A 144,179-nucleotide genomic window follows, 5' to 3' on the forward strand; every position below is an offset into this window, starting at 1 on the left:
GCAGGAGACAGCCATGCTTGATTGAAGCAATTTAATGTTTTCTTAAAAAAAAAGGAAGAATGGAGAAAGAGGTCCTGGGAGGACAGTTAAGAAAATTACTTTTTAATCATTTGAGTGGCTGGATTCATCTGATGAGCCTGGGCCATTGGCAGACATTAAGAAAAAGATGGTCTTTAAGTTTAGGAAATGTCACACATGTTTGGCATACTTTTGGTCCGTAAAAAAAGTGAAACTGTGCAATTGTTACCTTAACATCTGATGCTTGAAAATCAGAGTGATTTAGTTGCATTAGCATATTTTTCACTTAATAAAAAACAAAACAATTATGATGTAAGCAAAAAGCTGAATGATTTTTATAGTGCACATTGACCATGAAAGCTACAGCATGTGTCTGCTGTAAAAATCTCATCACATGCATTACATGCACATTACAAAGCAACTAATTCCATACTGTGTCATTGTCGGCCGCAAACTCTACGATTTTTTTTTTTTTCAAGGCCTTTGAAAATATATTCATGAAATTTCAATATTCAATGAAACAAGTCATATTTTAAGCAGGGTGCAACTATGACATTTCATTCCTTATGCCTGTTTAAGACAACATGTTATTTCAGCCAAATAAATAGCCATTTGTCTTATTTGCAACCCTGCTGTCTGGGTTGGCTAATTGAACAGTGGTTACTGCAGTGGCTTTTTGTTCCACAGTAAATGAAACTGCCAGTTTAGCATCAAAAATAATCAGTTTGATGAGTATTGTATACACTGGCAGCTCTATGTAATGCAGTATTGATCGCAGTTGCAGCTGAAGCACTGGTCACACAGAGAGAGAGAGAGAGAGAGAGAGAGAGAGAGAGAGAGAGAGAGAGAGAGAGAGAGAGAGAGAGAGAGAGAGAGACAGACTGATTATTGGCTGTTGATGGATTCAGCTGTGCTTTTATACTGTACGTCTCTTTGCTTGCACACAATCTCTTGCTGTGTACTAAACAACGCATTTTTACAGTGCTAAAATGTTGGATTATACCAAATACCTCTAAAGATCTACAGTAACAGTTGAATTAAAAATATCTTAAGCAAACTGTTCAGCAATAGTTGTGATGCAACATTGAACATTCCATATGATACATATATAATGTATATGCATATACAAGTTTTTCTTTTATCTCACAGTTGAAGATGAGGTTGAACAACAACACGAAAATGCCAATCACAACCTATTTTACATAATATTACTAATTTCTATCCAAAGAGTAAAACGTAAACTGGGGCTTATTTTTTATCCACGAAGTGACTATCTATAGGGGAACTGACTGGATGCTGAAAAGTTGTATCTATATGACAGAAGAAGCATGAGAGAGGCAAAGCAAGTCATAACATTTTAGTAAACGGTTAGAGAGACTTTTTTTGGTCCTGTGGAATCACATGAATCACTGGTCAATCAGGAACATGCACATTAAGAAAGTTAATAAGTGTCAGTTCTGAATTCATGTTGTCTATAAAAAATAAAAAATAAATCTTTTTTTTTTTTTTTTTTACAATCACTTTGGCACTAATATCACTTCGACGTCATTTTTCAAAACTCTAGACAAAAAGCTCACAACCGATGATCAAAGTGCACACAATTTTTCAAAACACGTTTTCCAGTTGCTTGGATACATTTTGTTCTCTGAACTAAAATCATCTTTTCAAAATGACACAACATCAAATCATTACCACTTCAAAATGCAGTTCACAATTACAAGACAACTTTCTATTAATTTCATTACAATGATCTAGCCATCAATTGAAACAACAGCTCAATATGACAAGACATGTTGCATTATACTCTTAATCAGTGGTGGAAAGAGTACTGAAAAAACATACTCAAGTAAAAGTACCATTACATTCCGAAAAATGTAGTGTGAGTTGAGTAAAAAGTACTTGTCCAAAAAACTACTTGAGTAAAAGTAAAAAAGTAGCTTATTTAAAAGTACTCATGAGTAGTGAGTAGTGAGTACTGAGCTGCGGATTCTACCTCCTTATTAGGACTGCATCGAAATATATTGGAATTATCGAAATATCGCAAATGTAGGCTATACATCGCTATATGCATATCGCAACGGCTTCCAATAACTGGGGTTATGAACAAAAGTCAAAGAGAAAAATCACTCACTCTTGGCTGAATAACTTTTGTAGCTTTAATAAGAATCATTCTATATTTAATTCATACAGTGAAAACTAAGCAATGTTTTATTTTTTTACAATTGATTATTCAGTTTCTGTTGTTAAATAAACCTAATGTAGGATAACCTGAAACCCTAAACTCTGTGGTTTACACTGATGTTAAAAAACACTTCTTATGCTACTGTAAAACACTGCAGCAAAAAGAATGTGAAACAGTACTTATATATTGTTATATATATTTTAAAGATAATTTATTTGTATAGTTTATTTTATACACTTTAAGCATTATCGTATTGCATATCAAATATTGCATTATTTGATGAGTTATAGCATATCACACTTTTCTTCAATATCGTGCAGCCCTCCTTATAATAAACACTGCACACTACAAACCTTTAGAAACTCATACGATAGTTCAGCATCACACACACCATGAGATGGGTTAAATAGAGAGATAAAAATAAAAAAAAGATTCTCTCCAAACCGGTACCAATTTAGCAGTATTCTGAAAAAGAAACAGGAATCACTAATATTATCAATTTACCTCACCTAATAAACTGAAAAAGGCTAAGATAGTGAGCTCACATGAATTACACTGTAATTCCATGCCATTATATCTTACAATTTAAACGTAAATGCACATTGTTCTAAAAGGGTGGCATCATCCCTTATACATTTAACACAGCTACATTTACTCAAATTGAAATGCTGATAATAATATAATTTATAAGGAATTACATTTGTGTATCACAAATTGTGCAATAAATAGGGATATATCTGGGGAAACTTTTACAAATAAAACACACCCAAACAAATGCATAGGCCTATCTCTTTGTAGTCTCGCGAAGCTGTTATATCAGTAGCATCCACAACAACAAATGTTGAACTTGAAAAATGTTTTTTTTTTTTTTTTTGCGCAAGTGCACTTGCTGAATGAAGGCGGATTGTATGAAATGGATCAATCAAAAAACGTTGTTTATTAACGAGCTGTAGTCACGCACTGACAGAACCGCAGTTCAAATTAATGTCATATTCATAGGCTAACGTTACACTGTATATACTTAATCTGGTCCTCCAATTTTAGTACAGAGGGTGTTTTTCCACAGTTTTAGAGTGTCCCCAACACACTTTCACAGCGCGAACCACACAGAACGAGCTGCCGACTTCTCCAAGTGACTCCTGCATGTCGAGCGCGAGACAGCAGTGCACAGATCGCGACGCGCGCCTCGCTATAGTAAATGGGAGCAGGAATACTGCATTATGAACTCATCCCTTGAGGGAGTAAACACTGTACTGTACGCAATAACCCCAACACCAAATGTCAGGCCCTGGCTGTAGATAGGCCAGCCTATATAAATATATTAGTAAGCAGAAATGTAAATATTCCATAGCATATTAGAGGAAGACGCTGATATCTCGATTGAATTGATGCAGGAAGAATGCACGTCCACAGCAGCCATAATTAACAGTAGTTGGTGCCTTGGCGGTTAAAGTTTTCTATGCATGATTTGATTTGACGACAGTCACGAGACCGATTACGCGATCCAATCACGTTGATGGATCAAAAAATAAAATTTTAAAACAAGCATGTAATGAGTAACGACCACAAAAGAAGGAAAATAGCGGAGTAAAAGTACCGATACATCACTTAAAATGTACTCAAGTAAAAGTAAAATTACAAAAAAATTAAACTACTCAAAAAAGTACAATTTCTGAAAAAAACTACTCAATTACAGTAACGTGAGTATTTGTAATTCGTTACTTCACACCACTGCTCTTAATATATCATTTTATGGAAACCAACAGACAATATTCCATTTCTAGATATGGTTTGATAACAAGATCCATTGACACCAATGTCCATGAAACGTGAACTAATAGGACTAAATTATCTATGGATTTATATTTCATTATATATTTTTTTTTTCCAGACACTGCTTCTATGGGCCCATATACCATTTATCCTTATGTTTCAGATTTGACACCTTTGGTGCTTGATGTCAAATATGGCACAGTACATTTCGACATGCAAAGAGTATGCGCGTGACATTTGAGTTTGGGAGATGAGGCAGGTTTTCAGTGAATGATGACAAAAAAACAAGACATATGGTCTACTTTTACCAGACATTTATTGGGTTTCCTGGTGTTTAAAGGCCATTTTAGAGCTTTTCCCACAGTCACTATGTGATTTTACAGTGGAAAAGAGCAGCGTGAACATAATGCTAAACATCTCCTTGTGTTTTCCAGCTGAGAAACAAAATCACAGGTTTGGAACGACATAAATTACGACAGGGTTTTCATTTTTGGGTGATCCAACAATTTAAATGTCCTGAATCAAGTTGGCATGGACAGAGATGGCAGCCATGATAGAAGCCATGAGGATACATGACCAGATTGGATCATGACTCTCATATTGATCACAGTAACAAACACTCAAGAGCGCTGGTGTACCTCTATGCACAAGTGAGTCTATGGGAAGTGAAGTGAGAGGAAGGAATTTCTCAATGCAATCAGCATGTTTTTGAATTAAAAAGCATGTGTTTAACTCTGCTTGCTCATATGTTAGGTCTTGTGGACTTGTACATGTGAGATCTGAAAATCGTCTAAATATGCCGATGTGTGCATTTTGCAGGCGTCTGCGCCGGCGGGTGTCTGCAAGCATAAATAAATGAGTGTGTGTGCTGCAGGCTGTGTTTCCTCTGTGGTGTCCACATGAAAACACCTCACTCTCTCACATAAGGGTTCTGCACATGGAAAAATCAATAGAATGGTGATAGAAATACGCAGCACTCGTTCCCCAGGTAAAAGATTGATCGGAGCTCCGCAGAGGATCTGCCCGAGCTCCAAATAATGGTTAGAGGCCACCGACCTCCAAATCTCAGAAGAAAACACACACACACATACTAGTCCTTCAATAATTATAGCATCACATGACTGACCAATGCTTTATTTAGACAACACGTACGCATTGGCAAGCAGTTTTGGAAATGCTGTTTTTAAAATTAGATCAGGTTTGAATGTTTTTCTTTTTTAATTAAATCAGGGCTTTATTTCAAATTTTGAGTTCAGAGGTATGTAGTTGACTTCTGAAAAGTCTTGTTTTTTATAGTCCAATGTAAAAACTATATTTGAACATTTAAACTCATTTTTAATTGTGAATGTTAATCATGTTGTTAATCAGTTAGTTTCCACTTTTCCACTGTTAATCATTAGTCATCAAATCCTCACTGTTATTCAGGCCGATTGGAGACGGTATATTGCATTACAGACCTATGGATGAACTCATGTGAATATTTTCGCATCATTCCCACACATCATGTCATGCTACAGGATGAGAACACAATGATCTCATAAAGGCTAAAGATATGTTGCCTCCCTTTGCTTTATTATCCAATGGTGTCGCCATTGGACAGTGTTACTTTAAGAAAATTAGTCATTTACACTTTAATCAATCTCATATGACATTGCATTTGTTTATGTACTGTCAGTTATTTTCTCATCCAATTTTTCTGGACCATTTCCAATGGACCCTTGATTCTAGACAAATCATGTGCATTGTTTTGAAAGATAGTTGTGTCTCTTTAGTGTCTTTTATTTTTATTGGAGGTATTAGGGTTAATGAAAGGATAAGATAATAAATGTGTGCTTCAAAGGATGCGCTAGCAGCACCTCTAGTCCATCAGTAAAGCGTGCACACTTTGAGTGATGACTTTCCTACAGGAACCAACAGCTGTATGTGCAAATCATGCATATAAATCAATTACCAGAGCCTATGTACTTTAAATGCACCCATTAATTAAGCAATGTCAGATACAATGGAGCGTGAAGTTCATTACATTTTTAGCATTCACGCTCAGGATTATTTGAAGAGAAGATGGTTTTACCTAATGATCAGTGCCACAAAGACATGCTGCTGCCAGAGAGAGAGCGTTTTGAAGGAACAAGTAAAACCGCGGTAGGACAAACATTGAGCAAACATTTTTTTTGGGGGGGTGAAAAGCCTGCGAGGGATGGATGCACCTCCATCAGGTTTATTCTGATGCACTGGTGCATTTGCTCTTACTTTGAGCCATGTGTGTGTGTGTGTGTGTGTAAGGTTGTGGGTCTCTGCCTTCACTATGCTTCACTGCAATTCTGTTTTAATGGCAGGAAAGTAGCTGTAAGAGAGTGGCCTACATTAGGCATTGACCTCTGCTTAATGAAATACAAGAGAATGTTCCTCGCCACTACAAGTTCAACGTTGTGACAAGATTTGCATATTTATTTATTTTCTTCCTCTCTTTGCAAATATTTTTTTCATTCTCAGTGAACAGTACATCTGCCGCTGCCACTCCAGAAATAAATAAATAAAACAGGAAATGAACGAGCAAAATCCACATGATACATCCAGATGTTCATAGTGTGATGTGACACACGATTTTAGCATTTCCTGTTTGTGCGGCAGACCTCACAGAGAGCACGACACAGCCACCTTACTGGACAAACATTAATGTCATGTTTCTTCAAGTGAGAAAATCATGTCCTATGAATGCAAAACAAATAATGGTCACAATTCAATATCTATAAAGACAGATTTTTTTTTTGTCTTTAAAAAGATTTGATTTGAATTGATCAGTTCTACTCTCAAATTTATACTCAATACTTAAATACTCTCAAACCAAGATTTTTTGGTTTCACTTTATTTTGATGGTCCCTTTAACACATTCTGTAGACTATAAGTAATATAGCACCTACATGTCTACTAACTCCCATTAGAGTGTTAGTAGAGTATTAGTAGACTGGTAGGGTTTAGAACATGTAGTTGCAAAGTTACTTATAGTCAGTAGAATGTCTGTTGAAGGACCATCACAATAAAGAGTTAGCAGATATTAAGCAGACAGTCTACTAATACTCTAATAAGAGTTAGTTGACACATAAGTGCAACGTTACTTATATAGTCACCAGAATGTTCAAAAGGGACCATCAAAATAAAGTGTTACCAATTTTGTTAATGGTATTATTAAAAGCATCGAAACGCCTTGCATATGTTCTTACACAAAATGCCCTTAACTGCTGTAAAATCAGTGAAACACACGGCCTCGAGTCACTGACTGTTTTTATCTTGGCTCCTGCACAAGGCTCATGTTTTTGGGACCTAAAACAGGGTTGTAAAGTAATTGATCAAAATCTGATGATGTTTAAATCCATTCTTATGAAAATACCTTAATTCCAGCTACACACACTCACCTAACATTGTATAAATCTTAGTACATTTTCAAAAATGTTCGTCAGCTACATATCTTAAAGAGAAAATGCAAAGTTCCCTAAAGTCAAATCTGAATATTTGAAAAGCCTTTGTGTAGTTTAATTGAACTAAGCAGAGTCAGAGCCCAACAATACAGCCCATAGAATGCCCTCTATCATACCCACTGCACCCATCACCTTCTCTCTATATTCAATACCAGCAGGGATACTTAAATATAGAATTACACAAAGTGTTTCCTTTTCATGTTTAAGTACCAGCAGGACTGTGTATGCAAGAACATACTTCAAAAAGTTGTAATTCCTATACCATGGTTTGACTTCTCTTTTCACTGAAATCAGCAAAAACACAGAACAGAGAACCCACCGGCATCTTTCGCAGAAATAACTGCTGCTGGGGATCCGTTTGAATTTTAAATCAATATGAAACAGTATTTGTCATTAGCAATCAAATATTTGAAGTACTGGTCATATGGAGTGAACGTCAGTCTCACAGAACTTTTTTCAAAAATACAGTCAAAACATTGTAAATATTATTTAAATTGAAAATAGGTGTTTTCTGCTTTAATCTATTTTGAAAGTGTATTTATTTCTGTAGTGGTGATTCCCAATTGTCTAACAGTAGAGCATTTATTTCAAATAGATTTGTTTTTGTAGCATTAATGTATTGACTATTTTTGATAAATTGAATGCATCTTTTCTGAACAAAAGTATCAAGTTGACCCCCAACTTTTGAATGGTAGTTTAGTATATAGATATTGCACACCATCTACTATCTGTTGTAATAAAATGCAAGAATGCATGATGGATATGAATTAGTTTGATGGACTCAATGTGTGTTTCTGATGCTGGTCAGGGAAGAAGCTTGAACACACACAGAGAGAGAGAGAGAGAGAGAGAGAGAGAGAGAGAGAGAGAGAGAGAGAGAGAGAGAGAGAGAGAGAGAGAGAGAGAGAGAGAGAGAGAGAGAGAGAGAGAGAGAGAGAGAGAGAGAGAGAGAGAGAGAGAGAGAGAGAGAGAGAGAGAGAGAGAGACAGAGAGAGAGACAGAGAGAGAAACAGAGAGAAACAGATGAAGGCTCATCTCAGCTGGGCTGTTCTGAGCTAAAAGCCCTCTGGTCACTACTCACTGATGCTCTCTCGTCGCATAAAAGACAGAAAGTTCAATGAGCACACGAGAGTCATAAGCGCTGAGGTGCCGAGAGTCCCAAACAGCTTTTCCCTAAACAGCCGCAACTTTGGATCATAATGGCCGCCCATAAAGAAAATCATCATCAATGAAAATGACAGGTTATTAAGATCTGATATTAAGCAATGGGCTTTAATAATGATAGGTTATCTATAAAACCTTTACAACCTGGCTCCGTACGAACAGATTCAATCTCGCACAGCCGCCACCGCTGACACATGTTAATAAGCCCACAACCTTTAATTAAGCAGTATATATAAGTAGGGCCCCATTAAGGGCTGATTTGTGGGCGAGTTCATTACGTCAAGCACCGGGCAGCAGACACATACTCAATACAAATCAAGGCAGACAGAATATTATCCTGCTTAATGTGGCCCCAATATTGATATTTTATCACTGTGTCTTGATAAGTGACTTTTAGAATCGTCATTTTTCATGGTGTTGAAGCAGCAGTGAAGACCAAACGACCCGCATTCATGTCTTCGTGGAACTTTTACTTTACATTGTTTTCTGGGTGATGAACTGCCTTGCTTTTATGTATTGCACTTTTGAAATCTTCATTCAAATCCATGTTTAATTGGAGTGCATCAGTTTCCATTAAATCTTTCTTGATTTACCAATTATTTCTTGCTACCAATTATTTTATCTATTTTTTATTTATTTTTAATTTCTAGGTAGATGTAAGGGCTATGTTTAGTTTAGTTGCCATTTTGGCTTTCTGTTTCCTATATTTCAATTCAGGGGGGGTTTACGTGGTTCAACATGCAAGTTCACCCCTTTTATATACTATTGTATTATATATTGTATATTTGTTGTGTTTGTCGGTTCTCGTCTTTACATTAGTTTTTTTAAGTGATAGTTCACCCAAATAAATTCTGACATCATTTACTCACCGTCAATTTATTCCAAACCTGTATGAATTTCTTTCTTCTGCTGAACACAAAAGAATATATTTTGAAGAATGTCGGTAACCAAACAGTTGATGGGCCCCATTGACTTCCATAGTATTTTTTCTTTCTCCATACTATGGAAGTCAATGGGGCCTATCAACTGTTCTGTTACCAATATATTGCAAAATATCTTCTTTTGTGTTCAGCAGAAGAAAGAAATTCATTCAGGTTTAGAATAACTTGAGGGTGAGTAAATGATGACAGAATTTTCATTTTTGAAAACATAGGCGTATATATATATATATATATATATATATATATATATATATATATATATATATATATATATATATATATATATATATATATATATATATATATATATATATACAAATGTACTGTAAATCATCATTGTGTTTAGAAAGTAATTTTTTATTTTTTTATTGTTTTTATTCTGTGTGGCAACTTCAGGTTATGGGCTCGGCTCTTTAATTCCATTGCTTGAGTCACAGGCACTTCCTCCAAGAGGCTCAACCCTGTGCGATCCTTTAACACACAACACAAACAATAATAAAATAAAAAAAAATAACTTCCAGCACCATTATCATATAACTGTTTATCTTAATCTACATTCATTTGCGTCTCGGTTTGGTGTTGGTACTCACGCCAGGCAGGTTTTCTCCTCTTCCTCTCTCTGCAATGTGTCACACTCTTCATCCTCTCATGTTCCTCATGCACCTCTGATGTCTGAAACTCTTTACTCTCAGAATCATCCATCACCTGTAACAACACACCATACAAAATGTTTAAACTAATTATTCAGATTTGCTTTGTAACTTCATCTCAATGTAAGAAAACTTAATAATCAAAGGTTATTCAAAACTATTTAAGTTATTTTCCCACAATTAGCATGCATCCACATTGAAAGTGCAAGGATTCCGGTGTCATCTGCTTCCAGTTATTTTAGCTGTACAAAAACAGTCCATTATGCTGCTTGATTTAGCAAACTGGTTTTTGTTTTCATATTACAACTTATTATCATAAACAAACACACAGATTTGTAACACAGATAGTTTTATTTACTGCAGTTTGTTCTTCTAGTAATGTATCTACTGTATAGTGGCTAATGAATCGGAAGTCTCACACATTCACAGGAAATTCTTACTTATGTGTTGTAAACTAAAGTGGATATTCTGTCAAAAGTTGGATTGTAGTTGGATTGCATTTAACTCTTTTGCAATAATTACAATTATTGGTTATGTAGACCTTTAACATTTAAGCAACCTGAAACTGTGCTAGTTAACAAAGAACATGACAGCCATAGTGTTGGAAACAATAATGGACAAAAAAACGGCAGTATGTAACATTAAAAAATATATTAAATAAATTGACACATACAACAAAGTGGTCTTTTGAAGATTTAGTTTCACAGTGGAGTCCAGATCAGCACTGCACAAATAAAAACTAAAAACATAGCAACATGTTCCGTTCCTTATTGTGGCTGGTTAGAGCAAAATCTCAAATGAAATGACTTTTATCACACCACAACTGCAAGATATTGTTCAATTCACATAAATAAGTTTGAAATGGAAAAATGACATGCATGCAACATATTTGAATTATCTAGCCCCATTAAACAAGAACAAAAAGTTAAATATAATATAATATATATAATTAGTATGATGTTTTTTTCTTTTTTTTACTTACTATTATTTTTGCAGTTGACCTCATGGCATATGAGACATAGTCAAACATAAAGAACAGTGATTATAAGCAGACACGAGAGGAGGAACTGAGGTCGTTTGTCAATGATTCTAGCTGCAGGATTATTTTAAAGGTTAAATATTTCAAATTCAAATGCTAATCTGGGTCAATGTGGCTTCAGTCGGCTGTCCAGAGCTCTGACTCATAAATGTGAGCTCAACAGAAGGACTTTAATGGAGGATCTGATGCACTATTATCCAAAGGAAGATATGACACATAAAATGTCACGATTCTTACCGCCTGCACTGGGAGCAAATGATCACCCCAGGTTGAAGAAGTCTCTGGACATGCCTTGGTTCAATAACACACTAATAACACACATAATTAATGGCATAGGGGTGACTGGGACTAGATGTCATAAATGCTAAATTTCAGGTTTTGAATCAAAAGTTCAGTTACATAAATGGTTGTTTTCTCTAGCAGTAGTACTAATTAGTCATAGTGAGTAATCATAAAGTATGACCTTTTTTGGAACTCCAATATCATCAAGCAAATACAATAAAACTGCACTGTATCATACATTACAACAAAAGACTATAAAGCTTTATACGGTAACACTTTAGAATACTGTTCCTTCATTAATGAATAACTACACAGGAACAAATGAGTAATGCACTATTAACATTGTAGTAACTACTATTAACTAACAAGAAACTCTGATTAACGAATTAGTAAGTCATAGCGTTCAGTCGAATGTGGTAGTTCACTATTAGCTAATCAGTAACTACTATTTTTCATACCTCACTGAAGACTACTAAGAACTACTATATACAGGTTCATAATTAATATTAACAATGCATAATATATAATAAGGTAATGGTAACTCATTAGTAATTAATCAAGTGTTACTACATCCTTCTAAAGGAACTACTAATAATTTGGATCAGTATTCTAAAGTGAAAAACATGATAAATACCTAATATTAACTGAAGTCATTGTAAGTTTTAAGGCTTTTGTAAGGTTTTTGATAGTAATGACTCAAGTGTTACTACATCTTTCTAAAGGAACTACTAATTATTTGGATCAGTATTCTAAAGTGAAGATCATGGGAACACACTAGTAATGACTAAAGTGTTACCAAATCCATTGGAAGGAATTACTATTCAAAATCTTACAAAAATCTCAAAAGCTTACAATGACTTCAGTCAATATTAGGTAGTTATCATGTTTTTAACTTTAGAATACTGATCCAAATAATTAGTAGTTCCTTTAGAATGATGTAGTAATACTTGAGTTATTACTAGTGGGTTACCATTACCTTTTATTATAAATTATGCATTATTCATGTTAATTATGAACCTGTAGATAGTAGTTCTCTGGGAGGTATGAAAAAACATAGTAGTTATTGATTAGCTAATAATGAACTACTACATTCATCTGAGCACTATTACTTGCTAATTTGTTAATCAGAGTTTCTTGTTAGTTAACAGTAGTTACTAGAATGTTAATAATGCATTACTCGTTTGTTCCTGTGTAATTATTCATTAATGAAGGAACAGTATTCTAAAGTGTTACCCTTTATACATATTTTAGATTTTAACTGAAAGTTTGAACTAGGGTATTTTAAGGGGTAGTTCATCCCAAAATGAAAATTCTGTCATTATGTACTTATCCCCAAGTCATTCCAAAACCCTTTAGACTTTCGGTTCAGTCGGTCTTCTGAAGATACACAATCGCTTTATATGATGAACAGATTTAATTTAGCCATTTATTCACATATAACATTGATCAACACACATATAAAGAGCTCATCAAATATGGAAAGTGGAAGCTCAACTGTACTTGCTTGAAACCTCACTGGTTCTTGCGTAAGCCCAAACATGCTTGCGTAACATGCGAGAACAAACCTCATTGGTACTCGTGTGTCAAACCATTTTTGATGTGCTCTATATGTGCAATGTTTATGTTTGAATATAATACTAAATTAAATCTGTTCATCATATGTCTCATTAAAAAAAACAGGTTTAAACTGCTTTGGAGTTCTTTTAACATCTCTTTATGAACTTTATGAAGAGTCGAAGTTTATGTGGAATAGACTTTCAATAGAGGGACATAAATCACTGAGATTTCATGAAAATATTTTCATTTATGATTCGAAGATGAGCGGAAGTCTCATGGGCCATGACATGAGGGTTAGTAAATGATGATAATTATTATTATTCGGTGAACTAACCCTTTAAAAAAAAACTGCAGCAGTAATTTTAAATGTTGTAATTTTATATAATTCATTTATTCATAATTCATCAATTTGTGTATGTCAAATTTTACATTTTTGCTGTTTTATGAATTGTTTCACAGAGAAATTAAATGTTTTGCAGAGAAGCTATTAACACAAGCCTATAATACAATTTAGCTTTACAAAATAACTTCAGTTCAGTGTCAATAAACAGCCCCAATATACAGTGATGCCCTGCTATAATAATGTTACTGTATATAACAGGTTAATTCAGCTATTTTTTTCCTGGGCAAAAAAAAAAGAAAGAAAAAGTGCTGTCCAATAGGTTTTCTGCATTCAAGACTTTAAGGTTTGTGTCATATTCAGAAATTCACTTGAAAATAAAATTACCCTGAAAATATTCACAGGAGTAACAACTAGCTCCTGTTTCCACTATCAAGACAAGTTCTTTAACATGCAGAAGATAGTATCCAGAACCACCGTGTCACTAAAACTATCTGTGTTGTTAGGCAAAAGTCACTAGCATTCAATCGTTAACACCTTTCGATACCAGACGATTGCCACACGGCGTCTATTTAAAGAGTCTGCTGCATTCAAGGACAAACAAAAGACACACAGAAACACAAACAGTGCCGCATGCTTCTAAACCTCAAAAGCCACATGAAAAAAACAGGCTGGCAAAAGTGAGTGTGTTTAATGCGTGCTGGGTGCTCATCAGCGGTTTTGCAGAGCATTAATAATTTGTGCAGAGGTAATACTCAAGCTGTTGGAGCTGTAGTTGTGCATTTTTAATGGAAGTTTTACAGAAGTGGCGGCAGGCTTCACATATGCTGCAGACGGCATATGGGAACAAGAGATGATGCAGCACAGTTGGCCAGAGTGCCGCTTTCTTAGGCCGCAGACACTTAAACACTAGCCCGAGAGGAAAGACACTCGCTCACACACATAAACCTACTGCCGTTTTAGCACGAGCCCTAATGAATTCACACGCGTTTATGTCCAACGCCATCTTGTTTCCACATATGAGGTGGATGTTGGCCCAATCGGAACTGAAGAAGTTATTGGTGCTGCATTAAAATCGGAGCTATTATCTGCCTAATTTGTAGTTACTCAGGAGCGGAAAACATCTGCTTAAGTAATGTTTGCTTTTAAAGGATCTCTAATTTTAATAGAAACATCACAAGAGGATCATAAAGTTGCCGCAACATTGCAACTGATTAAACTGCACACTTTTCTGTTGCATGCTGACAAAGCTTATCTTCATTGAAACCTAAATCCCCTGTAATGATGGGTTTGTGCACAGAAATGTATTTGGATCTAATCAACTTCAATGGTGCAATAAAAATTTGTAAACAAAATTTGTAAAGAAATAATGAGAAGATGACTCCAATCCAGTGGCGAAGCTTCTATAACTTTGTAGGAAAACAAAAAGTTTCAATGGTCAATTGCAGGTGGTTTCCTAGCGTTTTTCCTCTCCCAATAGGTGCATATCATCACGTGTGTGAAAATAAACAAAGTACCATGCACTGAGTTAACAAATTCAAGACTTGCTACGATAATGTCATTGTTGTGCATCGGACACAAACAGTTTAAATAAAATAAAAATAAAGTTATCTGACTCGTGTTATGGTCTGTCTCTTATTTAATTAAACTATTTAAATAATATATAATAAATCAATATAGGCCTATAAGATAATAGGCCCATTTGTGTTCAGCCAACTAAAAATACTTTGTTCTGTTATTCATTAGCTAAACATGACTATTTATGTTGAAGCAACTTATGATTTTAACGTAATCTTTTGAGTTGCGTGGACTTCAGTCCCTGTTTGTGGAGTTTACTCAAAAAAGAGCTTGCGATAAAGTTGCCTTATTTTTTTTAAGTTGACACAACTTTTTTTTTTTTTTTACAGTGTATGATTTGTAAGTTTCTGTTAGTCCCATCCACAATGTTATCTTTACGATGCAAGGTTGTAAAACTTGCAAAAGTTGAATTTGAAATAGGTATAGCCAATATCAATCAGTTAATACTGTAGCTTAAATCATTTCAAATATCCCAATTGTACTGCTGCAAGAATCCAAGTCTAGCAATGAACCCGGGCGATTCCTTTAACACAAACTGACAGAGAAGCTTGATTATGATGAGTTCATCTCCATTTTTAAACAGACGTTCTGTTGTCTCAGACTAATATAGCAGGAGGACATGTATAGGTAACATTATCTTAATGTTTATAATTCATGTAATGTTTATACTGACATACTTGATAATAGGAAATAGGAAGAGACATTTTATTGTGTCATGCACTGTTAATATATATATATATATATATATATATATATATATATATATATATATATATATATATATGATCAATATCATGGAAACATATGAAGGCCCACCACCTTAAACAATTCTGACCTTGAATGCTCCAGTCATATCACTGTTCTAGAAAAAGCTGCTTTATTTAAATTCAACCGCAGACATTTTTTTGTGGTTGATAGACTGATTACTATACACTTAAGAAATTGGGTAAATATTCAAATATTCAGTTTCAATAAAACTTGAGGAAAAAGTACATATTCCCCCCCAAATAATACTAAAGTGTATCCTGAAGTACTTAAACCCCTGCTCATATCCCAGTGTCCAACACCTAAATTAGCTACTACATGGTCACTTTGTGTTCTAGAGCTTTGATTACTTCTAGATGATAACATTACATTAAATACATTGAGAACGAGTTAGAGTTAGCGTTGTAGGTTGGCAGTGCTGTCTGGGTGCTGGCGTGGCTCTCGCATGTGCCCTGGGGTGGACGGCACTGATGCTATCAGCGTCTTTCGTGTGTCAGCCTGCCCACTGCCACACCCATCACACACTCCAGATATGGCCTGACACTTCCCTCTGCTGAGCCAGCCACAAACACTATACACAACCCCCTCCTAAAATAATCAAAGTCACTCAGTGCGGAAGTCCACATGAAATCAAAGATTACTATCTTAATACTCTTACTGTGCACACTCTTATTGTGCAAAATCAATCATTTTTAATAATAATAATGCATTTATACGCTCTAAAAAATGCTGGGTTGTTTTAACCCAATTTTGGGTCAAATATGGACAAACCCAAATGTTGGGTTAAAATTGTAATTTAAAAATTTAAATTGGGCTTGTCCATATTTTACCCAAAGTTGGGTTGAAACAACCCAGCATTTTTTATTGTACATTCTTTATTTTTAAATAAATAAATAAATGTCTCAGTGTGCTGAATTAACTGCTTTTGTGTGGAAACTGTTCATATGATACATTGACGGCCTGAATGCTAACATTTAACATGGATGAATGCAGGAACGAACAAATAAATAAAGATGCAAATGAATTTAAACATGCATACAGCAGTAAAATGGGTTTGGAACATAGCTTCCATTAAATTCAGATTCCAAAAACAAAATCGAAGACTTTTTGGGCCTTCAGATGGTTTTTCGTCTAAATCACTATATCTTTGCAAGAGTGAATTTTACAAAGCTGGCATTTACAGAACCTATTGTATATCTAGATATGAGTTTGTATGATTTGCTATTTTTGAATGCTAGTATACAGAATTTGGTCTTACAAACATGGACAAAGTTTAGGAATTTTTGACAGCTTGTCAAGTGTTCTGTTGTTTAGTATCATCACTGATGTGTTTGTGTTTGCAGCTCTCCAGGGCCACCCCTCAGACTGATAAATATGTGGCGTGTTCGGTGGTGCTCTCATCAGTCACAAAACAGCTCAGGACGCCATTAACCGACCGCACTGCCTGCAAGCGACCCGTTGACGCGCATGCAGCATAAATCTGCTGTTTTTGACACGGAAGTTCTAAAATATTAATTTTGTTAGGATGATCCAGGTTGTTCTCGGGGGGGATGGGAGTTAATTCATGTGCTTGCAGTTGTTACCAAGCAGAATCAGTGGTACATTTAATTAGACAGCAATCTGGACGGCAGTCTGCGCCCTGCTGTTCCACTGCATTTAATAACGTGTGAAGCCATGGGCTGAGGTTAGCGAATATATCCTGCTATAGATTCCTAGATTAAGCAAAGGAAGAAAGAATTAGCACCTAGTCCAGGTGTGAGGGATACATTCATGAGCGATATGCATTGGTTGCCTGTGGTGAACGTGACAATACCCCATTCTTTAGCATTCTTTAGCTCAGTTCCAAAACCTAGTGAGCAGCAGAATTTTTAGGCATCATTAGGCACACTTGGAAAAGAAGACTTTTTTCACAAGATGCACTGTAAAAATTATTTTTCTTCTTGTAAATTAAATAAACATTATTGGTGGACATTTTAAAAGAAAATACTATTTCAGTTATTCTAATTCAAATTTTAAGTTGTAATTGTTTGTGAAATTTTGTAGCACTTTATGAGTGAAAATTGTGTCCAGAGCAAAAAAAAAATTCCAGTGTAGACAGCATCAGTATGCTGCCATTTCGGATTGTTTTGTCTAAAACCTGAGGAACAGTTGTATGTATCCTTCACAGGTAAGGCAATATCACAACATATTGTAAATCAGTGAGATGCTGGATGGTCTAGAAAAAATATGTACATTTAATTCTTCAGTCCAATGAATTTTTTTTTCTTTTTTTTTTCTGTTTTGTGTTGTTAGCATAGCAACATGCTACTGTTAGGCTCAATTGTGATCAATTGTGACTGATCAATTCTTGGGTGACCGCCACGTGAGTAGCACCGTTTGTGTGTTGTGCATATTGTCACGTGTGTTGTGCATATTGTCAGTGTATGTTTGGACTTTCATTCTGTGTTTTGATTTGTTCCTGTTTTCCTTTGTTCTTTTCCCGCCACTCCTTCGTTTCCATGGTTACTGTCATTATCAGTTCAGTTGTATCACCTGTTTAATCAATCATCGTTATCTGTATCACCTGTGTTCTGTTAATTAATAGGCCTCCATTACAGATGTGCGCAAAACTTTTGTGATTTTTTCTAAATATCGTTAAAAAAACTATTGCGAAATGACAGCGTTTCCATTAACCGATGTAATGCGACTAAAACATAAGATAAGTAATTCCAAAAATCATGCCAACGGACGTTAGTAGGTTTATATATATATCACAGCCACCGCACTAGACATTATTATTATTAATGGAAAGCGACGTAGGCGTGTTATCCAAGCATTAATGGCAAGGAAAGACCCTTATACTGTGTATGAGGTGTTTCTCACTCATTTCTGCTCCGAGGTCTGGATTGTGGCATTTCTTTGAGGTTTAGAATCCAGTATTCCTGTAATTCTTTTGTCTTTTATGAATTTAATAAATAACTCTGTCTCGTATTCTGTCAAAACACACCGCGCCTTCTAAGTCAGGTGACCTGTTTCCATTGCAGTTTTGCGAAATATTTCTTTTTCGAATTGCCTGAAAAACCACCTCATGCGAGCGTAAAAACTTTTTTGCGATAAATGGGAGTTTTTGCGAAATTGACGTGGTTCCATTGAGCGTATTTTCAATTTCAATTTGCGCAATTTAAAGGGTAATGGAAACGCGGCTAATGTCATCAGTGTGACACATATAGAGCGTTCTGAGACAGTCACTTATTAAAGGGTAAGTTCACCCAAAAACAAACATTTTGTCATTTACTCACCCTCATGTCTTTCCAAGCCCTTATGGTTTTCGTTCATCTTTGGATCACAAATGAAGTTATCTTAAATAAGATATTTTTCTGTCCCTCCATTGACTGCAACTACCACTTTGCCTGCTTTAAAAAGTTCATAAAGAGCTTGTAAAACTAATCCATTTGAATTGAGTGGTTTAGTCCAAATTATTTTAAGAGACACAATCACTTTATACCAGAATGGATTTAATATAGGCATTTATTCACATATAAACATTCATCAACTCACACATCAGTTATGGTAAACGGAAGCTCAAGCATCCTTGCTTGACGTGCAAGAACCAATGAGGTTCATTCTCGTGTTACACGGCGTGTTTGAGCTTCCGCAAGAGTTTTTTTCTTGCGCATCAAGCATGTACAGTTGAGCTTCTGTTAATGTTCATTGATCAATGTTTATATGAGAATATTAGCCTAAATTTAATCTGTTCATCATATAAAAGGATTGTGTCTCTTCAGAAAATTTGGATTAAACTGCTCAATACATACAAATTAGTTTTACAATCTCTTTATGAACTTCTTGAAGCGGAAAAGTGGTAGTTGCGTTGTTGTCAATGGAGGGACAGAAATAGCTCAGATTTTATTGAAAAATATCTTCATTTGTGTTTCGAAGATGAACGAAAGTCTTAGGGGGTTGGAACAATATGAGGGTGAGTAAATTATGACAATTAAAATTTTTGGGTGAACTAACTCTTAAAGTTCACTTTAGGATTATGCCATAGAAGATGCCCACCTCTATAATGGCTCCATCAGGTTGTCTCAGGAAGTGTCTGTAATGTTGGCGCAGGCCGTTCAAGTGCAGTGTGTAGATGGATAGATGGGTGCTTGTCTCGCATCCTGTAATGGGCATGCCTACAGGCGGTGCCAATCCTACCATAGGCTCCTCCTCCGTCCAGATGTAGTCATACACTGCCACCTAATGAGACACATACACCCCCACACATACGCACATGATTCAAATATATATACAGTATTCTGGTACCAAGTATTACAGCTAGAGTTACAGCTTTTAAAATTGAACATATGCTCTACAGAAAGTGCTGTGTACATGAATCAGTAGGGCCCAAAACAACACATTGACTGTCAATGTATGGCCAAAAAATAAATATAAATAAATAAATAATAATAATAATAATTATTATTATTGAAGAAAAAAATGAAGACGAAAGAAGAGTATGGTGATTATGGTGGCATATATATATAACTTAACCAACAATAACAACCAACATTATTTTTGTAATTTATAAACTACTCCAAGTTGACAGAAATATTGCACAGGACATTTTAGGATTTCTTTGTGGAATTACCAAAGATTTAGTTAATTACATTTTTTGTTTCTTTTTTTTTTTTTTTTTTTTTTTACCTGCTCACTTAAGACATGCATATGAGGATTTCAAAATATGTTTTAATTTCAAACGTTTTAAATTGTGGATTATTTGGAAGAAACAAAAGGTGAAAAGGTGACAATATTTTTTGCCATGTCTGTAAATGAATGAAAATCACATGGAGAGAGAGATTTTTATTTTTATTTTTTTGTCAAAATATCTAATTGGTGCGTTAGGCCTTTGCAGTTTAAATGTAGACTATCCCGCTGTCATTAATAACAAAAAACTGCTCTTCATTTATTTCAATGTTCTTTATTTTTTACCATTTAACTGCATGAAAAAAATACAAAAAATAATTCAGTTTGTTTATTTGCATATTACTTTTTAACAATTAACTTCCAATTAAAGTGTTTCGATTGGCATATGCTTTGCTGTGGTATCAAAATTTGGTATATTGATATTTTACTGGACAATGCTAACGCAAAGAAAGCAAAAAATAGACTACGACTTCACATTCATGTAGCTGCACGTGTTTGTGTGTGTGTGTTCAGACCAAGGGTGTATCTGAGTACAACTGCATGCTTGCACGAATGCTTACCCTGACGCAATTACCTGCCCTACCTGCGGCCACAGTTCAGTGCTCACTGAGATGAATGCAAACCTGGATAGTTGACAGTAATGGTCTGTAATTTACAGCTGTGCTTGGGAGGTGATGAGCTCTGGCTGAGAGATGCAGGAATGCAGCGTGTCAGGTTTCTGAATGACTCACACAGCCTCTGACCCTGACACGACACTAACCAACAACAGTCGATAATAACCTGCTTCAGCCTAATCCTTAAACGAGGGAAAGGAAAAACAAAGAAACTACTGGCCCGTATCACTCATTAATGCTGGTGTGAAAGGCCATGCTTGGAAAAGCATGCTACTTGTACTATTTTTGCACAGTATGCAAATTTTCTTTATGTTTGGAATACTTCGAAGACCTACTACACAACTACAGAGTGCTCAAGTTGACCTTGCATTTCCAGTAGCATGAATGAAACCTGAAATGATATCAACCACAACCTCATCGTAGATCCTGTTTGCTTTGTGCACAATTCATTCTAATGAAGAAAAAAATAAATAAAAAATAAAAACTGATCAAAATTTGGGCCGAGGACCGAGTTTCGACACCCATGGTCTATAAAGACCACTGTTCACCATCCAATCAATTCCCGATGATAAAAAAACAAAAACAATCATGTCCCACTACATTTTTGGTTGTTGTTGTTGATTATCCTGTTTCAGAAATGCATCAAATTATGGAAGTAAAATGTGGCATTTCATGTTGACTTTATGACATAATTGGATAAAAATGCAAAAGTTTAAAAGTTTGGGTTTAATATTTTGTTTTTCTTTTGAAAGAAATTAATGCTTTAAGCATATAGCAACCCTTTCGTTTATAGTTTAGGGTCAAATTCTCACTAGTAAATGGTTGCTTATTAGCATGCATATTACTATGATATTGTCTGTTTATTAATACTTATAAAGCACATATTAATGCCTTATTCTGCATAACCATATTCTACATCCCTTAATCCTACCCAATACCTAAACATAACAACTACCTTACTAACTATTAATAAGCATTAGGGGTTTATTGAGGCAAAAGTCGTAGTTAAGTCATAGTTAATAGTTAATAGTCAGAATTGGACTCTAAACTAAGCGTGTACCCACACTAGGCACGGTTGCCCTGTACCGTGCCCTGGTGCGATTATCCCCAATCCCCCGCAGGCATGCACTCAGATTGCACTTCACGTTCTGGGACGGAGCACGCTTACTTAATTTACAATGCAACACTTTTTGTTTTGAAGAAACAGATAGAAAAACACTTTTGCTAATAGACTACCTAATACATTTATCAGCGATTTTTACTTGATTGTGCTGCATGTATCATAAGATTATTACGGAGGCAGCTGACGTTGATGCAGGAATTTCCATCTTTACTCGCAAACTACCATTCCTATTCATCAATAAGATGACAATCAGACCAGTTATAAACCTAAATATACCCAATTTAATTAAATTAATTGAAAAATGTACTGTCCAAGTAGTAATAGAAGATGTTTGCTGTCGTAATGATGACAGTAGCACACACAAACGTAGTAGCTTTTCCATCCTCCGGCGTGGTTAGCAATCACACAACACACCCAGAGTCCAGCCAGGGTGATGCCCCATGGCAGAGTCGAGGAAGGGATGAGCCATTCTCTTCGACGAAGCCATGGAGATGATGGATGGAGACGGTGTCAATGAAAAGGGAGCCCTGAGCCCAGACAGAGAGCAGATGGACCAGAACGACACTGTAGGCTTTGGAGGCCGCGGCGGAGCCATAACGATGACTCCCCCGAAGTGGAACCAGGGTACCGGAGGACTGAGGTGGAGCGGGAGCGACTGAGGGCCGAGGTGGAGCTTGAGAGAGAGCAGAGCTAGACAGAGCCATGGGGTGAAGAGACGGAGCACAGTGGACGACTCACATGTTACGATTAGCATTAGCCTGCATTTTAAATTTGCTTTGATATCAGACACTCTATGCTATACATGTGGCAGGCAGTGCAAATGACAATAACAAGAGAAGATAACATGGCTCACTGTGTTTGTTGACTGATCCGACTCACCACAGTTGTTTGATGGACTCGTAAAAGGCGCGAGCGAGTAAAAAAGAAATGCAAGCACGGATGGCAGGTTAACAGGCTAGTGAAATGCTAGCGCGTTGTGCTAACGATTTAGATTAAAGCTAGCAATGTCAGATTAATGTGACAGACAATATTAGATAATATCAGATATATTGTGATGATCAAGTTATATTAAGCAATATAAACAGCAAGGAAAGATAGAGAATAGAGATTAAAAACAAAGCTATACAGAGCAACAACCGCAATCCACTCAGGCAGACAGGAAACTGAAAACAGCAGCAGACACAAACAGACCTAAACATACAAAATAACAACATAAAATGAAAAAAATCAGATGTTGTGATTAAATCAGATCTTAAGTGTCTCAGCAGGTCTTATGTCATGAGGGATGGCTCTGATCTGTGTGCACGGGTCCCTTGTGTGTGTTGTACCTGTAATGCACTGCCCTGCTCTATTAGAGGAACACAGGAGACAAGCAGAGCGTGTAACATGCTATATAGGTCATGGATCTCAGACGCATTGGTGTGTGAAGATCACAGCGCCTCTCACCCAACTGGGCCAGCTTCACACTAGTGTCAGCACTGCAACACACACCCCCCTCTGACCTCAAACACACACACGCACACTATACATATACTCATCATTTCGCAAACATATGTGTGAATGCACTGTCACAGCATGTTATGTGCAAAGACTCACCATTCTTTTTTAGGTCTAACACAAATATTACAATGGTGTTTTGGTGTACTTTGGAGTGTCATGTAAATACTTTGGTACATGAATATCATTCAGAACTACAGAATTTATCAGTGTCAAAAAACAAAAAACAAAAAACAAAACACTCCTACATGGAGGGTCTTGTATAACCCTGAAATTAATTATTTGTATATATTTGTATATATTATAAAATTATAGAAAGAGAAAAGTCATAATAAAGTGCTGCAGTGACGATGTATTACGAGTTATAAACGAGTTAGCATTTTAGCACTTCCAGTTGCATCGTCCAGAAGTCAATGGGTTCTTTAAATGTTGTTTGTTTTGTTTTTTTTCTAAATGCCTAATATAAGGTCTGTGGTTAACACAAGCTCAAGATATTTTCACATTTTAATTTACAACATAAAATACACCAGTAATATACCCTTGTGATGTTTGTCAAAAGCTATTACTTGCCTTAAAAAAGGCAGCCTTTACAACCTCATTATGTTTATAATCACATTCTTGCACACTATTTGTGCACACTAACTTAAACTTTCAGGCTTTTTTTTAATTTTTAAAAATTTTTTATGAAGACTGAAAGAGTTGTCTGAAGTGAAAATCATGGTGTAGCAAGTTCAAAACCAACATTTAGATTTTTTACTTCTGGCAATAGTATTTGCCAGCAGCCATATCACCCTAGCCCAAGACTGGTTGCCCACTGAAGCTCAGCAGGGTTGAGCCTGGTCATTAGACCTCCCGGGAAAACTAGGTTGCTGCAGGAAGAGGTGTTAGTGACACCAGTAGGGGGTGCTCACCCTGTGATCTGTGTGGGTCCTAACGGCCCAGTATAGTGACAGGGACACTACTGTCAAAAAGCACCGTCCTTCGGATGAGATGTTAAACCGAGTTCTTGACTCTCTGTGGTCATTAAAAAAATGGCCTCTGTCCATCATGGCCCTATAAGCATCCCCATATACTGATTGGCTTTATCACTCTGTCTCCTCTCCACCAATAAGCTGGTGTGTGGTGGGCGTTCTGGTGCACTATGGCTGCCGTCGCATCATCCAGGTGGATGCTGCACATTGGTGGTGGTTGAGGAGATTCCCCCCTTCTACGTAAAGCGATTTGAGTGCAGAGAAAAGCGCTATATAAAATGTAATGAATTATTGTATTTAAATGTATAAAAGTTTGGTTAATTTTTTAAGAATATCATGATGAACAACGTGTAAATATCATAAACTTTTGTTGGTCACAGAGATTATTTGTGCAACAATACAAAAGCCAATAGAAAAATGCTGTTGGGTTTTTGTTTAGGGAATACAAAGCCCCACACATGACATGCGGACATACATAGTGTATGTACAATGTATGTATGTATGTATGTATGTATATATCGTGGCCACGAATTAAGAATTATTTCTCTTGTTTTTCTAAAAAATTTCTCTTAAATTGTGGCCACTCATGGCCACTTGAACTAATCCGTGCCCTCGCTTTGATTTAACTAAAACAAGGGAACAAATTATTAAAACGTGGCCACGTTTTAGTAAAAGGAGGAAACAAATTATGATATCTTGTGCACAATTAACTTAAAACGAGGGAACAAATTAGTAAAAAATGCTGACATATCAGTAATTCGTGGGAACGGATTGTTAATTTGTGGCCAAAATATAATTTATTCTTTTTTTCCCGCATGTCATATGCGGGGCTCCGTAAGGGAATCAGGGTGATGCTAACTTCAAGGTTATCCTACAAAAATACATCATCATTACAACGCTCTATAGTGGACATTTTTGGCTCTTAAATGAACACTCAGTCCAGCAGGTCTGGATGACCAATAAGACAAATGCTGAGAAGAAAACAGGACTTCATCCTCTGAGACCACAAACAATTTGAGGGGTGTTTGGAAGAAGTCAACAGGCTCAGACAGGCCTGATTTCAGATTACCACATGACTCACTTTCTCTCTGTTTCTCTTTTCCCTCTTTTAGCAGGAAGTTTTTCAGGCCACAGACGAGTTTATAAACTCAAGGTGACCCTTTAATTTGCTCAGTAATTACGACTCCTCTGGAAAAACATAGGCCTTGTCAGGCAGGGTCAGAGCGAAGGAGAACTTTAATTTCGCTGTGTACCCACGTCTTGATTTTCAAACTACTTAAGACTGTTGGCTAAACACAGGTCGGAAATTGAGAGTCATTACCGCACGTAATTAGACACTTCTTAAATACAGAGTGCCTGGAGAGAAGGTCTGCAGTGAGCATTGTCACAGGACACATCAAACGTCATCGGAAAGACATCAGCGAGCAAATTGCAAACACTCAGATTTTGTTCTCTGAACGATCCATGTGTGGTCTGGACAGATACTGAAGGCTCTGTTGTTTGGCACTTCATATTACGTGACATTTCAAGTGCTCCTCTTTGTCGCTTTAGCAACATCTCGTCTTGGTTGTTTGCACCGAGTGGGGTTAATCTGCATGTGTAATTCCTCTGTCAGAAATCACAAAGTCTGTATTCTGAGCGTTTCACGCACTGCATCATGGTTATTCCTTTGAACCTTTTCTTAAAATACTTGGCGGGCGCTTTTCTCCAGCGCTGTCTTCACGCTGGCGGTAAGTGCTTGACTCACACTCAATGCCTGGCTGTTCTCAGGGAACCCATCTGTGGGTTAAGCAGATAGCATTCAAGTGAGCTAACCTAATTCTAACCAATCAAGCTTCGATTTATTGTGGACGTCTGTATTCAGAAATCTGATAGAGTCCATATCAGTCTCTTTATTTGAATCTGGAGAGACAGCCATTGCTTCTTTGAGGACTATAAACATCAAACCATGTCTCCCAGCCGCAACATAAATTCAGATTTTGCAGGCGTTACGGCAAACGGACAGACAGGCTGGGGTCCGGGAAGTGAAAATACAGGCTGGAGCTCCATTCCTCTCCAAATGAGCCTGTGCCTGTGCCCAAGCAAATGAGATTACACATCTCCATATTTGTAAAAATGGATATTCGAAATTTAATAAGTGCATTATTTAAGTGCGGGTGCATCCTCGCGACAACCCTAATATGCTAGCCAGTGTGTACGAAAGCTGCTGTTTAATGGAGTAATAACTGCAGTGCCGATTCAGAGTAAGATGAGAGCTGCTTTTTAAATACTGACATAAAGAGCCAAATTTATTCAGTGATTTCAAATGGACCCATTTATTCTTGTGTAAAACAAAATGCAACTAATTATACTGTACAAACTACATATCTAAAGGGTGAACAAACAGTCTAACAACAAAATAAAGTCAAACAGATGAAACCCACTGCTTAAAATCATGTTAATATGCAAAGGATTTTTTTTTTTTTTTTTTTTTTAATCTTCTACATATTTCAGTAGTTTTTATGCAATTGGGCATTTTTCTCATTTATTGCAGATATTTATTTATTTATTTATGTATTGTGTGTGTGGGGGGGGATAAAGTTATGTCCTAGTGTTTAAAATTCATTGTGACAAGCTCAGTAAAAGAAAAAAAAAAGAAAAAAGGAAAAAAGGAAAAAAAAAAAAAAAAACAATAAACAGGCTGATCCAATTAAAATGTAATATTTTACCCAATATTACTGTGTACTCTGTATTTTTTAAGCTCATTAGAATATACCACTGTTAGCTCAGCAACATGCTAACGTCAAATTCAGAAGTGCTATTTGTGTGGCATGTTGCTATGTATGTACTGAAAAGCACTTCAAATAAGGCACTTATTAAATTCAATTTTTCCCCCACTGAGATTCAGCATTAGACAGTAAGGCTTACTTTGTTTTGGATCAATTTCCTTCTGTTGTTCAGTGCATCGGGGTTACACATAGTTAACCCGATCTAACGGCAATTCGTATGAATTTTACGAGGTGGCTAATTTGTACAAATTCATATGACCTCACTCGTACGAATTCGTAAGATTTTTGCAAAATCGTACATATTTTATGAGTTGGGGGGGTGGGGTTGGGGGGGGGGGGGGTTTGGGGGGGATTCTATGGAAGTCAATAGGGCCCAACACCAGCCGAAATTCTTCAAAATGTCTTATTTTATGTTCAGCAGAAGAAATAAATTCATACAACTTTGGAACAACTTGGGGTGTGCAAATGATGACAGAATTGTCCTTTTTGGGTGAACTATCCCTATATATTTCAATCAGTTTAACATTTCCAGGCCCAGCTTTAATGACCACAGACAGTAAAATAAGGTGGTGGGGGAGAAACTAAATTTACTAAATAAACTAAAAACTAAAACTATTTTTTAAATTCTTTTTTAGCTGTATTTTGTATAACTTGTTCGGTAGCGCTTTATTTTACAGTCCTGTGCATGTGCATACTGTACTTATTATAGCAACTGCAATAACTGGGTTATAACTAGGTACTAACCCTGAACCTATCCCTAAACCTAACCTTAACCCATGTAGTTACCTTATCACCAGTACTTTCTGGGTAACTACACTGTAAGGACAATGTAAGTAGGCCTACACATACTGTAAAATAAAGTGCAACGACTTTTTCTGTTTAAATGTAAAGCTGTCACCCTCCAAATCTCATCGTTACTTTATATATAATGCTCTGAATATGTATAACGATATGAGTTTACTGAAGATAATTTTCATTAGTAGCTAGAATCAAGTGTAGCTCACAGATTCTTTAAACATTTAGCTTGACTGTAGTTGAATTTCTTTAAATTAAAATCAGCTTGTAGCTTGGCAAACACACAGGTTCAAAGTGGCTTCCCCAACACAGATTTTAAGATTCCTTCACCACGAGCACCTCTGCTGTTTTCCTCTTGTGTTATCAAGACAAAACAGCGCTGACCTTCCTCTCGTGCTCTACCCACCCGTCTCCCTGAGAGCGGTTTATATATAGTGCCGTTCCACCACTGGAATTTGCAGCTTCTCAGTTCTGTCCCACTTGGCTTTAATTTACAGTGGGAAAATAATTAGAATCTCACTTTTGCGAAGAGTGGAGTGAAAATGTAAACAATGCTTCCCTGCGGGCGAGTGCTTCATCAAGTTGACAGGTGGATTTGAATGAGCCTGTGCGTGCGTGTGTGTGTGGCGGACAGCCTGGGTTATTTATGTGACAGTTGCACATGGCAGGCATGGTACAGTATGATGTGATGGGCAGATTACAGCAGAGGATCATGGGAGAAAGCAAGGCAGAGCTGTAGCTGGGGTTCAAACTTTAGGGTGAATGTGGGGCCAGTGAGGGCATTCAGGGGACATGATACTGATATACATGGTTAAGCTGCTCTACAAGAATACACAACTATACAAAAATGTGTGGTTCTCAAATGGTTTGGCCATGGGACTCGCATTTTCCTATGGTCATTAAGCCGCAACCCAATTTTATACACTATATTGCCAAAAGTATTGGGACACCCCTCCAAATCATTGAATTCAGATGTTCCAATCACTTCTATGGCCACAGTTGTATAAAATTAAGCACTTAGGCATGCAGACTGCTTCTACAAACATTTGTGAAAGAATGGGTCGCTTTCCAGAGCTCAGTGAACTCAAGCGTGGTACCGTGATAGGTTGCCACCTGTGCAATAAGTCCATTCGTGAAATTTCCTCACTACTAAATATTCCACGGTCAACTGTTAGTGGTATTATAACAGAGTGGAAGCAATTGGGAACAACAGCAACTCAGCCATGAAGTGGTAGGCCACGTAAAATCACAGAGTGGGGTCAGTGCATGCTGGGGCGCACAGTTCGCAGAAGTCGCCAACTTTCAGCCGCAGAGTCAATAGTTAGAGACCTCCAAACTTCGTGTGGCCTTCAGATTAGCTCAAGAACAGTGCATAGAGAGCTTCCTGGAATGGGTTCCCATGGCCGAGCAGCTGCATCCAAGCCTTACATCACCAAGTGCAATGCAAAGCGTCGGATGCAGTGGTGTAAAGCACGCCACCACTGGACTTCTAGAGCAGTGGAGAAGTGTTCTCTGGAGTGACGAATCATGCTTCTCTGTCTGGCAATCCGATGGATGAGACTGGGTTTGGTGGTTTTTCAGGAGAACGGTAATTGCCTGACTGCATTGTGCCAAGTGTAAAGTTTGGTGGTGGGGGGATTTATGGTGTGGTTGTTTTTCAGGGGTTGGGCTTGGCCCCTTAGTTCCAGTAAAAGGAACTCTTAATGTTTCAGCATACCAAGACATTTTGGACAATTTCATGCTCCCAACTTTGTGGGTACTTCAAAATTTGAAACTTCAAATTTCAAAAAGTGCAAGTATCACTCAGAGAGAAAGCAATACCACAATGCATTGCAGAGCTCAGTGCAATAAATAAATAAATAAATATTAGCGGTTGAAGTCAAGAGAAATGGCACTCAGTACTGAACAGTGGCAAATAAAGTCAAGAGAAATGGGAAATAATCCCAAGAAGCACTGTGAATGGCATAATCAAATAAAAACCATGGAGAAATACAAAACTATTGATTTAAAGATTTTGATTATTAATATTATATTGAATATTGATTGTAATATTGAATATTAATTGTTATATTGAATATTGATTGTTATATTTTAATAATTGTTTATTAATTTAATAATTAATATTATTCACAAAGATTTGTGAGAACGTAGGGAGACTGACTATTAGGCCCTTTGCAGCGCTTCATTGGAGTGAGTAGGCACTTAAGTGTTGTGTTGGTGTGATTTGCTAGTTGCAATTCTCTGGTTGGTGGTTTTATGCAGAATCATGGGTAATGTAGTTTTTCACCAGCAATTTGACTATTAAACAAAATGTTTTTTGTTTTTTTTAAATACATTTAAATAATGAGGACAGGCTTTAACAAAAGCGCACTGATGAACAACCTCATTGCTTACGTCTTTAAAATAATGAATTCCCCTAGGTAACACTTTATTTTGATGGTCCCCTTTAGATATACGTAAAAGTAATGTTGCAGCTACATGTCAACTAACTCTCATTATAGTATTAGTAGGTTGTCTGCTTAATATCTGCCATTTTTTATGGTCCCCAACAGACATTCTACTGGTAACTATAAGTGCATGTCAACTTATTTTACTAACCCTTAACCCCTTATTCAGTAACCCCATAACAGTATACACTACTAATACTCAACTAATACTCTACTAAGAGTTAGTTGACATGCAGGTGCAACATTATTTATAGTCAACAGAACAACTAAAGGAGACCATCAAAATAAATGCATCCTTCCCCTATATGGGACTACTTCCTTACACCAACTGGTGCATTTTATACAGGTGATGTGATATTTTATACAGGTGATATTGACTCCATGTCATTTTTCTGAATGGTTATCTCTGGCTACATGTTTGTTTTATGCAGAAAATGCCAATGCATTTAAAGCAGAGACTCCTGGATTACCCAGATATTTCCTGCATGTAGAACAGAGACAGATGCGCATTATCACCGCATACATGGCAAGGAATGTTGTTTGTGTAATTAGGGCAGCATAAATCTGTGGTGTCCGGGCATGATTTGCCTGTGGAACGGCTCTATATCTGCCCTACCGCTTCCATAGACATGAAAAGCAACTGCTGAGCATCAGAACGGACAAAATGAGTCATCTCAAGATCATTTGTATTGTTTATTTATCGCTTGTTTGCAGTGGACAGTGAACGCTCTTCTGACAGCACAACTCATTTACCTCAGTGAACCCATGCTAATGCAACGCCAATCTACTGTGACGTGTGCTTGACTGAAACTGGGCTGGTAGAGAGAATTATAAACTAAACGGGCATGAATATTTAACTTCAGACTCCAAGCAGAGACAGATAAAGAGGAGATAGTATCTGAGCTCAGGATAATCTGCCCCATGCATCTGCATAATTCACTGTTACTAATCTGCTTTTATAAATGCTTAAAAAGCCCATTTAATCCATAAACAACTCTGGAAAGGAGATGGTGACTTGCATGAAGCACTGATGCCTGGAAGTGTAACTTTTTCGAGGTTTGTTTGGAGGGGAGAGAATCAAGGATATTTACATTCGTACTAAGACGGTTTTGCATACACCAATCTGCTCATACAGAGACTTGAGCATCAGTACAGATACTAGTTAAAAACACAGACCGATTCATTTGGGTTTTCCCAAAGGAATTGGGTTTTTCCAATTTACAGATTGGATCTTCAACAAACAAAAGTGAGAACCCGATCTCATGAGAAAACAACTATTCTACACAGCCCAGGCTCATTAGAAAAACGTACCTGTGGCAACATTTTTGCAAAATGCAAAATATGTTGCGTCGTGCACGTTTCATGACAGTTTCAAAGTGAAATGTCCAGTGAGATGCGCTAAAAGCGTATTTATTTTTTTACGGAAAAGATAAACGTGAATATAGCAATGTTTTATTACTTTGGAGTGTATACGAATTCATACAAATTAGCCACCAATACACCAAAACTTAGTTATGAAGAGTGTGCGGAACATTCTCCTAACTAATTTATACATACCTAACTAATTTGATTTTACGACAGGGTGATTTTAGAGACAACACAAAGCAGAACCTCTAATACCAGAGGCAACAACAATTGGTAAAAGACATCAGTGTCTCTTCTTTACTCTTGGTTTCAGCTTGTTCCAGCACAAAAATTCTTGTCACCTACAGCATTGTATAGGCAAAGATTCTTACAAATGAATGGTTTTCAGCTTAAACTGAATCTTAGCTTGTTACAAATTTTAGTCAAATTACATATTTTGAATCTTTGGAAAAAAATCTTGATTTGTGAGCATATTTAAGAACTTTGAAATTTTTGTCCACTTCTATTTGTGACTATTGTGTTTTAGCGATACACCATCTCTGTTCTGAGGCTCTGTTGGTCAGTTTAAGTTGTTGCCTGAAAACAATTTGTTTGGTCACAGAGGGGAAAAAAAAGAATTATATTAAAAATGTGATATTCTCACAAATCCCTGTTGTGCTGCATCTTTAAACAATATTCACTGACTTACTGACCATCCAATTTGTTCCTTCTGTTTTACGTTATGAGTGAACGAGAGAGAGAGAGAGAGAGAGAGAGAGAGATTACAGGATCTATCTAAACATGTGGACTCAATTTCAAGCTCCCAGCTGCAATTGTTTTGACAGCTGACCGTGTGCAATATGTTCGGATAAATTTAAAAGAAACGTCCATCTCTGATAAAACCAACGTCCAGCCTGGTATGTGGAAAACAAGCGCTGTATAAAAACAATCATGGTGCTGCCATGTTTTCCGAGCGTGTGACCAAACTAACTCTTGCTCACTCTCTAAGATAATGTTTTTACTGATTACCCATCCATCATAAAATCCTGACTTATTCATAACCATAAAACAGCAACCAAACTGCAGATGAGATATGAGTTTTATAAACCCAGAAAAGCAATAAATTAGCCAAGAAACATCTGAAGGGCTTCCACACTCTTCACAAATCCAGACTAGATTCTCCCTCTCTTCTCTAAGCATTGTGCGACTGCAACACTTTCACACATTGCTGCCCACCAAAAGTCGTTGACCTTTTCTGCATGGCAGGCGTGTCCCCTCTGCAGTCATGTCGTATTGAGCTCTGTTGTGCGGTTCTGCGGCGCTGTAGCCCGGGGCCCTGCAGCCTCTGTGCACTGTCCACTAATAGCCTCCTGTAATTGAAGAAGCGGCTTTTAGAACTAATGCAAGCAAACAGGCTGGCGGAGTGGAGGGGGAGGGCTGCAGGTGCCTTCCTGTGACCCTTCCCATATCAGGAGAGATTCAGAGCATCTTCCCCCTTCGTTCCTGTGTTTATCTTCCTGTTTTGGGTGTTTTTGCAGTTTTTTTTTTTTTAGGCCCATTGTTGTCTGACAGAGTCGCCGGAGCTTGCCGGTCATGGGCGGCTAGTCAGCAGGTGAGCTTTTGTAGGTGCGAACCAAAAATGAGAATACAGGGAAATCCCTCAAATGTATGTGGGACTAAAATCTTTAAAAATAATAATAATAATAATAATAATAATAAAAAATATTAATTCTCTAAATTATCAAAGCATGGAGCTATCAATGCCAGTGACATGGGCTTGCTTTCAAGGAAACACAGGATTTTTTGAACTGTGACAATCAAAATAATCCTCAGCATTCTCCTTAGTGCAGTGGTTCTTAACCGGGGAGCCACAAATTTCCAAGCGGGCCTCAAGATGACTTAAAATTAATTAAAATAAGACAAAACAAGCATGAAAATAAGATAAAAACAACTACAAATCTAAACCTACAGCTACAAATATACATATTTCTAGTTATGCCAAGCTTTAAAAAATCATTTTATTTTTTAAATGTAATACTGCAATATACGGTACTATTCAAAAGTTGGGGGTAAGTAAAATGTTTTAATGTTTTAGACTTTTATGCTTACCAAGGCTGCATTTATTTGTTTATATGGTTATAAAATTACAGTCGAAACAGTAATTTTGGGAAATATTATTACAATTTAAAATAAATGTTTTTTAATATATTTTAAAATGTAATTTATTCCTGTGGTGTCAAAGCTGAGCAGTCATTACTCCAGTCTTCAGTGTCACATGATCCTTCATGATCCCCAGAAATCAATCAAATATGCTGATTTGGTGCTTAAACAATTCTTATTATTGAAAAGCAGCTCCTTAATATATTTGATAAACAGAAAGTTCTGCTGTCATTTTTATCACTATAATGATATTTAGATCCTTGCTGAATAAAAGTATTGGTTTATTAAATATAAAAATAAAAATAATATTACTGATAGGTATAGAATTACAGAAGGTTTTTATTTTATTTTATTTTTTTATGTTTTGCTTAATTGTAATGAACACAATATTACAAAGCAAAAAAAAAAAAAAAAGGTCTAAAATAGGTCTCTTTTTTTTCTTACAGAAACATTTAATTTGTTATACTTTCATTTGCATTTGGAAAAGAACTTGACCCAAATATGTTCTTGACGCTGTACTTTGAAGAAAAGCAGATGCCAAAATAAACAATACAATATTATCAGGGTTTTCTGACTTTCAAATATAACATATAGTTGACAATATTTCATCATGTGAACAAAGGCAGCTTGAAGCTTGGAGCGAGTTCTATGATGAATTTGTCGTCATAAAGTTGGACTAAAGCAACAGCATGAAAAGGTCCCACGTAACTCCCGTCTTAATAATTACAGACGCTGAGACAGAGAGATGAGTGGTGGGGGGTGCACAGGAAGAGTGCGGCAGTCTGGCCGTCATTAGATCTTCAATGCGTGTGTTCTCCTTCCTGCGACAGGTTGGGCCCCCTGTCAGTTGTTTTGCAAAGCACCTTGGGTGTTCCCTAAATTCAGCCCGTGGAAAGACATTACTGAGACATGTGGAGACAAATAGCACGACAGAGCGCAAATCTCGATGCGATTCAGTAGCGAAAACATCTCCAGGGCTATCAGCAGCCATTAGCGTAACGTTCTGGTGAATTACGGTGAAGATTACAGCGACGCCGGACTCCTCTGTCACTGTCACACAGCCGGTGACAAAACAGTTTGCGTTACCTGCTTAAGCACGGCAGACATTAGCACCTCCCTTCCAGGTACAGTAATCAAGAAGGTGACGGCACGCAATTAATGAGGTCCATCTGCAGCAGTGCCTATACATAATTAATGAGCTCATTATCCGCACACTTTGACTTTAGGCCCCTTTGCAAGATATACACACTATAGGAGTCTGGTTAAAACATAAAGTCTATGCGGTTGTAATCACCATCAAAGAAGTGTATAGTTTTACGCAAAAAAAAAAAAAAAAAGTCAAAAGACCCACAATCTACAATGTAGCTAACCATGCTATGAAATGCAAATCCTTTTTTTTTTTTTTTTGTTGCCGCTGAATGCTAGTATGACAATGTGTTAATAATGTAATAATGTTGATCACATGGCCTGGAAGAAAATAAACCATAATATGAAGTTAATTAAAGAGTAAAAAATCCGATTAGTTTTTATGATCGCCCCATGAAACGTGCAGAATTTGATCATGATAAGACCAAGAATTATTTATTGTGGATTGTTTTATTGTCGTAGTGCTCGGAAGAAGAAACTTGTGTTAATGATAAATTACCCATGACTGTTTTACTGTCAGAACAGTTTCTTTATTCTATAAAGAAGAATGTGCTTCATATCAGGTGGCAATCAAGTTACTTTAATGGGCAAATTATTAGCTTTAATTATCGTATACCCAAATGCTAGATGACAGATTGCATGGACACTGATTTTAGGTTAAAATGTAAATTTTTATGTTTATTTTATGTCAGAGATTTGGCGTAAAAACAGAGTATTTCAATCCACCTTATTTTGCAACACGGAAGTAAGCTATTTTCTTTGAATGTGAGAGACTTCCCATGACTTTCATTGGCCGCTATAGGTAAATAGCTAGAAGAATAACAAAGTGCAGTAAACAGTAAAACTATTTGCGCTACAAACCAGTGTGATTATGACAATAAATTAGTTATTTTGTGAAAATAAAACAACTGGAAACAAATGACACCGGAAACCTTGCACATAAAAAAAAAAAAAAAAAAAAAAAAAGGTGGATTGTGATCACTTACATGGTCTGTGGTCTGAAAAATACATTTTTAAAAGTGCATAAATTCCATGTAGTATCTTAATTAATATGAGCTCATAAAATCTGCATGTATAATAATTGTAGAGGCATTAGAAAAATAGTTTTAGATAAAGTACAGCATGTCACACTGCAAGACACAGCTGGCCAAAATACTTGCATTACATAAAACAAACACATCTTTAAAAAAGATGATAATAAATTATATTTATTGTAATGATGGTATTTAGTAAATATAATTCCCCCCCAGGGCTTTTGGAAACGCTGAGTTGAGGCCAAGACAAAGCATGTCAATCTTTGCAACATTGTAATATTAATTTGTAATGATCAGCACATGTATTTGCCACAGGCATTCAAACAAGCTGCTAAAACTTTCTGAAGTTTCCAAGCATCCTGTGGCTCTATCTGTACCTGTAAATGTTTTCTACGCTCTCTCCACCCCCATTCTCTGCTAATGAAGGCCTCATGGCCTCTTGTTATTAAAATCATGCCTCTTTCTGCGATATTAATTGGGTCCATAATAAGGAATGTGCTGGATTCATTATTTAATTGTGAGGGAACATTTGGAATACAGTTTCTGAAATCTATTTTTAATGAAAACTACTACATCCTGACCTAATCATATCAAGCATATTCTATCTAATTAAGGATGCAAAAAATCATTAGAGTTGCAAAATATTAGTTTCAGCTCTGTCTGGCTGCTCCCTCCCCTCCAACATATATTTTTTTTCCTACTGTGTTGATAAATAGTTAATGAGGGAAAAATGACAAAAATTTGCAAGTAGGCAAATTAGTTTAATAGGGATATGTCTTTGCTGAGTTGGGAAAGTGACCCTTTTTTTGCATAGAGAAATTGCCACAATAATTATGAAATAATGGCCTAGCCCGTCTTATTTAAATGAAAAATCGTCAGCCTGAATAATGTAAAAATTGTGAAATGCAATAACCCTAAATTTTCATCATGCTGGCAAATGTGTTTAATGTGTTAGCATTTTATCAGTTCAATAACGGCAAATTAGGGCCAATATGAGAGAGGAGGTTATGACTGCAGTTCTGGGATGAAGACTGTTCTAGTTAAAAAAGATTCTGCAAGCGTGTTGGTTAAACGATGCTGTTTTCTTAATTACAATCTAAACAACTGTATCCAATTTGTAGCACCTTCATTACTAATATTGCCACAGCTGTAGCAGTACTTTTGGAATCTAAAACATAAACAGGGTCATTGGAAAGGGCTGGAAAAATAACGTGATTCGCAAAGGTCTACGATTTGAGCTAGGAATTACAGAATGCCTTTTTAATGACTTGTTTGACAGCCAATAACATTTCTTCATCAAGAACACTAAAAGAGGAGTTGCCACCCAAGTTGTGAACGTGTGTGTGTGTGTGTGTGTGTGTCCTCATGCGTCCCTCTGTTGATTGAGCGGTCTTTTTTCTTAATGAAATATTGCTGGAAATTGATTTCCGTGGATTAATCAAGCCGAATTCCTTTTTGGATAATTAGCCCCAACTAATTAGACTAGCTAAAAACCTCTGTGACAAATTTTTGGCATTCATAAATGTAACTAAAGAAAACAGAATGATTTGAAATAATAATGTTATATCCTTTGATTCCATTTTATGTTAATTATAATGCATATTAGAAAGCTCAGTGAACAGTTCAACGTGACAGTCCATTTCTGAAAACCATCACAAAGGCTTTCTTACTCATAAATGCTAGCGGGCATCTACAAGCCATCAGACAGACAGAAATCTTTTGCAGAGGCAATCTGATGGATTAGTATCAACTACCATTTTGCCCATCTTCTTTAAAACAGCCATTAATCCAATTAAGCGCCTAAGACTTGAGAAGAGCTTTGCAACAGTCAAGCGTTGTGGCAATGCAGCCCATGGCAGCTGGATCGCCTTTTTGCAAGAAGATATTCTCTTTGAACCCCAGTGTTCAGTGCTGGTTGTTACCACTATAAGCAGAACTTCCACAGGCTCACCTTGCGTCTCTCTCCATTGAAGCCTCTCCATTGCTCTGCCTTCTTTACAATGTAATTGAGCTCCTGGTTGGAGACCTCCATGTCATGTGGAATAAAGAATGCTCCCTCAGTGCTGTGAAGGCGTTGGTAGATATCTAACAGTCTCCCATCATTGTGAAGTCTGTATGAAAAAAAGAAGAAAAGTTAACGCTTAATTTTAAAATGGCAGTGTATATTGTTGCTTTTGAAATGCATAAGTTGAATTTTTTGTAGAATCTACTTATTTTAAACCAATTTTATTTTTATCCTTAACTATGAAATGAAAATGTTGTTGTTACAAAAAGAAATGTACAAACACACCTTGTGTTGTATCCTAATCTGTCACGTGACATGAAAGAACCAATGGCATTCACTGTTAATGATGTACACCCAGCTGTTTTTTAATTGAGCAGAAGTGTGAATGATATTTGAGAGCCCCCAGTGAATATCAACTTAATTTCCGATCTGTTCCTCACAAAACGCTGATGGAATATAGCAACTATTAAGGGGTTGGAATGGCATGTAAATGATTAACTGATAAATCAATTAACTAATTCTTGGTTTGTTGCAAAGTTGCAGGACAGAGGTTCAGAGTTCAAACGGGTTTTATTCCACCTTGTCACATCCTGGTCATTTTGCTGTCAAGGCTGTTACCGTCTGACGAACAGCTCATCTGACCTTTCCAACACAGTGAAATTCTGATGAGCTTCAGCTCGGCAGAGAAGCAGGCCTGACCTGTCAATGTCAACCGGCAGAACAGAAGCGACTCTAGTCTACGGTAGAAGGTTTGACACATTTGTTAACATTTTTTTTTTTATATTTTAAAATATACAATTTTATTTTCTTCTCCCCTATTTTATACTCAAGTAAACAAAGTCACAGAGAAAGTCAAAGAGAAGGTGCCATGAGTGACTTGGGGAGTATGCTAGATTCTACAAGTAGTGTAGGAGGCTTGTTTGTTTGTGTTTTTGTGGAAAGGTTGTCTCTTCAGATCATACATTGATCCTAATGTTCTTCAAAGAAGTTGAGCATATAGAGGCATTTGAATCTCTGTCTGGTGACAAAGAATTGAGTCATATGACTACTACAGTGTGGTTATTGATATCGAATCTCCTCAGACATCTCACATACTCAGCGCATGAATCAACAGCCATAAAAACACACAGCTTGGCTTCTCTTCAAAACGCCTATGACCCTCCGCTACAGAAAAGAGATTATTCTTGTTCAAAGGGTAATGAGCACTCCAGAAACATTTACCATGCAAAGTATAAAAGATGAAAAACAGTAGAGAAAAACAAAACAAAAAAACTCTAAAATATGATTTGAAATATAACTGAAACATATTGTGGAATATATTGATCCATCATTCTATCATGGGAAAGAAGCGTGTAATGACTGCTTTGCTAAGGCATATACATCGGACTTAAGCATGCATGAATAAATGAAGGTAACCCATTCATGCATGATGAACAATTACCAAAGTACACATATTCTATTACATACTTAGTAACCATATGTGAACTAATATTCATCCAATCATATTTCCATTTTAAATTATGCCAGGGATTTATTGTAGACAGTGCATGACCAGTGATGATGCTTTCAGTATTTGAAAAAGATACAAAACAATGGCTTAAGATGCCTAAGGTAAGCTGGAAAACAGAAATAATAGTTTGCAGCAATATTTGGTTGCTGTGGAAGGTTTTGCTAACTGTGATTCTGGCATGGTGATAGGAGGCCCATGGTCATGGATGCTTCTCCTCAATTCCAGAACCAGAGATACCTCCAACCTTGTCGTTCCCTGAAAGATTATCCTAGTACACTTTATGATCACTCTATAAGCATGTTCACTGGCTTGCAGAAAAAAAAGTCAGTAAGGATAATGGCATTTTCGGTGCTCTTCTAAGTCTTTCTGTTTCTGGAAGGCTCCTGTTTCTGAACGTCCCTCCAACACTCCATTGCCACTCTAGGTCCAAATCTGGACTCCAGGCAAATTAAGGTGAGAAACGTCCATTGCTATGCATCAAACATTTCTGGATGTGCTGGACATAGCTTGCAGTCCTGCTCTTAGCCACCTGCTCAAAATGTGAGCCTGGACCTGAGACAGCAACATGACTGCATCAAAAGGCAACAACAATCCAGAAGGAGGGACATCCAAAGAAAGACACAGTTCACAGAATCTGTATGAGGGTTATTGTGCCTAGTCAATATGACCTGCTCACACCCAGCAATAACAGTTGTACATTTCAAGTGTACCTTTCAATGATAAATTAAGACATTTGAATAAATCTGAAGCAGTCCATTGACATCTTGATAATGTACAGTTGTTTCATCTAGCTAACAGTTAAAGAACTATTCCAAGGTCAGATTAAGCTATAAATGGGAAACCATGACATCCCATGAACCAATGGTACTCAGTCCTGCTCATGAAGATTTACCTTTAAAGCACATAATAAGACAATAAGGATTTAGTGTTTATTAAAAATGACAGACAAGTGTTTTAGATACTAAACTCTGCAGGAAGGAAGGAGCAGGATTGATAAATCCCACCATTAAACATTTGAAACTATCCATAAAATATTCCTGACAAAATTTCAGCGCAAAGAAATTCATCGGGAATTAAACAAAGACCCCGGGAGAACTAGCACATTCTCGTATCAGTCTGCCTCTTAACCAATGATATCGTCAGCCTGAAAGCCTCTCAACCAACCAGATGTTGAGCAGGAGAACCATTCATTCATTGCTTTAAAACAGACACTTCAGTTGTGACACAATTCTCCTCTTATTTCAGAACAGCATGCTCACTAATGGACCCACATCAAATGTCTGATTGTGTTTATATATTTTCCAACATATATAATGATAAAATGCAAAACATACCTCTTTCCGGCTTTGCAGGGAGTGAATCAGGGCTTGCTAAAATGTAATTAAAAACGGATAACAGTTCATTCTATCTATACGTGTAGCCTCAGGCGTTATTTTAGAAATAGGTCAGGCACTGTGTCAGTGCTTCTCTCCACACAGTGAATAGAAGCAGATAACCCATAAAAACGTGCAAGCCTACTCACAATCAGACTGCTGGCCTACATTCACACAGCACAGCCACTCTTCAGCTTTAACCCATGTTACATGCGCCAACCCTGCCATCCTAGAGCCATGCACTGGCATGAGACATTACCCTTCTCTACGGCTGACACTTAATGTCGTCCATCCAGTGTGGGATATAAGCCCGGCCATTGAGAAACAAGATGAAAGCTCTTTCTCTGAGACCATTCTACACTGATTAGTGGAAAATCAGGTTGTTACACTTTTGGGTCCTTTGTTTTATTTCCAGACCTTAAAGCTACAGTGTGTGATTACAGACCTAAATATTCAAACATGAAAAGTGATCCATGAACAGTTGATGCCATATCTATATCTGACACGTGTATTTCTTGACTTCTTGGTCCAAATTTAGCCTTAACATCAAAGGATTTCCATTTGTGTTAATATGATTTTGTGCATCTTTCTCTTGCCCAATAGAATCAATTCAAACAATGAAAATCCAAAAGAACTCAAAATTGAGCCTATTCATTTTCTTAATGCATGTTTCCGTAATATTTCATGAACATTTCATTTCATGAAAAAAAAAAAAAAAAAAAAAAAAATCATGAACATTTCAAGAAGGCAGTAAAGCTAAAACACTACAATTTGCTGCCTGGCAATATAATCGGAAACCCCAGTGTTCATTGTGTCTGTCATGCATATTAACAAACCCTGTGAAGGTGATTTGAGCTCATCTTCATGTCATTTCTCTGATTATTCATTCTTTAATTTCATGAGAGTATTAAATCAAATTGCATTACATCAACACTTGGCTGTCAGATGATGATAATGAGCAGAAAGCTCTTGATAGAGCCTGTTTATGATTCTTATGTGCTGGTGGACAGGACTTCATTGGCTGGATGTCCCTAAGGGGTTCCCTGTCCAAAAATACACTGCCATAATCTCAGACTCTGAATAGTGTGGACTGCAGTGTTTTGACACTTTTGACACTTCCACCAGGAAGGTCACACACAAACTCACAAGTTGACAGCAAAGAACAACGGAAAAGAGAATACTGCATTTTTGTTCTTATCGTGAAATTTAGTTTCCGGAGATAGACAATTTATTGCTTTTTCATGTTCACGTCTTTTCTCTCAACATCAGCATTTCCTCCACCCCCCACACACACTATATACAAACGTGAAATTCTGCTGTTAACTAGATCAATAAATGTCAAGTCGATTATATCTATAAGACAATGTTGGTTGCTGTCTGTTAAATGTAAATGTGTGTGATGTATTATATGATAATATATCACTCTGCTCAGTTGCACTGCTAAAAGCCTTGTGTTTTCTCTCTCCCTCTTGTACAATTAAAAATGGCAAATAAAGAACGCCTCGTCAAGGTCAGGTGAGTTCCCTTATAAAATGAATGCCCTGTTCAGAGAAGAGCATCTTCTTGCGACCAATTCTTGCACTCGTGTTATCAGGCGTTTTTGTCTCTCCCACTTAGCTTATTATTATACCACCTATTTTGCATTCTAAATGCACGTCATTGCCTGCCTATGTTGTCTCTGGCTATGGATTACTTTAATGTAAATTGGGGCTCATCCAGGATTACACTCCTAGAGAAAATTATATTACAAGACCAAAATGACTAAAATCCTGCTGCTATTCAGAGCTAGTTTTGATTTCTACATTTGATTTGTAAATGTAAGCTACATTTGATTTCATTATTGGACAATTTTCTGAAATGCCTTTGAAAGAAATGATTAGGAAAAATGGTTGCAGAACCAAGGTTGCTGCAAAAGTGAGTGCTCACAGTTAAGCAAAATGATTTGCAGTGGCATGAGGGCATGTGACAAATGAAATAAGACATTTAAGTTGATCCACTGGGACAAGTCCAGAACAACTTGACAAACTTTTTATTTTTGTGTTTGTTTGATTGCTTTTAAAGTACTGTACCTGAGGATGTAAACATAAAGAAAAGTGAAGGAGAGGATGCAGTGGACGCCATACAGGAAAAGTGTGATGATGATGCCTGCTGTACCCGACTGCTCCGTTCGAAAGAAATGCCAGTAAAGCTTGGCAGCATCTGCTAATGGTTCCTCTGCACTGTAGGATAGACGCTGACCAAACAAAATCAAAACATATTTTACAAATTCAAAACTGCCGCACACATTTAAAATGTAAATATATAACTCTCTGGTGCTATTCGGTCATTTTGATTTGTAAAATGTTACCATTTTGTGTTCAACTTTATCAGAATGGTAAGAAACTTGCCACTTGCTATGTGAACAGACACAAACAAACAAACAAAAAGATCATGGACATGATTCGGAAAAGGTTAAATGGTCCAGAAAAAAAAAAAAAAAAGTGTACTACTCGCGGTAAAAAGAAAAAAGAAAAAAAGACTGCACTGTAAATAAATGGGAAACAAATTTCATCTAGTGGAAACTTTTGGTACTGCACCCAAACTAAATCTTACTGAAAGCTATTTTTTTGAGATATCAAGCTCAAATTTGTAAAACAACTTGTTTAGATTTATGGTCTTGATGTTCTCATAAAACAAGTTTTGGAAAATATATATTTTATATAAAAAGTTAAAATAGTATTTTTATTTCATAACAATAAATGTAACATTCTTAAACTTTTTTTTAAAGTTTACTTTTTAAAACTATTTATTTATTTATTTATTTTACTTCAGCAATAATCTGCCAAGTGTCAACTTTAAAAAGAGACCAAACTTAAGTCGGTGCTCCAAAGCATTCAAGATTTATGACAGTTTAAGTTGAAAATTAAATTGTGTGGTTTATGCTCAAAAAGTGAATAAATGGATTATAACTACTGCATAAATATAATTTAGTACCATAAAATCCCCTGAAAATACAAAATATTAAATAAAAAATATTATCGAGCTAAAATATAGTAGGCTACATTCATTACATTGAAATAATAATAATAATAAAAAAACAGCACATTTTTGACCACCACATAGGTGGGTTATTATTAATTAACCCAAATTATGGGTTCAATTGGTTGAACACATAATTTGTAAAGGGAGAACAATCCTCCCCTTTTTCAAGTTGGCCCATCTTAGGCACAAATTCTGGCAAATCCAGGCAATGTTCTGTAACAGGCCTCGCTGCTCTCCACATTTCTGTTGCACATTCACCAGGAAAGTTTTACAGGATTTCTGTAAAATCTGTCCTGTAAGTCCTGGTAGATGCCAAAGATGGTGGGGGTGGATTGGATGTTACAATACAAGTTAGGGTCACTAAAGTTAAAATCATAAGCAAGTAGGCTACTTTGCAAGTTTCTTTAATTGTATAATTATCAATACATTAAAATAGGTGTACTTCTTTAAATCATGAGACATGATTATTAAAACATAATGAAGTAAACTGTGCTTTTAAGTCAAACTTTTAATTTGACTACTACAATGTCCACTTTTTAAAAGTGTACTTCATTAAAGTGTACTATATTTAAGTAGGCCTACACTTTACACATTATATTATATTATCTGTGAGTACTGTCTTTTGAAAATACAATATTTGAAGAGCACTTCTTTTCACAAGGGAAAACTTAACAATAAAAAAGCTTGATAGATTAAAAAAAACAGTATATAATATTTCCATAAATTGACATTAAGGGGTAAGTGTTTGGAACAGCCAATGTTTTTTTTAGTTATGCCACATCTTCATTGGTTCATCATCATTATACTATATATGCATAATAACACAATATATTCTAAGATCCATTTCAATATGAATGAGGTTTACAATTCTAAGTTTGATTCTTAATATATCTAAACTTCTGAATGTACAGTGTATTGGCATATGTAAATGCCATTCATCATTCCCAACCAAAAATACACCTAAAATCCTGAATAATGTTCTCTCTCTACAGTCTGTCTATCTCATCCTTGTTCTCACATTCAGTTTTATTTGTGAAGTGACTTTGCTAAGATAATGTGAAACTTCTATATACAGTCCAGAAGTGTCCATGTTATTTTAAGTGACTTACCCCCAGGACGGCATCCACAGCAAAGACCGCCAGAGGGTCCAGCACTGTCCACACTGCCGCAGCCATGATAAACTTTGACAGGAAGGAGGGCGGTGAGCCAAACGCTAGCTGACAGCCCCATCTGATCAGGAGCAGCAGTAGCGTAGCTGCATTCAAGGTCAGGGGGCCTAGCAGCACCAGCAGAACCTCCTCCAGGGTAGATAGAAGCGAACCCTGATAGACCAGATCCACCGTGTGCGCACCCAACCCAAACCTGCCCCGAGAGACACATGACGGGAAAATGATTTAGCAAGATTATCAAATAAAAAAAGAAATGAGAATTCTTCATATAATGGGTGTAAATTGTAAACTTATCAATTCCAAGTTATGTGGTGTTGTTACGCTCTTAAAAACAAAGTTCCTAAATGGGGTATTTGCAGAGATGACAAATAAGACCATTTTGGGTTTCCCAAAGAACCTCTCAGTGAACAGTTCTAAATATAACCTTTTTTTTTTCTGAATAATATTTTAATAATCTAAATGACCTTTTTCCAACAACGAAGAACCTTTATGTTTAAGAGTGTAGGCATGATGTAAAGTAAAACCAAGTTAAGTGTTTATACATGCATAGCAATAATGAAAGCTGAAAGCAAAGAGGGAAAAAAATCTCATTGAAAATCAAAAAACAGCACAAAATAAGGTGAAATGTATAAGAACTTACACTGATATGAATGTGTTTTTACACAAAGTTTCATGTTTTTCCTAATCTACCATCCTCTCTCTGCTCATTAATCCTCCTCTAATGTTACCTGGGAATCTCTTCCACTCTTCATTTCACCTATTCGGCCCATTTCTGCTGCTCACGTTCACCACTCCAGCTGTTCTACTCAAGCATTTTCCAACACTTACTGTAGGTTATGTCTTTCTAATAAATTTTCATTTTTAAGATGATATTTTAGATTTATAGTCAAATTAAATTTGATTTAATTCAACTCAATGCGAGACTCCACTTGATTCAGTTGTGTTATATTATTCAGTCTGAGATTCAACTTGAATCCATTGCATTCAAGTTTCAATCCGATTTGATCTGCATATTATGTATGTGATACAATTCCAGATTTGATTCTATTCCATTGTCAAATATGAAATGCACTCATCATGTCTGTGTTAGGATGCTTTGCTGTAAATTACGTCAACAGATTTAGCCACCTAACACAACTCACTCCAGCGTTTACAACAGGACCTGTGTTGGTAATGAAGAGGTTTTTCCACATGCTTATGGTGCAATAAAATCCACAGAACACATGTTGTTGTGTAGACGGGTGGGACTCATTTGGCACTGCAAGGTTGTGTGCTGATTTTGAAGTGTGTTTGTGTGTGTAGGAGTGGAGGGGGGTGGTATTTGTGAGAATGCTGGGGGTAATGAAATGTGCGTGGGGTAGAGTGAGAGAGAGACGCTAATGACTGCGGGGCGTGCAAGCGTGTGTGTGTGTGTGCGTGCTGTCAGTTTGCAGCTGATCTCTGACCGCTACTGTGGTCACCAGCCCTGTAGAGAAACGCTCGCAGCGGACAAACGGACAGACATGTGGAACATGTCATGAGCCTATGACCCCGGCTCTGTGTTTTCCACTTGTTTCTCCCTCATCTGTCCTTCTTTACATTCCTCTCATCTTCTGTCAGTCGTTTTCCATTATTTAATGATCGGATTTGTTTGGCAACAACGCAACTTGGTGCATAAGAATTTTCACTGAGTGACTTCTGGATGATAAATTAAATTAACACCACATGCTAAACAGAACCACACTGCAGTATCACACAGGGTTTATGATGAAACGTTGTCCACACAATAGGAGAAGCTAAATTCTTTCCAAATAATGGACACTTACAGGCCCGTACCACCGCATGTTATAATCAACTGACTTTCCCCTCATGAGGTTGTTAAAGTTTAGACAAGTCTTGTAAAAGATGCACGTGTATGAGTCTGTTTGCCTGCATATAAATGCACATGCACAACATATGACAACAGGGCATGAATCACCTGCATGATTTTTTTTCTTTTTTTTTTTCGTGCGAGTGTGTTTCCAGTGAATTATTGTAAGCAGACATTTGTAAAGGTCAGCATATTCTCTCCTGGAATATTTCTGCATGTATTTGTGTGTTTGGAATAATGATGAGCTTGACACTGTGTTTGCGAATGATTGTTCTGTGTGTGTGGTCACGCATGTCTCACCTGTTGACGGGGATGTGTTGAGCCTGCAGAAAGAGCCACTGGCTGCAGTAATGCATGTACAGACGGGGAAACCACATTACAATGAAAAGAAAAATGCTCAGACTGATCTGAGACAGATGAGGACATGGACGGCAGGACAAATCGAGCAGTGACGGGAGGAGACGCGCTGCCAGACGTGTTCTCTCGTCCATCCCACAACACACAGCGTTAGACCTGTGCAAACTGTGCCGGTGAGATCTGGGGACGACACATATGATTCTATAAGCTGTGAGTCATTGTGGATAAATATGATTGAATAAAAATAAAAATGTTTTTTTCAAATTTCCAAACATGTCTGATTGCATCTATTAAAAATTTTGGTTCTGGGGACAAAATTAAGATCACATTTAAAACAGGCCATGTTAACAGCTGCAGCTAACAAGTCCAAATATCATTAAAGCAAACATTTTCTTAGTTGTGATTTTGACAATGTTCAGTGGTAATAATGCATTTCTAAAAGGAGAAAAAGTTATTAAATTCTTAGTTATTAAATATTTAAATAGTGATGTTTTTTGAAAATCTAAAAATGCAGACATTTTTCGGTGATTGGAAGGATTAGAGGATACAGTTTATAAATCATTATGTCTAAGGAAAGTCCCCATAAAACATGAGCACCCAACATCGGGCGGTTTTTAAGTTTTTGAAAGTCTCATTGTCAACAGGGCTGCATTTATTTGATCAAAAGTACAGTAAAAACAGACATATTTTGAAATATTTTTACAATTCAAAATAACTGTTTTCTATTTTAATATATGGAAAATGTAATTTATGCCTATGATGACAAATCTACATTTTCAGAAGCCATTACTCCTGTCTTCAGTGCCACATGATCCTTCAGAAACCATTCTAATATGGCAATTTGCTGCTCAGTAAATATTCCTTATTATTATCAATATTGAAACCATGATGCAATAAAAAGTTCTAAAGAACAGCATTTATTTGAAATTTTCTAACATTAGGCTATAAATGTCTTTACTGACACATTTAATTGAATGTTTCCTTGCTGAATATCAGTATTAATTTCTTTAAAAAATTATAATAATACTGACCCAAATCTGCACACACATACACACACACTTTCCACTATCGTAATCGAGTACAATCCTACCTGTGTCTGCAACATTCAAGCAATCGCAGCTGACTAAGATATGAAAGATAACATATACAGAACTAAAACATCCACACTACACCAAAACACCTTCTGTAAATCCACAACATCCTAGACAGAGTTAATGTGTCAGGGATGCTTCCCTGTCAAGCCGCATTACGCCACAGCGGCAAATAAATTCTGACTTGCATCCCCTCTCTAATGAACGTATCAATGATATATGAACAGATGTATTTTTAGCCGCCTGCGCAGACTAGCTTTTCAAGAGAGAATGTCTAATGCAATGTGAAATCTGTTGTTGCCACAAAACCGATTTTTATTGCTATAGCTCCATTTCTTGAGATTAGTTTAAAAGAAAGTGTGAACAGAAAACAGTTTAGAGCATGTCCTTGAAATGTGAAGAAGAAAAGAAGAAGGTAAAGTGTTACATTCATCTGTGTTGTTACATTCAGACTTTGTACTATTACACACTATCGTTCACAGTCAGGGTTAGTGATTTGAACAAACCTCTAATTAAACTTTGGCTTGTAACTCATCCTGCAGTGTTTGTGCTATATGGACGTAAGTGATATCACAAATCATCTTGGTAAATCTATCTAAATAATCTAATGTTTGTATGAATTATCAATGACTCAAAACTAATTGCACCCACTCTTCTCTAATACAGATTGCAAGAAAACGTCAGAATTATTACAAGTAGTGTGAAGTGTGGTGCAGGTGCAGGTCATGACGTGTGTTGGCAGGAAAGACGTGCAGTGAGGTGGGATTGATTTATGGCCTAATGCCTGTGAGGCAAAGCACAGCAACCCTGAGAACTATCTGTGTTTTTAGTTACTGCTTCAAATCTGGAGTCAGTTAAAAGCTGGACGTCTTTTTTTATTTACAGAATTAAGTTATTTGCTTTCACTTTTTCTGTTTTGGACTAAAGACATTGTTTTGTAAACGTGCCAAAGCCACTTTTTACCCCCTCCATCAGAGAACACGGTGAGTCACACAAAGTGCTAAAGAGGGTTAAAAATGAAACTAGAGGTGATGGGTGAAAAAGAGTGAAAGCAAAACCTATTTAAAAAGGAAACATTATGCTGACTTCTACAATAACCTGTTTTGGCCGGCAAATAAGGCATCATCGCATGCATGCTTCATAAATAAGCCAATCCCAAAATGCAATATATATATATATATATATATATATACACAGTGAGGAAAATAAGTATTTGAACACCCTGCTATTTTGCAAGTTTTCTCCCACTTGGAAATCATGGAGGGGTCTGAAATTGTCATCGTAGGTGCATGTCCACTGTGAGAGACATAATCTATAAAAAAAAATCCAGAAATCACAATATATGATTTTTTAACTATTTATTTGTATGATACAGCTGCAAATAAGTATTTGAACACCTGTCTATCAGCTAGAATTCTGACCCTCAAAGACCTGTTAGTCTGCCTTTAAAATGTCCACCTCCACTCCATTTATTATCCTAAATTAGATGCACCTGTTTGAGGTCGTTAGCTGCATAAAGACACCTGTCCACCCCATACAATCAGTAAGAATCCAACTACTAACATGGCCAAGACCAAAGAGCTGTCCAAAGACACTAGAGACAAAATTGTACACCTCCACAAGGCTGGAAAGGGCTACGGGGAAATTGCCAAGCAGCTTGGTGAAAAAAGGTCCACTGTTGGAGCAATCATTAGAAAATGGAAGAAGATAAACATGACTGTCAATCTCCCTCGGACTGGGGCTCCATGCAAGATCTCACCTCGTGGGGTCTCAATGATCCTAAGAAAGGTGAGAAATCAGCCCAGAACTACACGGGAGGAGCTGGTCAATGACCTGAAAAGAGCTGGGACCACCGTTTCCAAGGTTACTGTTGGTAATACACTAAGACGTCATGGTTTGAAATCATGCATGGCACGGAAGGTTCCCCTGCTTAAACCAGCACATGTCAAGGCCGTCTTAAGTTTGCCAATGACCATTTGGATGATCCAGAGGAGTCATGGGAGAAAGTCATGTGGTCAGATGAGACCAAAATAGAACTTTTTGGTCATAATTCCACTAAACGTGTTTGGAGGAAGAAGAATGATGAGTACCATCCCGAGAACACCATCCCTACTGTGAAGCATGGGGGTGGTAGCATCATGCTTTGGGGGTGTTTTTCTGCACATGGGACAGGGCAACTGCACTGTATTAAGGAGAGGATGACCGGGGCCATGTATTGCGAGATTTTGGGGAACAACCTCCTTCCCTCAGTTAGAGCATTGAAGATGGGTCGAGGCTGGGTCTTCCAACATGACAATGACCCGAAGCACACAGCCAGGATAACCAAGGAGTGGCTCTGTAAGAAGCATATCAAGGTTCTGGCGTGGCCTAGCCAGTCTCCAGACCTAAACCCAATAGAGAATCTTTGGAGGGAGCTCAAACTCCGTGTTTCTCAGCGACAGCCCAGAAACCTGACTGATCTAGAGAAGATCTGTGTGGAGGAGTGGGCCAAAATCCCTCCTGCAGTGTGTGCAAACCTGGTGAAAAACTACAGGAAACGTTTGACCTCTGTAATTGCAAACAAAGGCTACTGTACCAAATATTAACATTGATTTTCTCAGGTGTTCAAATACTTATTTGCAGCTGTATCATACAAATAAATAGTTAAAAAATCATACATTGTGATTTCTGGATTTTTTTTTTTAGATTATGTCTCTCACAGTGGACATGCACCTACGATGACAATTTCAGACCCCTCCATGATTTCTAAGTGGGAGAACTTGCAAAATAGCAGGGTGTTCAAATACTTATTTTCCTCACTGTATATATATATATATATATATATATATATATATATATTTTTTTTTTTTTATTCATGTCAAATACTGAACAAATGTACAAGTTAATTAAAATGTACCATTTTACCCAATATCATATGTCCCTATTATGTTGTTGTTGTTGTTTTTTTTGTTTTTTTTTAACATGCCATTGTCAAACCTTATTGGAACTTTGAGTCTAGCCTCTTGTCCGCTTCACACAAGGAGCTCTATTTGTGAATATGGTGTTTCAAATCAGAAAACAACAACATAAGAAGGTCCATTGGAGGAGGGGCAGGAGGAAGAGTCCATGAGGGAATGGGAGGAAGAGTCCAAAAGGGAATGGGAGAAAGAGTCCATGGGGAAGCAGAGTAAGGAATAGTCCAAGTGGGAGTAGGCGGATGGAAAAGCCAGGGAGGAGACTGGAGGAGAGAGGAGACAGACTCAAGGCAGAACCGATGGAGGGAGGAGCCAGGGCGGAGCCAGGAATCTGATGGGAGTGATGTGGAGCCGGGAGGGGTGGAGACCCAGGTGAAGCTGAAGAGAAAAAGAACCAGGGTGACACCGTGGGTCTGGAGGGCCATGGCAGAGCCACATGCTTGCAGGGCTGAGGTGTAGACGATAGCTCAGCAGACTGGGGTGGAGCCGGTGGGAGTGAGGAAAATAGTGGAGCAGGAAGGAAGGAGGAGCCTGGTGGAGCCGAAGAGGTTGAGTGACGAGGCACTGCCAGAGGTCCGTAAGTCCATGGCGCAAACAGGGTGATGACTGACCAAGGCGAAGCGGGAGGGACGAGGGAACCAGGACGGAGCTTGAGGGCTGACGAACAACGGTGGAGGCGAGGGAGAATGGAGGCAAGGTGAAGCTGATGGGTCAGATGGTCAGATGGCCAGTGCTTGGAGGCTCAAGGTAAAGCCAGGGCATCGACACACCAGGGTAAAGCTGGTGACCAGGAAGTCCAAAGCGGATCTGAGTAGCTGGACAGGGTCACTGAAGGAGGAGTCAGGGGCTGAAGAGAGCCAGCAGAGGCAGGACCAAGGAACTAAATGGAGTTGTCAGTGGAGGAGGAGGAGGGGGAGGGGGGGGGGGGGGGGGGGGGGTTTGGCAGGATCAGTGGTGTCAAAGGAGACTTGAGGCTGGGACCAGGGATGCACCGATACCGATACCAGTATGGGTATCGGGCCCGATACTGTGCACTCGTTAAAATTCTCCACTCACTCTTGACTGGTTGAGCCCTGCTGGGAGCAGCTATAAATATTCACTGTGCTATTACATTAAAGATACATATGATATAAATAAAATGAACAGTGAAAGTAACAGTAGCTTCTACAATACTGTAACAGGCATAATTAGGCATGAAAATAACCAAAGGAGATATCTATTTGCTAAGCCAACTAATTTGATTTGGTTTCTCTGGCCAATACACTGCAAAAACTCAAAATCTTGCCAAGTATATTTTTCTAATTACTAGTCAAAATATCTCATCACACTTAATATAAGACAAAATCACCTAAAGACCAAGATTTAAGTGAGATAAAGGAGCTTGTTTTTAGACAGTGCATCTTAAATATCTTGTTAAGTGAATCTGTCTTGAAAATATCTTGTTTTGAGTCATATCTCAGATGAAACAAGCTTTTTTGACATGTCATAAGGTTTTTAAGCTGCTGTGTTATTTGTAAAAGATGAATCGTCTTATTTCAAGAAATAGACTTGACTTGAATTGAGACAACAAATCTGCTTTATTGAAAACTGTAGGTCAACATGCCAAACTCACAACTCACAATGCAGAGTACAGTGAGTACGTATAATATTTACATATAGACAGCAAAAAAACAATTTATTTACGTATAAACTTTACCGACGTACAAATATGTACATATTCCTATTTAACTTAAAATCGTGGCATTAATGTTTTTACTCTATTGCATTCAATTGTCTTATTAATTTAATTTTCAGTCACATTTATTAATACAGTTTAACGTTACTCATAAATAATAACATTTCGCTCTGTTCGAGCTTCTGCTGCAAACTCGTTTTGGAGGATTAGTAGACTCATCCCGCCGATGGTTTACCCACCTAAGTTGTTTGGTGTGCAGGGGAAAACCCCCTTACGATACTTTGCCGCTGGTGCCCACCAATTGCCAACGTTGGTAAGACTGAGCGTGCTGTCTGGGTACGTGTTAAACAAGAATACACTCTAAAACCTTAAAAATACCTTCTTTAATCGTTTAACCATTTTGTAATATTTGGTTTATTTACCGTGAGACACAAGAAAACACAACATAAATTCACAAAAGACATAAATTTTATTTGATTGGTGTAATCCAAATCTTTAGAATCCAATTGTTTGCAAGAAACAGATCCAAATTCAGCCCTTTATCCAGCGATCTTCATCATTTCTCTCAGCAGAGACAGTAAACGTCAAATCCCGGAGATACATTACAAAAAAAGAATACACCAATAAATATATTAGAAATCAAATTTCGTGCTCGGTTCCACCTGCTGCAAAGTTTTTTTGGTATTCAACCATGGGTGATTTAAATTGGGAAAAGGCAAATACTACTATTTATAAATACTGTATTAATAATAAAATAAAAGTTTAACATCAAAATTAAAATTTTACATCAAATTTATCCTGTAAAAAATTATCCCGTTAAGAAGATTTAAAATAAACATAGAAGAGTCTTGTGTTTTTTGGAGACTATTTTTCATTTATTTTATCACTGTATGTACACCAAAAAAAAATTGGTCTGATTTGGAAGAATATATAATCACAAAATTGAATGTAAACATCAGAATCAATATTTTTGATGTCATGTTATATTTTGATTTATGTGGTTTGTCCAAAAAATTAATTTTTGTTATTCAACTGTTTATTATCCTTGGAAAATACCTTATTCACAGATGTAAATTGTCTAATTCACAACCTTGTTTTAAGGTATTTCATCTGGACTTTAAATCATATTACAAAACAATAGAAAACATGCAAAATATGAAGACTACAAAAACATTTCATCTCCTGAAGGATCTGCATATTTTTTTATTTTCCCCTTCTATATATTAATTAATATGTTATTATCCTCTGGTCGGTACATACTGTACATTTCATTTTGTTGAGCAGGTTGCACAGTATTTAGTGTTCTCTGTACCTATTGTCCTGTGTATTGCTCATAATAAAGTTCGTTAAAAAAAAAAAAAAAAAAAAGTCCAATCCCGGCATCCCGCGCTCGATTGAATTCAAATTCAAAAATTGCGCCCGAAGCGTTACGACATGTTTTACGGCAGCGATATCAAACGCTCATTGGCTCTCGCATGCTTCGTCACAGATTGCGACATGCCGTGTTTAAGTTTGTGTACATTTGAAACGGAGAAGCGCGCGCGCCTTCACAGAGCGAACAGTGAACCGAGACCGGATTAACATTTTCATTGATTAAGAATTTAAATTCTGCTCTGTAACGTTACCTCATACACAACTATTACATACTGCCAGAGAGGACTGCGACACATCGTCATGTGAACGACTTTTGGTACCGGTTTTGAAATTTTCTCACTAAATAAATTATTGTGATTAACGTTAAACGTGTAACGTTATGTCTGTTTTCTTTCTTTATAATTGTAGCCTAACCTTACGTAGTTATAAGAAATGGTTAGGTTTAGGGGTAGGATTAGTGGCTCAAACTACTATTTAATGCTATATTGTTAATAAAACTGCCATTTCCCTACACATATGTCCATTACGTTTTATCCTTTTAATATTGTCTATAAAATGGCTATGTTTAGGTGTGGGAGTAGGGTTAAAGGAGAAGTTCACTTTTAAAATGAAAATTCTGTCATCATATACTCACCCTCATGTTGTTTCAAACCTGTATGAATTTCTTTCTTCTGCTGAACAGAAAAGAAGATATTTAGAAGAATATCAGTAACCAGACAGTTTTTGGGTCCCATTGACTTCCATAGTAGGAAAAAAATATACTATGGAAGTCAATGGGACCCAAAAACTGTCTGGTTACTGGGCAATTCCGCGCAAAAATGTCACATCCATAACGCCAACTAAATACAATGGCATTGTGTTGGCGTTATGGATGTGACAGTTTTGCGTGGAATTGCCCTACTGATAATCTTCTAAATATCTTCTTTTCTGTTCAGCAGAAGAAATAAATTCATACAGGTTTGAAACAACATGAGGGTGAGTATATGATGACAGAATTTTCATTTTAAAAGTGAACTTCTCCTTTAAGGGATCTTACATTTATACTCTATAAAATGTTCTACTATGTTTTCATATTGCAGTTCCATAAATACTGTGAGCCAAAATGTTGAGATTTAGTGAGAAAATGAAGCTGTTTCCCTTTTATGCAGTCCTCTGGGACTTTTTGCTGTTTAAATAATAATAAAAAGGTTAAATGCAAGTCTATTTTTCACTTTTTCTGTCTAGTAAACAGTAGTTAATGTCTTGAATCTAGTAGGTAAAATGTCTTGAATCTAGAACAGCATTACTTTTGTTGAGCTTACAATAAGTTAAATACACTTAAGTTGATGTCAGGTTGGTAAATTATGGCTTATTATGGTAAAAGAGGACTGCCTAATATGAGTCAATAATGCTAACTTCAAGACATTTTGTCTCAAAAATGCCAGTTTCCAATCTTATTTCAAGTTGGTGGTGACTTAAATCTAGAACAGCGTAACAATTATAGAACTAAAAATTAGTTAAATACACTTGAAACAAACAGGATGACCAAAAAAAAAAATGCTACTTTTGAGGGGAAAATACTATTTTTGAGCATGACAAGCTTATTATGAGACACAAAACATCACAATACTAGTAAAATATAGCTAAAAATGAGTTGTCCCAGCTAATTTCAAGATCACTCATATCTTGTAAGGCTTAAATATAATGTCTTATTTCAAGAAATCTTACCAAGAGAATTTTCACTTGTTCCATTGGCAGATTTTTTTGCTTATTACAAGCAAAAATATCTTGTATTAATTTTTTTTTGCTTATTTTTGGAGTGGCCTTTTTTCCAGTGTATATATATATATTTTTTTTTTATTAAATCGGTATCAGCAAGTACTAAAAATAAAAGTATCGTATCAGACTTATTCTGGAAAATCATGGTATCGTGCAAATCTAGATCAGGGGCAGGGGCATGGGCAAGACCAACTCCAAACAGTCCAAATAAATAGACTTAATATATGTAAGAACGGACAGGGAACTGAACTGAGCTGAACAGGGAGTATATACACAGACAAAACGAACTAACAAGGGGCAGATGGACACAATAGCTTTAGTAACAAACAGGCACACAGTAGGAAACTAAAGAAGACATACTGTAAAATAAACATAGGAACCAGGAAAATAGTAATCCAAGTAATCCAAAAACCAAAAACAGACCAAAACAGAATATTACCATATTGCATGATTTGTAAACTAATACATTTTGACATTTGCATCACATAACCAGTGCAATATGTATGCCATTTTTGACATCATAAACTTGCTCAGTAGTTTTACAGCTTTTGTTAATTCTATAGGTTAGGTTTAGGGTAGTGTAGGCGGTAGGTTAATTTTAGCGTCACACTGGACATTCATTTACAAACTGCTGTGATTCATACAACAACCAATGTAATAAAATGTTCTTTCAGAGGAAACTGAACATGCTATTTAGTGCAAGTCACTGGACATTTCACTCTGAACGTGCCGTGAAACGTCCTACAGTGCGTAAAAAAAATGTAAAATGTAACCCAAAGGTAAATTTTTTCATGACTCTGTTCAATAAACCTGCATCTGTGAAAAAAAAAAAAAAAAAAAACCTCTTGTGGACGTTTCATCTGAAAAATGCAGCAAAAGATACCTGAAACAATGCATTTCAGGTTTTGGAGAAATGTAGACAAAGTCACGTAGAACGCCTGCAGAACGTGTGCCTGTGTTACTACACCTATCTCAGCAGAATCATTCGACTGATTAACCTTCCCCTGCATATCTGTTTATTTAATATTAATGTCAAATTCAGTACATTTTCATTTAATATTTATTTATTATATTTCATTTTACATTTTTATGTATTATTAATATTTTGTTAAACCCCTTTTCTAATATAAGCTTCAATCAATAAACCTGCTTGCATGAATCACAGAGACCTTTGATTCTTTTCATTTGACGCTTATTTAGAGGTCCATCCTAAAACTACTATGAGTCTGATGTTTCTGTGTTCTAATTAAAGCATTAATACAGAACATAGTGATCCAGCCCGAGAGAGACTATATTTTACCCCAGCTGAACTAAAAGTCAGTGGGGTATGTAAGTGCTTTTGTCTGTATGTGTGATATGTTGAAAATAGCTGTGCATGGTGATTGATAGCATAACGTTAAGATGTGGTATAGACAAAGTGTGTGTATTAATAATCCTTTACACAAGGTTGAGTTTTACACAACTATTCCCAAGCAGATAACGTTCACTTTACAGTCAGCAGTGAGAAGCGCAGCTTTGATGTCAGTTGATCTAAAGCAATGCGCAAGTGAAGAGAGACAGCAGGGCTTTATTCTGAACGTTAACAGTTATCATAGAGAAGAGAACTACAGACATGTAAGAACATTCAAACTTCATGTCAGTATCTGTGGCTACACACTTTCATAATAAACTACATGCAACTTTGGAATTTTGTCACATCAGTCAGGGCATCAGCAGCATCAGTTAGATTCACGGTAACTTGATGCTTTAGTGTGTCAACAACGGGATGTTATGTAACCAAATTTAAATCTTAAAATGCCCCCAGCACATAATAAATAGCCTAATAATCAATAATCAGTGTGATGTTTAAACCAACAGTCCCCAGATGCTATTTAAACCAACAGTCTCTTTTCCCACAAAGCCACAGATAATTTCAGCGTAATTTTGGATATCATTCTCTTTGGCCACTTGCATCCTGTTTTCAACAAATATTTTATAATACAATGTAGATTTATATCTTGCCTTGTTTTTCCATAATTATCTTCACATCTCAAACTTTTATAAGAAACCCCATTTCCCTGTTTCTGGCAGGGTGAGATGCACATAAACGTGTTTCATTGAGAAAAAGGCAGCAAGAGGAGATTCGGGGAGTAGTAAAAGAGAATTACTGCCGCAGAATTAGAATACGGCTCATAATTAGAATAGGAATTTTGCCACTGCCAAATTATCAGAATTATTTGCAGCTGAGGGGAGATGGGAGCTGGGGTACTTTAACCTAATCGAAAGCAGAAAAAAATGTGTTCCACTTAATTAGTGGATCTCGTTTGACTAATAGCTAACCGTTCCTTTTTTTAATGCAGTGAAGTTCTTATATATGAGAAAAGAGCTTGAGTCTCTATAAAAACAGAAACATGAACTATGTGTGTTCTGCCAGTGTTCTGGCTCTTACATCCAAACACTCTTCCACACCCCGTGTACGTGAGGAAGCTGAGTTAAAGCCAGCGCAACATGTGTGTGTTTATAGGCCGGTTGCGTCTATCGGTAGGGAATCTCACATGGTAATGCCCAGACCCACTGAGTCTAATAAACACAGTGGAAACATGAAGTCTGTGAATGCACCTGGGATCCGCTGAGAGTGATTATGAGCAGGTTATTCAGCAAAACCCTGGCATAAAATGTCTTACTTTCAAAGCACATGTTCAATATGCTTCCCAGCGCAGCATCGCTGGATTTTTAGCAGGAAATGAGTCATCAATTAAAATGATCTTGAATATCCACACAACTGAAATAGGCAAATAAACAAACTAAAGCAGGCCCAGAATCTGCAAATATTCTGCCAATTCTTTAAACTGAAATCTATTTTGCATGCAACTAGGCCATAAACCACACCTCAGATAAAATAAACACTGTAACCAAGAAATGATATAAAGTTTATGTATTTGGATTATCCTAACAAAAAACAGGCAAACTTTAAGACTTTTAGTTAGGTACAAATACACCTTAATTATATACAAAATGAAAGTTGCAAAATCATTGTTATATGTTTGTACACCCTATAACTATGGATGACACAGTAGGCCTACTAATATTTCAGTAGTTAAGTTTGTGGTTTTCTGTACCAATTTCGGTACCAGAGCAAAAACTGTACTTTAAAAAAATGTTGTTCCATTTTGTCTGGTCCGTTGGTAATCACCGTCAACCACCGCCATATCTGAAGAACATTTAAATACTGTACAGTTGTCAATCCAGAAACTTAGCGTTGTACTTAGCAGTGTGGAACTAAAACTAAAATTGGATCAATGCATAACAAACACAAAGCAAGAGAAGAGCCCTCCCTTTACAATCACTATGAATATATTTTGATACTCTAATTGATAATGATTATAATGAAAGGATTCACAAGTGTGCAGCTCATGTTGAACAAAACGAAACCTCATGCATTTGTATGACTTAGTGACTAATGCTAGCACTAGCACTAGCATTGTGACTGGCTACAATACTCAATGCTTGTAAAAACAAGCTGTAAATAGAAACCATTAGCACTCAGAAAGCGGTTAAAGAAATATGAAGGGGAGTGTTTGAAAGCAATGTCTATCAGTGGGTACAGAATATACCCAGTACTCGTTACTGCAGAAATGCTGGTAACGGCAACTTTTTTTTAGTAACGGCACGTTTGGCAATGTTCATCTAATGTACAAACCACAGGTATTATATAAAAACTTATTTTATTAAATTTGATATTATGATATTCTTAATGGTACTCAGTATAGAGTCTGGAGAAAAATTGGGATGGGAGAAACAAATATTTTTTCAAATCTTCTGCGTTCCCCGTTTTAATGTTTTTAAAACACAAATAATACCTATTTCCAATCATAGCAACGTAAACAAAAAGCTACAACCCAATGTTCCTCAAAAAGAGATATTTATAATATTAATTGGTCTCTATGAGCAGGCAGCTGAGAGACAGGTCTGAAGGGTTTTGCACTTTGCAGACGGTCCCTTCGGACTTTTCTCTCCGCCACGTGTACCGTGTCTCTAACCCTAACTCCTTGAACTAAGCACTGATATATTTCTTTATATTTGAGTCCGAGTTCAAACAATATGAACCGCTCCATTGTTAACGTACAGAGTTGTCTGAAGCACTGCCAGCGGGACATTAAACAGGAAGCGTTTGTCTGAGCTCACAACAGTTTTTGCGAGAGAACGCAAATATCTTTGCGAGAGAACGCAAAAGTTTTGCGAGGAACACAAATAACTATGCTAAAGTTTTGTGAGGGAATGGGAAGTTTCTCATGGGAACGCAAAAGTTTTTTTTCTCCTATCCAATTGTCTTGATTTATGAAGGAAAATGTAAAAAAAATAAATAAATAAATAAATAAATAAATTATATATATATATATATATATATATATATATATATATATATATATATATATATATATATATATATATATATATATATATTATTATTATTATTAAAAATAAAATAAAATAAAATAAATGTTGCTGATAGTTGTCGTGTTGCTTTAGTTACGGTGGTATCTTGAATTCACCCTCCAAATATGTACTACATTTCTTTATTATATACAATCACACAGTGTTTAAACAATGTAGGCATTTATTCATTAGTTTTGATTTCAACATGTCATGCTAACCTGTTAACTAAAGCCACTCAATGAAACTTAAACCCAGCGCACTGCAAATATATGATCTCTTTTTCAAACAGAATCATGTGCCCTTGCAAATGAGAGCAGTCACCTAAAAAAAGCCTCAACACAGATGCACAAGACAGGACAGGAAGGACATTCAGAGGGACGTCAGAATAAAAAAAAAAAAAAAAAAAACTACAGGTTTTGACCCACTGTTCACTGAATAAATCTGTACAGACTGCTGTCGCTGCAAATCCTGCTCCATACTACAAAATCCAAACCTGCCGCGGCCCACACGAACATCAGCACACATTAAACAATTTCAGGGCCAAGGATCTTTTCACATTTAGTGTCCACAAAGCATATTTGTATGCTTAGGTCACACTAAAAACGTCTAAATGTCAATGCAATAGAAAATATTAAAACAAGTGTCATTTATTTTAATAGAATATATAGTACATGCACACATTTCATGCTTATATATGTTAAGCATGAAATGTGTGCATGTACTATATATATATATATATATATATATATATATATATATATATATATATATATATATATATCTTTTTATATAATATATATAAAAAGTTTATTAGACTTGAAATAATAAAATAATATATTATTATTGTGACACTTTGTGACTGAGGAACTTTACTGAAACATGTTCCTAGGTGTTGTGATGAACTAAACCTGTGGTTATCTGCCATTTTTGGTTTAATGTGTTGTGAGTGTGACCCAAGAACAGCTCTGTTCTGTTTGCTTTTGCTTGATGTATGTTTCAAATTCTTAAGAAATTCTACAAGATATGTCCTATAATATCTAAGGAACGTGTAACTGTCTAACTGTACATGTATAAAATGTATATAATTTATTTTATTTTTTTCATCAAATTATCTTTTTAGAAATGAATTAATCATTTTTAAAATGATTGTATTAAAAGCTTTATACATGTAGCTACAGAATGCCATCAGATTCTTGAGGCTGTACAATTTATTGTTGTTTTGGGTTTCTTTATTTAAAGAGAAATGAAAAGACATTACAGCTGTTGCATACAGCAATCTAAATACAGCTGGTCTTGTAAATAACTCGGGATATCACTGGGAAAACAAATCATTGGCCTTCTTGTTAAAGCGCAATCATAAAAAGTCTAATCATAGATAAAAATCAAGCATCAGCTAAGAGAAACTTATCTAATAAGTCAAATCCACATTAGTCAATCATTATAGTCATTCAAGAGAAAATGTTTAATTCTTCAAACCCAGCAAAATTACAGACACAGACCTGAGCATGAGAAACTAGAGGACTGCAGCACCTAAACTGGCCAGTGACAACTGATAGCTCTATCACGCTTTGCATCATGGGTAATTCAAACTGTGATAAAATCTGCTGTCAGCTAACCGCTTCATAGAGCCAGACATATTCACTTATTTACACAGGGAAGACTGTTGAAGTTTTAATACTACTTTTAAACTGTACTGCATGTTTCTGTTGGCACTAAATACATACACACTAAAATGTCTCTTTTTTTTCAAGGCTCTACATTGGAAACATGCCTCGGATACATCTGTTTATTTTTGGATACAATTTGAAGGAAAACAATTATATATTAAATCTAAGTTATTTATTAGTGCAGAAATCTCTTGAGACTTTCTGAACATGCTGTTGGAATTCCATTAAAACACAACATGACTATTCTGTCCATGGCCTTCTATTCAGATGGACACCTCATTCTCTGAAGTGCACATGAAACTAGGGCTATGGGAAAATACACAACACAAACACACCATGATTCAGCCACCCACCACACCACGACCGGTCAGCCGCTCTCAGGCCAACAGCCCATCAGATTTGACAGTTCTGATTTCTGTGAAGTCAGAGGCCATCTATACAGACCTGGCCATAGCGTGTGTTTGTGTGGAGTTTTGATGGTTCCCATGAGCCTCTCAGCACAGGAAAGGGCCCATCAGCCCCTGAGGTGACTCTACACACCTCCAGACAAAACTACCCACAGTATTACATCAGAATTGATTGACCTGTGACTCCAAGATGGAGGAACGTGGGATGTGAAACTTCAGGCATGTTCTTCTTACACATGACTTTCTCTGCGCTCACAATGAACAGCCGTAAGATGATTACTGAGATCTACAATTAGCATACATAACAAAAAAGGACTTAGGGTTGATATTTTTTAAACAACATTGAATTAAAGTGAATTTTTTTTTTTTTTTTTTTAAGTCAATGCCACTGCAAATGCCATTTGAAACCTATTTTTACTTCAGTAATCTTTACCACCTGCAAACAACAAGCCATTGAAGATCATGTTAAACTAAAGTTTATTGGCTATTTAAAAGAGTAAAACAGAAGTGCACTTAAATTAATTGACTGTGCACATGTAGTGTACTTCAAATATAAAAAGTATACAACTGTACTTGCAGATGATATACTATTAGTTAAATAATAGGCAACTAAAGTGTATGTAAAAAGAGCAGGTTCATGACAGTTTCTTAAGGCAGTTAACTCTTTCCCCACCATCCCTGCCATTGACAGAATTTCACTGTTATAGGGGGTGCTCTTACACATCTTCTAAAATAATCTCCAGATTAAAAAAAACACAGAAACAAGTGGTACTAGCCATCATCAAAACCCAGAATGAGGTATAGGACTGTACAAACTTTGTTTTGTTTTTTTTTCATTTATGAAACTTACCTACATTCAAGGGTTGATTAAAAAAGAATGCATGAAGCTAGAATATTTTTTTGAAGCATAGACACTGTTCTTTCTTTTGACAAATTGTACTGTATGTTCAGATATTCATATGATAAAAAAAGTTTCAACGAGAGAAAGAGTTGAGATACACCACAGATATACACCACAGTTATGTTTTAAAAATATTTTGTAATACTTTAAAGAAGTACAATTATTTTGATGTGTTGACTAACATACTTGATTATAATATTAACTATAGTGTGTTTTTCAACATTACTCTTAAATTAAACATTTCCAATAAACTAAATTCCAACTTCATCTTTACAAATGTTTAATTACAAATAAAAAGTTTCAATAGAAATTACATTAAAGTATACATTAGTTTACCATAAATGTTTGTTAGTAGATTCGGCAGTACACTTTAACCATATTTAAAAGACAATAGAAGTAATTTACATATAAGTCCTACTTAAGTGGGGCCATCCTTAAAAATATTCTTGTTTGCCGTAACCCGACCGACCCTGTCAATTTAGCACTGACCCAATTATTTTTATTTTTTTCCCTTTTAGTCCGACCGACTTGCCGGTTGTAAACTTGCGTTAAGACCGACCGATTTTTTTTTTAACTCTTCAAACAACTAATAGGCCTACACATGCAATAAAATAATAGTTATTAAGAATTGTGAATATAAATTGCCTAGACCTACATACAAACATAAGCTACGTTCTTTCTTTTAAATAAAAACCCGTGGCGCGTCATCTATGATTATGTTTACACCATTGGTTTACGCAGGCTAAGTTCGCTTCGTTTCATTCACTGTCAATGGTTCGCGCTTGGTAACGATGGCTGCGGCTTTACTCTAAAGATTATTTCATTTTTATATGTTGTTGAATATGGTTTATTAAATAATAAACATGTGAGAGCGTGTTATAGGCTATATGTCATGTTATTGTCAGATATGACGACGCTACTGCAACACGCATCGCCGCAGATGAGAAGCTGAGCATCAACGTGCTATCGCAAATCAAAGTGAAAGTAAGTCGCAGACGCTTAACACACAATCATCTTCATTAAATGTAAAGAAACGAAATGATCTTACCAGGGCTGTTTCCGCTTTCTCTTATTGCGGGCTTTGATTCAGAAATTTTAGCTGATGATCAATAAAATAATGCGTCTCATAACTGTTGCTTTCGGTGACGTGCACTCCTAAATCTGCATATAGCGGGAATTGAAGATCGGATTTATATCCGCAAAAAACACACACATTTAGCCTATGTAACCAGGTGTAAATGGAATCGTTTTGATAAATCAGATTGCAATCCGATCTGAGAAAACGCATGAAGTGGCCTGGTGTATATATATATATATATATATATATATATATATATATATATATTTGCAATTAACATGCAGTTAAGTCCTGAAAACATTACATTCAGATCGCACTTAACTAATATTTTTCTAATTATATTAAAGGTATTTTTCACAAGGGAACACAGGAAAGAGAACGTATGTGATCAAGTGATTTTAAAGAAAGTGACAGACATATTAAACTACAGTGTGTATGTGGCCAATGAGAAACCACACAATTTACAGACAAGGTAAAGAGACAGAAGAAAATTGGAACACAAACCGTGAAGGAATCCATTGTGAAAGGATGGAAAGGAGTTTTGTGAAAGGAGATTGGAACGATTTTAGAGATTTTGGAAGCATTGCTCATCCTCAAGAGGAAACACAGACCCTTTATCTTCCTCTTTTTAGGACAGGAAAAGTCACAGATATAATTGATATGAGATTTGGGGGGTATATTTCAATGTAATTAGAGTCTTGATAATTGGGCTAATTAGATATAATTGTTGTGTGAGACTGAGTTTGATTAAAACAGGTTTCCCCAAAACGAGAAAAAGGGGAAACATATTTCGTTGACATGATGACATCGGCGCAACATAAATATGTGCAGTAATTAATGAAAAAACACAAACACACACATGCAGATAAAAACATTCACTGTCCCGCTCAATGAGAAAGGAATCTTTGACAAGAGTTATCTGCAGAGAAACTGCAGAATGATATCTCAAGGCAACATTCAAAGGAAACATTCAAAGGAAAAAAACAAGAAAGAAACTTCTGTCACAGTATAAATAAGTCATTAACAATAACTTTCTCGCTGTAGGCAGAGCCCTTCTAAAGCAGCACCCTTACCAACACCAAACCAAGGGACGTATTTGATATAATATACACCACCAATTGTCAAAAGTTTGGAATAATTAATATGATAAAAAAATATATATAGTAAAAACAGTAATATTGTGAAGTAGTATTCAAATTTAAAAGAACTTGTATTTGAAAATTGAATGTATTCCTGTGATGGCAAAGCTGAATGTTTAGCATCCTTTACTGCAGTCTTCAGTGTCACACGATCCTTTGACAATTATTCTAAAATGCTGATTTGCTGCTTAAGAAAAATGTCTTAGTATTATCAATGTTCAAAACAGTTTTTGCTGCTTTATATTTTTATGGAATTTATTTGTGATACACTCCTATTTAAAAGTTTATGGTAAGATGTAAAAAAAAAAAAGAAAAAAAGAAATTAACACTTCTTCAGCAATACATTAAACTGAACAAACATGTATAATGTTACAAAAGATTTCTATTTCCTATTCTATTTAGAATTTTGTATTCATCAAAGAATCATGAAAAATATGTTTATTGAAACAAAAACAAAAAAATTATTATTGAAAAGAATACGATATATTATTAATAATTGAGTACCAATAACAATTGAGCACCAAATCAGCATATTAGAATGATTTCTGAAGGATCATGTGACACTTAAGACTGGAGTTATGATGCTGAAAATTCAGCTTTGCCATCGCAGGAATAAATTATATTTATATATTTCAATAAAAACTTTTTTTTTAAATTGTGTTGTGGAAAATATTCCACAACATTGCTGTTTTACTGTATTTTTAATAAAATCAATGCAGTATTGGTGAGCAAAGAGACTTCTTTCAAAAACTTTTGACCTGTGCATACTTCACACTATTGCTCCTCACATTAAGCAAACAAAAGACTTGACAAGTGATTCCAGTAGACTTTGATGTTAGCATGTTGCTAACCTAATAATACTATAAAGTCTAAAAAAAACACACAAATATATTGGGTAAAATGGTTTATGTTTAATGAGAGTGAACTTACTTTTTAGTACTGAATGAAAAATTATTTATATTTACAATCAATATTCCCCTCAACTTTGTCCACGACTGTAACATGATGCATTCGGGAATTGCTGTGTGTGAATGAAAAATGTGACAATGCCTTAGATTTTGGCCAAACATCATAACGCATATTTTCTTGGCCCAACTAGCTTTTTTTCAGCACTTTTCTTCCCTATTGTGATGTACTGCCGGAAAGAGAGAAAAAAAAAAGTAGGACGGGACTTGATTTTGTCCATCGGGAATTGACTGGATCGTGTCCCCATTTTTGATTAAATGGCGACTCATCTGTATCTCAAAAAAAAAAAGAAAAAAAAGATTACTGACAAACAAGCACATCAAATAAGGTGGAAGGTCTTCAAACCTCAAACTCTTTTTATTATACTTTCTACGCTATTTTCATTCTGAAAGTCATTGTGTGCACTTATCAATACTTGCGCTCTGATGCATTTTGTTTGCTCTTTGAAATTGTAATGTGTGGTTTAAGGTTATTACTCTGGCAAAGGTGTTTGATATGCAAATCTGGGAGAGGATCAAATGAGGAGAAAAATAGAAGTCAAAGAGAAAGAACAAGAGCAGCTCTGCCCATTCAGATAAACAGCTCTCTGAGCAATACCCAGCATCCCTTGCTCTCAGTTCACTGAAAACCACTAGCCTTGAGACATGCGTTTTTGTCTGTGCTGTTTTAGAGTTGGGGTGGTTGAGACTTTTTCACTGTGCCTACACCAGATGTAAGCACTATATTGTGCTTACAACCATATACAGATATGTATGTTCCAGAAATTGTACTATTTTAATATTAGTGACATAATGTACCATACCACCATTAATACTTCATTTCCACTTCTAATATTCTTTGTACTATTTGCCACATCCAGATTTTCATTAATAGTAAAATAAGTATAATATGAAATGTGGGAACAATGTAAAAAGAAAAAAGAAAAACAAACTTAAGTCTTTAGCTTAATAATATTAAGTCTTATTACTAATAAGTCTAGCTTCTAAAAATAGCACAGCAAACTCTGGTCATTCTCTTAGATTACAGAATGAGGTGTAAATGTTTAAACAGTATTGGAGGAGTTCCCTTGCTGGACACGTGACCTTCTTCATTCTTTCGATTTTTTTTTCCATTATTACAATTTTAGTTTTGTAAGATTAACACACATGCACGAATGTATTACATGAATGTATTAAACATGTCAAGAATTCAATCATGAGCCTTTAAATTAAATGATTTTTAAGATCTCAAGAAAAGAAAATCAGCCAAATTTGTCCAAATACGCAAGTGCTACTGCACAACAGTCAATACACACGCATTACCCCTCAGGGCACTTCTCAGCAAATTCGTTAAATATCAACAAGCTAATACTCAAGTAATACTTTACATATATAATAATCGAGATAAATATTGATTTCATTTTCAAGTTGTCAAGAAAAAACTCACATTTCATTATGTACAGTTTACTTAGTAATATGGCATCCTCAACACTGTTTGTTTGGAGTTTTAGTCGGCACACATTGTACTTTCAGAGGTCATTCAAGCGGGCTGGGCAACAACTCATACGGATTTTCCATGCAAACAAATGGGACAGCAGTTATCAATAAACCGTGGCTGTGAACTGTCAACACCTCTGTTTGAGCCAAACACATTTCACATCAGAAGAAAAAAAAAAATCAAATGTAACATTAGAGTCTCTGCTGATTCTCTAGATGGCAGTAATATGCCTCACTCCTTCACATATCATATTAAAACCGTACAGCATGTATGAAGACAGCATGTTACCGCGGGAGGGGGGTGGGGGTTATGTCCGATCTGTCATGCTCAGGTACATTTAGATGATCTTGCAAAATGAAAGCCTTCAAACTGTTTTATCTGTGTTTAAACAATTATAGCATGTCCTGAAAAAAAAAAAAAAAAAATCTTGATTGTGATTTTTTTGCTTGGTAATGAGCAGTATTAGGAACAGTGATTGTTTGTTATAAAAAAAAAAATAATAAAAATAAAAAAAAATAATTGGGCTGTGCAACGATTAATCACTATTAACTGCATCCAAAATAAAGGGTTTTTTTTGTTGTTGTTTTTTTTTAAATAATATATGTGTGTGTACTGTGTATAATTATTTTGTATATATAAATACACACACATACATGTATATATTTAAGAAAAAGTTATGTATATATAAAATATTTATATATAATACAAATTATATAGAAATATACAGTATATACATGCAAATATTTCTCAAATATACACATACATGTGTGTGTATTTATATATACACACACAAACTTTTATTTTGGATGTGATTAATCGCGATCAATCGTTGCACAGCCCTAAAAACAATGCTAATACCAGATGAATTGAAAATAGGTTGTTTTAAGCAAGAACATTTTGGTAGCATTTTATTTTACAGTCCTATTTCTCATGAACATACTATGTACTTATTGTAGTAATGTAGTAATAACCCTAAACCTTAATCCATGTAGTTAAATTACACTACTCAGCACAGTAACTCTTTATTTTAAATGTTACATATGTTACATGTACTTACAATAACAGTAAATTATGCATAATTACATGCAAATAACCCTCAACCAATTCCTAATCCTACCCTAACCCTATAGTAAGTACATGTAGCTCCCTAATATTACTCAGTACTTAAATATATAATTACACTGTAACAATGACACCTTAAAATAAAGTGTAACCCTCAGTACTTTTGTGGGTAAGTACAAGTGCATTGAGAGTGCACTTATTGTAAAATAAAGTGCAACCGAAATTTTAATTTTTTAATCATTTTTATAAATTGAATAAAGTGAAAGTCTGGGCAGCAAACAATCCCAAAAATAGAGAAATTGTAGCAAATTGAACTTGAGCGAAGAAAAAAATATTAGAGACAAAAACCCTGCTATAACTCTTACTTGTAATTGCATTAAAAAAGCATATATGATATACATGTAATGCACACATATAAATGTGATGAATTAGTTATTTTAAATTCAAGAAAAAAAAGAAAAAAAAATCCCTAATTGAAGAATCTCCCATGTACAAGCACCTAAACACATGCACAAATGTTTACACCCTATGGTGTAACAAAGTTTCCATCCAATAAAATGAATAAAATAGTTTTCTCTAAAATCAGTATGATCTCCCTAGGATTGGTTATGTGAGAACTACATGATTTGCATTTCAAAACAATATGAATAAACTAAGAAACAGTCGACTGAATTGTATTTCAGACTGCTCGCATAAAAAAACAGCCAGGCTAAACTGTGCCTGTTGATGTCTGGCATTACTTTTTGAAGTCCTTTATCGTGCTTTGGGTTAGTAGTTGTGCTCCAGCCCCTCTCTTCTCTGATGTGTGGCCTGAGTTTCATTTGATTTCCTCTCATACTTGCAGCAGCATAGCTTCTGATCTTGTTTAATACTAGTCCAGCGGCAACAAATTACCAATTTTCAAAAATGAGCAGAGGTAGGCAGCTCTAAATCCTATAAAACGAGTCGCTCTTTCTTTCTTCTCAGAGAAATGTACAGCGTTGGCAATAATTCGGGCAAAATAAAAATAAAAACACACCTCAATTTTTCCCTCTGTGGATTTAGGCGAGCGGCTTTCATCGCAGGCACGTGCAGTGAAATTTAGGTAAGTGTTTTGTGAAATGCAATTTTGACGAGGTCGTTTATAAGATTTGTACGGTGCTGATGTTTGTGTCGGTGTGTTTTCACTCCTGTTTTCTCATTAATATCAAATGCTGTAAGCCACAATAAAACGGAGAAAACACTCATTCGTAGGCCTGCTTGTGCACTTTGCATCACCAGAGAAAAAGCAATTATCCACAGCACAAGGTTTTATGTGTTGCCGATGTTAACGTTACCATGATCCTTTCAATAAAAACACACATTGAGTTTGACAATAAAACGACATTCATATTGAGGACAGCGACATTCATATTGAGCCTCAAATAAATCATGCAAGTTGATGAGTGTTAATATATGCACTGAGAAAAAGCTGCAGTATTATAGGGTTACAACTCAACAATAACAATTTTCAAAGAAATATTGGAAAATTAGGTGGTGGGATTTATATATAATCTCAGCATAAAAGATGATATATTCAAAAGATTAGGGTTGTGTGTGCATGTTTATATGTAGGCCTTTAATGTTTATCCACACACCGAGACACAATGTTCAGCACAGCATACCACTGTAGTGTGTGCACTACATCTGCAGCATGCTGTGCCCAGCATATGCAAATTTTGTGAATGCCCAATGCATTTGCCAAAATAATGTCATACTGTTGTAACACTATTACACACTGCAATGCAATTGACTTGAACTTGCATTTTCAGTATGTCAAGACATAAAATCAACTATATCTTTTTATTATTATTTTCAAAATGGTAACTTTACGTCAACTGCTGAATTAAACATCATGAGGTCATGTGATGACAAAGATATTTCTGTTTGTCATGGCATAATGCCTACTGTTCCACGTGCACAGTATGCAATACGTATGCGAGTTTTCCATTCTGAACATAACTATATCCATAGGCATGAAATTGGCCTTGAGAAATTACACTTACCGCACAGAGAAGGTGAACCGGTCCAGCTGATCTTTAGGGAGAGGTTTGAGCGCCTCACTGTTTCTCTCGATTATCTTCTTCTGTCTGCCGCTCTGATCGGAGAGACGTGCATGTCATTTGTAATCAGAGCAGGAAACAGTTGCAGTGATTTATCTTGGGAATACAATGATAGCAGTACACTTCACTCTGGCATCATCTCTCAAACACACACACACACACACAAAACAATCAGCACAGGAAACAAATGACATTCACATTACAGACAACATCTAATCAAAGTTGAGGCAAATACAGAGATAGGATGAAATGAACAGAAAGACAGTCACTAAACATTAAAGACATAAAAAAGAAATTATATGTTTATAACAGCACACCTGGCATACACAAACTACTGAAATCAACTAGTAGTAATTATGACTTATTATGAGAATCTATAAATAGTATCACAAGTGTATTGCCAACACAAAGGTTATTCCAAAAGAAAGGCATCATATTAATACTGCCTCAAGACATTTTGTCGAAGTCTTGCAACTAAATCAGTAAAATAAATAAATAAATCCAATATGCGACAGACACAGGGAAATTGTGATTATTTGTAGATATTTCATTCAATTATATTACTCAATTTCAAAATATCAGGAAAACAGATCAATATAATTAAACAAAACAGTCTATTTTATCCAATACTTGTGTTAATGTATTTTATGTGTGTATTTTGTGCTTAAAGAGCAGTGGTTCTCAACCTTTTTTGGGCCAGCACCCCTATCATCCAGGTCCCTTTCTGCCGGAAGGCCGAAGCAGATCGGTTGGTTTTTGTCACATGACCTGCTGTGCGCTTGCGGCATTCTGAAAAGTTGAGATGTTTTCAACGACCGCGTCGCTTCTATTATGAGCCTAACGTTACATTTGAAATAACGAATTTGCACACGCATAAAACGCAATATGTGAAAGGCCCCTGACTGGTTCGAGCCGGCACTCGGCACCGCTGCGGAGTAGCACAGTACCTGCACACTACCAAGACGCCTGCAAATGTGTTTATTTACTAGAACGCCAAAAGTTACGGACTGTAGCTTTCTTATATAATTAAAAAGCATGTCACTAAAAGCCAAATAACAGATTTGATTTGAGCGAATAGTGAGAATCTTATTATCATAGTTTCCCAGTGAGCAAAAAAGTCATCTGAAGTAGTTAGCCTATATATCAGTGTTGACGAAATGCAACGGTTACAAATTTGACATTCAAAATTTAATTATGTGGCTTATCGCAAACAGCAGCCAATCAGCGAGGAGCAGCCAAAAAATGCAACGGTTACAAATTTGACATTCAAAATTTAATTATCAGCAGCTGTACCGCGAACAGCCAGTCAGTAAACAAGAATTCTTTCGAACTTTCCAATTCACATCTTTCAAAATTGATTTGAAAATTAGTGTGAGCCCTGTGCTTGATGTTTTTCTGCTAATTTCTTTACTGCGGGTTGCAGAGACGTTAGTTTTTAGCTGTAGTGCGCCTGAGGCATGCAAATCCAAGCGATTGCGGTACTTAGACTGCATGTGGATGTGACAAGAATAAACACATATGAACAATTAAATTATTATTGTCTTATTAATTATTTTTAACTATCTTGAAACTATCCAAGCAGCGTTTCCCGCTCAGATGTGACGGCGGAATTAATACATTACCAAAATATGATTACAGAATACATTTAAATTATCCATCAAATTGTCATTTTCTCCATACAGTCTTGCGAGTTAACAATAATGATTGACCAGCAAATTACTAGGTGAACAAAGAAAACATTTTGGCATTAGGCATTGGCATTACTTAAAGCCTAAAAATGTAAAAGTTTTACCTTATAATTAGAATTTAGTTTAATTAATTTAAAAATTCGTCGCCGGAATGAATGGGGACATGATTTATTGAAGTGGTTCTTAAGTCAGTCCTTTTTTAATGGCTTGTTTCCATTCCTTCGCTGCGTGTAGATTAAAAAGTTTGTCGAGACAAACTTTAAGTTGTTTTGAGAAAGCCGGACCAGATAGTTTGAAGAAGTGATTCTAGTCAGCGCTGGATTCTAGCCACCACCGGATTGTTGTCAGTCTGAAACACATTTTTGAGCATGTGAATGCTGATTCTTGTCAGCGTTTGAGCGCTGGTCTAGGACTGGAAAAATAATAGAGTCGTTGCAAAAGAAACGATATATAGCTTACATGTCACATTAAACTGGCAGATTTTAGAATGTTGTAGGCAGTTATTTAGCAAGTAACATGTTTAATCTTGTCTTGCCTGGATCTTTGGTATAAACTCGTGAATGCCCCCCATGAACACCTGAATGACACCCTTCCAACGCCCCCCGTTGTTCTCTGAACGCCCCCGTTGAGAACCACTATTATAGAGTATTGTGTTGTTAGCTTAGCAACATGCTAATGATAAACTATTCAGTTGAGTCGAGTCTTCCATGAGTTTCTGTCTGTAGAGTGTTCCTAATTGGTCATTTATTTGGTTCCATGCCACTTAGGGTACGTTTACATGACAACAATATGCTTAAAATGGAGAAGTTTTTCCTTTGAGTTTTCCGCGTACAGACGACACCAGTGTCAAAACTATCCCCATTCACACGGATCCGCGAAAACGACTAAAAACACTGTATTCTGCTGCCAGGCCATTAGATGGCGATGAATCACAATAGATTGAACACGTAATATGCATGTGCATGATGTCATCGTCTTCAGAGATTTGCATTTTTGTTGTTAACAAGGAGACCGTTTTCAAAAACATGCACTTTGAAACCGTTTTCAAAACATGTTACGTGTTACGTCATATAACGCCGTTGTTGTGTAAACGAATGGCCAAAATGCATAAAAAGTTTTACGTTTTTACTTGAAAATGGTGTCGTGTAAACAGCCCCTTAGAAGGTAGTTAGCTCTCTGGGTTGTGGGACACGGCTTTTGGATGCTGTGTAGACTTTGGAAGGCATTTCAAATTATGTATATGTCATTTATAAAGGGCTGCCCTAAAATCACTGTATGCAATTACATCAAATCACTATATTCACAGAATATCTGCCCTAAAATCACTGTATGCAATTAAATCAAATCACTATATTCACAGAATATATATATATATATATATATATATATATATATATATATATATATATATATATATTAAACAACACAATCTGCCACAAAACCTCTCCAGACTAGCCAGCTGGAAATCTGAAGATGACAATTTTAAAGCTGCTGGAAGCCTTTTTTTTTTTCTTTTTTTTTTTTACCACACACAAAATCTTCCCACTATTTTGAAGGTGTCATGTTTTTCAGTGAGTCAGGGGAACTAGCCAATCAGAAAACTCTCAGAATTGCTGCCTGTCAATCATTTTGCGCTTATGATTTTGCCAATGTGCTTTTGGAGGGTGGGATTTGAGAAGCATGTGGTTAGAATTAGAAAAATACCAGAAGTTAGCCAAAAGTCTGAAATCACTTAAAGCACAGAAGAGTCGTAATGCAATAAAAAGAATGAAATAAATATATAAAATAATACAAATAGAAAATAAATGCAAGTTAAAATGGACATTTTGGACCCAGTTATATATATATTTTTTAAAAGCAGTTGTGACAGACAACAACCAGAATCAGTATCTGCAGAATTAGCCAGTTATTCCCTCATAATGAACCACACTTGTGGCTTTTAAATAATAATAAAATCAACACCAATCAATACATTTCAAACAAAACCCCAACTGAGTCAGCAGGTTATTAAAGTCTGTGTTCTGAACCTTCCAACACCAGGGATATGACCACCATAGACATTGAGGGGATATGGCCAAGTCCAACCCATAATCAGATATGGCCAAATTGTTTCCCCAGTAAATGATATTCTTGATGCTGCTCTGCTGTATTCCATTACGCACCGCTCTGTTTGTTGTTAGGTTTGTTGTCATATTTCACCTTTTTGAATAGAACATTTTCCTTTATCATTTATGTGATTCAGGCAATGTATTTCATACTTGATTAAATGTGACGAGATAAACATTAACGTTTTTTTTGAGTATGCCCAACACGCCAGACGGTATAATCTCTCTTCAATACACTGATGAAAACAGAGGTGTACTTTCTTAGTAAAAACATACAGTATATATGCATTTAAAAATAGATTCCAAACTTTTTCAAACTGGATAATGACAAACATATTCATTTTCTACTTTTTGTTCTCTTTCAGGGCAGTCACTTAACTTCACTGGGCTGGACCAAATATTTCTGGAAGCCCTCCTCCCCCACTAGCGACCATGCAGTACTAAAGAACTAGAGTTTGGCAATATAATAATTCTTCATAGTCCCTCAAATACAGAACTATTCACTCAGAAACAGAGGTAGATAGAACAAAACAAGGCAAAAGATGGGGGTCTAATGGGGGTATTTTCAGCAGTCTTGTCACAAAAGGAGTCATTCTGAGCTGTAGCAGAGAAGAACACTGGGTGCTAATATTGTTTGTTAGTCTGTCATTCAGTCTAGTGCACTAGGCCCTTGGGTTGGCTCAGACGCACTGCTACAGCAGATACTGCCTGCATCTACATATCAATGAGTTCCCCCATATTGAAGATAACTGTCAAACTATATATGTCACTATGTTGAATTTAATGGCTGGCTTTCAGGTTTAGGCAGGTATGACATTCACATCATCACTATACTGGTGAAGATTGGCTGACTTTGATAATAAGAAACAGGCAGGAATATACATATAACATAAAAAGTAAAATGTGTTCCAGGAAATGTGTTTAAGGAATATCTTCTTGAAATCGAATGCCTTTCAAATGATCAGTTGTTTATTATACAAAATGGTAACAGAGCTGACAAGAGCTCCGATTCGTGAACGAGCTGATTCTTTTCAATTAACCTGTTTAATCAGTTAGCAAATTGAATTGGACTCAGTTGATTGCATCTGTTCTCAAATCAACAACTCACTGAATCAAATGATTCGGTCAAAGCGAGTCTCCAGTTAATATTTCACTGAATTTCTCTTGGCTCAAAATGAACCAAGAATGGGAGATCCTCGGAGCTTGAGTGTGTGTGCAACTAATGGGGAAAAAAAAGTAAGTTACTAATACAGAATTGTATTATTGTACAGAATACAGATTTTCATATTATTGTAAATGAAAATCATATTAAAACAAACTACTGTCAGTTGTGAACTTAATCAGCTGTAAAAGGGTGAGCTGTTTAAGCCAGTTGAAATGCTTGAATGTCCACATGTGTGTATTAACGTCTGAATGGGGTATGTTTTAAGTAAAAAACTGAACATAACGTTGAAATAATGCAAATGAATTATGTAAAACAAATATGTTTGCAAAGCTTTCTTCTTAACACAGGGTGTCTACAGATATGAACAAGTTAAATTTAAGACTTTTTAAGACCTTTTTAATGCCACTTTGAATGAAATTTAAGACCAAACCTGTGATGGAAATACACATTATATTACATGCGTATATATTAGGGGTGTAACGGTTCACAAAATTCACGGTTCAGTTCGATACGATACACTTGTGTCATGGTTCGGTACGTTTTTGATACAGCATGAAATAAATGCCAGAGAAATTTCCTTGATTTAAATTTTTTATTCTTTTTTATATTAAAACTAACATCATAAAGTATGATTTTTTTTACTTTGAGCAATTCTAGAGCTATAATTGACTCTTCTTAGGAGCATATAAAACAAAACAGCTCCTTGGAAAAAATGAAATGTCATATTGTAGTAGTTATAAACAAAGGTTTATTTTAGTTCAGATTAACATTTGAGGGCAGCAATTGTATTCATAATGTCAAAATAAAACCGACGTGTTAATTGAAGGCATTATAGCCTACTATTCCTGCCAAACGTCCATGGTTGCAGTTAGTGTTTCTACAGTAAATCCATGGTGAATGTTGCTGATCTGTGGACACTGATAGTTCATTCATGGCACAATGTTTCTTCCAGGTTTCCACGTCAGCGCTGTTTGATCCGTTAATAACGGAGAAATATGAATGCTTCTCACTAGATCTCGCAGCGACGTTATTACTTCTGTCAGTTATGTGGCGAATTCAAATGCTTTCTTTACTGCATCTCTTATTAGCGCTGTGTAGTAACAGTGTCGCATGATCACGATCGGCTCGCGCTGCACTGGTCCAAACTGATTAACGGTCCTTCAACCACACAATAACGAGCAGTTTCGTTCCGCTTGCATTTAACGTTTGCCATTTGATGTTGGGCAATGTTGTGGTCGCGCCGTCTCTTACATTATGAGCGCGCTTGCCACGCGCGACCCGCCTACATTTGAAATAACGAAACAGCGTTACCAGAAAAAGCCTACATTATCATTATCAATATGTAATAAAATCTGAATCATTCTCGCGATTCGATGCTTCACTGGTTATTTGACGGACATTAGGTCCGTCAGACTGGAGAAATTTTAGCGGTAACGTGACCAGAAATATTTAAGACCTATCGAATCTGAATTTAAGACATTTTAATACTTTTTAAGGCCTTTAATTAGGAAAACTCTATTTAAGACATTTTAAGACTTTTTAAGGACCCGCGGCCACCCTGTAACATGTTAACACATTTTACCCTGTCACGTCTGGTTTTATATTGTATGTTTATATTTTGTCACACATTTACACACATTTAGTTTTTCCTCATTTTTATATATAGTACTATATGGAATATTTTGTTATTTTCACTTGTTTGCACACTTGAATTAGGCCTATCAGTAATTATCAGTAGCAGTTATCAGTGTATGGTTTTGGTAATAAAATAAAATGTTTTCTTACTTGCAGATCAATAGCCTACATATTAAGTGTCTACATAATCTTCTATTATTGACTAGAGCTGGCTACTTGAAAATTCATAAGTCATAATGATGTCAGACTAAGCTGTAAACTATACTAAGCTGTAAGCTCGATCTGTGTGTCCAGTGCATTATAACCTCTCCCCCACATGTATTTTGATCAGTAGGATGGAGTATACAAAGTAGCAATATAAACATAATTGATCAGTACTTTTCTACTTTTACTCAAGTAAAATTTATTTATAAAATATAAAATATATATATAAATATATAAATATATATATATATATATATATATATATATATATATATATATATATATATATATATATATATGAATATATTATGTAAACTAAAATTGAATGGGATCTTTAGACATGTATAAAATGGAACAACCCATTTTCTTTCCCTGAAATTCAAATCCACAACTTCTGCATTGATACGTATTGCTATAAACAGATGTTGATCATCCATAATATGGATAATGAGGACAATTTCTAAGTCCATACCTGGAATTAATCTGCAGATGCAAAGACAAAAAGTAGAATGAGAGAACACGCAATGCACAGCCATGCAACATAAGACAGCAGCACCAGATCATCACTGAGAAGTCATTCTGCAATTACCACTTCAAAGTGTGTCAGGTAATGCCACAGCTTTGATTCATTTAGTGTAAGTCCTGTGGAGCACGGGAAAAGGCATGTTGGGAGTGGTTAGAGAGAGAGAGAGCCGGGCTGGCACTGCTGATTTCACAGAATCTGAGCTGTTTTGGCTTGTCGAGCACATCAAAACTAGCTTTGAAGACTGAAAAATACCTGTTAGTGTGAAATGTATTTTGACAAATCTCAGATAATAAGGGGAGCATAGGGAGGCAAGAGGGAGGAGCAGCAGGGAGCACCATTTTTCTTTCTTTTTTTTTGAGAGGGCACTAGTGGCGGTCCTGGCTCACTTGGTGCCTTAGGCTAGATAGACATGACAAAAAAACAAAACATGTAATGTAATTACCCAAAATAAAAACTGTATGTGTGTGTGCGTGTGTGTGTGTGTGTGTGTGCGTGTGCGTGTGTGCGTTTGTGTGTGCGTGTGTGTGTGCGTACGTGCGCATGTGTGTATGTGTGTGTGTACAGGTTACATTACATTGTGGGGACCAAATGTCCTCACTAGGATATTCAAATCTGAGATCACCTATAATGTGGGGACCAGCCAGAAGACCCCACAAGGGAAATTAATTAATAAACATAATAAATGAGGTTTTTTTTTTTTTTTTTGGAAATGTACAGAAAGTTTTCTGTGATGTTAGGGAATAGAAAATACAGTTTGTACAGTATAAAACTCATTGCACCTATGGAGAGTCCCGACAAAGATAGCAAAATTGAGTGTGTGTATGTGTGTGTACCAGTGAATCCCCAATGAAATTGAAACAAAAAGATTAGTATTTATTATATCGAACTTGTTTGTGAAATATGCCTTTGTTTCATGTCTTTTTTTATATTTTATTTTAAATAGTTCCATAAGATTCCATGCAGAAAATTTGTATTGTGTGTATGCGTACCAGTGAATCCCCAATAAAATTGAAAAAAAAAAAGATTGAGAATTATACTATAGTATATTAATTATATCATACTTGTTTGTGAAATATGCTTGCTTCATGTTTTTTTTTGTTCCATAACATTCCATGCATTTAGAATTTTTTTTATTGTGTGCAGTCCATATACTATGCCAAAAATAGTATGGCAGTACAGTAGAATGAGTCAAACACTCATTAACAAATTCTATGAACAATTATCTTTATTAACAAATTATAGTATTTTTTTCTCTTTTTTTCACTCTTTTAAGTCTACTCGACTTATAAATGTTAGGGGAGGCATGTGCCCCGAGTTTGAATGGGCATGATGCCTCTAAGAAGAAGTGAGAAAGATGGTCCATGTTCAAGGTTAGAATGTCTCATGTCACAAAGTTACCTTTCTACGAATGCCGGCCTTGGTTTTCTCAGCGACGGGGTGATTTGTCTGGATGCTGGGCTCATAGGCTGACACAGCTCCGGTGGGGCTCTTATCTGCAATCACATTATAAACGCCCCTTTATTCTTGTAAGTCATAATATATCTTATGATCTATGATTTATGGTTTGATTAATTAAACAAGGATTGCGTAATATAATACCTTAGCAGACAAAGCCAAAAAAGCACCAAAAAATAAATAAAGTAATTATATATATATATATATATATATATATATATATACACACACATACACATACATACATATATACATACATATGTATGTATATGTATGTGTATGTATGTATGTATGTATGTACATGTATGTATGTATTTGTATAGTACACCTTTGATGTAAGGTAGAATAAAAAAATTAAATACAATTCAGCAAATTTAAATACATAATTGTAGCTTCTTTTTAAAAAAATCTGAAATAAGTGAAAACAAAAGGATATAAATGATATACTATATACATAAAGCAGAAACATAAAGCACAACTGATGAGAACAGTAAATGTCTATAGACTTTTAACAACATAAACGAAATGTACAGCTAAAGAAATAGTGATGAAACTTTATCTTCACATATCTTCCGTTCTTCCTCTCACACACACATCATCAAGATCTCTGAGCCCAACCTCTCCTTTTTTCATTGCTCTAATGCACACAATTAGACATGATGAAAAATCGAAAAAAAATTAAATTTAGTTGTAATACATTTTGCCATTCTTCCTTCCTTTGGAAAATTACTTTTGAAGTGTTTTCTCTCGCTCTCCGTCTGTAATTTAAATGGTAAGCTGCCAGATGTGTGTCTCATGCTTGAAGTGCAGGAGCTTTGCATTATTTAGCATATTAACATTCACAGAATTTAAAAAGAGGGTTCCTGCATTGCCTGGAGCTTCCAATTAAGTAAACCTTAGCTTGATACATGTAAAAATTTTACCATGAGAAACTTTTTTCATTGCGTTTTTCTCTTCGCCTCAGCCAGTCATATCTATATAATAAATATGGAAACTTCCCAGATGATATAATTTTTCTCTTGCTGCGGGATTAAATATATCAGTAATAATAACTTTTAAATATAGGCAACATTTCAGGAAGGCTTCAGAAGACTCAAATAGGTTTTAATAGCAGGAGCGTTCAGAGCTGGTATGTCCTCTGTGCTGTTTTTAAACTGATATTACACTTAATTTGAACGCAGATGTAGGTTTTAATTACAAGTTTTTCTAGTAAACATTTGAGATGCCTACAGGTAAAAGCATTACATCTGCCCTATCTTAACATAAATATGGGTGGTTATTTCATTATAATGAATGCATAATCATGTTCAGTTGGATGGCTTACCTCTGATGTGCTGTCTTTTCACTGTGGTGACAAGGCTTAAGAAATACCATACGAAACGGAAACATATTATCTACATTTTCTACTGCTGAAGCTTTATAAAGTCAAAAAGTGTCGGAAGGGAAATTTGTCTTCTACGGAAGACGTGTCAGACTGTTTTCTCTTGGAAGAGACACAGTTAATGACCCACGAAACCATATGGAGTTATATTTATAAAAAAGGTTTATTCAAAACCTTCAAGTTATGAGACCAGCCCCAGTGGCTCACTGCCATTCAACATCGGTGTGCTTGATTCATAATAGTTTTGTAATAATTTGTTCACATGATTGCCTTCAACAGTTCATTCCAATGTACCAGTGGAGTTAATAGCCTATTTTCTTTTCTACGCTTAAACTTTCTGCACTTTATTATTATTTTGTCCAACATGTTGCTCATTAAAGAGTCTGGATGGCAACAATGCATTACTTAGCTTTGACAATGTAAGCTTTCAATCAAAGCAGCTTTACAGTGATAACAGGAAATTAAAGTTACAGAGATGGTTTTGGCTTTACAGCGGCTCTAGAATAAAGTTATTATCCAGCTAAAGTTGATTAAAGTTGATTGATTCACTTCCGTTGCAAAGCTCATTAGTTATTAACCTAGGGGCAGCTTATACAACACCGTTTTAACTGAAAACAAAACTTTAAATGCGTTCTGGCCATTCATTTGCACAACAACGGTGTTTGGTGTCTTGAGAACGCAAACTTTGAAATAGGTTCCAAGGTGCAAGTTTTGATCTTCGTAATGATAGCAATGTAGCAATGGCGTTACATCTCCAAGGTAAAAGGTAACCAATAAAAAGTCTGACAACTACGCAAAAGTTTAGCACCATAGAACAATCTATAGATTTTTACAGGTAATATATAACTTAAATCAAGCATAGAATGCAACAATTTGCAATCAAGTTTTTTTTTTTTTTTTTTTTTTTTTTTTCAACAATGATACTTTAAATATGCAGCATCAGATTAAAAAAAAAAAATAGATACTGACACAATAATAAAGACATTAGCCTTATATAAACCGAAGACCCCTGTCTCTGCCATGTGCAGTGCATGATTTTTTTCTAAGCTTTCGCCTGTTCCGATCTACGGCCTGCAGCAATGTAGAGCAAAAGCCTGCCCTCCACCTCTGTTCTGTGTCCAGAGACTGTAATCCCTGTCAGCAGAGCATTCTGCCTGCCTTTGCGCCACGATCATGCATGTTTTAATGGGCCAGCCAACACAACTTTGCAACTTTGCCTTTAATTATCCTTCCTCCAGCCTGATGCTCAGATGGTGTCGGGTCTGAATTAGCGCAGCGTTGACAGCTGTAGGCTATGTCCATGAACTTGGAGTGCTGCAGCCACAACCCACGTTCTCCCAGGGTGAACAAGAGAGGCTTGTTATCCTCTGCTCACCATGAATGCAGAGAGAGTGGGAACCGGGCCTGAAGGGTTGGGTGACCGACGGAGACCTGTGCGCTCACCTAGGTTTCTAATTGCCCTGGTGTCGGTTCCAGAGTTGCAGAAATTCAAAGGTTAGTGAATTATTGATTACCCATGAGCATAATCCATGATTCTCATAATTACCCAATGTAATAGGGATAATCAAAACAAAGGGATGCAGAATAGAACACATTTTTAAATAAACTATGAACAATGAAATGTTTTAATACCATATGTAAGTATTAAAAAAAAAAATATATATTGCTCTAACAAGGAGCAACTTATGATAGATTGAATATTTGAAAAAAAAATTACATATATTCACGAAATGTTCTTATTATATTATATTATATTATATTATATTATATTATATTATATTATATTATATTATATTATATTATATTATATTATATTATATTATATTGCCGTGGGAATCCTGTGAGTGTTATATATATATTTGAAGATTAGCAAATATCTGCACAATTACAATGGTATCATGTTTAAAAAATGTGCATTATACAAGGCTTGTCACATCAGAGCAGTTTGTTTTTCTTCACATAAGCTAAGCAGCCTTTGGGAATGTCTGTCCGACTCCATCACACTTACCACAAGAGGCTACATTTTCTCATCTGCTAAAAAACAAGTTTGATGTAAGCAAGGTTAATTCATCCATTTAAAGACGGGCAGTGGTAAATTAATTGGGGAAAGAATGCAGTGTGATTTAGTGAGTATGATCCTGTATTAGGGTTATCCGCTGTGACCGGGACTGGCCCCTCAGCGACAACAATATAAAAGAGCATGGCCGTGTTCCAGAAACACTCTAAGAGAATTTCTTCGAAATTGTCATTGCGCTAAAGGGCCCAGTGTACTACGATGCATTTACTTAAGGGGCAGGACACAATCAAACATAGCTTCCAAAAGCCCAGCCCACTTCATGCAGTTACAGATCCACTAAGGGTGATCAGAGCAGAAAGGCCTAATTTAATTAGTCATTTGAATTCAAACAGACCTAGTGTAACCGGATCGTTCACTTAATGTGAAAGGTCAGTTAACTCATAACGCCTGCAGCTATGTCATATGTTGCAATAAAGATAGCATTCTCTGTGGTTTTAATTTAGGTAATATATATATATATATATATATATATATTTATCTGTCAGTCACGTGTGTGTGTGTGTGTGTGTGTGTGTGTGTGTGTGTGTGTGTGTGTGTGTGTGTGTGTGTGTGTGTGTGTGTGTGTGTGTGTGTGTGTGTGTGTGTGTGTGTGTTTCACGACTTTTGGTTAGTTACCACAGAAAAAAAAAAACACGTGATAAAACACGTTAGTCCGGCAATGGAGCCAAAGCTGGATGTTCTCTATTTGCACTTTTTCCTCACTGAATTTGATTTTCCTTTCAGAGTAATGCAAGGTTGTCAGCCCAATCCCGTTCTCTCACTTGATGGGAATCCTCCATCTGAATATCATAAGAGTGTGTAGCAGTAATGCAACCTGAACTGATCCTTATGCTAACGTCATCTCTGCTCAGCGGTTTGACGTTGTGATGTCCAGTGAGGGACACCTTTTGATAACTTATTCGAGTCAGATTGAGTTTACCTCTGTTTGTCTGCGAACTTGCTTCTTTTTCATTCTATTCTTTCCTTCCACATTTTTTTTTTTTTTTGGCATATATAGTAAGTGGAACACAACTCTCCCAGAGTGCCATAGCATGGGGACACTTCCCATGTGGGGTGTTAGGAGCACAGTGGGAGGTCAAAGTTCACAGCAGAGAGGAAGTGACAAGCTGTGAAATGTAAAAGACCAATTTCTTCCACATGTTGCGGCGCTCTGAGAACAGCGCCGAGCTGTCAGCTAGCATCACGCTTAAAATGGGACAGGTTGCTACCCAGCAGACCTGTCACGACTCATTTGTAATTAAAAAGCCTATGTGATGTTTAAAACTGAGCACCCCAGAAACTTTTTTCTTGTTCTGCTCTGTTAAATAAAGATGAGTAAAACAAAAAGCCCCAAAACTTTTTTTTCTCTGCAAAAAAAAAAGCAAAAGATTAATAACAGAACAATGGCCTTTGCGCTAGATCAATACCAAATGAGACTGCTTGATGTTGGTTCAGTGGCGTCAGAATGTTCCGTGACCCAAGTCAGGACAGAACGCTCTGAGACAGGAAGGTGTGCCAGGGAAAGGTGCACTTATTGAAGTAAAAACTGCTCTACACATGGACTTGAGTGAAAGGAAACTGCTTATTTGCCTTGTCCAAACTAATCTTTATGTAATGGGAGGGCTGGCTATTTTTGAGCATAAATTACACAACTTCTCAAAAAAAAAGTTTTTTTTTTTTTTTTTTTTACATTTCCTGAAGAAAAAAAGAAGTGATGTTTGTCTGTGTAAAACTCACCAGCATAATGCTAAGGTGTGGGAGGTTGTCGGGGCATTGGTGGTTGCTATGTGGATGATAGGGTGTTGTGGGTAGCGGGTAAACTGGTAGAGAATGGTGCTAGCAACAAGGTACATGAGGACAAACACACTGATAGAACAAATCATTTAAATTAATTGTAATCACTTTGGATAAAAAAACATCTGCCAAATGCGTAAATGCAAATGTTAGACAGGGCATTGCTATGCAGAGAGTTGCTTTTTCCAGAGTGTTGTAGGTGGTTGCCAGGACAGTACTAAATTCATTACAATGGTATTCTGAGTGCAGTGCAGTTGTTAATTTGTTCAGAGTGGTTTTAGAGCATTCCTGTGTTTATACTCGCCATGTCCACACAGCAAAAATGTTTGCACAACTTCAAGAGGACTCTGGCCGAGCAGGTACGTCTGTACCGGCATATTAACGGCACCCAGTTTGTGTTTGTCTAAATGAATTGCATATATTTACAAAATGAGTCTCCAATAGCAAATATAAGCCTTTTTAATGAAATTAAAGGTCCGTGGTTAATAAAAATGTTCATGAAATTAAATGAAAGGGCCCTATCATACACCAGGCGGGACGCAAGTGTTTTTTTTTCTAGTTTCAGCCTGATGCAGTTATCATTTTCACGTCCAGCGCCATGTTGTTGAAATAGCAAATGCCTTTGAGCCCATCTGTGTGCCCATGGGCGTGCTGGTCTGAAAATGAGGTGTGTTCAGGCGCATTGTTAGCACGTTGCTATTTTGAGGCAACTGAAATAGACTGCGCCATTGACCAACAGAAACCTGATCTAAAGTCAATGGCGCAATATTTATTTTGGTTATTTAAAGAGTGCGTTAGTAATATGCACCTATAAGCAGGTCCACAACGCACGTACACTTTGTCCTGTAGATTTTCTTCATAGATAGATAGTAGATAGTGCACTTTAACCTTGTGTGCGAGTAGATCCGTTTCCTCGCTAGAGAAGCGTTCAGTTTTTCCGCTTGCAAATTCCGCCATGTAAATAGCGAATCCGCCATGGCGCGAGCGCAACTGGCTTTTAAAGGGAATGGAAGATGAGACTCTGATTGGTTTATTGCACGCTACGCCCAAAACACACCCATTACTCTTTAAGAGAATAGGGACAACACTTTTAGACCATGCGCCGAGTGTGCAGACCATTTTCCCTGTCGTTAAACTAGCAAAAGTGGATACGGACACGCCCTAAGTACACTTGTGCTGTGTGCTTTAGACCATGCGCTTAGATCGTTTATCGAAAGTATAAACAAGGCTTTAAGGTGTTCTGAGGGCATTTCCAGAAAGCATCATTAGACAACTGTGGTCCCAAGTTCCATCATTACTAACAACAACTATCATTCCATCGTTACTAACTAACAAGTTCCATCACTACTAAACAACGATTCATCGTTTCCCAAAACCATAGTCCCAATAAACATTCGCAAACAGCATCACAAACTTGTAAGGTTGAAACTATTGCTTTTGACCTGTGAGATCATGCTCTTGGACAATAAGCAAGCTAACATGCAGTACATTCCATATCTTTCATTCCATTTAAATACAGTGGGGAGAACAAGTATTTGATACGCTGACGATTTTGCAGGTTTTCCTACTTACAAAGCATGTAGAGGTCTGTAATTTTTATCATAGGTACACTTCAACTGTGAGAGACAGAATCTAAAACAAAAATCCAGAAAATCACATTGTATGATTTTTAAATAATGAATTTGCATTTTATTGCATGGCATAAGTATTTGATCACCTACCAACCAGTAAGAATTCCGGCTCTGACAGACCTGTTAGTTTTTCTTTAAGAAGCCCTCTTGTTCTCCACTCATTACCTGTATTAACTGCACCGGTTTGAATTCGTTACCTGTATAAAAGACACCTGTCCACACACTCAATCAAACAGACTCCAACCTCTCCTCAATGGCCAAGACCAGAGAGCTGTGTAAGGACATCAGGGATAAAAAAGACCTGCACAAGGCTGGGATGGGCTACAGGACAATAGGCAAGCAGCTTGGTGAGAAGGCAACAACTGTTGGTGCAATTATTAGAAAATGGAAGAAGTTCAAGATGACGGTCAATCTCCCTCGGTCTAGGGCACCACGCAAGATTTCACCTCGTGGGGCATCAATGATCATGAGGAAGGTGAGGGAGCAGCCCAGAACTACACGGCAGGACCTGGTCAATGACCTGAAGAGAGCTGGGACCACAGTCTCAAAGAAAACCATTAGTAACACACTACGCCGACATGGATTAAAATCCTGCAGCGCATGCAAGGTCCCCCTGCTCAAGCCAGCGCATGTCTAGGCCCGTCTGAAGTTTGCCAATGACCATCTGGATGATCCAGAGGAGGAATGGGAGAAGGTCATGTGGTCTGATGAGACAAAAATAGAGCTTTTTGGTCTAAACTCCACTCGCCGTGTTTGGAGGAGGAAGAAGGATGAGTACAACCCCAATAACACCATCCCAACCGTGAAGCATGGAGGTGGAAACATCATTCTTTGGGGATGCTTTTCTGCAAAGGGGACAGGACGACTGCACCGTATTGAGGGGAGGATGGATGGGGCCATGTATCGCGAGATCTTGGCCAACAACCTCCTTCCCTCAGTAAGAGCATTGAAGATGGGTCGTGGCTGGGTCTTCCAGCATGACAACGACCCGAAACACACAGCCAGGGCAACTAAGGAGTGGCTCCGTAAGAAGCATCTCAAGGTCCTGGAGTGGCCTAGCCAATCTCCAGACCTGAACCCAATATAAAATTTTTGGAGGGAGCTGAAAGTCCGTATTGCCCAGCGACAGCCCCGAAACCTGAAGGATCTGGAGAAGGTCTGTATGGAGGAGTGGGACAAAATCCCTGCTGCAGTGTGTGCAAACCTGGTCAAGAACTACAGGAAACGTATGATCTCTGTAATTGCAAACAAAGGTTTCTGTACCAGATATTAAGTTCTGATTTTCTGATGTATCAAATACTTATGTCATGCAATAAAATGCAAATTAATTACTTAAAAATCATACAATGTGATTTTCTGGATTTTTGTTTTAGATTCCGTCACTCACAGTTGAAGAGTACCTATGATAAAAATTAAAGGCTTCTACATGCTTTGTAAGTGGGAAAACCTGCAAAATCGGCAGTGTATCAAATACTTGTTCTCCCCACTGTATATACTGTATACACATTTTAATCTATATATTTCAGCATGTAAAAAATCACTGCCACTTTTTAAGAGCGTGCATGAACATACATGGGTAAGGGAACCTCAGAGTATGAAGTGAGAGGTAACCCACAATTAATCAACCATTAAATAAAGCGAAACAACAGGCATCAAAAATAGCGAAGTAGTCCTAAGATGCCAAGGTCATTACAACAGCATTTTGGAGATATTATGTTGAAGAGAAAGCTTCTGACTGAATGAACAGTATATATAGCTTACAGAAGTGAAGTGTTAGATACTGCACGTAGATACTGCAGTTAGATACTGCATGTTAATGTGATAAAAAAAAATTATATATATATATATATATATATATATATATATATATATATATATATATATATATATATATATATATATAGCGGGGGAAATAAGTATTGAACACGTCATCATTTTTCTCAGTAAATATATTTCCAAAGGTGCTATTGACATGAAATTTTCACCAGATGTTGGTAACAACCCAAGTAAGCCATACATGCAAAGAAACAAACAAAAATAAGTTCAGAAATTAAGTTATGTGTAATAATGTGAAATGACACAAGGAAAAAGTATTGAACACATGAAGAAAGGGAGGCGCAAAAAGGCATGGAAAGCCAAGACAACTGCTGAAAACTTACAGTAATTAAAAAGCAATCCAGCAATCCAGCAATAAAAAGCAATCCAGTCAGTGGAAATTAATAACAGCTGGTTCAGTCCCAAATGATGGCCTACAAAAAGGTCTCATTGCCAAGGTGTCACACAAGACACATCTCATGATGGGTAAAAGCAAAGAGCTGTCTCAAGACCTTCGCAACCTAATTGTTGCAAAACATAATGATGGCATTGGTTATAGGTGCCATTCTAAGCTTCTGAATGGTCCAGTGAGCACTTTTGGGGCCATAATACGGAAGTGGAAAGACAATAATTTCACCATAAATTTGCCTCGACCAGTGCTCCTCGCAAGATTTCTGATAGAGGAGTGAAAAGAATAATCAGAAGAGTTGTCCAAGAGCCAACACCAAGTTGTATGGTGTTTTTAGGGTAATGTGCACGGCCATTTCTCCTCCAAATATGGTGTGTATTATGGCATCCAAACAGTTCAATTTTGCTCTCATGTGACCACACTATATTCTCCCAGTATTTCACTGGCTTTTCCAAATGTTGTGCAGCAAACTTTAAATGAGCTTCAACATGCTTTTTTTTCAGTAATGGAGTCTTGCGTGTAGTGTTGCACGATGTACTGATACTTCAAAAGTATCGCGATACTCGGAAATTAAAAACGTCACGATACCTACATTTATCAGTATCGATAGGCTACTTTAAAAAAAAAAAAAAAAACGCCTCCCTATGGACGTCTGTTTTTTTTCCTGACGCACGCAGCAAAGAACCTGCCGCTGTCAGTGTCATGTGACAAACTACAGCGACATGGCTGCATGTGCGAGCACAAGTGGTCCACGACTCGTAGAAAAAGATGACGAGAGGAGTGACATATGGAAGTACGTTGCCTACCTTGCTCTGTTGCACGGTGCACTGATACTTCAAAAGTAAACCGGAAATTAAAAACATCACGATTCCTTAATTTATTAGTATCATACTTCTAAGAATGACCGCGTTCCAGATGGCCGGCGACACACTGGTTGCGTGTCGTGTCCGTTATCATTTCGGCTCCCATGTTAACTGCCTGCGTGACACACGCGTCTGGGCGCAGCTCGAGACGCGCGGAAAACGCGTGCATGCTAGAAATAGAACGACGCCTATTTTTCACGTGACACGCACACGTGTTGGAAGCGTTTCCAGGCAAAATAGAATAGGAAAAGATGTTTCTGTCATTTTGACATGAATACATATTAATCAATGACATTTTGATGTTTGAAAGTTTTGACAAATACAATATAAAATGTAATTTGCACCTCTCAATACAGAACGAATTATTCTGTAGCCTATTTTGCCGTCAACACTGCCGACGTTGTCTTTGCTGCTATATATTTATGTTTAACATGAAGTATAGGCCTTCCACAACACTCTCCCCACGTCAAATATATCACCAATGAGGCTTATCGTATGTTACCAATATTAAACATTGTTTAATATAATCGCTGTTCATATTTTTATTCAAAGTTCAGAATCAAGATAAAGCTCTTCTTATGATAAATGAGAATGCTGCTTAATTTATATATTTTTTTTTACCTTGAATGTCATTGCTCTAATTTATTTTTTTATATTTTGATATTTCATATTTTGTTCAAATGTTTAATATATCTGCTGTTCATATGTTCATTTATTAGTGCGTTATATAATTAGAATCTTGTCCCGGTTTTAAAATAAAGCACAGCAATGATATTTGAGAGTGTTTCTCCCTTTTCAGGAAAAGTATCGAAAAAGTATCGAAATTGCAATACTTGACTTGGTATCGGTATCGAAACAATAATTTTGGTATCGTGACAACACTACTTGCGTGGTGAGCGTGCATACAGGCCATGGCGGTAGAGTGCATTACTTACTGTTTTCTTTGAGACAAAAGTACCTGCTATCTGCAGGTCTTTTTGAAGCTCTTCACAAGTGATCCTTAGCTCTTGGACAACTCTTCTGATTATTCTTTTCACTCCTCTATCAGAAATCTTGCGAGGAGCACTGGTCGAGGCAAATTTATGGTGAAATTATTGTCTTTCCACTTCCGTATTATGGCCCCAAAAGTGCTCACTAGACCATTCAGAAGCTTAGAATGGCGCCTATAACCAATGCCATCATTATGTTTTGCAACAATTAGGTTGCGAAGGTCTTGAGACAGCTCTTTGCTTTTACCCATCATGAGATGTGTCTTGTGTGACACCTTGGCAATGAGACCTTTTTGTAGGCCATCATTTGGGACTGAACCAGCTGTTATTAATTTCCACTGACAGGGGGCTGGATTGCTTTTTAATTACTGTAAGTTTTCAGCAGTTGTCTTGGCTTTCCATGCCTTTTTGCGCCTCCCTTTCTTCATGTGTTCAATACTTTTTCCTTGTGTCATTTCACATTATTACACATAACTTAATTTCTGAACTTATTTTTGTTTGTTTCTTTGTATGTATGGCTTACTTGGGTTGTTACCAACATCTGGTGAAAATTTCATGTCAATAGCACCTTTGGAAATATATTTACTGAGAAAAATGATGACGTGTTGAATACTTATTTCCCCCGCTGTATATGTATATATATATATATTTTGTGAAGTATAATAATCTGACAATAATTGAGTTCTTGAATCGATTAATCGGTAGAAATTATTACACTTCCACCTGCGAGTGACGTCATTTACGACAGCCCTGTATTGTTGAACCAACGTGGTTCAAACGACAGGGGTGCGAACATGTTACTACAGTTTCAGGATACAGTTCTGACTAGCTAGTTAATTTCTCCAATGATGTGTAGTACTATGTAGTTAAGCAGCAAGTTTTGTCATTAAATGAGGTGGTTGCTAAGCAATAGAAGGGTGATTGCTTAAGAGACAGAGTCAAAAGTGGCCACCTCCAAGTCTTGATGATATTCTGGTCTCTAGATATGGCTCGGATACTACCTAGAGTGTAATGGTTATATTTCTTCAGGGACAGAAACTCTTCAGGGACAGCGGCCCTCCAGGACCGAGATTGGTGAACCCTGCTCTAAACGCTTATAATAAGTAATTGCATGCCTCTTCTCAATAAGTCACACAATTTGAGGTTTCATTCATGGCCAAGGCACAAGAAGATTAAGTCTGATGTTTGAAAATATGGGAGCTTATGACAAAAGTATTGAAACACCATCAAAAGGACAAGGCATATACATGCTGTCTACATAATTTATAAACAAAATAAAGCCAACAAAAATGGAATCATCTAAAAACATTACGGAGACAACAACACAGGCAAAAGGGCCCCAGTGACGTAACGTGAAAACAACGTACAACCCACTTGATTTGCTTCATTTGTTTGTTCAATGTGACTGTGAAGTTCTTCAAAACAGTGTTCAGCACACAAACATATGCCGAGCGTTTTGAAAGCTTCTCTACGTGTCCCATTCCAGAATCATCTGCTATTTCCCAAACAAACGGCAAACAATGAACGCACTGAAAAAAATTCAATAAGCTAATGGAGGCGCACACAAGTGATTGAGCTCTATTAGAGATCTAGCTATTACCCAATCCCGCTTACGTTGACTGCTCACGGTTCAACACAGCAATGTGAGCCGGCTTCCGGCTGAGAGTTTTGATTAGAGGAAATATGTGCCATTTGCTAACGCACCAACGGATGATGATGATGATAGCATTCAGTGAGAATTGTCAATCATCTGTTAAGCCGAGTGTCTTATGTTAGTGAGCTTCATTTACAGTGAAAACAATTTGGCCTAAATGTCACGTATTGTGCTGCGTAAATTGGACGTGCTTTAGTCTGAACGCAGAAGGTTCATTTGCTCTGCATGAATGCCCCACCAGATTCTAACTGGCAGCTGCCATTCTGCTTCTGTGTGGGAGTCTGTGGCGGGCCGTGACATTCGTTGGCATTTATTCCTGTCGAGGGGGTGCAGAAGTCCTACCTGGCAGAGAGGCAGAGGAGCGGGTGGAGGTGTCCGGGTGGGGAGGAAGCCCCTGGCTGGAGCTCAGCTGGGGGTGAGAGGGGATCTGCAGGGTGAAGCTGCGCTCCGGCACCCCAGTGCTGCCCCGCGGGAGTCTCTTCACCTGCACAGAGGGATGTCTGCTGATTGACAAAGACTGATTATGAGAGTTGGCTAATAGATATTGTAGAGCAGTGGCTCTCGACCGGTTTTGCTTTAGGACCCAGATAATTTAGGAACCGGGATTTAATTGTGTTTGATTGGACACAGCCTTTGACATCAACAACAAAACATATGTAAGTGTTTCTCCTCCCTTTTAAATACTGATAAGCTCTTTTTTTTTTTTTTTTGCTATCGTTCCTCTGCACAAATTTGCTTAATTGCATTTTATTTTTTTTGTTCTTTTTTCTCTCTCTCTGCTGTCTGTGACCCTTCCAAAACAGACCTGATATTTTTGGGTCAGAAAGTACACCTCTATTTTGACTTTCTTTATGTGTGCATTCATGTATGTTTGTGTTTATTATTTATTTATTTATTTGTATTTATAATTATGTATTATTTATGAATGTATTAATTTATTTATTGGACATTTGAAGACAGTGGAGAATTGACAGGAAATTATAGTTAGAATAGAAATGGAATGCCGAAATTATTTAATCCAGATCCAATCCAAGACACACATACTAAGTGCCAAGAGAAGTCGACTACCTTGACAATTTTTTAATACTAAAATCAAGGACTGTTTCACTCCCAGGTGGAATCTGACAATTTGTGGCATTTTCTGTACTGATTTGGGGAGAAATCTGCAGATTTCTGTAGAATTGATGGTAAAATGTGTTAAACAAAGCTGAAAGCATTTTCAAAGTATACATTTTCAACAAGCATGTGGTTGGAGATGTATTTTAAGGACTTTTTGTGAAGTACACACAAAATTCCCTATTTTTATGAATGTATTAGATTGAGATAAGTCATTGCTTTGCTTTTTAACTTCATTAAGATGTTGAATAAAAGGATCAATGCTTCTTCTCAAATGTATCTGGATCTGTTTAGTAAAGATGTGGTTTGTTTACAACCTGGCTCCAATTTCCAATTTACTTGCAAGAGCCATTTACACTCTCTATCTCTCTCACACACATAATATAAAACAGGACATTTGCAGAACAGAACAGAGTTCAGTCAGGGTAACTACTAGTGCTGGGTAAAAAAGAAAAAAAAAGAAAAGAAAAATTGATTTCTCAATTTTAATCGATTCTCATTTTGAAAAAAAAAAAAAAAACTATCTTGATTCTTAAATCCCAAGAATCGATCTTTCAGTCTATGCTGTTTTCAGTTGATGAATTAAAGTTTGTATAGTGTGCCTCCCATCCAATAAATCACAAAAAGCTTTGTACTTTGTTACTAATGACGTGAAACAAAGTCTCCATTTCAAATTCTGAAAATTGTATTAGGAAAAATAAATACTAGGGATGCAGCAATGTATTGGCCAATAATCCATATTGGCCGATAATATCTTATTTTGTTTATAAAAATATTATTTTCACTATCTGTCTTGTTTATTTTAAGGTTTGTTTCACACAGGATGAGTAAGCAGAGCATATTTTTTTCGGCGCATTCAGGAGCAGAGCAGAATTCGCGATTGTTTCGGCGACGAGTATTTTTGCTGCGCCGCTCACACTAAATTAATTCCACAGTGCATTGTTCTTGGTCAAAATACACCAGAGTTAACAAGAAAAATAACACATTTCACCATCGAATCATATAAGTGAGGTGCTTCGCAATCATCTTGACATTCTGCGCTGTGAAAAAAAAAAAAAACACGAAAACGTATCATTGCCAGGAGTTTTTACCCAAACTTCAAAGGCCTGTTTAAATGATTAAAACTAGAGGTGTATCTTAACTTTAAGATTACTTTTATCATGTAAATTACATATATACAGCATGTTTTATACATATTTGTGTGGGACAGTATGAGGGGAACACGGTCACAACGCAGCAGAGTATGCAACCCATCATAAATCAAAGCACGGGACAGACAGTGGTCGGAGAACACCAGAAAAAGATAACACAATGGACAATATTCGTCTGTATTTGCAATACCAAGTCACAGTTCAGCTGAGTGAAAGCACCATGAGTGAAGCTGAGTGCTTCTCCCGTTCATACGCACAACTTCTGCGATGTCCCTGCTCTGCTTGTGCATCCACTGAGAAACAGGCGTCACACTGGATGTGCAAGCAGAGCATCCCCTGCGTATTATATGCCCATGTGTCACTTAACCTTGCATTTACCTCAGGAAAGTTATACAATGTTCACAGTTCATTAGTTAGCTACAAAAACACTGGAGATTAGCTTATTTACTGTTAATTACATATGTTTGAATATATTTGTCATGAAGACAAGTGTTTATGAAAACTACCTTATGTGCAACTGAGTATACATTTCAGTTTTTATTTGAGTGCAATTATTATATCTGAAAATAAATAGCAGATGAATATGATATTTTGGGCTTTGTTGTTAATTTTAACCTCTGATATTGCAGTAATGTACCAAATGAGAGGGTTCCCTGAAGTTTTACCACATTAGTCGGGAGAGATTTTTTTCCGAACTATCGGAATCGGTATCGCTGTAGCGCCTCAGGTCAAGCGAAAAGTTACAGCATGAAATAAACACGAATGAACATCAGAAGGTATGTTGAAAGATACAGTACAACTTACAGAAATACGTATCTCAATCAGTGTTTTAACTGTGGAAAGAAGTAGATAAAACAGATTGTAAACAATGTCACGTAATGTTACATTTACCTCAGAAAATCCACTCAACTTCCAAAAACTCATTAATCAGCTAGAAAAAAATAATCCTGGAGAGGAGCATTTTGCTAAATGTATGCACTATATTGCATGTTCATTGTATTTTTACTTAACCTGTTTTCAATATTTAATGTATTTTTAAATAAAATCTGTCACGGCAGTCTGTCATTTTAATGACAGTCACCATTTAATTAGAAACATAACTATGCTATTGTCCTGTTAATATAACGTTATTATAATAAAAACGTCATTATGTTTAATTAAAGGAGCTGTATGTAAGAAATGTATTTCAATTAATCATAAAATGGCCTTGATCACTGACAACAGTAGTCCGGCCAGGATATTGTCATTTAAAAGTGATAGTTGCAGCCCTCAACTGATGTTGATGTTGTCATGTTGTGTTTTGGCCTGATGCACCACCCTCCACCTATCTACCAATCACGAAGTCAGTTGTGTTTCAGCATCCGGGTTGCCAGCTCTGCTCTAGTTACCACAGCTACAGCTACAAACGTTCGTGCTGGATCCTGCAGCCTATCTGGCAACCTCGAGTCAGGGGGGAGGGGGAGGGGATACACCACTCTACAGTAATTTGAAAGTGATTGCAGTACCAGTTTTGGCCACAATCTTACATACAGCTCCTTTAATTTCAAGTAGCTTACAAGTCAGTGAATTTTAACCTTTAATATAGTGGTTCCCTGTATAGCTTACAGCATTAGTTAAGAGATATGTTTTTCTTTGATCTAAATCAAATCAAAATCGAATTGAATCGTGAAATTTGTCAATGACTAGCCCTAGTAACTACAGTGGTTTATTAGCATGAGTAACTAATAATAAGGCTTATGCATTAATATTAATAATAATTATAATGATGATGATAATAATGATGATTATTATTATTATTATTATTAATTATAGTATGAATTATTTATGTAATTAATTTTATCACAGAGTAAAAAAATATATAATAAAAGATAATTGTGACTATATCTCACAATTGCAAGTTTACATCTCTTAGTTTACGGTCAGAATTGTGTGATATAAAGTCAGGTGTGACTTTATATCATGCAATTCTGACTTTATCACACACAATTGCGACTTTATATCACTTTATAAAAAGTCAGAATTGCAAGATGTAAATTTGTGATTGTGAGAAAAAAAGTCAGAATTGTGAGATAAAAAGTAGCAACTACCTTTTTTATTTTTATTCCGTGGCAGAAACAAGCTTCCATAATTATTAGATTGCTGTGTGTCTTCAAAGAAGTAAATGTTCAGTACATCTTAAAGGTGTACCTGGAAGTAGAGGTTGCATAGCCAGTGGTCCAGGTCAGTGGAGAGCAGATGCTCGATTTTGCGGAATTGGTTGAGTGAGGAGTTCGGCCTGCCACGCAAGAGAGGGGTCTTGAACTTGCCATTGAAGAGTTGAAGGGAGCAGTCGCAGATGGGAAATGCACCCCAGCCCACCACACAACTCACATGACTGTTATCACCAGGCAGAGATAACAGCTTGAACACTAGCACACTGGACGGCAACAGATCACATGACGCAGGTAAGACCTGAGAGAGACAGAGAGGGGTTTCTGAGAACAACAACTAAATCTAAAACCTATCATCTAAAACAAATGAAAATTATAATTTATTTTAAACAAGACAGAGGGAGTTCAGGGTCAAAGTAGGGCTGGGCGATATATCGCATGACATTGTTATGCGCATCTCGTCAGTAAAGCCGGCTCCTTGATTAGTAGTAAATCGCCATCACCTGCTTTCAGATGGAGCGGCATTTACTACACAGAGCCGTAGTTCACTGACAAGCTGAGCCATATCGCATTAATTATCACGGACGTATCGCCTGCGATAATTAATGCGATATGGCTCAGCTTGTCAGTGAACTACGGCTCTGTGTAGTAAATGCCGCTCCATTTGAAAGCAGGTGATGGCGATGTATCTAAATAGAAACATAGACTTCTACTGATTTTATATACAGCTAGTTATAAATACTGTAACATAACTCTAACCAACACCCTAACTTAAAACTTTACTTTATTTCTACACTGTTTGTACAAATGAGGACATCCCAAAAAGGAGCTTTTTGGAGATTTTGTCAGGTTTAGCTCAATTTTGTCCCCAAAATATGGTTAAGTAGGATATACACACAAAATTCAGCACGCAACGACCATTATGTTGTTGCACAATGTACAAGTGCATCTTATAATAGACAGGTTTGAAATATATTTATAGAAGTAGAGTATACAAGCTTGATGATGATGATGATGATGATGATGATGTCACACCAAAAAAATAGGACATAAAAAAAATAGATTACAGCACGGCAAGAAAAAAAAAATCAATTTTTTAAACCCTGTTACTCACCTAACCTATTACTCATTAATCCAAACTTTGGGTTGTAGTAAAAACATATTAATGAAAGATATTGTAAATAAAAATTGTGGCAATTTTGAATAAAGATTTTTTTTTTTTTTTTTTTTTTTTTTTTTTTTTTTTAAATATTACATACAAAATAAAATAAAAATCATGGGTCCCATGGTCAAACCAGTGGTCTACAGCATTTCCTCTCTAGCTAAAGATGTAAGTGTGTTAAATATGATCTAAAGTTTGAACCTAGATGATGAAACATTAGAATGAGATTACAGCTGGTTTCAGGAAGCCATCTCAGCAGGAGCACCAGCATGTGACGATCCCAACATGACAGCCGTGACATCACTAGAACATGTAAACCAGGCACATTTAACAGAAAATGTGGTATATCAGGAGAATGTGGCATGAGGAATACCAGCGTTTAACACACAAGAGATCCTTATTTACCCATCAAGCAAGAGACAGACCTTTAAAAAAATGAACTGACAGAAAGAAGCGCTTGACTTCATCAATCATTCTCGGAATATTCCATCCCTCCATTAGGAGTAATGGAAAACGGAGAAGACTTGTTTTATCACATTCATCATGTGTTTCTCTTCTAATCGTTTTGTGCTCGCACCTAAAAAACGGCACAGATTCCCTGCGTCGGGCCTCAAATTCATGCCATAATCTCCTGCATTAGACATATTGAAAAATATTTCAGACGCTTAATTCACTGAAAAATAAGCAAGAACATTGCTGACTGTATCAATTGGCAGGGGTAAAAAAGATTAAAAAAAGAGAGTGAAAACAATAAAATGACTGCGACGTTGTGTTTCAGGCCTATGTCAGTTCTCAAGTGGAACTGCTGCATGCTGGGAATCTATTAAAGCATCACAGTGATCGCATTTCATTCAAAACAGACCTGTGCTTACTGAGCAAACTCCACAAGAGTAAGAGGGAAAAGAGAGAACGCAAACTTGAAGGCATACATAAAAAAAAAAAAAAAAAAAAAAAAAAAAAAAAAACATAATAATAAAAAGTTCTACAGACTGTGTCACTGTGTCAAGACTATTTTTTTACAGAAAAAAACAACAACATATGGGTTTAAATAACAACAGCATTTTCATTTTGGGATGAACTATTCTTTTGAGTGGGCTTTCCTCATGGACTGCTGGTCTAATTTTGCTTTTAAACATATCGACTGTTTTTGCTTTAGATGGAAGTGCTATGAAACAATGGAATGAAGAGATGGGGGAAAAAATGAGACTAAGACTTCAGATTGGCAAAGATGTGAAAGATTCTTCTTATCTTCCGCTTCCTTGCCTGGACCATCACGGCTTTCACATCCCACTTGAAGGAAAGACTCAAATCTGCAAGATGGATCAAACCAGAGCAACTCTAAGCACCAGCCAGAGACACTCAAGAAAAACATGATGAGCTGTAGCTTTCCTCCTACTATCGCTAATTCCTCGTTTCCTCTGCGAAAGCTGCGAGGAAAACAGACGAGATGAAGCGAGAGCACACGGTAATGTGGGCAACAGCAAAAAGCAAATGAGCCAATTACAGACAAATCTGATGGAAATCTTCGAAACATAAACATCAACAGCAACAGGATTGGCTATAAATAAGAGCTGGTAGAGGATAGAGGAGACTGACACTAGACAATCTCAATGGAGCGCTAAACGATTGCCTGCCAAATCAGAGCCCACGGTTTTGGACGAGAGAGGAGGAGTATTCAGTTAAAGCGGCCCACTTTATTTTCTTTGTGTCAGATGCTTCTGTCTGCAGATATAGGCCTGACTACACAAGCGCATGCTAGATTTAGGGCTTTAATTATTGAACTTCATCACATTTTTAGGATCTTTATTTACAGTGTTTGCTAGGCACTTCTGAACAAAATTTCTGGTAGAATTATATAATATATAATAGAATTAATTCAGCCTAAAACAACTCAACATAACTCTCTCATTCAAACTTAGTTTTGAAGATTATTTCAGTTTTTGGTGTGCATGTCAAAATTAATTAAAAATAAATAAATGAATAAATAAATACAATTGAAATGATTTTGAGGATAAAGTTGTACTATTAAAAGAATAAAATCGCAATGTTTTAATAATTCAATAATAGGCCTTTTACAAGAATAAAGTAGTAGTTTTTGAAGAATAAAGTTATAGTACATATTTATTTTTATTTTTTTAAATATAAGACTTTACTGTTATAAAATGTCCCTTTATTCTCATAAAAAGCCTATTATGAGATTATTCTAATTTGTTTCATAGGTGTGCTGTTTTTTATTAAACGATTAACGTCTGCCATTGACTTGACATTTCTTACAGTACATAAATAATAATCAGTCTTTACTTGCAAATATTTGCATACAGTATATATTTGCATATAGTTGTCTTTTCACCACACAAGTGACTGCATTGATTCTCATTCACAGCCAACAGAAAACAAGATGCATTCTAAAGCAGCACTGGCGAAACTAACCTATAACCTTAAAGGGGACATATCATGCCAAATGCACTTTTTTAGCCCTTAAATGCATTTTGTTGTATATTTGGAGTGTTTAGAAGTACAGAAAATATGAAATTATTTTCTTCAGGTGCTTCGTTGATATCTTTATATTCTGTTTTGGTCATATTTTTCAACCTGTTCCGATTTTTCTGTTATCTATGACGTTTTTTGAACTATTACGTCACAGTATTTGCAGCGGAACTGCCAAATAAGGACATTGACTTCCGGCCCAACACTTCGAGCAATCCGCCATTTTTATTTCTCGCTGCAATTTTGTAGTCCAAGCTAAAGGATGCAGAAGTTACGAGAGGGTAAGTTAAAATGTTCGGTTGTTGGATGTAGTAACCCACACGCTTCATTACACCGTCTAATGTAGATGAACTGCCGCGCTTGTTACAGGACGCATGTTTAACTGAAAGAACGAGCAGAGAGAGAGACCCGGTCGCGCGCGTGCTCACTCTCTCTCTTCAGAGCCAGGCGAAAGTGTAAACAAGACTTCACCGTCTCCAAACTAGACGCTGTCTTGCTCTCTCTCCCTCGCACATATTAATCAAAATAAATCGACACGGTGGTAAAAGGTCGGAAGACCAAAGTTTCATGTGTAAATACAGTACACACCATTGCAATACATCCATATGAAGACGTTGTTCTACAGGTTCGTCGTCTTCATTTTCATCTCGCTCCTGCTCCGACTCTGGCTCGAACATGTAAGGCTGGCTGGACAAGTCTTCCGTTGTTGACATTTTGTTAATAACGTGTGAATAAAAAGTTTCTGTGCCGCTAGATAATCGTATCTCTGCTATCAAACTACAAAAATGGCCGAACGGGGTGGAGTTGAACCGAGTGTCACCTCTGCAACCTGGAGAGGGGGCGGGGTATGAAGTGTCTCAATTGTATTTAAAGAGACCGCACCAAAACGAGTTGCTCTCAGACGCACATCAGAAAAGGGGTAGAAAAGGGGCCTGTGGAGCTATAATAATGAGGAATTCAGACCCAAGCATTGCAGTTCCGCTTTATATAGACTACAAATGTATGATTTATATGTAAAAAGGAACAATTTAAAAGCATGATATGTCTCCTTTAACACTGTTCTTTTGCTCTGAATGGCACTAATATTTTCTTAAATTCACATGTAGTTATTTATTTTTCTTATTTGTCTCAGTAGTTTTACTTGAATTCTGACACCGCTGGAATTCAAGTTTCACAGTATTTCTACTTCATTTTTATCCCAGTAAACCGTCAGCTCTTGTATAATGAATTATAAATTTGATTTACGTTCACACACTAAATGTCATGTTAGAAAAGCAGCTGTTTTATTCACAGTGACTGTCCCTCAAGTCAAACCTTGAGCTTTCAGCAGCAGTTTTTAATACAGTCTCTTTCCACTTCCATACACACACTGACTGTTTAATATCACATTTCATAACCCTCATTCTGACTTTATATTCAATAACTCAAGTGGAACTGCAGTGAGAATAACTGGAGCGGTTCTGTTTTGGAGTTTAGTCCTGTCTGATGACCGACACATTTGATTTTCGCTGGAATTAAGATCACTGAAAAGCTCAGAAGGCACACCATGTCAAAAGCATTTTCCCTATCCTCGTGTGGGTGTTCTGCACAAACCCAAAGCTAACATTGTGCAGAATGCAGTCAATCTATAAAGTGTATTTTTATTGCATGGCTCTCTGAAATACCTGATTGTGATTGGTGACAACAAATCATCAAATGTTTTGTATAATTGTCCTAAATGTCTCACGAACCGAAGCTCTCTGACAACCTCCATTCAGACAGAGGAGCCCCAAATTTAGTGATTCAGGTAGTCTGGAATAGTATTTTAGCCTTTAGTTAAATATGATTGTTATTTTTATTTCTTATACATGATATTTTATTTCTTTTTCTTATGCATATGTTGTGATTATTGTATGATTATTTTAATGTTAAGTACTTTGAATTACCATGGTGTATGAAATGTGCTATATAAAAAACTTGTCTTGCCTAATGCTTCTTGGCACCACTATGTGTTTTGTTGTTTTATATATAAATACTTTTTTTTTTTTTTTTTCTTCAGTATGAACATATTAAACTGATCAAAAGTGTTAAACATTTTACTACAAAAGATCATGATTTTTAAAAAATGCTGTTCTTGTGAACTTTCTATTAATTAAAGAATACTGGAAACAAATTTATCACAGTTTCCACAAAAATATTAAACAGTAAAAGCACAACTGGTTTTTAGCATTGATAATTATAAGAAATGTTTCTTTAGCACCAAATCAGGACATTCGAATGATTTCTGAAGGATTGTATTTTTTTTTATTTTTTTTTGCATTAAAAAATAAAAAACAGCTGCCACTCCTTTTGTTTTGTTGTTTATGTTTATTTTTTTGTTTATGTTTAACATCAGCCTCCTTCTTCCCAGAACTTGAACTTTGTTACAGTTACTGTGTACATCTCTTAAATATTTACATTATTTAATTTAATTTAATGAAATAGCCGCAAGTGCTGAATTACTACTTATACAGGTCACTTAATTTTACAAATTCAAATTGTGGGGTAATGCAGCACTGTTTTACATGGTCAAAGCAATCATACTAAAAATGCATTTGGGTGTGTTGAAAGTTATATTATAATGTTACTCTTTATGTCAGCACTTGTTGTGCATTGCAGTAAGCTAGATCGATAGAATATCATATTAATTAAAGATGAATGACTTGTGTTGCTAAATGGCATGCAATTCATTTGTTTTTAATATATATATATATTGTATGGTGGAGAAAATTACTGTTACCACAAATTAGGCCTTTTCTGATTCTTTTCTTTGTTGGTTACGAGGGTAACGCAGATGGTACATCATTGACAGGCGACGCAATAACACGGGCTGTTACACTGGTTAGAATTGCTAATTTCTCTGGATTTAAACATTGGACACAAAAATCGTACAGATTTTTCCTTTAATTTAATTGAAGAAATTATTTACACAATTTATGTCATTTAAATTAAACCAGTTTAGTTAGGTCAACACAATTTAGTTGGATTAGGTCAAATTAATTTACTGTAGTATGTTAAACTTAACTTTATTACATTTGTCAAACTTTTTTTTTATTTTTTATGTTGGCCCAACTTGTTTTTTAATTTAGTGAGGTTTAATTAATTTATTGACTGTACTAACATTACCAGTTATTACTCACTGAGTGAAGCAACTAAACTCACAGCGTAACCATCATATAGCTGCCCACAGCCTAAGCACAAGTGCTACTCTTCAGCACAATGGCAACCACAAAATTCAAAAACATTACAGACACTCTTATAAATGCCCAACATAACTGAACATTAAACACTAAAATGTCTTAACCGTTACTGAAAAACATAAAATAGCACTTAATTTACTCTCCTAATGCAGTCACTTGCAAAGCATCCTACAGATTTACAGAACTACAAATCCACTGCTCAGTTAGTTATACTGTATGTCAACAAAAACGATTAATGTAATTCTAACACAAATGGATTAAGTGAACTTCAGTTTTAAATAGGGTAGATTGAACACAATGAAATTAAGATTTGACAAAATGTTCAAAAATCGTGTTACTTTAGCTCATTTTAATTAGACTGAACAAGAGGCAAAGAAAAATTGTTGAGAATACCTTTGCCCTAGGTGAGCTGAAAACAGAATAATTTTTAATACAATAAAACATTTTTTTTTTTCAGCTTATTAAATTGTGAAAAGAAATCTCATCATTGCTGCCAAAAACATGACAAATGCCCTCAGTGTTGTACGTCAGATGACAGACGGCCCCTCTTAATAGCGCCTGTGATTGATAGTAGTAAAATACCGCACAATTCCTAACAAAAAGGTGATGAGGTTTGATTGCTGTGCTCTTTAATGTAGCATGAATCCACTCACATCAACAATCATCAAATCAGTTCCATGAACATCATACATTTTGTTGTTGGGGTTAAATAAACGGCAGTTCTGCGGGTGTCTCAGGAGGGCAGTTTGCTGGGGTTTTCTTACCATGTAGAGGCTCTGGTTAATGTTGAGCTCTGTGTCACAGTATCGGCCCTGGTGTTCCACGGGTTCTGTGCTTCCAGCCCACTGCTGCTCCTGCAGACGAGACCAGCGCAGCGTTCGGCCGCCCAGTTGAGTCTGAAGAGACACGCTCAGTGAGTACAGACCTCTGGGCAGCTTCTCTCTCACGGCCCTCAGACACAAAACAAGCACCTCTATGGGCTGTGGAGTCCGAGTCCATTCCACCTACACACAGAGAGAGAGAGAAGAAACAAGGGTGAGAGAAACATTTCACTATGTAAAAAGAATGATTTATAGAGAGAAAGAGAAAAGACTTAAAAAAAAAAACAATTTCGCTTACATTGAAGATTCTATTCTCTTCTACTTTTTATTACAGCTTTATAAGATATTTACACCAGATTTGTCAACGCTTGTAATCTTAAAAAAAAAAAAAAAAATCTGCATTTTGAGATTTGTTTGGGGATTAATCAAATGTGAATGGAATAATGAGTTGGTTATTCTTAATGTTAAAATGATACACACAGGCTATGATCAGAATGGAACACTGGCCTACAATTTATTGAATAATGTGCAGTATACACTGCTGTATACTGATTTTGAAAAGTGAGGCATTATTTGACAAGTTTCAAACTGTAGTATGCAAAATTGTTGTCACACCTCATTAAGTAGCATGTGAGTGGCACTCAGTTATCATCTAATATATATATATATATTTTTATGTATATATATATATATATATATATATATGTGTGTGTGTGTGTGTGTGTGTGTGTGTGTGTATATGTATGTATCCTGTGCAGTGTGTTCTGATGTATCCTGCACATTTTGAAAAATGTATAGGTCATGCAGCAGAACAGAACATTTGCATGCTGTGCTGAGTATACATATTAAATACTACAGCAACAGTAAAAGTAGTATGCAATAAGAAACAGAGAGATTTCCAGGAAATAAAGGTGAGGAGGACGTTGCATTTCTTGCAGCTGCGGTGTAAGGGGCGTAACGCCATAACACTCGCCTAGATGACATTATAGCAGCACGCTGGATCCTTAACACTTCTCATCCCTCACTTTCTGGCACGCAGGCCGGCTTTTGCAGAAACCTCGCTGACAGATCGACAAAACACGCACTGCAAACAGGAAACAACCCCCCCCCCCCCACACCCTAAAAAAAACACACACTCATGCATACACACACAAAAACTTATTTTCTTTCTAAGTATAGCCTAATATTCCAAGATTAAGCTTTCTCCTTAATTATTTTCATTTTAATTAGTAAATCTTAATTAACAATGAACATTTACCCTTAAATTTTTTGGCGTGAGAATGAAGGAGGGTGGGGTGGGGGGTGGGGGGGAGCTAGTGAATAAATATGACAATCTTTTTGAGTCCTGAAGGCAGGATTACCGATGCAGGCAGGCTTAGTTATTAAACACGTTCTAAATTAAATGCCTCCATGAATTTTGTACAGAAATATATTTTCATAGTTTTGCATGCCAAATGTGACATTTTATATTTGAGATTCATCTGCCACTGTAATTTTGGAAATGTCATATAAACAAAGATTTTGTCATTTACCAATGAAATTACTATGCGTGGCAGGTCGACCATTGCTTTTCTGGCTGTGCGGGTTGTTTCAAGTCAGCAAGCCATAAAATATCTTTATCTCTCTGAAACACAGCAATTTGAGAGATAATGGAACAGTGACTGGGGGGCACGGATGCCAGGCTGAGGAATTATACTACAATCTCACTGCGTTTACTGCCTCCCTCAAAGCTGACTCTCTGTCTGCAAACCAAGGCTGCAGTTACTGTTAAGGCCCTCTTACAGGAGTCATTACAACGCAAAACCTCGCTGCAACAACTGAACTATCTGCTTTGGCTGATGTCCTCTTCCTTTAGATTTGGTTAAGTCAGAAGACTTAGGTGCAGCTACCTGTTCTCATACGCTTTCATTCTTTGCATATTCTCAGGAAATGTGTAATATGTCTGCCCCCATGACTGATATCATTAACAGGATACTGAACTTAATCACATTATTTGATTCAGCTCTATTAGTGTGTAACTCAAAAGAACATTTAAAACATTCACGTTATTTCTACCTTTGTATTCTTTATTTATAATTACAGTCTATTTGCATTTGCCCATTAATCAGCATTACATTTAAATGGGTTCAAATACAATTTGTGCTTTCACTAAATTGCTGAATTTTTACATGCTGTTCAACCTTTTTATGTTGTGACATTTCTGCCTTTTAAATAATGGTTTGATCTTTCTGACATCAGATTTAAGGGAGTGATATCAGTCTTTTATGACCACATGGTTCAAACAGAGGCAAGGTTATCTTGCAGTTACTAGTTACTCAGTATATAATTGATTGGCATCTTTAAGCTTTGTTATAGGAAAAAGTGATACATTTTAAAGGAATAATATTGTTCTTGGCAACAATTAAAAAGAATACTGTCTGTAAATAATGTGCTGTGGTGCAATATTTGTACTCTGGCTGGTTTGCTAGTTGGCACTTAGACAATTTGCATTGCTTTCAAACCTGTTTTATAGTGTGTTGTTTATTATAATGCACATTAAAACGGAGTGATACCACAAGCTTTTCATAAAGGCAGAGAGATGTTCACTGCAAGAGAGATGGTGTGCGTGTGTGTGTGTGCGTGTGTGTGCGTGTGTGTGTGTGTGTGTGTGTGTGTGTGTGTGTGTGTGTGTGTGTGTGTACCTGCCACTGGAGGACAGATTTGATGCCTAGTGGCTCTGTGTTTTCTGTCTCTTCAATAATTTCACCATATTGGTCGAGGATCTCAGCCTGCTGTTGACGCAAAGAATTCTGCAAGCGATTCTCCGCCCTGATAATACACATACAGACACATTTACTTTGCTATCTAAATGAGGACATAGCATAAAACGTTTAAATAAATAAATACATTTCTTTAAATCATCCTTCCAATTGAGGATGTCAACAAAAATAATTTTATGTAAACCCAAATGTTAAGCAATTAGTACAACATCAGCCAAATCATTTAAAATAAATAAATAAAGTAATATCAGATATCCAGGCCACACTAGATGACAGATTCTACAATACTGTGACTGAAAGTGTTGGAAATCTGTAAAAAAAAAAAAAAAAAAAAAAAAAAAAGATGTGTCACAGCATCCTTTGAATATTGGTGGTGTGGCCTTGATGTGATACAGACGTCTAATATGACTAACAGCCACCCAGCGCTAATATGAGAGGACATGGAGAGGGTCATCTAACAAACCTCTGCACCAGTGTCCAACTAACATCCCTGATTTCATTAGATCAGTCTGTGTGGCGCTGCACAATTATTAAAAACTTAAACACAGCCGAGCCTGCAGGCCTGACACTCAGAAACAGAGAGAGAGGGAGGGCTGTAGACTGAAGTGAACAGGATGAAATTGATGCTACTTTGCGTCCAATGACACGGACAGATTTCCTCGCCTTTGGCAACTTACCCAGAATGCACTGGTAGAGACAATACAATGTGGAGTATATTACATCTCCTCACAAATGTCAGCAAAATGTAAATGGCTTTGGAAACACAGATTAATGATTATTTCACATCAGATTGGATGTAGAGAAATTCACGCACCGCTGGAACACAGAGTAGAGTCTGTCCTGCAGAACGGCTTCCTCCTCATCTATGTGCCTGATCTGCAGAAGCAAAATAATACACATTTAAATATTACAAAAACTTTTGATTGTATTCAATATTATGAAGAAACCCAATTTTAAAATGTGACGTAGCACAGCAACTTTAACAGTGATCCATGATAAACCAGACTGTCACATTAAAAATGATAATGTCGAGTAAAACGTTTCATTTACTAGCAGTGCTTGCAATGCAGCGTAATAATAATAATAATAATAATAATATTTAAGGTACATTTTGCTGTTGTTATGACACTCAACATGTATCTTGCTCAAATAAATGAACACAATGGTTATGATTGGAATCGAATACTACTGCAAAATAGAATGCATTACGCGAACAGTGTTAAATCTACACTAAATATATTAGCAATAAGATCATCTGGTGATTCTTTGAATAAAGAAACTGTGCAAACTATTAACAGTAAACATGTTATATACTGCAGAAATAGTAAGATTATTATGGTAGTATGCTATTGCCATAAAAAAAAAGACTGAAAAACTGAAAAAAAGTTTGAAAGGATTATGTAAGTGGATAGTTCTGTCTACACACACACACACACACACACACGTGTGCATGTATTTTATTAAGAATACATACTATTTATACATGTTCTATGGTATATAATTGTATAGCATTGTCCATGTTAGCCTGTGACTGTGTGTTTGAGTGATAGTAGTGTGATTGATGGGGAAAGACAGCAGAAGGTCTCAGCAGCAGCTCCTGTACCTCAGGAAATCTCATTTGACATACCTACAGTAATCTTTCCTTTTTCTGGACACACATCAGTACCTTTGAATTTCCCCTTAAGAACGACATTACTCTCTGCTTTCTCGCCCACACCTTTTCCTCTGTCTTCCCTCGCTCTGAACGCTCTTCCTGCCAAAAAGGAAAATCCATGTTCTTGTTTAGGACCAACAGACTGCATTCTGCAGCTGTATGTGCGGCTAACTTGAATTCAGAACATCTAAAGAGACATGTTAATACAATCTTCAGGCAAACCCTACAGACACACACCGCAGAATTCAGTCAGCACGTTTAAAAGGCTTTATACTAGCTGACTGACAGTGGTATATCCTGTGCTGCTTAAACACACACTGTGAAATAGCTGTGGAGTGTGGTAGGGATAATGTTGTGTTTTCCGAACAGTTGGAGAGCAGAATAAAGCTCTCATCTGCAGTCGCACATAAACCAAGAGTGATTATTCAACACACGCCATGACTCAAACATAACCATTACATCCCATCCGCTCCTTACGCATTCATTTCTCACTTCAACTTCACATTCTCTATTTAATGTGCATCTCTTCATTCGCATTTCAGTCATATGTTGCCAAGACTGATTACAGCTTGAATATGTTGGCTAATTCTGATCTTGTTCAACGTAATTTAGCATTTTGTGTTTTTGACAATTCCTCCATATGGAATAACATTCAGTTGAAGATTGAAGCGTCTAGAATATGACCTGCAAAATCTCAGATTAGCTGACAAGCTCCAGATTTTTTAGCTTTGGTTTCAAATGAAAAACAAAACAATGAATTCTATGCAGACATAAATAACATGAACTTATTGTACATTATATTACCTATAATGTACATTCAAAGAGGGTTTTCACCATAAACAATACATCTGGGCCACATATACAAAGAAATACAAAAAAAAAAAAGATATAAAAGGTCATCCTAGTATAGAATGAAAAAAAAAAACCTGTATAACCTAGTATAGAATACAAAATAAAATTTCACAAAAGTAAAAAGTCACATTATGTGAGTCTACTTAGTGAGCATTTAAAGGCATGAAAACACTTTCTAAAGATGGGCAGTATGGTTATGTTGTACTTTAAGAAAAATCAAGCTCAGTGAAAAACAAATTCAACAAAGATAGTGGATGAAGTGAGAAATGTTGATTGTAAATACAGCTTAGCAACATGCTAATAAATGTACAGTAAAACTGTTGGACAACAAATTCAAAACAATTCACTAATTTTAGTCAGGATGCTGCACAGATGCAGCACAACTTCCTAGACAGTACAAAAAAAAAGCAGCTTGCGAAGTTTTGGAATATAACTGTCTAAGCTGTTAGACCACGCTAATGAAATTTTAAGTTGAGCTGCTCATGCGGTTGGTTTGATTCCAAATTGTGTCATGTCTCAATCCCATTCCCTCCATTTGTCAATAAAAACTAGAAAAACCCCTAAAATAACACAAGCAAAAGCATAAAAACTGAGAGTGCTGAAAGAACAGTATATTCTGAACAAACCCCGATAGCTTTGTTGATTAAAAAATAAAAACTTTGTTGTGTCATCTCTCGCGATTTGCAGACAGACTGTAGACTGGGTGTAATAAGTCTGGCTGTGACATGAGCAACTTCAGAGCACAGATCATTCTGACCAGCAGAGGCTTATGGGCTTATATATAACTGACCTGTTCCAGCACGGGTTTGCCCAGTGGAATCATGTCTTTCTGCACACGCTCTCTGAGCTGCTCCACATACTGAGGGATGGCCTCCGCTCTCCTCTCCAGTAGCTCAGTCCTTCGTCGATCCCTCAATCCATCCTCAGCCACTGGTTCAACATCCTCAACATGCTCAGACACCACCATACCTACCATACAAATGCACTATGGTTATACATCAAAGACACGTCAAACACAAATCTGAAGAGTCAATGATAGTGATGTTAAGCCCCGCTCAGAGGTTTAGACACATTCCTCATCTGAACCAAATTACACAGAAGCACGATTTAATTAAACCAGTGAGTTAATCAAACAGAGTAGTGCTAATGAAGGCCTAATGTGATTGCACTAGCTTCACAGTGCTACACAACACACAAATGGGGAAACACCTGGATCAAGTGAAAAGATACATATTAGGTCTGTTAAAAAAACCTAGTGAGCTGCCTACCTAGACAGCATTTTAAGGCAATCACAGGCACTCTGCTGATGTGATGGATGTTCAAAAAGATATATACCTTCTTTTGGCCCAATTCTAAAGTAGCACGGCATGTATCCTTCATGCATAAGGCAATCTCATAATACATTATGACAGGCTCAGTGAAAGCATTTATCCAAGATGGCAGAAGCAGCAAGATGCTGGTTATAAATCTAATTTATTCAATACCAAAAAGTACTGATACAAATAGTTAAATTCAGTCCAAATAAAAAATTACTTTAATATAGTCCAATATTTGTGTTTGTTGTATTTATTACTCTTAGCCTATTATTACAACTTGCTAACATTCAACTCTTATGAAATCAACTGCTCTGAAGGAGGAGCTCTATTTTTTTTTTATTTTTTTTTACACATACTATTTGGAGTGTTCCAAATCCAGAAGTAGACAGCAAGGCGGCTATCAAGGTTTTGGAACAGAGAACCTCAAAAGTTGGTCGCATTGAGTCATGGGGCCCTATTTTAACGATCTAAGCGCATGGTCTAAAGCGCACGGCGCGAGTGCACTTAGGGCGTGTCCGAAACCACTTTTGCTAGTTTAACAACAGGAAAAATGGTTGGCGCACCCGGCACATGGTCTAAAAGGGTTGTCTCTATTCTCTTAAAGAGTAATGGGTGTGTTTTGGGCATAACGTGCAATAAACTAATCAGAGTTTCATCTCCCATTCCCTTTAAAAGCCAGTTGCGCTCGTGCCATGGCATATTCGCTATTTACATGGCGGAATTTGCAAGCTAGAGAAGCATTCAGTTTTTCCGCTTGCAAACAGGGAAACGGATCTGCTCATGCGCGAGGTTAAAGCGCATGAGGAGACCATCTACAGGTCAAAGTGTACACGCATTGTGGACCCGCCTATAGGCGCACATTACTAATGTGCTCTTTAAATAACAAAAAAATATATATTGCGCAATTGACTTTAGTCAAGGTTTCAGTTGGTCAATGTGAATGTCCACTGTCTATTTTTGTCTATTTCAGTTGCCTCAAAATAACAACGCGGCAACAATGTGCCTGAACACACCTCGTTTTCAGACCAGCACGCCAGTGGGCACACAAATGGGCGCAAATGCATTTGCTATTTAAACAACGTGGCGCAGGACGTGAAAATGATAACTGCGTTGGGCTGAAACTAGAAAAAAACACGTTGCGTTGCGCCTGGCACTGCATTGTGTCGGGTGTATGATAGGGCCCATGATGTTTTGTCTGCCACTGGAAAGAATATTTGAAGCGCCAAATGGGTTCCCTCAGAGTTTTACTCATTGCATACTGGACTGTGCCCATTCTGCTAATGATGCTCCAAACCCATTTAAGTGTTAGAAGTGTGGAGATATTTAGAGAATTAGCACACTTTGGACTACAGGAGGTGGCGGTGAAGAAGGCTTGCAGGCAATTGTCTCAAGTCTATTGTGACTGTGTTAAAGCCTCATGGATGGATGCTACCCATGATCGTCCTCCTCCTTCTACTGTTTGTGTGTTAATCCTGTATCCTCTTTCCTTCTGTTTCTTTGAAGGATTTTATGAGCATTCTAAGACAAAAGTGAAGAGGCTAATCTATATACTCCAGCTAAATCCACAACAATCCAGTTGAGTGTTAGACAGCTAACACCGTATTCGTGTGTACCGTGAGGCCTAAACCCAATGACGGTCTGGCAAACCAATTACAACTGCTGTGCGGTACCTCAACCGATCCACTGAGAGCATTTTACACCAAGACAAAAGCAGCATAAGCCCGACACTCTACTTGGGAGAGAGTCTTAATCCGACCCTCTGCTAATGGGACAAACACTGGAGTCACACACAACAATGGCTCTCGCACAGGAAGTTGAGCTCAGTGCCTACCTGAGAGCTCAATGCTTTTTTGGGGAATTACAACAAAAGCATCCTGCTGGGTAACAACATCCTACATGTAAAATCATGAGCATCTCATAATGAAGTTAAATAGAGGAGAATCAATATTTTATAAACATGGCCGGTGTAATTTATTTCCACAACATTCACATGATGTCTCCACAGAACAGAGCCTTGTTATAAGTTCAGCCCAGTGTAAAAATCTACTGCTCAGTGGATGCTCTTTCAAAGTTCATATGATTTATATTTCTTTTAAGCATTTACTTTGTTTCAGAGGTGTCACCTAAAATTCCTAATGATAAAAAAACAAATCTCCCTTGAAACTCTAGAAGAGAGATTTTTGAGACTAGTTTTTCAAGAGAAAGGTCTGAGTAAGCAAAGTCTCTATTTGATCCCATTGATGGCTGGGAGAAACAATTGAGATATTTAAGACATTGTGTTTTTTCTTTCCAAAAATTCCAAAAATCTTTACCTGGTAAATCTATGACAGTGGAGGCGTCTTCTTCCTGAAACATTTCGGAAAGTTTCTCATAAAGGTTCCTCTCATCTTCATTCATAAACTCTGGGAAGAAAAATCAAATTTGAATAATATTTCAGCTGACGGATGGTACATTTTATTGCTGTGCTCTCAAACACCTCTCACTGACTGATTTCGCATGGATTGCAAAGTCCAAATGTAACATAAAGGAGCATATGGCATGAATTTCCAACAACTGACACTAATTCCTGACCTTCATTTACATTAAATGATTATAGCTCAGAGCTAATAATAACATGCTAGTAAGTCCAATGTAAGTCGTTTGACAGCAATGAAATTTATGCAAAATATCATTTGAAGGTGTCCCCACCTCTGGAGTGTCATTATCAAAGGTTTGTAGGTTTGTGAGGATTGTGGAATATTACAGGATGGCGATGTCCAACAGATATAGTCAAAATGGCTTTTCTGTTAATAGCCATGTTTCATTATAACATGCATATGACTTTGCTCCCCAGAGCACGCTTTTAATAGACGCGCTGAGGTGCACATAGCGATATTGGAAGGAACCCCCTTCATTTAAAGGAAGTTAAGGAAAGCATGGGGATCGGAAATGGAACTGACCAATGACAGGTGACCTTCGGCAATGACAGTCACAGCACCGCTCAATCTTGTGGCCCATTGGTAAAAGTATTTACATAGACCGGCCCGCCCAACACTCTGACAGGCTGTGAGTGATCTCACTCACCCCGCTTTAATGAACTGAGATGGCCTATTATGAGAAAAAATGGCATACTTAATTCCAGCTCATCTCTGCCTCCGACCCCAGTCATCCTGCACCGCCTTGGGTCACCCTCCACCGCCGACGAGGGGTCAAAGTAATTTTGGGCACCTTCATTTCCTGTGGAAAGTCCAGGCGGGCAAAAGAGAGAAAAGAGAAAGTGAGGGGGGCTGATGGTTGGTGGGCTGGGTGAAGTTAGTGATTATTAGAAGCACATGATGTGAAAATGTTAATTCTGAAAGTCCACACCGCTCTCGCCGGCTGGCACAGGCTACCTGATAAGGCCCCGCTCGGTCACGTTTCCCTGATCTGCACTCAAGAGGGCCCAACGCTGCTCAGGGGCCTAATTAGCATGCTAGGAAAGGTCAGAGCAGGCAATCTTTTAAACACAACCTGCCATATGTTACCTGTGTTCAAAAGAACTAATAAGAAACGTGTATAAGTAAAGGAGCCCTAAATTTCAAAGACAATACCCTAACACTGCTCCGGGGTCATCGGTCAGAGAAAGAGGGAGAGAAAGCGAGAGAAGGGGCGACAAAGCAAACGCTGTATCCCATTGACTTCTTATTTGCAATTGCTGACCTTTGGGCATCAAAGCGTCTTACCAGAGTTTTATAGAAATCCAGCAGCTAGAGGGTTATTCCTGTTAAACAGTTACTGCTCTCTGCTCTTCACTACTCAACACCTACATATCTCAACCACAGGTTTGGCATATTGAAAATGGCTCGAAAAGCTGTGAAAGATGCATCCGAGCAAACCTCAACTATAAAAGAGCTGATATGCTTAGAATTTCAGTTATACTACAAATTAGCAGAACTGATGGTGTCTAACGAAAAAGCGACCTGAAATAATTGTTTTTCAATGAGAGCTGTCAAGTATTTCAAATCAGAAATAAAATCAGTAATAAATTTGACTTCTAAAACAATGAAAAAAAAAAAAAAATACATTTGGAAATCATGCTAAACCTGTATATTTCAGTCTGATCCTGCCAATGAACATTGCTACTACCTTCTACCAAAAAGGCAACTGGATCTTTAAACCCCAAACTGGGACTTTTTATTCCTTCTACAGCCATAGTGAGAGTTGCAATTTCTCTCATCAATTTATTTATTAAAAGTATATCCTCCTACTGATACTGTCTCAGTTTCTGGCGTCATGAACAAACGCGACTTTTGGCAGTGCAACAAAGTTGTGTTGACTTCATGCAAATGAGCATCGATGTGAGGCTGCAACTACCAATGGGAGTGCACACAATGATCCCCCGCCTGATACAGATCGACCTCAAGCGATTTAAACGTTGTCAGTGTGAACGCCCCATTTGACTGACATTCACCCATCAAATAAATTAAAGTGACTTGAGTCTTGAAGTAAAGCACTTTCCACGGTAAACACAGTTTGGCTTCCATATCTGTTTTTGTTGGAAGGGGCTGAACATTCATATTTGCATAACGTTGGCGGTCTTTGAAATTATGTCTTTGAATTATATCTTTGATTTAACTACATGGCCTGGCCAACTTCCAGTGTTTCTCATCTTTAATCAAACTCTCCTCTGTTCTTCATGCACACTATCAATAATGTAGAGCTGCAATGCAGTTTGATGCTGCTAGAATAACACTGATCTGTTAGGGAGCATGCTTATAGATTTAGGGTGGGGAAATCAGGCCATTTTCGTACATGTAAGTAAATACATTCTCAACTACATGCTGACAGAATTTACAAAAACAGCCAAAAGACAGCTTCTCTTAGGACAAAATTATCTGTCCTTTCTTTCTTTTTTTTTTTCTTTTGCAGTGTGAAATGAGCGTTGATGTAGTATTTATCAAAGGAATTGAACACAGCGGTTTTACTTTTGAAATTATGCATAGGCAAAAGCTAAGGTTTGATCTCAGCTTGAATTTGATAATCATTTGAATTATTTACATGCGGGAATATGCCTGCCAGCTAAAACACTCTATGTTCATTCCAGTGCTCTGTGAGCTTTCACAACACACACAAAGACAGGAGCCGTCTGAAATTTAAACTCCACTCCAACTTTCTCTACTTCTGTTTTTTGTTTATTTACTTGCTCCGTTGCCTATTTTGTGGTTTCAGTTGTACGTATTCTATATATATTAAATCTCTGTTATTAGTAATATGAAAAATAGTTAAATGAGAAAAAAAGCAAACAAAAAAAGTGATCTCATTGTAAGTAACTCTCATGTTGAAGTACAGAAACTGCAATCACCTACAAATATCAGGGTTTGTTTTTAAAATAATTATTATTAATGTATCAGTGGTGTGCAGTGCTGATTCAAAATGAGGAGGCAAAGTCCTCACAGTTTTATTTAGAGTCCCCTTGTGGAGAAAATCAAGTTTTAATGTTGTGTATAGGCTATATCTATGTGGTGTTTTTTAAAGTCCATCTGAAATCAAAATTGACCCTATTTACTTTGTTAGCGCATATTACTAGTCTTGTGGTGAAAAATTAATCCGTGCAAGTTAATACACAGAAAAAAATTGTTTGCCGTCGTAATCTTTAATCAAAGTCTGAAAAGTTACTTCCGGTCTGGAATGGTGTTCCTTCTCTGATGATGTAGGTTTGACGGCTTGGGTTGGGAAACGCTTAACCACTCCCCTCAAACCGTTAGTCTGTTATGAGCAGAGATGGAGAGGAGGAGCGCTAGAGTAAAACCCTGCCCTCTGTTCAATATTCCTTTTCACTGGGAAATACGTCATAACACTGGAGAAAAGTCGTTTGCAACTTCCGGTTCACGCGGACTTTAATGTGCTTTAAGACAAACCATGTGCAAATTCATGTCAACACCATTGCTGAGTATTTTCTCCTTGTTTCCGACGTCACAAACTACCTTGTAATCAATCATGTAAATGTGCTGGCGGGCTTTAGCATATCATTAACAGCGAACTGCAATGGAGTCACTCTCGAGAGATGCCAGGTTATCCAGATATATTTTTTTGTTGATAAGAAAAATCGGGTAGATTTCACAATATAGCAGGTGTATGATGTACAGTGAGGAAAATAAGTATTTGAACACCCTGCTATTTTGCAAGTTCTCCCACTTGGAAATCATGGAGGGGTCTGAAATTGTCATCGTAGGTGCATGTCCACTGTGAGAGACATAATCTATAAAAAAAATCCAGAAATCACAATATATGATTTTTTAACTATTTATTTGTATGATACAGCTGCAAATAAGTATTTGAACACCTGTCTATCAGCTAGAATTCTGACCCTCAAAGACCTGTTAGTCTGCCTTTAAAATGTCCACCTCCACTCCATTTATTATCCTAAATTAGATGCACCTGTTTGAGGTCGTTAGCTGCATAAAGACACCTGTCCACCCCATACAATCAGTAAGAATCCAACTGCTAACATGGCCAAGACCAAAGAGCTGTCCAAAGACACTAGAGACAAAATTGTACACCTCCACAAGGCTGGAAAGGGCTACGGGGAAATTGCCAAGCAGCTTGGTGAAAAAAGGTCCACTGTTGGAGCAATCATTAGAAAATGGAAGAAGCTAAACATGACTGTCAATCTCCCTCGGACTGGGGCTCCATGCAAGATCTCACCTCGTGGGGTCTCAATGATCCTAAGAAAGGTGAGAAATCAGCCCAGAACTACACGGGAGGAGCTGGTCAATGACCTGAAAAGAGCTGGGACCACCGTTTCCAAGGTTACTGTTGGTAATGCACTAAGACGTCATGGTTTGAAATCATGCATGGCACGGAAGGTTCCCCTGCTTAAACCAGCACATGTCAAGGCCCGTCTTAAGTTTGTCAATGACCATTTGGATGATCCAGAGGAGTCATGGGAGAAAGTCATGTGGTCAGATGAGACCAAAATAGAACTTTTTGGTCATAATTCCACTAAACGTGTTTGGAGGAAGAAGAATGATGAGTACCATCCCAAGAACACCATCCCTACTGTGAAGCATGGGGGTGGTAGCATCATGCTTTGGGGGTGTTTTTCTGCACATGGGACAGGGCGACTGCACTGTATTAAGGAGAGGATGACCGGGGCCATATATTGCGAGATTTTGGGGAACAACCTCCTTCCCTCAGTTAGAGCATTGAAGATGGGTCGAGGCTGGGTCTTCCAACATGACAATGACCCGAAGCACACAGCCAGGATAACCAAGGAGTGGCTCTGTAAGAAGCATATCAAGGTTCTGGCGTGGCCTAGCCAGTCTCCAGACCTAAACCCAATAGAGAATCTTTGGAGGGAGCTCAAACTCCGTGTTTCTCAGCGACAGCCCAGAAACCTGACTGATCTAGAGAAGATCTGTGTGGAGGAGTGGGCCAAAATCCCTCCTGCAGTGTGTGCAAACCTGGTGAAAAACTACAGGAAACGTTTGACCTCTGTAATTGCAAACAAAGGCTACTGCACTGTCAGGATTCCATCACCATCTCCTTCCACTCATTTCCTCACTCCGCCCACTCAGTCATTCACACGCTCATTGTCACCTGATTACTAATCACCGTCACCTGGACCTCATCATCAGTTCACCCATATATACCTGCTACAAACATTCAGTCATTGTCTGATCTCGTCTATACATGACACAGACTCTCTGCCACACTTACCTGTATACCTACCTTCGATCCTGATCTTCTCAGCCAGTCACCATTCCGTCTTCTAAGGAACTCCTTCATCATCATCTGCAAGAGAAAGAGAGAGAGAGACTTGGTTACACTTCAGTTAAGCTATCATCTGAAATTCAACTTACTGTTTACTCACCTGTTTCGCTGTACCGATCCATTCTGCAAATTAAAGCATTTAACTTACCATTCTGTCTGCTTCGTCTATGCCAAACCTGACAGAAGATCAGACCACCATGCAGAATCCTTCGGAATCCACAGCGAATTCACCTGTCAATCCGATCGCCATTCATCAACACACCTCTTCAGCTTCACTTCCTCAAGCGCCCGTTGCTTCGTTCACTGCCTCAGCGTGTCCCATGGCCCGAACAGCGACATTCTCCGGTGAGGCGGAGGACTGCAGTGGGTTTCTACTTCAGGTATCTTTGTATTTCTCCATGCAAGAACATCAATTCATCAACGATTCAGCTCGTGTTGCTTTCATCATTTCACTTCTGTCTGGGCAAGCACTTCAGTGGGCACAGTCTCTGTGGAATTCGGATTCGGAAGTCGTCAAATCCCTCTCCGGTTTCATACAACACTTCAAAGAAGTTTTCGGTCAAACAGCTGCCGATTTATCAGTACATGATCAACTCTACAATCTTCGTCAAGGCCAATCTTCTGTGAGTACTTTCTCTTTACGATTCCGCACTTTAGCGGCATCCAGTGGTTGGAATGAGGCAGCATTGATCACAGCTTTTCGTCATGGTTTGAACCCTAACATTCGTCAGTTGATGGTGGTTTACGACGACAGTCTGGGAATTGAGAAATTAATTCAAAAATCCATTCGAGTTTCGCAAAGACTATCAGCCTGTGATTCTCTGACTCCCACTGTATGTCCTCCGCCCACGGTTCCATCAGTCACTCCTCCAGCACCAGAGCCTATGGATCTCGGCTCCGCCCATCTTCCAGCTTCAGCGCGTCAACGACGAATTCTTCATAAACTCTCTATTGTGCATCTGATAATCATCTTCTCAGCTCTTGCCCTGTTCGACCTCCATGCCCAGCGGTAAGCACAATTCAAGTCTCACCTAAAATTGAAGCTTTAAATCGCACCACCGTGCATGTATTAACTTCTCGTATTTGTGTCTCAGCACAAGCCCTTATTGACTCTGGTTCGACTCTGGGCTCTGTTTCATCTCCACACAGCTTCTCCAAAAATTGAACATTCGCAAACATCGCAATTCTCAAGACCTCCATGTACAAACCATCCAGGGAAAACCGCTGGGTCGAGGTCGAATTCGTCACTGTTCACCTACTCTGACGCTGCGTGTTGGTTGTCTTCATTCAGAGGAGATTTATTTTATGGTGCTGGAGGAGTCCACCACTGAGCTCATCCTGGGACGCCCCTGGTTAGTTCAACATCAGCCGACGCTCCACTGGAAATCTGGTGAAGTATTACGTTGGGGTGAGTCCTGCCATTTGTTCTGTCTATCATCCATCAAGAAAATCCCTTCTTCATCATCGACGCCTCAGAAGAGGTCCAAAGTTCCTGTTTGTTCCACCTCGGTTGAGAGCCCTGAAGTAGAGCATCAAGTAGAGATTCCAGTGGAGTACCAGGCGTACCAGGATGTGTTCAGCAAGAAACTGGCTACTAAACTACCACCTCATCGGCCATGGGACTGCGCAATCGACTTGAGGTCTACCTAAAGGTCGTATCTATCCACTGTCCATCCCGGAGCAGAAGGCCATGGAGGAGTATGTGGAGGAGGCTTTACAACAACAGTTCATCCGCACATCGACCTCCCCTGCCGCTTCAAGTTTCTTCTTTGTGGGTAAGAAGGACGGAGGCTTGAGGCCCTGCATCGATTATCGTCATCTCAACTCTCAAACCGTCAAATACAGTTATCCCCTTCCTCTGGTCCCAGCTGCCTTGGAGCAGGTGCGTGGGGCTCGCATATTTTCGAAACTGGACCTTCAGAGTGCATACAACTTGATCCGTATACGGCATGGAGATGAGTGGAAGACAGCGTTCATCACCCCATCTGGCCATTATGAATATCAGGTTATGCCCTTCGGGCTGTCCAACGCTCCAGCGGTCTTCCAAGGGTACATGAACGAAGTGTTCCGTGAGTACCTCAACCGCTTTGTGATTGTCTACATTGACGATATCATCATCTATTCATCTTCAATTGCTGAACACCATCGTCATGTCATTCAAGTACTAGAGAAACTGAGAGAACACAAGCTTTACCTGAAACTGGAGAAGTGTGAGTTCCATATCACCACTGTTCAGTTCCTGGGTTACATCATTGATCAGCATGGTATCCAGATGGACCAGAGGAAGGTGGAAACAATCCAAGACTGGCCATTACCCACATCTGTCAAAGAACTTCAAAGATTCCTCGGTTTTGCAAACTTCTACAGAAGATTCATCAAGAACTACAGTCTCATCAGTGCTCCTCTCACATCTTCATTAAAGAATCGACCCAAGTCTCTGTCCTTGAATCCCACAGCTATCCAAGCCTTCCATCGCCTCAAAGAAGTCTTCACGACAGCACCAATCCTCATCCATCCCAATCCAGAACTTCCTTTCATCGTTGAGGTCGATGCATCTTCCACTGGGGTTGGAGCGGTGCTGTCACAGCGGCAGGGTGAGCCTCCCAGACTCCATCCATGTGCCTTCTTTTCCAAAAAGCTGTCCCCTGCGGAGCAAAACTACGACATCGGCAACCGGGAACTGCTAGCGATAAAACTGGCTTTAGAAGAATGGAGACATTGGCTGGAGGGAGCAAATCACCAGTTCGAAGTAATTACAGATCATCGCAACTTGGAATATCTTCGTGAGGCAAGAAGATTGAATCCTCGCCAGGCCCGCTGGGCACTCTTCTTCACTCGATTCAACTTCGTTGTTACTTACCGTCCAGGAAGTAAGAATTGCAAGGCAGACGCTCTTTCCAGACTCCATCATTCATCTTCAGAGGACCTCAGTACTGAAACCATCCTCCCTCCAGCCTTAATCCTCAGTCCCATTCTCTGGGACATCGACCAGCAAATCTCTCAGGAAAATTCTCGCCATCCTGCTCCGCCGGGAGGTCCAGAAGGGCGTACTTTCGTACCTCAACATCTTCGTACTCCCCTTCTGGACTCTGCTCACACAGTTCCGGGCTCTGGACATCCAGGTAGCAAGCGTACCCTCTCGCTCCTCAGTCAGCGGTACTGGTGGCCGTCTATCTCCGAAGATGTCTCCAGGTTCGTCCGTGGCTGCTCAGTCTGCGCCATCACCAACACTCCCAGGAAACTACCTGAGGGTAAACTTGTGCCACTACCTATACCCAGACGCCCTTGGTCACACATTGGAGTGGACTTCATGACTGACCTTCCTAGAACCGGTGGATTTACCTGTGTGCTCGTCGTTGTGGATAGATTTTCCAAAGGCTGCAAGCTGATACCTTTACCTGGTTTACCCATGGCTTTAGAAACAGCTGAAGCATTGTTTCATCATGTATTCAGAAATTTCGGCATTCCAGAAGACATCGTTTCGGACAGGGGACCCCAATTCATCTCCCGGGTGTGGCACGCCTTCTTCAAGCTCCTCGGGGTCACTGTCAGCCTCTCTTCAGGATATCATGCGCAGACCAACGGCCAGACTGAGCGGAAGATTCAGGAGATAGGACGTTATCTGCGAACTTATTGCCACCAGTACCAAGACAGCTGGAACCGATACCTCCCCTGGGCGAAATACGCTCAGAATTCCCTCACTCAGCGTACCACCAGGCTCACCCCCTTTCAGTGCTTCCTCGGATATCAGCCACCTCTTTTCCCTTGGTCGGGTGAGCCCTCGGAGGTTCCAGCTGTCGACTTTTGGTTCCATCAGAGCGAGGGGGTATGGGACTCAGCTCATGTGCATCTACAACAGGCAGTGCGGAGGCACAAGGATCAAGCGGATCGTCTACGAGCCGATACACCCCAATACCAACCTGGTCAGAAGGTGTGGTTATCGACGAGGGACATTCGCCTCCGCCTGCCTTGCCGTAAGCTGAGTCCTCGATTCATTGGACCTTTCACCATCCAGAGGCAGTTGAACGAAGTAACCTACAGACTCAACCTTCCACCTCAGTACAAGATCTCTCCTTCCTTCCATGTCTCTCTCCTCAAACCCTTCACTGACCCAGTCTCTTCTGTTCCCTCAGATTCCACCTCGGATGACGTGCCTCCTCCTCCCGTTCCTGTGGAAGAAGAGGCCATCTACAGAGTTCGATCCATCATGGACTCCCGGTGGCGAGGTCCCCGTCTGGAGTATCTGGTGGACTGGGAGGACTACGGTCCAGAGGAGCGTTCCTGGGTGCTCCGTGATGTTATCCTAGATCCAGCCTTACTCTCCCAGTTCCATTCTGACCATCCTGACCGCCCAGCTCCCAGGGGTCGTGGTCGACCTCGCCGCCGGCAACATCTCTCTTCTTCCCACTGTCAGGATTCCATCACCATCTCCTTCCACTCATTCCCTCACTCCGCCCACTCAGTCATTCACACGCTCATTATAACCTGATTACTAATCACCGTCACCTGGATCTCATCATCAGTTCACCCATATATACCTGCTACAAACATTCAGTCATTGTCTGATCTCGTCTATACATGACACAGACTCTCTGCCATACTTACCTGTATACCTACCTTCGATCCCGATCTTCTCAGCCAGTCACCATTCCGTCTTCTAAGGAACTCCTTCATCATCATCTGCAAGAGAAAGAGAGAGAGAGACTTGGTTACACTTCAGTTAAGCTATCATCTGAAATTCAACTTACTGTTTACTCACCTGTTTCGCTGTACCGATCCATTCTGCAAATTAAAGCATTTAACTTACCATTCTGTCTGCTTCGTCTATGCCAAACCTGACATGTACCAAATATTAACATTGATTTTCTCAGGTGTTCAAATACTTATTTGCAGCTGTATCATACAAATAAATAGTTAAAAAATCATACATTGTGATTTCTGGATTTTTTTTTTAGATTATGTCTCTCACAGTGGACATGCACCTACGATTACAATTTCAGACCCCTCCATGATTTCTAAGTGGGAGAACTTGCAAAATAGCAGGGTGTTCAAATACTTATTTTCCTCACTGTATATTACGATGTTATAATGAACTATATGCTTTTCTCCACTGACATTCTGAGTTGTTCAAAGCGTTTCTGATGATAAGAGGCAAACAGAGATGGCGAATGGGAACATAATTTTCATAGCATTAGCAACATATTATTAGCTGTTCGATGACATAGTCAAGCAAAAGGCTAATCATATTAATTACCGCTATGTGTCCGACGTTGTAAAGAGCGATACCAGTGAACAGCGTTTAACTGAATAAGTTGGCCGAGTGAATCTGTGAGCTGACGTGAGTGGAGGCGGGGGTTAATTAGCATATTCATGAATCTGCAGGTACTAAATGAAGCAAGGGTGTAGAGTTGCATCCAAGCTATTTTGAGGCATGAAGGTTTTTTTTTTTTTACATTAAAAAAATGTAAAGAAAAAAAAAAAGTTTACATATGTCATTTTGGTGATCAAAGATAAGTTTTAAGGGATCAAATGATTGACTATAGGGGGACTTTAACATTATATATTCCAAAATACTAACTACAGGCAGTAACAATTTAAACCATATATTTTATTTGTGATCTGATGTTCAGCTGTTCTTTTTATAAGTCAACTTATTTTCATCAGTCGTCAAGCTTGGTAAACACTGGTCACAGACACAGAAATGTAGGCTACCTTTAATTTCACCAAGCTGATTGCTCACTAAAACCCCCCACAGTCAATATGTTTTCAGGTCATTTCAAGTTTGATGTGACAAAGTTGTGATATCTAAGTAGGTGAGTTGTTTACTTTTTACTTTTTAATTAGTCTTCCCATTAATGCCATAATTTTCTTCATTCAGGCCGATTCGGCAAACCTGCACAAATTTTTTTACAAAAAAAACAGGATTGCTCCTGTCTGCCTTGCTGCTGGTTTGTGTCTGTATGCTTCGTATAGCTTTCTGCTTTGAATCTCTATTTACTATCATTCCTTGTTGTTTATATTGTTAAATATAACTTACTCATCAACATATATTAGATATTGTCTAATATTGCCTATCGCATTAATCTGACATCGCTAGCTTTTATCTAAATCACTTTCGCTACGATTAGCTTACATACTAAATTGCGCTTGACATTTGTGCTGGCTACTGTATACAGGCCACCAGGGCACCATACAGACTTTATCAAAGAATTTGCTGATTTTTTATCGGAGTTAGTACTGGCTGCAGATAAAGTCTGTAAAGTAATTGTTGGTGATTTTAATATACGTACATGTAAATAACAAGAAAGACGCAATGGGATTGGCATTTAGAGACATTCTGAACTCTTTTGGAGTTAGACAACACGTGTCAGGACCCACTCATTGTCATAATCATACTTTAGATCTTATATTGTCATTGAAATTCTGCAGCAGAGCGATGACATCTCAGATCATTATCTAGTCTCATGTAAACTTCATTTAGCCAAGGTTGCAAAGCTGACTCCGTTACAAATATGTTAGAACTATCACTTCTGCCACTAAAGATTACTTTATTAATAACAATCCTGATCAGTGTCATCTCCTCAGCATCCCAGATAGCTTAGAATAACTCGATATTGCGACAGAAACTTTTGACTCTCTTTTCCAGCACTTTAGACACAGTTGCTCCTTTGCGCTTAAAGAAGATTAAAGAAAATAGTCCAAAGCCGTGGTACAACGAGCACACTCGGACCCTTAAAAGAGCAGCCAGAAAAATAGAGCGCAAGTGGAAGAAAACAAAACTAGACGTTTTTTGATTTTCGCAGAGAGAGAGAGAGCACGATTACATACAGAAAAGCCTTAAAAACTGCTAGATCTGCTTATTTTTCGACTCTCTTAAAAGAAAACAAACACAACCCTAGGTATTTATTTGACACAGTGGCTAGCTTCTACTTCTGAAGTTTCCAAAGAGCATAATAGCAGTAATGACTTTATGAACTTCTTTACTTACAAGATTGATAATATTAGTGAGAAAATTATAACTATGCAACCATCTACTACAGTATCACATCAGGTAGTGCATTGTGTCCCTGAGGAAAAATTCCATTCATTCGTTGCAATAGGAGAGGAAGAATTGTCTAAACTAATTAAATCATCTAAATCAACATTGCGTATGTTAGACCCTACACCGACTGTTACTGAAAGAAATGCTTCCAGACGTCATAGATCCTCTTCTTAATATCATTAATTCATCTTTGTCACTAGGATATGTACCGAAAACTTTTAAGCTGGCTATTATTAAACTTCTTATTAAAAAAACGCAACTTCATTCTAGAGAAATAGTCAATTACAGGCAGATCTCAAATCTAGCCTTGTCAAAAGCCGCTTTCCGACCGGAGGAACCTTTTCACAGTTCCTAGAACTATTGGCTAAAGTACCCGGATGTCGGCGTGTTCGCACTGCAGGAACTAGGAACGATTTTAGTTCTAGGAACTCCATTTGTAGGAACTAATTTGGGTCCTACTTCAGAGTAGGGTCTAAACCAGCACTATAGGAACTACCCGTGACGTTAGTGTACGCTAACACTAACGTCGCGGAGCACCAGCACCCGCCATTTTTAAAACAGCTAGAATGTAAACACACAGATTATAGCCTATATATTTACTCCATAAACTAACTATACAAACATGGAAAACAGTGATAGATGGGTCTCTAAACCTTTATGCTGAAGAGAAAATCCAACGCAACTTTGAGGGGACCAAGTCAAACATGATTATGTTTATCTGCCCAGCTAGCAACACTGGACATCAACCACACGGCATAGGTATAACAGTTCTATCTAATAAGATATTAAACAGTACTGTTAGACAGATTGCTAACTAATAAACACAGAGAATGCGAGCATTGTTTGCTCTGGCGTTCTCAGCGCCGCCAAAATAAAGGTCCGCCGCGCCGTCAAAATAAAAGTCACCGTGCTTGCGTCACTCCCTTACCCCTCCTACCAGTTCCTATGGCCACTTGGCCAGTGCGAACGCAAACAGCAAAACCGAGTTTGGGGGAGAGTAGTTCTTAGAACTGTTTAGAAGTGGACAGTTCCTAGAACTAAGTTCCTAGAACTACTTGGTCGGAAAGCGGCTAAAGATACTAGAAAAGGCAGTATCCTCACAACTATGTCCCTTTTTAGAAAGAAATGGTATCTGCGAGGATTTCCAGTCAGGATTTAGACTGTACCATAGTACTGAGACTGCTCACATTAGAGTTACAAATGATTTGCTCTTATCATCCGATCGTGGTTGTATCTCTCTATTTGTTTTACTTGATCTTAGTGCTGCATTTGACACTATCGACCACAACATTCTTTTTAAATGGACTCGAAAATTATGTTGGCATTAGTGGAATTGCATTAACATGGTTTAAATCATACTTATCTGACCGTTATCAGTTTGTAGCAGTAAATGAAGAAATGTCTTCTCTATCACAAGTTCAGTATGGAGTACTAGGACCATTGCTGTTCACTCTGTACGCTACCCTTGGGAGATATCAGCATGGGATTCATTTTCACTGTTATGCCGATGATACTCAGCTCTATATCTCTTCGCGCCCCGACGAAACTTGCCAATTCAAGAAATTAACGGAATGCATAGCTGATATAAAAATTTGAATGACTAGTATTGGATGACTATTTCCTATTACTTAATTCTGAAAAAAAAAAAACAGAGTTTCTAATGATTGGATCAAAAACGCCTCGGTTACGACTGTAACCTCGGTTCCCTGAAGAGGGAACGAGCGTTGCGTCGAGAATGACGCTATGGGGAACGCTTTGCGTGATGACGTCTTGAAGCACATGTAAAATCAGTCCAATGGTGTGGCGGAACGTCAGAGGCGGGTGACGTCACGTACCAGGAAGCTATAAAAGCCGGCCTGAAACAGAAAACGAAAGCTTCGTATAGTCTGAAGTCGGGCTGACAGGCATGAAGGAGATATGGCAGGGCGACGCAACGCTCGTTCCCTCTTCAGGGAACCGAGGTTACAGTCGTAACCGAGGCATTCCCTTTCAAGGGAACTCGCGTTGCGTCGAGAATGACGCTATGGGGAATGTCTATACCAACGCCTCCATAGCTACAAGCGTCTGTCCTGTGTGAAATCTGGAGAGCAGCACTAGGAAGACAAAACATGAGACCCTGGAGCAGAGTCTAGATCCAAAGAGTAGAACCTGACGAAGGTGTGCGGTGAGGACCAGCCTGCCGCATCACAGACGTCCTGTAAGGACACTCCTGAAATAAGGGCCTTAGAGGCCGCCATACTCCTCGTAGAGTGTGACCGGACAGCCAAAGGAGAAGGCTGCCCAGCCGCCTCATAAGCAAGTGAGATAGCCTCGACCACCCACTTGCTCATTCTTTGCTTAGACACCGGACCTCCCTTGTTAGGGGACCCAAAGCATACAAATAACTGATCACTTTTACGCCACAGGGCAGCTCTGTGGACATAAGCGTCTAACGCCCGAACTGGGCAAAGCAAATTATTAGCCTCCTGGTCCGCATTCTGAAAGGGAGGAGGACAAAAGGCCTGCAGAACAATAGGTCTGGCCACATTAGTGGGGACCTTGGGGATGTAACCCGGTCTAGGATGAAGAAAGGCTTTAACCATACCCGGAGCAAACTCCAAGCACGACGGAGCAACTGACAGCGCTTGGAGATCCCCTATTCTCTTGAGAGAAGAAATGGCGAGAAGGAACAGAGCTTTCAGAGTCAGGAATTTCTCAGGAACCTCCTCAATGGGCTCAAAGGGGGCCAGGGAAAGGCCTTGCAGCGCAATGGACAAATCCCAAGGTGGCACCCTAGAGCGAACTGCAGGCCTCAGCCTCCAAGTGCCACGAAGGAAACGAGATACCAAAGGGTCTTTCCCCACAGACATTCCACCCAAAGGAATGTGGTAAGCACCTATGGCCGCCACATAAACCTTTAAGGTGGACGGGGTCAGACCTGCAGTGAACCGCTCTTGCAGGAACTCCAGCACTGTACCAACTGGGCAGTTAACTGGGTCCAACCGACGGTCACTACACCAAGAAGTGAATACTCTCCACTTCAGGGCATAAAGTTTCCTCGTGGAGGGAGCTCTGGACTGTAGAATGGTCTCAACAACCTCAGTTGAGAGACCTGACTCTATGAGCTGGGCTCCCTCAGAGGCCAAGCCCACAGGTTCCACAGTTCTGGCCGAGGGTGAAATATCGAGCCCTCCGCCTGGGACAGAAGGTCCCTCCTGACGGGTAGCTCCAGAGGAGGCCCGTCGAGGAGGGACACAAGATCGGGAAACCATACTCTGCCCGGCCAGCGCGGGGCTATAAGAAGCAGGCAAACCCGGTCCCTGCGAACTCTCTCCAGAACTCCCGGGAGCAGAGCAACTGGGGGAAAAGCGTACAGACGTAGCCTCGGCCACGTCTGCACCATAGCATCCAGTCCCAGAGGAGCTGGATGCGTGAGGGAGAACCAAAGTGGACAGTGAGACGTCTCTCGAGACGCAAACAGATCCACTTGAGCTTGGCCAAACTCCCTCCATATTAGCTCCACCACCTCGGGGTGGAGCCTCCATTCCCCGGGCCTCGGCCCCTGCCTCGACAGAGTGTCTGCTCCTATATTCTGAACCCCGGGGATGTAGGCTGCCCTGAGCGACAGCAACTTCCCCTGGGACCACAAGAGGATATGGCGTGCCAGATTGGATAATGGGCGCGAGCGCAAACCCCCTTGGTGGTTGATATAGGCGACTACCGACGTGTTGTCCGTATGCACTAACACATGGTGTCCCCTGAGATCTGTGATAAAGCTCCTCAGAGCCCGGAAGACAGCTAACATCTCTAGGCGATTGATATGCCAGGAACGATGATGGTCTTCCCACAGACCTTGAGATGAGCGACCCTCCAGGATCGCTCCCCAACCCGTGAGGGAAGCATCCGTCGTTAGCAGTTTGCGACGACAAGGAGCTCCCAACACTGGGCCCTGGGACAGGAACCACGGTTTCTTCCACATAACCAAGGCACGTAGGCATCGCCGCGTGACCTTGATTGTGCGAAAAGGGTTGCCCCTCGGGGAAAACCCCCTGGTCCTGAGCCACCACTGCAGGGGCCTCATGTGCAGCAGTCCAAAAGGTATCACGTTGGAAGCTGCTGCCATGAGACCCAACAGTCTCTGGAACTGTTTGACAGTGAGTAGCTGGCCTAGCTTTACACTTTTCACAGCTGCAAGGATGGACTCTATACGTGGCGGTGACAGGCGCGCCTGCATCGACACTGAGTCCCAAACCACGCCTAAAAAAGTGGTCCTCTGGAGTGGAGAAAGCACACTCTTCTTGGCGTTCAGCCGTAACCCCAGCTCTTTCATGTGGGCGAGAACAACATCTCGATGTTGAACCGCCAACTGATGCGACTGAGCTAAAATCAACCAATCGTCGATGTAGTTCATGATGCGAATACCCTGGAGGCGCAGCGGCGCCAGAGCTGCATCCATGCATTTGGTGAAAGTGCGGGGTGATAAAGCTAGGCCGAATGGAAGAACACGATATTGGTATGCTTTGCCCCCGAAAGCAAACCTCAGGAACTTCCAATGACACGGACGGATGGAAATATGGAAATATGCGTCCTTGAGATCTATCGTGACAAACCAGTCCTCGGACCTGATCTGTGGCACGATCTGTCTCAATGTTAACATTTTGAACTTGAGCTGCATGACTGAATCGTTCAGAACTCGAAGATCTAAAATGGGACGCAATCCCCCGTCCTTTTTCGGAACAATGAAGTACCGGCTGTAAAACCCGGTTTCCCTGTCGGAGGGAGGTACATATTCTATGGCCCCTTTCTCTAACAGAGTGTTCACTTCCTGTTCCATGACCAGAACCTGCTCGGGGCCCACCAGTGTGGGCAGGACCCCCATAAACCGAGGTGGGCGTTTTTTGAATTGTATCTGATACCCTTTTTCCACGGTCTGCAGGACCCAACGAGAAACATTTGACAGTAGCTTCCACGCTGTCAAAGATTCTACTAGAGGTACCAGCCTCTCGAGACTGGTTTCTGGATTTTGTTGTTGTTGAGCAGTCAATTCGTCGCCCTGTAACGGCGCACCGGCAGGGAACGATCGAACAGACTGCTCTAACACCCTCCTCGGAGGGGGCGGGCATCCCGAGGCCACTACGTTTCCGGGTGGTCCTTGAGATATGTGCTCGCCGGAGACCGCTGCGCCCTGTAACACCGGAGGCGGCAGGGTTAGCAGAACGGTCCCCTGAGGGTACCGAAGAGAGACGGGCACCGTAAAAAGAGGTGTTAACCGCTCTGCTTCGGGGGGGACTACCCTCATTAGTCCTGAGCCCTCGGACGTCAGGATTTCTTCCCAGCAGCCTTCTTGGCGGTAATAACGGTCCGCAGATCCGCTTTACCCCTCGAGGACTGCTGGGTTTGAGCGCGCCCTCCGTGTCCCCGAGATTTTTGTGGGGGAGCACGGGAGGACACGCTCTGTTTCTGAGTGGCACGGTGCTCAGCGCTCTTTCTAGAGGAGTGAGGCTGCTCCCGCTCAGCAGCTTCATAGAAAGAACGGCGGGGGAGAAGTTTCTGGAGAGCAGCAGCTTGCTTAGCGGCTTCTTGTGATTTTGCTACCGCAACACTAACTGCATCACCAAACAGACCAACAGTGGAGACCGGAGCATCTAAGAGAACATGCTTTTCTTTATCCTTGATATCACTTAGATTGAGCCACAGATGCCTCTCAGTGGCCACCAGGGCTGCCATAGACCGCCCGATAGATTTAGCGGTCTCCTTGGTGGCCCTGAGAGACAAATCTGTGGCTCTGCGAAGTTCGGCCACAGTGTCAGGACCAATTCCCCCGCCCTCCTCCAAATCCCCCAATAATTCAGCCTGATAGGCTTGTAAAATGGACATCGTATGCAGACACGCTGCAGCCTGACCAGCGGCTGCATACGACTTATGAACCAGGGAAGATGTTACTTTAACTGGCTTAGAGGGAAGTGTAGGAGCTTTCAGAGAAGATGCCGTTGCTGGAGAGAGATAGCCCGCAAGCGTCTCTTCCACCTTCGGCATCTCCCCATAACCATACTCTTTATATTTAGATATTGAGGAGTAGTGAGATCGGTGTGGAGATCGGGGAAAAACGGCAGGCTCCTGCGCTGGGGCTGCGCACGAGATGGCAGGAAGCGTTCGTCGAGCTTACTTTTCGAACGAACGTCCTGCCTATCTTCTGGCCACTCAATAGACAGTCTGTCAACAGCTCTAGTAATGACATCGAGCAGTTCCTCAAACGCATGAGACTGAGGTGGCGAATCCTCAGACTCAGCTTCAATACTCACAACATCCAACTCCTCAGAGCTGGATAGTTGCAGTACTGGTACCTCTATCGGGGGGGAAGAAACCGCAGCGCGTGCTTCCACACCCTGATAAGAGGCACTGGATCTATCAGACGGATGCTGAGATAAGGCAGAGCCCGTCTCAACATCCACTGATAAATCCATCTGTGAACCCCAGGTCTGAGATCGACGCCGTGCCTCGGCAGCGGCGGGACCCGAGCCCTGGGGAGCGTGGTCGGGATTGAACCGAGCCAAGCGGGATCGGAGCGTACGCAATGGAAGCGCACAGCAATGCACACAGTCACCACCCTCGAGTGCTGACTGGGCATGCTCCTCTCCCAAACAAACAACACAAAGAGTGTGTGTGTCACCTCCCGTTAAATAACGCGGGCAGGGATGGACACACACTCTAAACTGCTGCTTGCTCGCCATACTGATAATATATATATTGACAGACAACACCAAATAACAAGACAGATTTACACAGAGCGCAACTGAAGACTCAGAAAGCTTTCGTTTTCTGTTTCAGGCCGGCTTTTATAGCTTCCTGGTACGTGACGTCACCCGCCTCTGACGTTCCGCCACACCATTGGACTGATTTTACATGTGCTTCAAGACGTCATCACGCAAAGCGTTCCCCATAGCGTCATTCTCGACGCAACGCGAGTTCCCTTGAAAGGGAACCTCCGCACGTACTAACCTAGAATACTGTCTAACAATTGATGGCTGTTCTGTCAAGTCTTCGTCGTCGGTTAGGAACCTGGGTGTGCTCTTTGATACCAATCTTTCATTTGAAAGCCATGTTTCTAGCATCTGTAAAACCGCATTCTTCCATCTTAAAAATATATCTAAATTACGACTTATGCTTTCAATGAAAATTGCAGAACAGACCCCAAGGCTAGATTATTGTAATGTTCTTATGGGTGGTTGCCCTGCACACATAATAAACAAACTACAGCTGGTCCAAAATGCAGCAGCTAGAGTTCTTACTTGAACCAGGAAGTATGACCATATTAGGCCGGTTCTGTCAACACTGCATCGGCTCCCTATCTCCCTATTAAACATTGTATACATTTTAAAATATTGCTGATTACTTACAAAGTACTAAATGGTTTAGCTCCCCAGTACTTGAGCAAGCTCTTAACGCATTATAGTCCTTCACATCTATTGCAATCTCAAAACTCTGGCCAGTTGATAATACCTAGAATATCAAAATCGACTGCTGGCGGTAGATCCTTTTCCTATTTAGCACCTAAACTCTGGAACTCTTCCTAACATTGTCCGGGAAGCAGACACACTCTGTCAGTTTAAATATAGACTAAAAACACATCTCTTTAACCTGGTATACACATAGCAATTTATACATTCCTATTATTCAAATCAGTTAAATGACTATTATGCTGCATAAATTAGGCCAGCCGGAACCGGGAACACTTCCTACAACACCCAATGCACCCATTACATCATAAGAAGAATGGCATCTACGCTAATGTTAGTCTTTCTGCTTATTCCGAGGTTTACTGTAATCAGCTGGATCCAGGCCGTATCCAGACCATATGAAGGACCTGCACCTAGACATGACCACAACGCATCCCTAAAGTGTCAGCAGAGATTGTGTCAACTAGACTCTCCCCTGTGAAGGCCTCATTGACACGACAGCCATCAGCGCTGAACCTCAACAAACCCATCTCCATACCGGCGTGACTCCGATCTTCAACTAGATGGAACTGGAAAATATTCTTATTGTTCCAAACCAATCTGACTTCTGACCTACAATGCCGCCTGAATCATAATCATACACTGTTCGTTTATTGGCCAGAGAATAACTGACTGAGCCTGGGTTCTCCCAAGGTTTTTTTCTCCATTCTGCCACCTGATGGAGTTTTGGTTCCTTGCCACTGTCACCTTTTCCACCTTTGTTGCCATTGGCTTGGCTTGCTTAGTTGGGGACATTAAATTTAACATTTAATTTAATATTCAACAGTAATATTGATCTGCCTGCATTGACACTATTATACAAAAACTGAACTGAGCTGGACGATGACATCACGGTTTACTCCTGAGCGACTATATATTTATATAAATGAACTAAATTAATAACTTTCTTTAAAACAAAAATGAAACATCACTGAACTTAAGCTGGACTGTGACGCTATTTTCTTCTGGAAACAAACTTTTTTGCATTATTCTCCTGTTATCTCTGTAAAGCTGCTTTGAAACAATCTATATTGTAAAAAGTGCTATATTAATAAATGTGACTTGACTTGACTTGACAAAAACAAGGGGCGGGATTTATTGCATCATAACCGATCATACCCAATTATAGCACGATAGGGCTATTGCCTACTCTCACTTGACATTCCCCCATTCATTCTCAATTACCCCCCACCAAACTGCACTAGTAATGCATGCATTATTAGGGGGTATGTTAAAGAGCCCATATTATGGATTTTTGAAAATGACCTTTCATGTAGTGTGTAACTTACACAACTTAGTATGAAAATTCATTCTAAGTGAATGAAAACATCCTGCAAAGTTTTAAATCTGAAAGTGCACCGTATATAAAGTTATTGTCTTTCAGAAGTAAGAGTCGACTCGGAGTCAATGAAATTAATCGTTTTTCAAACGAGTCATAAGCCATTTTGTTGTGACGTCAAGATGAAACATTAGCATATTGCCCGCCCACTTATTGTGCACGCAGACACCAGGGAAAACTTGAACCCCCTCAAACCGGCAGCTGATTCCTGTGGATACTGGATAGCATCATGTCCAGAAGACGCTGTGCTCTACAATGTGAAGGTAAAGCCAGTTTTTTTTACACTGCCCAAGGACGAGCATGTGAAGAATCAGTGGTTAAAATGAATCTTTACCACGATACCACAGCAGTATAATCCTAAACTTTTGCTGTGTTCCCTTTATTTTTGTGACGACTCCTTCTCAAATCTCGGAGTTCAGTGCAGGATTTGCAAACCACTTGCTCTTGAAAGATGGTGTCCAAAATACTTAGTTTTGAGTTTTATATTATGCTAACTGGTTAACTCACATTATTACTGTTTTACTGAAATACAGCTAATCAGTTGTAGGCCACTATTACCTAAAACTGTCTATTAATGCAGATTGTCTGTCGTCCTCACTACTTTGAGGAAAGATTAAGCATGGAGCAAGATTTGTTTTACCAAAGTTTATGTTACATTACGTCATTCACGCTAGAGCTCGGCTAATGTATGCACTGTTATTGATACAGTTTCCACGTTCACCGCAATAAATTAGAAAAATACTCGGTAAATAAATAAGTACAAGTAAAATAATCAGTTTGTTGACGGACATGCACTTGTTAATGCTGATGGTGAGGAATTACAGTTGCTTGCAACATCTCATAATGAACCTCAAACTGAGTAGCATATCACTGAGAAACGTCCTGCTCGAGTCGTCCTTGCGATGGAGGTTCGGGTTGAATGACTAGTTCTTCCAATGTTTCATCATTGGACTCGCGCTCGGATTGATATGGCAAAATCGACGTCATCGTTTGTTACGGTGTTTAGTTTATGGTGAAGGAAGCTTCAGGACACGCAGAACTGACATTGTTATGGCAATGGCCGTTTTTGTTTTCGAAACGCGAGCTGTACGCGGTAGACTAATCACCACAGACTGAGCTGTCTGGCCAATCAGAGCAGAGTAGCTCGAGGAAAGGAGGGATTTAAAGAGATGGATTCATCTGAGGAGTCGTTTGAGAATCATTGAAAATGTGGTGATGTGCAAATGTATATTATGAGAAAATGAAACAGTTTTTTGACTTTTGATGCATGAGAGACGCGGACTCCCGCTGTAACTTGACCTGCTGGTGTCACTGTTGTCACTTTTAATGTCACATTTTGTAATATTTGCGTTGTTTTTTTGAGGAGACAATGCCTCCCTTGCCTCCTCTGAGAAAATGTGCCTGTAATGTATATTAGGCTATCTTAACACTTACACCCAGTCTCCAAATATTAGTTATACGAATACATATATTTGTCTTGATGTCTATTGCTTACATGCACTTGCATTTTAACTTTTCATTCGTAAAGATATTTTCACATCTGAGCTAAACAAAAGACATGCTCTCTCTCAAATGAATGATATCACTGTCTCTCAGCTGAAAGTCATGGGTTTACTTTCACAAAATGTCCATTTGAGAAAGTATTTGAACAATTATACACTTTCAAACCAGACATCTGATTCATAACCTGCTATGACAGGAGGGCGTATGTTCCCGGTCTAGGTCTAAACTGGATTCTTTTAGATGATGAGCAGCGCGTTTAAAACATGATATCATCTCATGCAGATCTAGCACGTACACATTTTTTTTTGTCAAATCCGCTGCTGCAACATCTGTAGATGCACCTATGCTACACAGATACCTGTTGGGACAGGCTGCAGTGGAATGTAAGGCCGTGCCTGTGTTACAGAGGGTGGGAGAGCGTGAAGTTTCACCTTGTGCCGTAACTGTGGCCTGATGTCGCCGAGCTACAAGCATGCTATCGTTCACGCCACCTCTCATCTCACTCTCTTCCTCCGAGTCCTCCTGGAACGCAGGATTCACGGCGCCTTCCATCAAGCCTCTTTCTGCTGAGGACAGAAAGACAGAGTGCATATGAAAATATGAGAAAATATAAGAGAAGGTCAGAGTGGCACATTATTCCACAGCACATTTAATCACAAACGAAAAATCCCTCCCTCTTAAAATGACACAGAAACACAATGAGGTTAAAATTAAACCCAAATCACGAAGAGGAAGGGTGTGTATAAAAGAGGGAAAGAGAGAAAGACGAAGAAGATGAAGGAGAAGAAGAAGAAGAAATGATTAAAATAATTACAAATTGCGCCCTGACAAGCAAGAGCAAAATTTAGCCCAGAGCCATTTGTCTGTAATTAGTTAATTAATCCTTACACAAATTATGAGCAATAACTCATCACGCGGGACTCACCCATCAGAAATTCAGCCGACTTGGATTTCTTCTGCTCAGGTTGCTCCACAGCCTTCTGCTGCAACTTCTGGAGGGAAATTGTTAAATGAATAAATTAGCTGCAGAATGAAGATCATCATTTCTGATCCGCAACTAACGCAGTATTTTAAATATGGGACGACACGGAAATGTCATTTAATTTACAACGCCGCTAAAGGGGTCAAGCGCTAATTGAACAACAGAGTGGAAGAAACTGGAATCATAAATAGATAAGTTGACATGAATGCCTGATGAAGGTCACATTAAAATACTTACAATGTCCAACCCCCACCCTCACAAAAATCCCACCCCAACCCGAGAAAAACAATGTTTTCTCCTAAAAAAAAAAAAGATGCATTTTTATGCACACTAAATGTTGAAGGTTTGCCGTACATATGAATATGCAAATCATCATAAGCACATTGCAAGCAGCATAAAGGCTCAAACACACAAGGAAGAAATAGGATGAGAGCCCTTGCACCAAATTAAAAACATAAACCAGGTTTCTCACACTGCTTACCAGAAACTTGAACATTGAAACCTGAAACTTGAACATGTTATGCAGGAATATGAAAAAAGGCAGAACATTTAAAATTAAAGATGTGCACGGAAATATTTGTAGGGGGCAGTCTCTTAAAAATATTGCTCATACTTTTACTTTTACAAATTGTTTCTACAAGTACAACATTAATGTAATGAATGTAAACAACAAAACTCTCTTACATTTTGTGTAAAAAAAAAAAAAAAAAAGTTAAATCTCGTTTATATCTGATACACCCTTTCTGTGAATTCTATCATCCTATTTTTATTGTAGCTTTTGAGTGAGGTCAACACAATGACAGCACACTGGAATAAAGCGTTTACTGCCATGAATTGTTTGCTAAAAAGCCTAAAAACCTGTCTAAAAAAATGACAGGGCCCTTTAAGAACATGGGTTTAATGTGTTCAACTTTTTATCCTGGGCAATAACAGTGGAAATGTTCAAAAGGTTCTTTGTATTCAAGTTTCATACAATTGACTTTAACAATTTTGAGTGATTAAAAATCATGGCAATGGCTATTAGTTATTATAAATTATAATAATAATAATAGTCCTTTTTTTTAATTCTTTATTGAATGTTTTATTTGTTTTTCATGAAATCCGAGATCTGTGACTGCAGTACTTAAATCTTAAATATGTAAATGAGCCCTCAATGGCACAGATTACAGCGATAAACACTGCAAAACATATTAACAGAGCTTACAAATAATCAAAACATAAAACATCATCTTAAAGACAGCAGTTTAAATGGGAAATGTTTTTCATCTTACATGACAAAGCAATTAAAGTTGAGCAGGACACATTCCAATCTGGAGCAGAGTTTAGAAATCTGCTTTAACATCCAACAAGCCCTAAAGCCACACATTCATTTGCACCGCCGAGATTAATGCTAATCTAATTGTAACTTATTTAAAAACCATTTGCTTTTTTCCCCTACTGTCTTCAAATCAATTTCTCCAACAGGAAGATGGTGAGACTGACCAGATATTTTAAATGTGTCAATTAAGTGTCTTTTTATCCTCCGTTTTTTATGTATAGTCATTCTATCATGACTGAAACTTTATTGTTGGAATATTTTTTTTTTGTTTTGGTGCATGTCCCGCATGGAAATTTACAAGTGATAATTGGGCCACCACTTGAGAAATAAGCAAATAATGATTTTGCCAAAAGCAAAATGACACATAATTATCCTCACCAATTCAACATTTCATATTATCCGTCCAGCGCTCCCTTACACTGGTGGATTTCAATTATCTCCCAGTAACAAATCTCTTTAATTACTTTCTGAAGTTGTCACACCAGCATTGTCGTATTCCTCTATTTTTCCCTGATGAATTTTTGCACATGTACACATGAACATCCATGACTTTGCATGCATTATAAACCACATTCAGTTAGCTTGACTAACACAATTAATAAAGCTTCTTCGAAAATATCTCGTTTTAATCTGCCCTGTTTGGTGCAATACTGCAACCACCAAAGACAAACACAAACAAGTAGCTACAAGTTTGTTTTAGAAATAATTGTAATAATTATTATTATATGCCATTTATGTTTTATTATACAGTATAACAATTTCCTGAGAAAAGCCCCCACATGCATATGATTAAAATGCATTATTATGATACTATAGATGAGTAAATCATTGAGTAGTAGCTTTAGAAATGTATACACTGTTCTTAATATCACTGACTGTAAACCTGATACTGGACAACCTACAGCAATCCATTAAATTTAGCGCCATTTACACTGGACATGTTCTTTTGTTTTTTCTGCAATATTTATTTATGTATTTGACCTGCTTGATTGAACAATATTTTAAAAGTGATCCAATATTGTCACTTGAAATAATAACGATCAAAGATTTATGCTAAGATAAATTCTGCATTTTTACTTTAATTTCGCCAAACAACGCGTATTAAAAAGAAGTCTGTTTCTCTCAAATGTTATGTGTGCCAGCAAACATATGTTGTTAGCCAAGAGCATTTGGTCATTTTAGCTAAGACACTCGTTTGGAACAAAGCATGTATATTTCAGTGAATATTCAGTTGTACTCAACTCATCTCTCTGTTCGTATGTAAACAGAAACATGCTCTGGGATCAGCAATCTTCTGTTTAACATCGAAATGAATCAACCTTACTGTGATAAAACAAGGTAATGATCATTATTCATCAGCGGGGCCCTGTGCCAAACTCTGTCACCAAACACTGAGCAACTGCCACATTCTTTTAATATCATAAATACTTAACAAATACACATGGCCAATGCATCAGTAATTCAGCGTCGGGCTGGTATAAGGTGCCAAGTAATCCTGCTGATATCTGCCTTAAACACACTATACAACAAGAACGGGAGGGAAAACGGCCCCACTAACATCCAGAGGCATCCAGTCTTCTGTTAGAAATGAAAATTCTGCCTTTTCTTTCAATGAACACTAACAAGATGTCACTATATGCTGCGCAATGGACAAAGAAGAGCAAGAAATCCTCTAATGAATGACAAGAGAAATGCATGAGCTTTATAAGAGAATGTGATTGTTGTCGAAAGGAATTGGGAACACGGATGCCTTCTCCAGCCTGGGATCCGTTCGGCTGGGCGTAAGGCTGGTGGGCATAGACCAGTTCCAGAGTGAATTTTGCATACTGTACGGATCATTGCCCAGTTCAGAGCAGTCACATTGAATCTGCCTTCAACCAATTGTGCTTCATGAAACCGTCAACCCTCATTTACGTCTGACTGTTTTCTTCTGCTGGCTGCGGTAAACAAGCCCTACGACAATCTCTCTCTCGCCCTGTTGATGTGCTGACAGCCTCTGTCCTCTATGTTACAGCTTTAACCTTAAGCTTAAACACACACACTCACATGCACAAACCCAAAATCCAGGACTATAAAGCATCTACATTCCAAGAATGGATCTTAATTTTTTGATGATCTTATAAAAAAAGATGCACACTAACATGAGTACTATGTAACTCATCTCTCATAAACAGTGACTTCTCATCTCATAAACTGTTGAGCCAGTTCTGCACAAAACAGCTATTTTCTTTCTTTCTGTCTGCTGCAAACGGAAAATAAAGAATAAGGTGTTCATAATAACCTACGCTTTTAGTCAAAACCTGTGATTTTTTATGGTTAGCATTGAACATTTGGGCCGTTACCTCTGTTTTTCTACATTTACAATCATCTCTAACAGTGAATAATAAAGACATAAGCCACGAGAGGCTGTTACAGTGCTTTTTAACACTGGTAAAGTGTAAGTGGTGTTCTTAGGCACAATGCAAAGTGGTACCCCAGATCATGGTAAAATCATTGTAAAACTGTCTCGAATTGGTTACTGGCGGCTACAGCAATATCATAATTGTCACAGATGTTTAATTTATATTTACTAATATTAATCATTGGAATAAACCATTCATCTGCCAAGTACTATAGCTCATTAGGCTAAATGAAAGCTGTTTACTGTTGGCACGCAATGTACCAATTTGCATTAATATAGGATGTGCAGTCACAGATGTGATTATAGTGATTTTACAAGCTTTAAAGCCACTTCATTCAATTCAGTTCAGTTCAATTCAGAACTGTAACTATCAATAATCAGCTTTATAATACTTCACAGAAATGGCACATGCCTGCATCCTTCAATGACACTCATATATGTGTGACTATATTTCACAAACACTGCAATAAGATCTGGATATTTTAAATTCATATTGAAACAAAGACTGATGAAAGTGCTAGCTCGCTTTGTACAGACCTTCACTGCAGCTCTATCTTCATGTATTTTTAGAGCACGCTTTTTCACAAAATACTAATTGTTATTAAACTAATAGCTTTATGTTGAACAACAACCATGTCAGTTGGTGAAAACAGGAAAACATAATTAGAATTCAGACTTAATTAATCTACGCTGGCCCCTTTAAGTGAATTAGCCAATTATTTATGCATGTGTGCCCCTTTGATGCTAACTGATTAAGAGGGAAAAATAGAACCTTGAAAAATTACAGAACTTTCTTTGTCGTTTTAAAAATGCCACTAAAAAAAAATTAATTTTGCAAACATTTGTGTTATGTATATATATATATATATATATATATATATACACACACACACACACACACACACACACACACAGAGTCTAGCCATTATTTCACCATACATATTTTAAAAAGTTCATTGTTGCCACAAGAGCTCATCACATTTCATGTGAGTGGCATCCAGTTATTCTTGTACATTTTATGCAAAAATGGCAGCCTAACCAAGAAATTACAAAAAGTGAACACAGCATCTATAATTATTTCCGGTTCATTTGTTACATTAAAGGTCAAGTGAAGTGCACTGCATTGAGTACAGTATGTCTGAACAATGTGTTCTGATATTGTACATTTCAGGGTAGGGCTGCAACCAAAGATTATTTTGATAATAGATAAATCTAACAATTATTAGATTAATTAACTAATCGTCAATTGTTTGCCCAATTAATCAGTAGGCTTTGATCAATTATTCAGCTTTTGCAATTAGTTAAAATATTGAGTTATACCTATTTTAACTAATAAATAAAACAATATGTTTTATGAAGCTTACAGTGATAAAGTGTCCATCGTATGCACACTTCAGAATCTCGCCAGTAGTAGGTCATCTGGGTACTTTCTGCCTACTCTTTTATGAGTACTGTGAATTCGGACATACTTATTTTGTCACATAGGGCTACTGTTTTTCACCTACTATATAGTAGAGAAGTATGAATATGAAGTAACATGAAGTAGGTTTCAGAGTAGTATGCTACAGTGTGGTCACATGACAAACATTGAACATTAATTCAGCACAGCTGTCTTGGTTGTTACCTTACAAATAAATGCGCAAACCATTCTTTTTTGTGTGCAAACCTACCTTTAGACTGTTTTCACCAATGGTCTTAATATAACCCATACAAATTCTGTTTGTTGGTGTAAGGTCAAGTGATTCTGTGAAATTTAATCAAGTTTTTCACTTAAAAATCAGTTGATTGGATTTTATTTTGCTAAACAAAAAATGTACACTGAAAAAATATTAACATAAAAATGTGCTTAATGTGGGAACGTAAATTAACTGGTTTGGCTCAAATCAAAAATATAATTATCATATTCGAATCAAATTGACTATATTGAGCTAATTTTAAGTTTCAGGTAAACATATAGCTCCTTACAAGAACACCTACCACATTTTACTGTGTAGAATACAATTATATGTAACAAATAACTCACTATAGATGGGTTTTCCAAAATATCACAAATAATTATCTTTAAGGGGTCATATAATGCCATTTTTGTACAAGCTAATATGATTCTTTAGGGTCTAAATTAAAAGTGTGTAATATACTTTAATTAAAAATTCTCATTAGTATTTTAAGAAAACACTAATTTTACCTGGTCAAAAACAGCTCTGTTTTCAGCACGCCGTTTAAGTGCATGTGTCTTTAAATGATAATGAGCTTTGCTCACCCCGCCCCTCTTTTCTGTGCGTACACAGTTTACAATAACCATAACACGTTGTTCATTATAAACGTGGGATTATGAATTATATTGAGAACGTCGTATATAGAAAACATGCCGTAATGTACCCTGAGTGTAAACAGCCGCATTCATCGTGAAGCATGCAGCAAGCGATTTGCAAAGATTAATATAAAGATTAATATAAAGGTTAATAAAACGTTACACTCACTTCTTCTGGAGGTGCAGCAGGAACACGAATAGTTGGTACCGATCCTTTTTTCAGGAGCAGCTTCTTAGCAAAACCAGCTTTATACTGACCTCGATTATAAAGCAGTCTGGTATGTGAAATGATTCGCGCAAACATGAAAGCATTGATGTTGATCGTGGGGAATATTCCCTTCAAAAACAAACTCAGCCACT

At 37.8% G+C, this 144,179-nt stretch overlaps 1 protein-coding gene across 1 annotated transcript; it reads right to left on the bottom strand.

The window, feature by feature from the left end:
* Positions 1 to 9,907: 9,907 nt before the first annotated feature.
* Positions 9,908 to 93,912, bottom strand: ofcc1 (orofacial cleft 1 candidate 1). Its single transcript, XM_084102928.1, has 10 exons — positions 93,374 to 93,912; positions 80,383 to 80,477; positions 71,605 to 71,696; positions 47,560 to 47,796; positions 45,351 to 45,603; positions 43,290 to 43,453; positions 38,284 to 38,443; positions 19,804 to 19,986; positions 10,145 to 10,259; positions 9,908 to 10,025 (listed from the first exon to the last, which is right to left on the bottom strand). Exons 4-10 carry the CDS (start codon positions 47,748 to 47,750, stop codon positions 9,952 to 9,954), a joined length of 1,140 nt encoding a protein of 379 aa, XP_083959054.1. The 5' UTR covers positions 47,751 to 47,796; positions 71,605 to 71,696; positions 80,383 to 80,477; positions 93,374 to 93,912; the 3' UTR covers positions 9,908 to 9,951.
* Positions 93,913 to 144,179: the final 50,267 nt, after the last annotated feature.

This window comes from Abramis brama (genome assembly GCF_963993115.1).
Source record: "Abramis brama genome assembly, chromosome: 24".
NCBI lineage: Eukaryota > Metazoa > Chordata > Actinopteri > Cypriniformes > Leuciscidae > Abramis > Abramis brama.

What these genes read in the sequence shown, in the direction of transcription:
- ofcc1 (XM_084102928.1), bottom strand. Translation starts at nt 47,750, where the DNA reads ATGGACGAGAGAACACGTCTGGCAGCGCGTCTCCTCCCGTCACTGCTC. An exon ending in CTTTATGTTTACATCCTCAG is followed by an intron (nt 38,444 to 43,289) that starts GTACAGTACTTT and finishes TTTTTCATACAG; the next exon opens with ACTTCACAATGATGGGAGAC. An exon ending in GAGGAGAAAACCTGCCTGGC is followed by an intron (nt 10,026 to 10,144) that starts GTGAGTACCAAC and finishes TGTGTGTTAAAG; the next exon opens with GATCGCACAGGGTTGAGCCT.